Raw genomic sequence first — 140,066 nt, forward strand, 5'->3', positions numbered from 1 at the left:
TCACCCTGATTGTTTTCATTTGCTAGGTTGCCGTGTAGATGGTTTGTTTTACTACGACACGTGTCTCCCAATGAGGTGTTCTATATCGTGTCACTATTTTGAGTTGTTCGGATCCTTTTTGGAATGGGTTGTTCGTTACGACACTGGGTCTACATCTATTTTACATTACCTAGATGACTTTCTGTTTGTTTCCCCCGGTCCAGAGGGCGGTTGTCGATTCCTGTTAGACAACTTCTTGGCGAGGATGTCTCAGTTTGGGGTTCCCATTTCGGTTGAGAAAACGGAGGGTCCTGTGACACGTTTGTCCTTCCTGGGGATTGAGATTGACACGATAGAGATGGTCTTTAGACTCCCCGACGAGAAGCTTCAGAAGCTTCTTGGCTTGATTGACGGTTTCCTAGCCGTTAGGAAGGTTACTCTGCTTCAGCTTTAGTCCTTGTTAGGTCTTCTGTGCTTTGCATGCAGAGTGATGCCCATGGGGCGGGTTTTCGCACAGCGTTTGTCATTGGCTTCGTGTGGTGTCAAAGCCCCTAGTCATCATATCAGGCTTACTAGGTCCCTGAAGGAGGATTTAAAGGTTTGGAGATCTTTTTTGCTGGTTTTTAATGGGCATACGTGTTATATGTCTAAAGTGGTTCCTAATTCGGAATTGTGTCTGTTTTCCGATGCCGCAGGATCCTGCGGTTTCGGCGCCATTTTTGGTAACGAGTGGTGTGCTGCCTCATGGCCGGTGTCGTGGTCTTCCTCTGGGTTGTGCCGGAACCTCACATTGCTAGAACTGTTCCCTATTATTGTGGCGGTAGAACTTTGGGGTAGGAGTTTATCCAATAGACATGTTTCATTTTGGACGGATAATTTGTCGGTGGTTTATGGTATTAACAGTCTTTCTTCCTCTTCCCTCCCGGTTTTGTCATTGCTACGGCATTTGTTGCTTAGGTGTCTCGAGTTTAACATCTATTTCAGGGCTCGTCATGTTCCGGGGGTAGAGAATAAGATTGCTGATGCTCTTTCCCGTTTTCATTGGCAGAAGTTTCGGTCCCTTCACCCGGAGGCAGATCTGGAAGGCAAGGAGTGCCCGCAGCACCTATGGCTCCTGGTGGACGACAATTAATGCCGCTGATTCAGTCTCCCTCAGCTGGGTGGGAGGGAGAGATGTGGCGTCCAGTGATGATCTCCGCCTTGAGGTAACGGTTGAATGGTTGTTGCAATTGCGCGCTAGCGGGGTGTCAGCTTCGGGGTTGCCTTCCATTTTAAGTTGCGCGATTGGCCGGATGTTACTAAGAGATTCATTATACGCCAGGCTCTTCGGGGTTGGAGGAAGGAACTTGTATACCGTGAATGTAGGCGTCCGGTGTCATTTAACCTGTTAGGCAGACTAATTGCTAAGCTTTCTGAGGTCTGTCGGTCCCCGTTCGAGGTGGCGTTGTTTTCTGCTAGTTTCAGTGTAGCATTCCTTGCAGCGTTACAGATAGGCGAGCTGGTTGCTCCGTCTGGTAGCAGACCAGGTGGCCTTTCTTGTGCTGACGTGGTCCTGGGTAATGGCGCGTTGAGGATCAGGGTGAGTCGCTCCAAGACGGACCAGTTTGGTAGCGGGTCGTGGATCCCCCTTCACCCGGTTCCCGGTGTGTCATGCCCGGTGCGGCTGACGTCTAGTTATATCTCCATGCGAGGTCCGGGACATAACTTTTTGGCGCATGCTGATGGCTCCCCTCTGACTAAGTTCCAGTTCACTTCGGTTTTTAAGTCGTGTCTGGAGTTGTCTGGTATGAATCCCAGGGAATTTGGCACTCATTCTTTTCAAATTGGGGCGGCGACGGAGGCCGCTAGGGCGGGTTTGCCAGAGTCTGAGGTTATGAGGATAGGTAGGTGGAAGTCTGCTTGTTTTGCGAGATATATTAGACCGGACCTGTTATAAAACAGTAAGAATGGAAGGAGACCGGGTATATGTGTTTAAAAAAGAAAAATATATATATATAATAGTAAAACAATGCATGTTTCGCGGTTTTAATGGTTGTTTCTTCACAGGCGCAGTAGGTCCGACGGTGTGGATGGTGGGTCATTCCTACATTTTCTGGGCAGCGCAGAGAGCCGAATGTCGACCCGGCGGGAGATCCCTGGGCTTCAGTGATGTGAGAGTGTCGTGGAGGGGTATCCGGGGCCTCAGATGGTCCCAGCTGTTGTCACAGGTGGTGGAAATTGGCACGCAGGCTAATGGTCCTGTTGTGTTGGTGGTCCACGTGGGGGGCAACGACATCGGGTCAGTGCCGTTGCTTGAGCTCTTGACGCTCATGCGGGCTGATTTGGAACGTTTTCCATCTTTTTTCCGGGAGGTCATTTTAGTTTGGTCAGAGATTGTGCCGCGGGCGGTATGGCAAAGTGGTAGGGATGGTGAGGCCATCGAGAAGTGCAGGCGGATGGTGAATGCTCGCATGTCCCGTTTTGTTAGATTTCGCGGGGGAGTAGTTGTTCGTCATCGGCAGTTGGAGGGGGACAATCGATCATTGATGAGGCCGGATGGTGTCCATTTGTCCGATATCGGCCTGGACATTTTTCTCTCTGGTATCCAGGACGGGATTGAGCAGGCCATGTTCTTGTTGGGTGGTGGTCGGAGCCCCGTGTGAGGTTGGGTCTCCTCCGTGGCGGCTGGTAAAGAGAAGTTGGTTACTGAGCAGGTGAACTGGCGTAATCCGCCCGCTGGGAGTCCAGCGGCTGGCGGATCGCATGGGCTTAGCTATGGTTATGCCGTTTAAAGAATTAGCTGTGGCCGACTACCACCCAACAAAATTGTTAAATAAAAGTTATAAACGTGACAAGGTTGTTTGTGTCATTTGTGGAGGGAGGGCATGTTGGGGCCAAGGGTTAGATGGTTCCCTCACCCCTTCTCCTTTCCTGAAAGTGACTACCAACAGTCTGGTGGACACCTGACCATATTGGAAGGGTGTACAGGGACTGTGGGTCCCCTTTCCCCTTTTTCCTAGGTCCCCTATCCTTGTTATAGGGCCCCATTCGTTTGGGTTGAGGTTCTGGTGCGTTGGGGGTTAATGGTTGCATCCTGCCGGCAGGAAGGGGCGTGCTGCTGAGTGCCCCTTTATAAGGCTCTGCGTCCCCTCCCTCTTCCTCTTTGCAGAAGCGCTGTGTCCCTCCCTCCCTCCCTATTGTTTGGATACGAGGTTTATGTTGGTGGGTTTTTGGTCATGTAGGTCTTGTTAATTGGGGCATCCTATTAAGTCACAGCTGGCGGCTGGTAAAGAGAAGTTGGTTACTGAGCAGGTGAACTGGCGTAATCCGCCCGCTGGGAGTCCAGCGGCTGGCGGATCGCATGGGCTCAGCTATGGTAATGCCGTTTAAAGAATTAGCTGTGGCCGACTACCACCCAACAAAATTGTTAAATAAAAGTTATAAACGTGACAAGGTTGTCTGTGTCATTTGTGGAGGGAGGGCATGTTGGGGCCAAGGGTTAGATGGTTCCCTCCCCCCTTCTCCTTTCCTGAAAGTGACTACCAACAGTCTGGGTGACAGGGCCTAAAAATATCTGACAGTGGCCTGTTCCAGTGTTGGGTGATATGAAGCCTGATTCTCTGCTTTGACATGAAGCCTGATTCTCTGCAATGGGACCTCTCTCCTCTGTCTGGGTGCCGGGGCCTAAATATCTGACAATGGCCTGTTCCAGTGGTGGGTGACGTGAAGCCTGATTCTCTGCTATGCCATGAAGCCTGATTCTCTGCAATGGGACCTCTCTCCTCTGTCTGGGTGCCGGGGCCAAAATATCTGACAATGGCCTGTTCCAGTGGTGGGTGACGTGAAGCCTGATTCTCTGCTATGACATGAAGCCTGATTCTCTGCTATGACTTGAAGCCTGATTCTCTGCTATGACATGAAGCCTGATTCTCTGCTATGGGACCTTTCTCCTCTGTCTGGGTGCCGGGGCCTAAATATCTGACAATGGCCTGTTCCAGTGGTGGGTGACGTGAAGCCTGATTCTCTGCTATGCCATGAAGCCTGATTCTCTGCAATGGGACCTCTCTCCTCTGTCTGGGTGCCGGGGCCTAAATATCTGACAGTGGCCTGTTCTAGTGGTGGGTGACATGAAGCCCGATTCTCTGCTATGACATGAAGCCTGATTCTCTGCTATGACATGAAGCCTGATTCTCTGCTATGGGACCTCTCTCCTTTGTCTGGGTGCCGGGGTCTAAATATCTGACAATGGCCTGTTCCAGTGGTGGGTGACGTGAAGCCTGATTCTCTGCTATGCCATGAAGCCTGATTCTCTGCAATGGGACCTCTCTCCTCTGTCTGGGTGCCAGGGCCTAAATATCTGACAATGGCCTTTTCCAGTGGTGGGTGACGTGAAGCCTGATTCTCTGCTATGACATGAAGCCTGATTCTCTGCTATGGGACCTCTCTCCTCTGTCTGGGTGCCGGGGCTTAAATATCTGACAATGGCCTGTTCCAGTGGTGGGTGACGTGAAGCCTGATTCTCTGCTATGACATGAAGCCTGATTCTCTGCTATGACATGAAGCTTGATTCTCTGCTATGACATGAAGCTTGATTCTCTGTTTTGACATGAAGCCTGAATCTCTGCTATGGGACCTCTCTCCTCTGTCTGTGTGCCGGGGCCTAAAAATATCTGACAGTGGCCAGTTCCAGTGGTGGGTGATATGAAGCCTGATTCTCTGCTATGACATGAAGCCTGATTCTCTGCAATGGGACCTCTCTCCTCTGTCTGGGTGCCGGGGCCTAAATATCTGACAGTGGCCTGTTCCAGTGTTGGGAGACGTGAAGCCTGATTCTCTGCTATAACATGAAGCCTGAATCTCTGCTATGGGACCTCTCTCCTCTGTCTGGGTGCCGGGGCCTAAATTTCTGACAGTGGCCTGTTCCAGTGGTGGGTGACATGAAGCCTGATTCTCTGCCATGAGACCTCTCTCCAATTGATATTGGTTAATTAAATTTTTTAATTTTTTTATTTTAATTCATTTCCCTAACCACATTTGTTTGCAGGGGATTTACCTACATTTTGCTGCCTTTTGCAGCCCTCTAGCCCTTTCCTGGGCTATTTTACAGCCTTTTTAGTGCCGAAAAGTTCGGGTCCCCATTGACTTTAATGGGGTTGGGGTTCGGGGCGAAGTTCGGGTCGAGTTCGGATCCCGAACCCGAACATTTCCGGGAAGTTCGGCCGAACTTCTCGAACCCGAACATCCAGGTGTTCGCTCAAACTCTAGTAATAATGAATTATCAAAAAATCATATGCACCCAAAAATGGTACCAATAAAAACGTCAACTCTTCCTTCAAAAAATGAGCCCCTGCACAAGACTATTGGCAGAAAAGTAAAAAAATATGGTGTTAAGAAAATGGAGAATTTTTTTTTTTAATGCTTTATTATGTAAAACTGAAAACAAACAAACAAAGAAAGTAGACATATTTGATATCTCTGCATCCGTAACAACCTGATCTATAAAAATAGTGCATGATCTAACCTGTCAGATGAAAGTTGTAAAAAATAAATAATTAAAACAGCCATTTTTTGGTTACCTTGCCTCTACAAAATGTAATATAGAGCGATTAAAAATCATATGTACCCCAAAATAGTACTAATAAAACTGTCACCGTATCCCCTAGTTTCCAAAATGGGGTCATTTTTGGGGATTTTCTACTGTAAGGATGCATCAGGGGGGCTTCAAATGGGACATGGCAACTAAAAACCAGTTCAGCAATATCTGCCTTCCAAAAATCATATGGCACTCCTCTTCTTCTGTGCCCTGCCGTGTGCCCTTACATCAGTTTACAACCACATGTGGGGTGTTTCTGTAAACCGCAGAATCAGGGTAATAAATATTGAGTTTTGTTTGGCTGTTAACCCTCGATGTGTTAAAGAAAAAAATTGATTAAAATGGAAAATCTGCCATAAAACTTAAATTTAGACATTTTATTTCCATTTTCCTTTAATTCTTGTGGAACACCTAAAGGGTTAAAAAAGTTTGTAAAATCAGTTTTGAGTAACTCGAGGGGTGTAGTTTCTACAACGGGGTTATTTATGGGGGGTTCTATTATGTATGCCCCACAAAGTGACTTCAGACCTGAACTGGTCCTTAAAGGGTGGATTTTGGAAATTTTCTTACAATTTTTTAGAATTGCTTCTAAAATTCTATGCCTTCTAACGTCCCTGAAAAATAACATGACATTTATAAAATTATGCAAACATAAATATGACATATGGGGAATGTTAAGTAATAAATATTTCATGAGGTATCACTTTCTGTTTTAAAAGCAGAGAAATCTAAATTTTGAAAATTGCTAATTTTTCTAAATTTTTGCTAAATTTGGTATTTTTTCATAAATAAAGGTGAACTATATTGACTCAAATTTATGACTATCATGAAGTACAATGTGTCATGAGAAAACAATCTCAGAATGGCTTGGATAAGTAAAAGCGTTCCAAAGTTATTATCACATAAAGTGACACATGTCAGATTTGCAAAAAAATGGCCAGGGCAGGAAGGTGAAAACTGGCTTGCAGTGCAGGCATATATTACATGTGAACATGGGACCAACACAGATGCCTTCAGCTGCCAAGCGCACATGTAACAGGTCAGCCAGTGTCATAGGTACAAATCTGCTGACAGATGATCATCAAGCTTGCCAATTTTACATGTTTATAATATATTATGAAATATAATTGTAGCTCTGCGTGGACTCTAACCCTATTCGGTCTGTTCTTGAGGACCGCATGTCACCTGGATTGCTGCCATGCTCTTGGACATGTATAAATACAGAAGGACATAGTACAGCCAGAGCAGTAATCACAGGGGCGCAGGATGGCTCTGCATATTGCTTCCACACTTCTCCTGGCTACAGGCATCACTCTACTAATTTATCTCATTAAATGGTGGCGTAAGGTCAAACAGAATAACCTTCCCCCAGGACCTACACCTCTACCAGGCTTGGGGAATATGCTTCAGTTGGGCACCTCGGAAGTACCACAGTCTTTAGTGAAGGTATGTACACTTACCTGCAATCTTAGGACACTGGTTCAATAGTAAATCCTGCTATAAATCAGTTAATGAAATAGCCCATAAGGTAGGTTGACCCAGTAATACACAAGAGAAGCCTTAAGGAACTCATATTCCCCTCATTTGTACTACCAGTCCATTATTGTATACAGAATATTTTATGACAGTCTGTGCCTGGTCCTCCATAAACAGCAGAAAATATTTAGCATTTCTCACTGGGATACGGAAGGGAATTTGATGCCCCCAGCTGCTGTCCTGTTATAGAATTACCCCTGCCTAGCAATGCAGCTATACTAATAATAGATGTATGTTAGAGAACTGAGGTATATGAGAATATGTGTACAGCAACTGAGAATGTGTATATATGTATATAATGTTGTAATGTACTGCCTACTACAGTATGCCTGTCATCCAACTGAAATGGATGGGATGAGATCATATCCTGCTACTGGAAGTGTTCTTGGTATTATCTTAATTTTGCTCATACAGTCACAGAACCAGCACCATAAAAGCATAATAAAATCCTCAAAGACGAATTTCCTCGTGCTTTGTGGTAGTGAATAGATTTAACCTAAAATACTGCAAAAAAACAAAACAAAACGTAGATACCTGATGCATTTGCTCACAACGGGCCGGCCTCCGCCATCTTGCTTGAAGATCTCGCACAAAATCCTGTGCTTAGTGACGTACGACCCGGCCGGCCTGATGACGTCATCTTGAGCTGTGCCAGATTTTGCTCCAGCTCTGTAAGCAAGATTGTGGTGGCCGGCCTCTCCCGAGCAAATGGATGAGGTAAGTATATATTTTTTGGTTTTTAAATTTTACACCGTGTTATGTATATCAGGTGCTGCGATCATTCATGAACGCGGCATCTGAGGGGGATCATGTATGAACGCGGCATCTGAGGGGGTACTACTTTCAAGCAAATGTGCTTTGTGAAGAAATAGCTACCGTATCCGGCATGGGTGGACATCTCTGGATCCCCATTCACTATAATGGGATCTGATAGGGATCTGGTGGGTTTTCAGACAGCATTCTGCCATAAAAATACTGTATGTAGTAGTATTTTTATAGCAGAATGCCAGCATTTCTGCCAGATCCCTATCCGATTCCATTGTGGTAAACGGGGATCTGGCAGAGTCTGGCATTGTCCGGCTAATGCCTAACTCCTCTGTTAGAGGTCTGTGCAGGAACGGTATAGTTACATGCAGAAGGATTGAGTTGCATGAAAGTGGCTTGAATGTTACATGTTTTCTCTATCTCTCTAGCTGAGTGAGAAGTATGGACCTGTCTATACCATCTACGCAGTCACCTTTCCAGCGATAGTACTGATTGGGTACGATGCTGTGAAGGAAGCTTTGGTGGACCACAGCGACGCGTTTAGTGATAGAGGAGACCCAGGAACTACAGATCTTTTTTTTAAGGATTTTGGTAAGCCATTTAAGCAAATAATTAAAATGGCAATACATTGACATTGGTATGATGATATGCACCTCCTTATGTACTGTACAATATCTTGATTTAAAAAAAAAGTTTACTGCTTGTATCTATAAAGGTGTTGTGTAAAAAAAGGGTTTGCTTTTTTCTCCCTACACACAACATTACTCCGGTCTATGGATCGTGTTTGGTAGTATTATTCTTATTATTATTTATTATTAAAGAGCCGTTCATTCCATGGCGCTGTACAAATGATAAAGGGTATACATACATAATAAAAACAACAACAAGAAGCACGAACAAGACGAGTTACAAGCTGGTACAGAAGGAGAGAGGGCCCTGCCCGCGAGGGCTTACAAGATTTTTTCAGCTTAGGCTGGGTTCACATCACATTTTTCCCATCCGTTTAACGTATACAAAAAACTTTAAACGGATGCCTCAGACTAATGCCATGCAGTGGCATCCGTTCACCATAGAGTTCCATTGTAAAAAAAAAAAAAAGTATACTTTTTTTACCATTGAAAAAAAATACTTATACTTTTTTTTACCTTACTCTGCAGGATACGGGAATGTGGTCTGCTGCATTCTTGTATCCTTTTTTTTTTTTTAATAGCATATATGTCAAACAGAGGCATCAAACGTGATGTGAACCCACCCTTACCCCCATTTATTTATATTATTTTTATTTTTTTGCCATTGATGTGAATGTTCTTCACAGCTGTGTGGACTATATGGAGCAGGATCACAGGAGGCACATAGTTGAAACCTCGTTGCAGTGGCCAGGATTGGAGATAACTCCAATCCCAGCCATTTAACCTTTCATATAGAGACAGTGAGCTCCGAGTGGTTAGAGAGGAAGGGAATGCACCTTTGGCCTCCGATTAAATTGCCCAACCCTCGTTCCTGCCTGATTCAATTGTGGTGTTCTGAGAAGTTGTCATGGCAGCCATGGACCCCAGTCATATTAGTTCTCCAATCACGTCCTGTCCATTGCAGTGTATTGTAGAAGAGATTAAGAGAGTACAGATTCAATTCCCCAAAGGGGCAAAAAAATGTTTAAATGCGTTGTGAGATCTTAGCCTTTGATGGCATATTGCTAACATATTCACCACTGGGACTCATACCTATCTCCAGAAACGCCCCCCCTGAAGTGAAGAAGAGCACACCAGGCGCCCTCTATTCACAGCAACCAGAGTTATGAAAATGGGAAGGTGGCTGTGCATGCGCAGTGAGCTCTTCAGCTCTTCATACACCACTATGGACTTCCAAGAACAGCCAAGCACGCTTGCTCAGCTAGTTTCAAAACTTCTATAGCAGTAAAAAGAGACCACCCGAGCATGAACTGTAGGCACCGGTTCATTCCGGAGATACAGTAGGTGTCGGTTCCAGAAGGCAGACCTGCACCTCTCTGACTTTGAGGATATATCCTAGTGATGAGCCATCAATGTGTGAGATGAGACAACCCCTTTAAACAAAAAATAATATTTTTTTTTTATTGAAATACTTAAAAAAACACAAGAGGGAGCATAATTTATCAAAACAACAAAAATGTCCAAAAATATAGAATAACACTATTTATACCACACAGTGAACACCTCACCTCCCAAAAATGGAATGCAAAATTATTAAAAAAGAGTTCTTGAGCAAGTGCGTGGATAGCGTTTGCAACATGTCGGCTAATTCCCGTGGGCTGCTGATATAATTGCTATATGGATGTTTGTTTTATCAAGATGAATTGAAATAAAGTGAATATTTGCAATTCTACCAAGTGCCGCATGGTTTTGCTACACAATGAGTCAAAATGTTAGGTTGCAGTTATTGCTACACATTTGCACAAGGGGGCACACTGAATCAGGGCTGCCATCAGGGCAATACTTCGGGCTCCACCATCAGTAGCCTCAATAATGTTCATTTTAGTGCAGTGAATATTAATAAAGCTGCAGGGCCCTTGGGATTGATGTATGTTGTCAGACTCACACTTCATAGATTTTTACTAAAGTAATTTTATTTAAAGTCACAGGCGTAGTATTAAATAAATAGTGCGTTACTATAATGAGGAAAATATTTGTGCCATTTTTATTTCTGCTATCTACCGATCACCATAAATAATGTGTTCACTATATTATATGGGTTATTATGATAACAGGCTTGACTAATACTGTTTTGTGATATTTAATAGCAAGTATATTTCAAACTCACATTTATTGTATTGGTTTTGCTTCCGAGATTTTATTTTTTTGCAAACAATAACTTTGCAAAAATATGTACCATATTTTTCAGACTGTAAGACACAATTTTTCCCTAAAAGTGAAGGAATTGTGTCAGTGCGTTTTATAATCTGAATCCTAATGACCGCCTCCGTCAGCATGCAGGAAGGGCGGCACTGCGCTGGCTCTACTCACCAGTCCTGGTCTTCTTCTGGGCACTGCTCTGCACCATGTCCTGACAGCGTACAGCATCAGGACAAAGCGCATGTTGGCGTGCTCTATGACATGGCGCTGTATGACATCAGGTCACAATGCAGTTTGCGGCAGAAGAAGACTAGGGAGGGTGAGTGGATCTGCAGTGGCATAGTGGCAGTGCCATCGAGAGCTGGAGAGGTAAGTATATATATATATATATATATATATATATTTTTTTTTTTTTTTTAAATTAGTGTTGAGCGTGAATATTCGAATAGAGAATATTTATTGCGAATATCGCTAATTCGCGAATATTTCGAATATAGTGCTATATATTCGCTATATCGAATATTCAGCATTTTGTAACATCTGAAAACATGATTCCTCCCTGCTTCTTTCTTGTGGGTCAATGAGTCATTGGCTCACAAGCAACTTAAACAGGAAGGAATCATGTTTTCATATGGAAAAAAAAAAATTACGGATATTCTAAAAAACTAATATATAGCAATATATCGAATATATTAGTTATTAAGATTTTTTTATTATTTTTTTTATGTGTACTGTTATTCCACTTCAGCATACTCCTCCGCGACAAGCGTCCCCGTCACCATGGGAACGCCTGTGGGTTAGAAAATACCATCGGATCTGAGTTTTCCCTGAGATCATGAAAACTCAGATCCGATGGTATATTCTAACCCACAGGCGTTCCCATGGTGACGGGGACGCTTGTTGGGGAGGAGTGTGCCAAAATGAAATAACAGTACACATAAAAAAAAAAAAAAGAATATTCTAAATAACGAATATATTATTTGTATATATTGCTATAACTTTGTCATATTCCAAAACAAGAATATATAGCAATACAGTGAATATTCGTAAAATACACATATAGACCGCAATTTAGGTAATATAGTGCTATAAACGTTTTTTCATAGTTTTTGTAATTTTTCTTTCTTTTGTGAACTTCAGATTTAAAGAAAAATTACAACTTTGAAAAAAAGGTTAGAGCATTATATTAGCTAAATTGCAGTCTATATGTGTATTTTAAGATTATTCGCTATATGGCTATATATTTGTGTTTTAGAATATTCATCAAATTCTAAAACAAGCAACATAGCGAATATTCACTAAATACAAATATAGAGCAATTTAGCTAATATAGTGCTATACATTTTTTTTATAGTCTTATATTTTTTTTCTCTTCTGAACGTCAGATTTGGAAAAAATGTACACTATTAAAAAAATATTAGTACATATATAAGGCCGAAAAAAGACATTTGTCCATCCAGTTCAGCCTGTCATCCTGCAAGTTGATCCAGAGGAAGGCAAAAAAACCCTGTGAGGTAGAAGCCAATTTTCCTCACTTTAGGAGAATAAAAAATTCCTTCCTGACTCCAATCAGGCAATCAGAATAACTCCCTGGATGAACGACCCCTCTCTAGTAGCTATAGCCTGTAATATTATTATACTCCAGAAATACATCCAGGCCCCTCTTGAACTCCTTTATTGTACTCACCATCACCACCTCCTCAGGCAGAGAGTTCCATAGTCTCACTGCTCTTACCGTAAAGAATCCTCTTCTATGTTTGTGTACAAACCTTCTTTCCTCAAGAAGCAGAGGATGTCCCCTCGTCACAGTTACAGTCCTGGGGATAAATACATGATGGGATAGATCTCTGTACTGACCCCTGATATATTTATACATAGTAATTAGATCTCCCATCAGTCGTCTTTTTTCTAAAGTGAATAACCCCAATTTTGATAATCTTTCAGGGTACTGTAGTTGCCCCATTCCAGCTATTACTTTAGTTGCCTTCCTCTGGACCCTCTCCAGTTCTGCTATGTCTGCCCTTGTTCACTGGAGCCCAGAACTGTACACAGTACTCCATGTGTGGTCTGACCAGTGATGTGTAAAGTGTTAGGACTATGTTCTCATCACGGGCATCTATGCCCCTTTTGATGCAACCCATTATCTTATTGGCCTTGGCAGCAGCTGCCTGACACTGTTTTCTGCAGCTTAGTTTGCTGTTTATTAAAATTCCTAGATCCTTTTCCATGTCATGTTACCGAGTGTTTTACCATTTAATAAGTACGGGTGACTTGCATTATTCCTTCCCATGTGCATAACCTTACATTTGTCAGTGTTAAACCTCATCTGCCGCTTATCTGCCCAAGCCTCCAATCTATCCAGATCCCTCTGTAGCAGTATACTGTCCTCATCAGTGTTAATTACTTTACACAGTTTAGTGTCATCTGCGAAAATTGATATTTTACTGTGCAAGATCATTAATAAATATATTGAAGAGAATAGGGCCCAATACTGACCCCTCAGGTACTCCATTAGTGACAGTGACCCAATCTGAGTGTGTACCGTTAATAACCACCCTCTGTTTTCTATCATTGAGCCGGTTACTTACCCACTTAGAGACGTTTTCACCCAGTCCGAGCATTCACATTTTATATACTAACCTTTTATGTGGTACAGTGTCAAATGCTTTGGAGAAGTCCAGATACACGACATCCATTGATTCGCCGCTGTCAAGGCTAGAACTTACCTCCTCATGGAAACTGATTAAATTAGTTTGACATGACCGATCCCTCACGAAGCCATGCTGATATGGCGTTATTTGCTTATTTCCATTAAGATGCTCTAACATAGCATCTCTCAGAAAACCTTCAAACAGTTTACCCACAACAGATGTTAAACTTACCGGCCTATAGTTTCCAGGCTCTGTTTTTGGACCCTTTTTGAATATTGGCACCACATTTGCCATGCGCTAATCCTGTGGGACATTCCCTGTCAGTATAGAATCTGCAAATATCAGAAATAAGGGTCTGGCTATGACATTACTTAATTCCCTCAGGATACGGGGGTGTATGTCATCCGGTCCTGGCGATTTGTCTATTTTAATCTTTTTAAGTCGCTGTTGTACTTCTTCCTGGGTCAGACAGGACACTTTTAATGGGGAATTTATTACAACATTCGGCATGTCATCTGACAGTTTATTTTCCTCAGTGAATACATTGGAGAAAAAAATATTTAACAGCTTTGCTTTCTCCTCGTCGCTCTCTGCGACTCCCCCTCTATTACTCTTTAAAGGGCCGACACCTTCAGATTTATACTTTTTAACATTTATATAATTGAAGAATATTTTAGGGTTAGTTTTACTCTCTTTGGCAATTAATCTCTCGGTCTCTAGTTTGGCCGCTTTTATTTGTTTTTTATATGTTCTGTTTTTTTTCCTTATAGTCTTTCAGTGCTTCCGTGCTACCCTCCTGTTTTAGTGAATTATATGCTTTCTTTTTGTCATTTATTGCTTTCTTTACAGTTCTGTTTATCCACATTGGTTTCATTTTGTTCCTTAACCTTTTATTCCCATACGGTATGTACCTCTCACAATGAGATTTTAGGATGCTTTTAAAAATATCCCATTTTGTGGCTGTATTTTTATTTGTGAGGACTTTATCCCATTTAGTTAGGCCTATGGCCTCTCTTAGTTGGCTAAATTTAGCTTTTTTGAAGTTTGGTATTTTTGTTCCTCCCTGTAGAAACACTCGTTTGAATGATAATTGGAAAGTTATTACTTTATGGTCACTATTTCCCAGGTGTCCCCCAACCTGCACGTCTGTTGTTCTGTCAGGCCTATTGGTTAATACTAAGTCCAGTATGGCCGTCCCTCTAGTCGGGTCCTGAACCAGTTGGGAGAGGAAATTGTCTTTGGTTATTGCCAAGAACCTGTTTCCTTTATGAGATATACAAGTTTCAGTTTCCCTGTCTATATCTGGGTAGTTGAAGTCCCCCATAATAACCACCTCATTATGATTTGCCGCCTTGTCAATCTCCATAAGTAGTAGATTTTCTGTGGACTCTGGTATATTAGGTGGTTTATAGTAAACTCCTATTAGTAATTTATTATTGCTTTTAGCTCCATGTATCTCTACCCACAGTGACTCCACATGTTCATGTCCCTCACTTATATCTTCGCAGAGTGTGGGCTTTAGACCGGACTTTACATAAAGGCAGACCCCTCCCCCTCTCCGGTTTTGACGATTCTTTTCTAAACAGACTGTAACCCTGTACATTAACCACCCAGTCATAGCTATCATCCAGCCATGTCTCAGTTATTCCCACTATGTCATAGTCCTCCTCACACATCACTAATTCCAGTTCATCAGTTGTATTAGTCAGGCTTCTGGCATTAGTATACATATATTTGAGAGGTTTATGTATATTTTTTACCCTACACCTTTCCTTCTGAACTGTTCTTGTCCCTCCTTCCATTCCTCCCCCAGTCCCACTACCCTGCCCCCGGTCTCTGCACTATCTTCCCATCCTATAACATAATTGCCGTCCCCCCCAGTCCCTAGTTTAAACACTACTCCAACCTTCTAGCCATCTTCTTCCCCAACACAGCTGCCCCTTCCCCATTGAGGTGCAGCCCGTCCCTACGATAGAGCCTGTAGCCGATAGAGAAGTCGGCTCAGTTCTCCAGGAACCCAAACCCCTCCTTCCTACACCAGTTCTTGAGCCACTTGTTAATCTCCCTAATCTCCCGCTGCCTTTCTTGTGTGGCCCGTGGTACAGGTAGTATTTCGGAAAATACTACCTTTGAGGTCCTTGCCCTAAGCTTTTGACCTAAATCCCTGAAATCATTTTTAAGGACTCTCCACCTACCCCTTACTTTGTCATTGGTTCCGATATGGACCATGACCGCTGGATCTTCTCCAGCCCCTCCCAGTAATCTGTCAACCCGATCCGCGATGTGTGAAACTCTAGCACCAGGAAAACAGCACACTGTTCGGCGATCACGGTCTTTGTGACAGATTTCCCTATCTGTTCCCCTAATAATTGAGTCTCCCACTACCAGTACCTGTCTGGCCTGCCCTGCACTCCTGTTCCCCTGCTTACTAGAGCTGACATTCGCCTGACTGGCAGAGGAAGTGTCCGGCTGCGGCAGTGCCATCCCTGGACTGACATCCCCCTCATCTGCCAAACGTGTAAACTTGTTGGGGTGTGTCAGATCAGGGCTAGCCTCCCTGGCACTCTTCCCTCTACCCCGCTTTCTAACTGTTACCCAGCTAGCTACCTCACTTTCCTCAGCCTCCTCTCTGTCACCCTCCCCCTCATCTACCCCAAAGAGTGCTTGCTCGGTGGGAAGCAAACTCTTTTGCAAATTGCCAATGCCTCTCAGTGTTGCATATTATATTAGCTTAGCTAAATTGCTCTGTTTTTATTTTCTCGAATATTCGCTATATTGCTATATATTCTTGTTTTAGAATATGACGAATATTCTTAAAACAAATATATATATATATATTTACTGCTATATATTATTTTTTTTAAAAATTCACATTATGCGATTTTTACTATTTATATTAATCGCAATCGCGAAAATAATATGAATATTCGCAAATATGAAATGAGTATTCTAGCGAATATTTGCAAAATATTGCGGATTCGAATATGGGACCTGCTGCTCATCACAAATTTTTATGTCTGATCTGAGGTCTGATTAGGGTCTGAACTGAGGGTGATGAGGGTCTGAGCTAAGGCTGATGGAGGTTGGGGAATCTGATGGGGGTCTTATCTAAGGCTGATGGAAGTTGGGGGATCTGATCTAAGGCTGATGGAGCTTGGCGGTCTGATTTTGGGGTCTGATCTGAGGTATGATGAAAAAACATTTTTTTATTATTTTATTTCTCTAAATCCTGGGTGCCTCTTATAGACCATTGTGTCTTATAGTCCGAAAAATACAGCAACTCTTACCATAAAATAATTATTAAAGAAATAGTAATGCTGTTTAGTAATTGAAAATCTGGCCTTTACTTTAAAGCCCTTCTATGGCATAATGAGTAGGGCTGCTGCCTCCACTATAGAGGTCACTGGTTCAGTGTTATTTATGTATCAGATGTTATGGCAGGAAAATTGAACTTTTATTTTCTTCTAAAACTGACATATTTCTGCACATCTATGTTGCTAAAAAATATTGGAGCAAAAACTATTATAATAAATGTGTAATTGTGACATATTTATTATCAAATATCACAGATTTTGTATTCCTGTAATCATAATACTCTGTATGGTGATTGGTAAACAGCGGAAATAAAAATGGCGCAATTTTTCCCCTTCATTTCAGTAGTATACTATTATTTTAATATTACACCTGTGAAGAAACCAGTATTATGTATTAGCTTACTAAGCAACTAAGACCATTGCCCTTAAAATTGCATGTCTCGAGGTATAGCCCGTAGACTTACTTTCGTAGACTATACTTTCAGTGATCATTTCTATAGTCTTTGAAGGGAGAAATGTGCTTGAAAGTCTCTACCCAGAAAGATTATCAAAGTTATGGTTGTTCAACTAAAGGAATATCTAATAACTATGACTATATCAGGGGTCAGTACAGAGATCTCTCCCATCACCTATTTATCCCCAGGACGGTGACTGTGACGAGGGGACATCCTCTGCGTCTGGAGGAAAGAAGGTTTGTACACAAACATAGAAGAGGATTCTCTACAGTAAGAGCAGTGAGAATATGGAGCTCTCTGCCTGAGGAGGTGGTGATGGTGAGTACAATAAAGGAATTCAAGAGGGGCCTGGACGTATTTCTGGAGTGTAATAATATTACAGGCTATAGCTACTAGGGAGGAGTTGTTGATCCAGGGAGTTAGTCTGATTGCCTGATTGGAGTAGGAAAGGATTTTTCCCCCCTAAAGTGAGGAAAATTGGCTTCTACCGCACAGTTTTTTTTTGCCTTTCTCTGGATCAACTTTCAGGATAACAGGCCGAACTGGATGGATGGGTATCTTTTTTCAGCCTTATAAACTACATGCCGTATTTATCTCCGGGGGGGGGGGGGGGGGGGGGGGGTTGAATCGCAGGCGCTTTGAATGTTGCCGATACATTGCAGTCTATACTGCATAAGGACATCCATCAATCTGTGATGTACCGGACATTGATCCTGGCATGTACAATACATACTGAGGAACAGGGAAGGGAAGAGTCTGGCGCTTCTTCTATGGCGGGACATCAACAACCACGATCCTCCTAGGACCTGTCCCAGCCTCCCGGAGCCATGTACATGCACACCAGACTGCACCGATTTCTATGGGAAAGCCCGATTGCTAGAATGTAGTGTTGGATATGAGGTTTTGCTAGAATGTAGTGTCAGATCTCAGGTTTTGCGATAGCACAAACACAATCCCCTTTCTGTGATGCAGAGTTCTTATATTCTATATTGTGTGCACTCAGCAGCATAGCAGGTATCCCCCTAGTACAAAAATGATTAGCCTGCCTGAAAATAAATGCAGGCAAAAACATATGGTATGTACCAGGCAGCCAGCAAGATTAGGGTTAATGTGACTCATTAACTCCAATCTTGCCACTGCCATGTTTTAAACATGAATAGGGGTCACTTATTTTTAATGTCAAGCTGGGCACATGCTTTTGGAGTAAGCCCCATGTGCCTTATATTAATAGTAACGTGGAGTTAATGTGAGTTACAGAATACAGGCCACTTATTATTAATGTGAGGCACATGGAATGATGGAAGTCAAAATTCATAAGACTGTGCACATAACATTAATAGCAAGTGACTGTTCATGTACGTCATGCTTTAACCCCATGTTGCCCTATTTTCACCCTCTAAAACCTAGGTGCATCTTATGGGCCGGTGCGTCTTATAGGGCAAAAAATACGGTATGTTACTATGACACACAGGCCGATTGAGCAAGCAATTGTTGGGAGGGAGGCATTCTCTCCCGGCAATCGTCTGCCAGCTAGCGGAGGAGACAGCTGCTGTTACATAGTAAATAGAAATTTACAGAGGCTCTACTGTCAACAATTCACGAATAGGTGCTCTCTCCAGATGGCAGCACCTACTGCCAAAGTAATAGATAGACAAGTGGATTTGTAAGGTGGAGGGCACTCAAATGTCTAGGTACATATATGAATGGATAAGTTGTATATAATAAATTATTTATTAGAAATAAAAATATAAATATGTATACCACAAAGGGTATATGCGAGTGGTTCCAGATGGGTGGCGTCAAGGCATTCTGATAAAGTATACCACAATACGCAATGTTCTCATATAGAATAATATAAAATGCAATATTCTGGTATATAATAATAGATACTAGTACAGGTGATCAGTCTGTCTAGTATATCTCTAAAATATACGGTCTCTGTTGGTAGAAATCTTTGGCTACTGAACCATTTGATAAGAGGATCAAAATACTGTCTGAATTAGGACCAAGCGCGCTTCGGTGCACACTTGCACCTTCATCAGTGGCACTGCCAACTGGGACACACCACAAATGGGGTAAAACTGTTCCAGCCTCCATATACAGCTGACTTAATGTATTTGGACATAGCAAGGGACTCTAATACCATCTGACACAATCCTATGAAAGCTCGTTAGTGATCATCTATCGAAAAATTGGCAGGTGTGATACAGCCTTAAGATTTTTGCCTACCATACAGAAGGTCTAGGGTTCAAATACATTCCCAACAGAGACTTGGATAATTGTTTCTTCAGTTCATTTTTGTCTACCTTATTTAACTCATAAGAAAAGTTGATATAAAATACTGAAATAAAGGGTTCATGTACTTTTTAGACTCGCATACATGTGTTACTGGATTTTCTACCTGAATAAATAAATGATCAAGTCTAATATTTAGTTTTGATTTGGCATTGTTTATCTACTTTTAGGACTTTTTTTTTACTTTTTAAATCAACTTAGGTCAAATTTAAGTAGAGATATATGAAATTCAAAAGGGTTCACAAACTTTCAAACATCACTGTAAGTGAATAGGCAGCAATGCTACACTCAACCTGTTAATAGATGTGGCAGTAGTTTTGAACTTGGACTTTGAACTTACAGGGGTCATTCAAAGCAATGGAGAAAGGTGGAAAATTCTTCGTCGATTTTCTCTGACAACTTTAAGAAATTTTGGAATGGGGAAGAGGAGCATTGAAGAAAGAATCCAAGAAGAAGCCAGATGTCTCACTGAGAAAATAATGAAGGAAAAAGGTGTGTGGCATTCCAAAATTATTTGATAATCTCAGGCCCTATGTATTAAACCATGAGTATACATGCCTGGCCATGGGGTAACAAAGGGCATGTTTCAAACCAACATGACCAATCTTTCTTTCCCCCAATGTCTGCCACTAGAAGACTGGATGATTTCTGGCACTAGAAGATTTCTGTCCCCATATACAATAGATCAATAACTGATCTCTAAAATCGATGGGCATAGTCAATGTTAAAGGGGTTTACTAGAGCTAAAATATTGATGACCTATCCTCAGGATAGATCATCAATATCAGATTGATAGGCAAAGATCAGATGTTTGAAGCCGTAGTGGCTATTGACAGCAAGACAATTTAGACTAGCACATCACAGATGAACATTAGAGATGAGTGAATCGAAGAAGACAAAGTGGAATTCAATTTGAATTTCAGGAAAAATTTGATTTTCACCGAATCCGAATTTCCTCAAGCTTCTTGGTAACTAGAGATGAGCAAATCAAATCCCATTAAGTGGAATTCGATAACAAAATTTGAATAAATAAAATTCGCCTAGAAGCTGAATTGCCTCGTGCTTCATGTCAGCAAATTGATTTAACCTGAAATAGTATAAAAAACAAAAAAAAATCAAACTTAACTCCTCCATTTGCTTGCGACGGGCCACCAGCCTCAATCTTGCTTGAGGATCTCGGCCGAAATCCCATTGCGGTGCGAGATTACACTCAGATGCCGCGATCATGTACTGTATAAATGGGGATCTGAGGGGTACATTGACAGTGGCGGCGCTATCGGAGCTCCCTGTCATTGCACACGCTACTTGCACCCGAAATGCACTTCGTGATGAAGTAATTCGTCACAAAGCAATTTTTTTTGTAAAATTCGGCAAATCAGCCAAATCGAACTTTTTAAATGTTCACTCATATCTAGTGGTAACAAATCAATTTTGTTTCCTAAAATGGCTGCTGCACGTGTTAGGACATGGAGCAAGGAATTCTGGGAATGAGGGATCATCCACAATGCCATGTATGCAGCCAATCAGCAGCCAGCCCTGTGATGTCACAGCCCTATAAATAACCTCAGCAATCTTGGATTCAGCCATTTACCAGTGTACTTAGTGCAGGAAGAGACATCAGCAGGCACTAGGGACAGTGGTAGGAAAGACTTTAAAACTTGTTTGCTATATAGAAGTTCAGGGAAAAGATAGGGAGGAATCATTCCACAAAACTGAAGCAGAACAGGGTTCAGTAGGGGAGTTTACAGCCTGGGTAATAGGAACAATCCCATTACACCTTGCTGCACTGACTGGGGATCCAAATCACCACTATACAGCTCTGTAATTCCAGCAAACCGTTCTTGTTAATGGGGAGCAAGTGTTGTTTAAGGCTACCTTCACGCTAGTGTTTTTACTGGATCCGGCAGGGTTCAGCAAAAGCGATTCCATTACTGATAATACAACCATTTGCATCCGTTATGAATGGATCTGGTTGTATTAGCTTTAACATTGCCAAGACGGATCCGTCATGAACTCCATTGAAAGTCATTTCAGTACAACAATAAAAATATATACGCACTGCACTGTTGCAGTTATTTCTGGTGAAATCGTATTGGGGCGTATTTCAGTACTATAAGAAAAATATATGCGCACTGCACTGCTGTAGTTATTTCTGGTCAAAGCGTATGTTGGCCTATTTCAGTCCAGCAAGAAATATATATTCTCAGGTCACTTCTGCAGTTATTTCTGGTGAAAGCGTATAGGGGCGTATTTCAGTAAAAAAAGAAAAATATATATGCACTGCACTATTGCAGTTATTTCTGTTGAAAGCGTATAGGGGCGTATTTCAGTAAAAAAAGAAAAATATATATGCACTGCACTATTGCAGTTATTTCTGTTGAAAGCGTATAGGGGCGTATTACAGTAAAAAAAGAAAAATATATATGCATTGCAATGTTGAAGTTATTTCTGTTAAAAGCGTATAGGGGCGTATTTCAGTAAAAAAAGAAAAATATATACGCACTGCACAGTTGCAGTTATTTCTGGTGAAAGTGTATAGAGGAGTAGTTCAGTACAAGAAATATATATTCTCAGTTCACTGCTGCAGTTATTTTTGGTGAAAGCATATAGTATAAATATATATACACACTTCACTCTTTAAAGGGATTCTGTCATGACATTTTAGGCCTATAACCTAAACATATGGCCAGGTCCGTCCAAATAGTATGAATCCGAAACTGTACTTATTAAATGTGCCTGTAGCTCTATTAGCACATAAAACAGGTTTTTATAACCTGTCATTCACCTATCTAAGGTGCCCAAGGGGACGTCACTTCATACAGGGTGCCCGGCTGCAGCCATCTCCGTCTGGTGCCCAGCGCCGCCTTCCCAGTTGAAATCGCTGCCTTCCTCACCTCATCCCCGCCTGCGCAATCGTCCGGTCCCTCTGCCAGATCCCGCGCATGCGCACTAGGCATAACCTGAGGGACCGGACGATTGCTGAGGCGGGGCTGAGGTGAGGAAGGCGGCACTATAGACAGGGAGGGCGGCGATTTCTAGTGGGAAGGCGGCACTGGGCACCAGACAGAGATGGCTGCAGCCGGGCACCTTACGTAGGTAAATGACAGGTTATAAAAACCTGTTTTATGTGCTAATAGAGCCACAGGCACATTTAATAAGTACAGTTTCGGATTCATGCTATTTGGACGGACCTGGCGATATGTTTAGGTTATAGGCCTAAAATGTCATGACAGAATCACTTTAATTTCTTTCTGGTCAAAGCGTATAGTGGCCTATTTTAGTCCCAAAAAATATATATATATATTGTCAGTTAACTGCTGCAGTTATTTCTGGTGAAAGCATATAGGGGCGTACTTCAGTACTTCAAGAAATATATATATATATACACACTTCATTGTTGCAGTTATTTCTGTTGAAAGCGTATAGGAGCTTATTTTAGTACTACAAGAAAAATATATACGCACTGCAATGTTGATGTAATATATGTTCAAAGCGTATAGGGGCGTAATTCAGTACTTCAAGATATATATATATATATATATACACACTTCACTTACATTTTTTTCTGGTCAAAGCATATAGTGGCCTATATCAGTCCAACAAGAAATATATATTCTCAGTTCACTGCAGCAGTTATTTCTGGTGAAAGCGTATAGGAGCCTAATTCAGTACTTCAAGAAATATACAGTCAGGTCCATAAATATTGGGACATTGATGCAATTCTAACATTTTTGGCTCTATACACCACTACAATGGATCTGAAATGAAACAAACTAGATGTGCTTTAACTGCAGACTGTCAGCTTTAATTTGAGGGTATGTACATCCAAATCAGGTGAACGATGTAGGAATTACAACAGTTTGCATATGTGCCTGCCACTTGTTAAGGGACCAAAAGTAATGGGACAATTGGCTTCTCAGCTGTTCCATGGCCAGGTGTGTGTTATTCCCTCATTATCCCAATTACAATAAGCAAATAAAAGGTCCAGAGTTAATTTCAAGTGTGCTATTTGCATTTGGAATCTGTTGCTGTCAACTCTCAAGATGAGATCCAAGGAGCAGTCACATCAGTGAAGCAAGCCATTATTAGGCTGAAAAAACAAAACAAACCCATCAGAGAGATAGCAAAACCATTAGGTGTTGCCAAAACAACTGTTTGGAACATTCCTAAAAAGAAGGAACGCACCGGTGAGCTCAGCAACACCAAAAGACCCGGAAGACCACAGAAAACAACTGTGGTGGATGACACTGGTGAAGAAAACACCCTTCACAACAGTTGGCCAGATCAAGAACAATCTTCAGGAGGTAGGTGTATGTGTGTCAAAGTCAACAATCAAGAGAAGACTTCACCAGAGTGAATACAGAGGGTACACCACAAGATGTAAACCATTGGTAAGCCTCAATAACAGGAAGGCCAGATTAGAGTTTGCCAAACGACATCTAAAAAAGCCTTCACCGTTCTGGAACAACATCCTATGGACAGATGAGACTAACATCAACTTGTACCAGAGTAATGGGAAGAGAAAAGTATGGAGAAGGAAAGGAACTGCTCATGATCCTAAGCATACCACCTCATCAGTGAAGCATGGTGGTGGTAGTGTCATGTCGTGGGCATGTATGGCTGCCAATGGAACTGGTTCTCTTGTATTTATTGATGATGTGACTGCTGACAAAAGCAGCAGGATGAATTCTGAAGTGTTTCGGGCAATATTATCTGCTCATATTCAGCCAAATGCTTCAGAACTCATTGGACGGCGCTTCACAGTGCAGATGGACAATGACCCAAAGCATACTGCAAAAGCAATCAAAGAGCTTTTTAAGGGGAAGAAGTGGAATGTTATGCAATGGCCAAGTCAATCACCTGACCTGAATCTGATTGAGCATGCATTTCACCTGCTGAAGACAAAACTGAAGGGAAAATGCCCCAAAAACAAGCAGGAACCAAAGACAGTTGCAGTAGCGGCCTGGCAGAGCATCACCATGGATGAAACCCAGCGTCTGGTGATGTCTATGCGTTCCAGACTTCAGGCTGTAATTGACTGCAAAGGATTTGCAACCAAGTATTAAAAAGTGAAAGTTTGATTTATGATTATTACTCTGTCCCATTACTTTTAGTCCCTTAACAAGGGGAGGCACATATGCAAACTGTTGTAATTCCTACATCGTTCACCTGATTTGGATGCAAATGCCCTCAAATGAAGGCTTCATTCGCACAGTCAGTGTTTGGTCAGTGATTTCCATTAGTGATCGTGAGACAAAACCAGGAGTAGATCTTACACAGACATAAGGTAGAAGGGAAAGATCTGCACCTGTTCTGTGTTTTGGACCCGCACTTGGTTTTGGCTCAAAATCACTGATGGAAATCACTGACCAAACGCTGACTGTGCGAATAAGGCCTAAAGCTTACAGTCTTCAGTTAAGCACATCTTGTTCATTTCATTTCAAATCCATTGTGGTGGTGTATAGAGCCAAAAATTTTAGAATTGTGTCGATGTCCCAATATTTATGGATCTGACTGTATATACGCACTTCACTCTTTAATTTTTTTCTGTTCAAAGCGTATAGTGGCCTATTTTAGTCCAACAAGAAATATATATTATCAGTTCACTGCTGCAGTTATTTCTGCACCTTGCCACTCTGTAATCTCCGGATGCTGCCGCCACCTCCAAACTATGTCACCTTGCCACTTGGTGGCCTCATCATACTGCTGCCTTTTACAGACTCTGTCATTGTACCACTCGGTGGCCTTCTTGTGATGCTGCTTCTGCATCCGCCATCTCAAGACTTTCAAAGTGTTTTTTTTCCAGTAATATTGATGGGTGACTGAAAAACTCCTTTTGCTGTATAGACCAAATTACGTTGTGTGACGTCTGAAAGTGTGAGAAAAATACTGTATATATTATGAAACAACAAATATACAAAAAGGACATGAAAACAATGACGAACTCTTGATGCTGCCACCACCTCCAGACTTGGTCATTGTGCCACTCATACTGCTGCCAACTCCAGACTCTGTATTGGGGCGTATTTCAGTTCTTCAGAAAATATATACCCGCACTTCACTCTTTAATTTTTTTCTGGTCAAAGCGTATAGTGGCCTATTTCAGTCCAACAAGAAATATATATTCTCAGTTCACTGCTGCAGTTATTTCCGGTGAAAGCATATAGGGGCGTATTTCAGTACTTCAAGAAATATATATATATATACCCACTTCACTCCTTAATTTTTGGGTCAAAGCATATAGTGGCTTATTTCAGTCCAACAAGAAATATATATTACCAGTTCACTGCTGCAGTTATTTCTGGTGAAAGCATATAGGGGTATATTTCAGTACTTCAATAAATATATATACACACTTAAAAAATAATTTCTGGTCAAAGCGTATAATGGCCTATTTCAGTCCAACAAGAAATATATATTCTCAGTTCACTGCTGCAGTTATTTCTGGTGAAAGCGTATAGGGGAGTATTTCAGTACTACTAGAAAAATATATATAAAACTCTCCACTCTTTGATTTTTTTTCTGGACAAAGCGTATAAGCGTCGTATTTCAGTACAACAATAAAAATATATTCTCAGTTCAGTTCTGCAGTTATTTGTGGTAAAAGCGTTTAGTGGTCTATTTCAGTACTACAAGAAAGGTATTTTAGTTGCTTTTATAGGGGTGTTTTAATTTCCGTTTAATTTGTTTAGTTCAACTACAATTATTTGATTCAAGGGAAATGTCGCACTAAGATGAGAAGGGGATCTAAGAAGAGGTGCACCCACTAACAGACAGCACCCAGTCTGATAAAGATAAATAGATAAAAGAGTAGAAGTGGGGCACTCACTAAAAGTATAGGGATCTTGAATTTATTAAGGCAATAACATGGTAAAAGTACAATAAACGTAATAAAATATCATATATCAATATTGCATTGAAGTATCAAAGTTACAATAAAAGGGGAGCAAATAAAATATGGTACTATCGACAATAGGCAATAAAATATAACAATAATGAAATGCAATGAGAAAGGGTTAAATACAATACTATTTAGATATATAAATTAATATGGATCCCAATAAATATGGTTAAAAGTAGTGAGTTCATATGTCAGCCATGGGGACATTCACTGATTAAATCCTGAGGAATAATTCCATGTATGGTGATCCGCTCCAACAACCAGTCTTTAAATGGTTCTCTCAAGCAAGTAAAGTCAGAGTCCCGAGCGTATGCAGCTAAAGAAGTTTTACTGGATATCAGTTTAGCTGCTGATACGCACAGCGGCGTCCCGCTGTAATAATAATGCGATCGCTTATGAGTGGGGTATACAAGTGCTTACCCGAGGCTTCTGGATAACGATTCCTCGACACGGTGCGTTGGTGTACGGCTCCGGTCTCAAGGATAGATGTCCTGTTTCAAAATTGGCGCCAGTTGAAATGTTTGTTGCACGCGGTATGAATTACCTGCGTAGTACAATACCGATGATTCCGGTAATGACTCTGGCGCACAGGTGATGACTTCCAGGCTTCTCGGACTTGTAGACCCACTTGTCCTGGTGGGGGGGGGATACCAGACGCTTTTCGGGGATTTACAAAGCAGACCCCTTCTTCAGTGGTCTGAAGAAGGGGTCTGCTTTGTAAATCCCCGAAACGCGTCTGGTATCCCCCCCCCCCACCAGGACAAGTGGGTCTACAAGTCCGAGAAGCCTGGAAGTCATCACCTGTGCGCCAGATTCATTACCGGAATCATCGGTATTGTACTACGCAGGTAATTCATACCGCGTGCAACAAACATTTCAACTGGCGCCAATTTTGAAACAGGACATCTATCCTTGAGACCGGAGCCGTACACCAACGCACCGTGTCGAGGAATCGTTATCCAGAAGCCTCGGGTAAGCACTTGTATACCCCACTCATAAGCGATCGCATTATTACAGCGGGACGCCGCTGTGCGTATCAGCAGCTAAACTGATATCCAGTAAAACTTCTTTAGCTGCATACGCTCGGGACTCTGACTTTACTTGCTTGAGAGAACCATTTAAAGACTGGTTGTTGGAGCGGATCACCATACATGGAATTATTCCTCAGGATTTAATCAGTGAATGTCCCCATGGCTGACATATGAACTCACTACTTTTAACCATATTTATCGGGATCCATATTAATTTATATATCTAAATAGTATTGTATTTAACCCTTTCTCATTGCATTTCATTATTGTTATATTTTATTGCCTATTGTCGATAGTACCATATTTTATTTGCTCCCCTTTTATTGTAACTTTGATACTTCAATGCAATATTGATATATGATATTTTATTACGTTTATTGTACTTTTACCATGTTATTGCCTTAATAAATTCAAGATCCCTATACTTTTAGTGAGTGCCCCACTTCTACTCTTTTATCAACTACAATTATGTCAGGCAGAGAAGTGCTAGGCCATGCACAGAGGAGTGGCATAGGCCTGAATGTTTCTGGCGCAAGCAGAGTTCGCAGCAGAGAAAGAGGGTGTGGCAGCAGGAGTCGCAGCGAGAGGCCTGAGATCCGGTGTCATCTAGCGGTTGTATCTTGACCAGCAACCTGGCGTTTCTTGATTGGCTTACTTGGTCATCCACGTCATGCCAAGTTACATCAGACACCCCCAGCCAACAGTTGGTGGGTTCGTCAAACACAATCCTTAGTTGGCATGGCCTGAACCAGGCACTGGGCCCTCACCTGTCCTCAACCTGCCTCTGTCCTGTTCTGTTCCCTCACCGCGAGAAGAACTATATGCAGCGGGCTCAGCTTCACTTTTCAGCGAGGATAAGCTACTAGAGGACAGTCATCAGCTACTGCCCAGCCAAGATCTGGAGGAGACATCTGCCGCTTCCTCCGCTACCCGGGCAAGTAGTGATGAGGAGAGTGGCGTGGGAGCTTGTGTTGTGAGCGGTCAGGCTCCTGACCCAGAGACCGTTGAGGAGGAAATCAGTGATGTGCAGACACTACTCGATGATGATTAAGCCAATTGCACTTGGGAGCCGGGTGAAGAAGGGGCTTTGTCATAATCAGGAGAAGAGGGTGGCAGCTTGCCCGTCAGGCAGCGACTGAGACAGCAAGTCGCTAGCGTGGCCGGGCAGCAGCAGTGGGAGGTCAGGAACCAAAGGGGCAAGGGGTAGACCACCTGCTTTGCAGCAGCCTACCTGCCCGGAAAGGAGTGGTACACGTGTTCACGGAAGCAGAGGAGGTAGTAGTCAGCCAGTGAGTAGTGTTGGGGGGGCAATCAGGTACTCGGCAGTGTGGCAGTTTTTTGTGAAGCCGCTGGAGGAGGTCAACATGGCCATATGTAGAATATTTGGGCAGAAGGTGAAGCATGGGCAAGGTGACAATATTGGCACTGCGGCCCTGCGTCAACATATGCAGTGTCACCATAAAGTGGCCTGGGAAAACCGTGGCTCCGATGTGGTTGTCCAGCCTGCCGCAGCTACCGCTGCATCACCCAGTGGCACGCACCTAGTTTCAGCCAATCAAGGCTCCATCACCTCAGCCGAAGGGAGCTGTCTGTCAATCACATCTTGTGCTGGTCCAGATGCTCCTGCTCCTACTCCTCGTCAGTCATTCTGTCAGCAATCGATCACTGAAGCGATTGCCAAGAGACAACAGTATGCGTGCACACATCCAACGGCGTAGAAGCTGAATGTGCTCCTGTCCAAGTTGCTGATGCTTTAGCTCCTCCCTTTCCAAGTGGTGGACTCTGCACCTTTTAGAGAACTGATGGCTTGTGCCGAGCCGAGGTGGAGAGTCCCATGCCATCATTTCTTTGCGAAAAATGCAATACCAGCCCTACATATGTAGAACAGAAGGTAGGCCAGTCCTAGAGCCTGTCGGTGTCTGCCAAAGTGCACAGCAGCGCTGATGTGTGGAGCTGCAACTACGGTCAGGTACAATACATGTCCTTTACGGCCCACTGGGTGAATGTGGTTCCTGCTCAGCCACAACAACAACTTGGCCAGGTCACGCCTCTTCCACCTCCACGTTTTTTTTACCCGTTGATCCTGCAACAATGTCCGCGTCTGCCTCCTCATCCTCCACCACGTCCTCAGCTTCCACTGCAGGGACAAGTCACAGTGCCCCTCCAGCATACCACATGTGCAGGGCTCGGCAGTGTCACATTGTTATGCACCTGGTTTTCTTTGGCGAACGGAGTCACACAGGGGCGGAACTGCTCCGTGTGATGAATCAAGAAATCAAATCTTGGCTTTCTCCGCGACAACTGAAAATCAGAATCATGCTGACCAACAACGGGAAGAACAAGGTGTCAGCGCTGCATGGCACACGTGTTCAATCTGGTTGTCAAGTGGTTCCTGAAGTCTTCTACCCATCTGCAAGACATCCTAAAAAAGGGCAGGAAAATTTGTATGCACTTCAGCCACTCATACACCGCAAAGCACACCCTCCTTGAGCTGCAGTGGCATAACAGCATCCCCCAACATAGGCTGATATGTGACTTTTCCACCAGTTGGAATTCCACCCTCCATATGTTGGACCGACAATGCGAACAGAGAAAGACCATCAACGATTTCTTGATGATGCAAGACGATAGGAGTACTCCACTGTGTAACTTCGATGTCAGCCAGTGGCAGCTCATGCATGACACCTGCCATTTGCTCAGGCCCTTCGAGGAGGCCACGTTATTTGTCAGTCACCAGGACTATGGGATGAACAACGTCATTCCACTGCTTCATGTCCTGGAACAGATGCTGGTAAATCTGGCTGGTCGGGCTACTGGAGACGTGGTGCCTAGATCTCACAGCCACATGAGCCCTGTGGGGGCTGAACTGGAAGAGGAGGAGGAGGGGGAGGAGGACATTGGAGCACAGGCAATGTGTAGCCTAATGGGTGTTTTTTCTACTCAGCTGACAGGACAGGACAGCCAGAGGAACTACAGGGCGATGAGGAAGACTAGACAGAGGACCCGAACACACCGTGGCAGTATGCAGTGGAGATGGAGGCAGGGTGTTCCTCCTAGTCACTTGCACAAATGGCACAATGCATGCTCACTTGCTTGTGTAGTGACAGACGAATTGTCACCATTCGGCAGATGGATGACTTCTGGCTCTCCACCTTGTTGGACCCTCACTACCAGTCCAAAATGGGGGCCTTTTTTACACCCACTTAGAGGGAGGACAAACTGAACTACTATAGAGATATCCTATGTAATCAGTTAGCCACTGTCTATCTGCGCCATCGTCCATCCTCTTGCAGGTCTGACCGGAGGGGGCCCTCTCCACTCACGTTCCTCTGCCATGGCTGCTGTAGCTCCATCAGCAGCAACTTGAGTCTATGGGGGAAACTACTCACCAGCAATATTCAAATTTGCGATATTTTGCAATATATGTGCAAATATGAATCATATATTTGCAAATGCAAGATCTCCAGTCATCATTTTCTTGATTGTGAAAATTGGCAATTGGAAAATTCACGATAAAAATTTGTGATACGAAAATTCACCATCAACACTACTCCTAAAGTCAAAGATATTGCAGCCTTCTCATTAGCCCACAAGCAAGAAACTGTGAGAGATCATGGGTACTGATGAAAAAAAATCTAGAATATTCACGATTGCTAAGATATAGCATTATATTCTAGATATTTGCAAATTCTCAAAGTGCCAATATTTGCGATAAAAATTTGCAATTAGAATATTCGCAATCAACACTACTCACCAGCAGCAGGTAGAACTGGAGCAGGATCTAAACCAGCAGGTGGTGGCATACTTAGAAAGCACCCTGCCACCCCACATTGAAGATCTGCTGGACTACTGGGTAGCAAACTGGATTTGTGGCCTCAGTTACTATTCTGATATTACCACCTGCCTGATGCCACACATCTGATGCAAAGGGCTCCTTCTTTCACCCACCATATTCAACTGGTACTGGTATTGCCACCCACCTCCCCACTCTGTCAACAGGACACTCCGTGGTCTCCTGATGCTGCTGCCACCTCACCACTCAGGTCTCCTGATGCTGCCATTTCCACACTGTCATTGTGCCACCCTGTGGCTACCCTCCTGATGCTGCTGCTGCCTCCACCTCCATACTCTGTCATTGTGCCACTCTGTGGCCTCCTCATGTTGCTTTCACCTCACCACTATGTCATAGGGCAACTCTGTGTGCTTCTCATCAGGAGTGTAGCTATAGGGGGTGCCAAGGTAGCAGTCGCTATCGGGCCCAGGAGCCTGAGGGGGCCCAAAAACCCTTGTGCTACATAAGACACTAGCATTATAAAAAGTGCATGCTGGTCTATTTACACTTCTGGCTAGAGGGAAGGGGTTAGGTCAAGAATTTGGCATGAGGGTGCCCTTTTAATGTTTGCCTCTGGCAGCAGGAAGGCTATGTGCTTCCCTGCCCCTTGCCAACAAGCACTGAGGGAAGGGGGGCCCAAGCTGAACTCTTGCACCAGGGCCCATGAGCCTTTAACTACGCCACTTCTCATGCTGTTCCTAACCTCCCCACTTCATGACTTGGCCACTATTTTGCCTTGCGGCCTAGCTGACATAATCATTTATTTGACCCTTCTTCTGATCTTTCAGAAGGAAGGAAAAATGAGACACACAACAGATACTGTCTATGTATCAGCTGTAAAGCCTGCATGACATGGTCCCTATTTTGCATCAGAATTGGCTTATGATTTGGTAGCCAAAAGCAGGAGTGAGTACAAAACACAGAAGACATGCAAACATTCCTATCCTGTTTTTTTTTTTTTTTGGGCTTTAGCAATACTGATGAATTACTGACCAAATGCTGACCGAGTGAAGGAGGATGCTCCACAGACAGGATCCGTTTTTTGTGGGTTATTGTTCTGACAGAACAGAGGAAGGGCAAAATAATCAGTGACGTCAACACAAACTTACTGCTGACACCCTCTCCTCTCTGTCGGGGGGGGGGGCTCTACTTGTATAAGCCTTTAATAGAACAGGTTCTGTATAAATCTATGTGGAATCAGTGAATTGGTGTAAAAGGAGTGCGCTCTTTCACGCTATAGTAGGATCTTGGGCCTCTGCACGGTTCTTACACTGGCGCTAACATTGACTAGTAAAGCTGAGTTCACACTTGAGTTATTTGGTCAGTTTTGGCCCCATAACTGCTTAAATAAGTGAAGTGTGCTGCATGGTGTGCAGTGATTCTAAGAGCGACGCCTGTCATCTACATGTCATACTGACTCACAGTATTGTTTCACTACCACAGCAGACTCCCTATGCGTGTTACTGCAAGGCACAGTGTTCTACACCACTATAAAGGCTCTCTGCAGCCAGGAAATAGCAGTTTTTTAACTGCGAATTCGCCACAAAGAAAAACTGATCTAACCAAATTTTTGGGGAAAATTCGACAAACAAGCCAAATCAAATTTTTGAGAAATTCGCTCATCTCTAGAGAACATCCATAACTGCTAACATACAAAAAAAAATTTTTTGAGAATATCCTGGATTACAATGTTGCTATACCTATTATATAAGTTTTCTCGTGACTTTGAATGTGCTAGTCTAAATTTTCTTGCAGTGTGTTTGGGGGGTAGCTGCCTCTTTTAGATTGAGCACTACCCCTCCATCTGCACAGGGCTTCTAAGCAGCAAATACATATAGCTGGTTCACAAATTGCCCTCAACATTGTAGGCTTAAACTCAGCCCAGGAGTAGTGTTGATCGCGAATATTCGAATTGCGAATATTTATCTTGAATATCCGCACCTTGAGAATTCACAAATATTTAGAATATAGTGATATATATTCGTAATTTCGAATATTCAAGATTTTTGTTTAATCAGTACACATGATCCCTCCCTGCTTCTAGCTTGGCTGCAATATCTTTGACTTTAGGAGTAGTGTTGATTGCGAATTTTCATAATGCTAATTTTTGTAATAAACATTTTCGGAATGCGAATTTTCGTAATGAGAATCAATGAAATTGTGAAAACTCAGATCCGATGGTATATTCTAACCCCCAGGCTTTCCCATAGTGACGGGGAGGAGTATGCCAAAGTGGAACAACTATACAGATTAAAAAAAAATAAATAAAAAAAAATATATATATATATATATATATATACAAATATTCTAAAAAACAAATATATTCGTGTTTTCAAATATTCGTTATATTCGAAAACAAGAATATATAGCAATATAGAGAATATTCGAAAAAAAACTATAGAGCAATTTTGCTAATGTGGTGCTATAATCTTCTTTGTCTAATAGTTGTAATTTTTGTCTCATCTGAAGTTCAGATTGGTAAAAAATTAGAACTATAAAAAAAAGATTATAGCACTATATTAGCTAAATGGTTCTACATTTGTTTTTTCGCTATATTGCTATATATTCTTGTTTTAGAATGTTACAAATATTCGAAAAATGAATATATAGCACTATATCGAATATATTTGTTTTTTAGAATATTTGTCTATTTTTCCATCTGAAGTCATGATTCCTCCCTGCTTAAGTAACTTAAGCAATATTAGACAAAGAAGATTATAGCACTATATTAGCAAAATTGTTCTATATTAGGTTTTTTTCTGAATATTTGCTATATTGCTATATATTCTTGTTTTTGAATATTACGAATATTCTAAAAAACAAATATATTTGTTTTCTCCTAAAGTCAAGTATATTGCAGCCTTCTTATTGGCCTACAAGCTAGAAGCAGGGAGGGATCATGTGTACTAATTTTTTTTTAAAAAAGGGGGAAAAAAAGGGGGGGAAAAATTTGAATATTCGAAATTACAAATATATATAACTATATTCGAAATATTCGCTAATTTTCGAAGTACCTATATTCGCGATAAAAATTCGAAATTCTAATATTCATGATCAACACTAATCATGAATTGCTATACATAAGGTATACCCAGGTAACTCTGCCTTTGGGTGCTGCCACACAGAGTGGCCATGCTGCGGGCAGGTTGCGGCCATGCTGCCACACTTTTAATGAACCTTGAAACAGAATATATAATCAGGAACATCCAGCGCCTCCTCTTTCTGCATCTTGCTGACTTTTCTAGGACATGGAGACTTTTAAGGATGATTTTAAAGCCAGAAAAAGATGAGGATGGTCATCATTAAGACCTGGCCACCCCTAAGGTCTGCAGACTGGATGGTATTGGTTGGCACGCTGGCAGTGGAATAATAAAGGCTTCCATCTTATTGGTATTGAATTACATATCTTAGTTTACAGCTGATGTAGGAAAAAGTAAATGTAGGAATGAATAAATAAAACTGATGTAGAATAAGTTTTCCTGCAATCTCCGTACGTTCTCCCTTGAGTCTCCCTGCACTCCCCCTGCAGTCTCCCTTTCTAATATTCTTCCATTAATCGTTTTCAGCAACACTGTCCCTAGTGCATAAACTTGTCATGTCTTTCCCTATGCTCCGCCCACAGGACAATAGAGGAGACTGCGTGGGATGAGGGTTTCATAGGGCTTTCACATCACAAGGTAGGGCTATCTGCAGATTGCTGGCTACATGGCATTATTGGTCATCTTGCTTTTTCCAGGATTGTCTCCTCTGCACTTAGTTTCACTATCTAACGGATGCAGCTACCATTTTAGGAAAACTGATTCATTACCACAAAGCATGAGGAAATTTGGATTCATTAGAATTTAAGTTTTCCTAAACTTTAGACCGAATTCTGCTTCGCTCAACACTTCAGTGAACTTGACTTATAAATTAAGCAATGACTGGTCACCTCTTCATGTTTACTAACAGATTCTCCAATTGACCCAACATATATTCTACGACACGCTGTTTCCAATGTCATTTGCTCCGTTGTGTTTGGTGAAAGATTTGACTATGAAGACAAAAAATTCTTGACTCTCTTGAAATATGTTGATGATATTTTCCAGTTCTTCAACACTTTTTCAGGACAGGTAGGTACTGTACTAAAAAAAAAATCTAAAATGTGCATAGGTACAGGGCTGTACTTAGAGTTTATGCTGCAATAGGCACATTCAGCTGCCTATTGACTTGAGGGTATACAGTAGCTGCATAAAATGGTTTCCAGCACTTTTAAAAACACACTTAATTTCACTGTGATTGCTCTGGTTTGTAATGTACTGTAGTTACTGGCCAAGCAGTTTATACAAATAGTATATATATAGGAATTGCCTGCATTTCCAAACATGTGCACTCAATGGTGGTCCACAATACACATTTGTTCAATTGGAACAGGGCAGCAGAGGCACACTCCCTTTGTCATGTGTCATCATTATGTCAGTTCCATACTGAAATGCCTGATCCTATAAACGCTAGCAAAAATGTACTCATACTAAATACACATATATAGGGGCACATTCATTAAGACCAGTGTTTTAGACGCTGGTCTTAATAAAGGCCCTGCACTGACGGTGGATCCGCTGAAGTTATGAAAAGGTGCAGGCCTCTCCATAACTTCGGCGCATCCAACATCAATTCTAAATGTAATACAGCTTCCTGGCTGTCTTACATTAAAACCATTTTCTATGCCTAAAGCAGGCGTAGAAAATGATGAATGAGACTGGCCCTCCCTTTCCCCACCCACACAACACCCACAATCTTAGACCTGGAGTGAGCGGGGAGAAGTCGCAGATAGAGCGTGAAATACACCTAATTTAGGCGTTTTTTAGATTAGTAAATAACCCCCATAATCTGCATCAAAAAGGATTAAATGAGATCTGCAGTTTCAATGTATTCTTGTAAACTGGAATTAACCACTTCAACCTGCTAGCTGAAACACCCTTAATGACCAGGCCACTTTTTACACTTCTGCACTACACTACTTTCACCGTTTATTGCTCGGTCATACAACTTACCACCCAAATGAATTTTACCTCATTTTCTTCTCACTAATAGAGCTTTCATTTGGTGGTATTTCATTGCTGCTGACATTTTTACTTTTTTGTTATTAATCGAAATTTAAAGATTTTTTTGCAAAAAAATTACATTTTTCACTTTCAGTTGTAAAATTTAGCAAAAAAAACGAGATCCATATATAAATCTTTCGCTAAATTTATTGTTCTACATGTCTTTGATAAAAAAAAATGTTTGGGCAAAAAAAATGGTTTGGGTAAAAGTTATAGCATTTACAAACTATGGTACAAAAATGTGAATTTCCGCTTTTTGAAGCAGCTCTGACTTTCTGAGCACCTGTCATGTTTCCTGAGGTTCTACAATGCCCAGACAGTACAAACACCACACAAATGACCCCATTTCGGAATGTAGACAGCCTAAGGTGTTCGCTGATGGGCATAGTGAGTTCATAGAACTTTTTATTTTTTGTCACAAGTTAGCGGAAAATAATGATTTATTTATTTATTTATTAGTTTTTTTCTTACAAAGTCTCATATTCCACTAACTTGTGACAAAAATTAAAAACTTCCATGAACTCATTATGCCCATCACAAAATACCTTGGGGTGTCTTCTTTCCAAAATGGGGTCACTTGTGGGGTAGTTATACTGCCCTGGCATTCTAGGGTCCCTAATGTGTGGTAAGTAGTTTGAAATCAAAATGTGTAAAAAATGACCTGTGAAATCCTAAAGGTGCTCTTTGGAATATGTGCCCCTTTGCCCACCTAGGCAGCAAAAAAGTGTCACACATGTGGTATCGCCGTACTCAGGAGAAGTTGGGTAATGTGTTTTGGGGTGTCATTTTACATATACCCAAGCTGGGTGAGAGAAATATCTTGGCAAAAGACAACTTTTTCAATTTTTTATACAAAGTTGGCACTTGACCAAGATATTTCTCTCACCCAGCATGGGTATATGTAAAATGACACCCCAAAACATATTCCCCAACTTCTCCTGAGTACGGCGAATCCACATGTGTGACACTTTTTTGCAGCCTAGATGCGCAAAGCGGCCCAAATTCCTTTTAGGAGGGCATTTTTAGACATTTGGATCCCAGACTTCTTCTCACGCTTTAGGGCCTCTAAAAAGCCAGGGCAGTATAAATACCCCACATGTGACCCCATTTTGGAAAGAAGACACCCCAAGGTATTCAATGAGGGGCATGGCGAGTTCATAGAAATTTTTTATTTTTTTGCACAAGTTAGCGGAAATTGATATATTTTTTATTTTTTCTCACAAAGTCTCCCTTTCCGCTAACTTGGTACAAAAATTTAAATCTTTCATGGACTCAATATGCCCCTCTCGGAATATCTTGGGGTGTCTTCTTTCCGAAATGGGGTCACATGTGGGGTATTTATACTGCCCTGGACTTTTAGGGGCCCTAAAGCGTGAGAAGAAGTCTGGAATATAAATGTCTAAAAACTTTTACGCATTTGGATTCCGTGAGGGGTATAGTGAGTTCATGTGAGATTTAATTTTTTGACACAAGTTAGTGGAATATGAGACTTTGTAAGAAAAGAATAAATAAAAAATTTCCGCTAACTTGGGACAAAAAAATGTCTGAATGGAGCCTTACAGGGGGGTGATCAATGACAGGGGGGTGAACAGGGAGTCTATATGGGGTGATCACCCCCCTGTCATTGATCACCCCCCTGCAAGGCTCCATTCAGACGTCTGTATGTGTTTTGCGGATTCGATCCATGTATCCGTGGATCCGTAAAAATCATACGGGGGTGATCAATGACAGGCAGATGATCAATGACAGGGGGGTGATCAGGGAGTCTATATGGGGTGATCATGGGTGATCAGTGGTTCATAAGGGGTTAATAAGTGACAGGGGGGGGGGTGTAGTGTAGTGGTGTTTGGTAGTACTTTACACAGCTACCTGTGTCCTCTGGTGGTCGATCCAAACAAAAGGGACCACCAGAGGACCAGGTAGCAGGTATATTAGACGCTGTTATCAAAACAGCGTCTAATATACCTGTTAGGGGTTAAAAAAATCGCATCTCCAGCCTGCCAGCGAACGATCGCCGCTTGCAGACTGGAGATCCACTCGCTTACCTTCCGTTCCTGTGAACGCGCGCGCCTGTGTGCGCGCGTTCACAGGAAATCTCGCCTCTCGCGAGATGACGCACGGATGCGTCCAGGAGGAATAAATCAACCGCCTCCCGGACGCATCGTGCGTTACATGGTCGGGAGGCGGTTAAAGAGGACCTGTCCCCTCTCCTAACATGTCCTAACTGCTTGCATTCCCCTTGTAATAACAATTCTGGAGCATCTGTTCTTATACAGTATGTTATGTGCAATTCCTTTGTTATTTCTCCTAGAAGGTATGAATGTATAGCCAGAAGCTTCACAGAAGTTTCACGAAGAAATTAGATTTGTTTCAAATTACTTTGCAACGAATCGCATTCCATTGTATGTAGCGGGCGCAATAATAGGGAATAGCAATCACGCCGCCCGCCTTCATTGAACCCCTCAAGATGGCCACAACTGCACCTCTGCAAACAAGTAGATGAGGTAAGTATTAGTGTTGATCGAATTTAAGACGAATTGACTTCAATCTGAATTTCAGGAAAAATTTGATTCACCGTGAAGCCAAGTTTCCTTGCACTTCATGGTAACGAATCAATTTTCCTGAAATGGCAGCAAAAAAAAAACCACTCACCTCATCTATTTGTTAGTGGAGAGGCCGTCGCAGGCATCTTGAATAAAGATACTGCGCAAAATCTCGTGCAGGCCGTCACCAAGTGAGATTTCAAGTGGTGTCTTCAATCAAGATGGCCGTAATGGATGGATAAGCAATGGATAAGCTGAGCATGTTTATTTTTTTAACCAGATTAACCCCTGATGCCACGATCAGTGATGAACACGGCACCTTGAGGGGTTCCATGACGGGAAGGAGCATTCCCCGTCATTGAGCTTGCTACATACAGTACAAGTCAATGCGCTTTAATTCGGCACTAATCAAAATTTCTTTGTGAAATTCGGCAAAGCAGCCAAACTGAATTTTTCATAAGTTCATTCATCACTTGTGTGTATGTATTTTTCTTTTATTTACCGTCATTTCAGTAGGAAATTTGGCTTGGTGGCAAATCAAATTTTTCCTGAAATTCAAATCAAAATCTATTTGTTTAGCTTCAATTCGGTCATGTGACCAGGCATTTAAAAATGGAATGACACGATATTGACATACGCTTGACAAAGGTGTCATAGCCTTGAAACGCTATGTGGTGGATGCCATATGGCACCCCGATCCTGGAGAATGAATGTGCATTGTGGATGCCGGCCGAGTGCACATGTTTGGAAACGCATGATAATGCAAACGATTCCTGAATGAAGAAAATGGTGACAGATCATTTTTAACATTTCTATATTAAGCCATGGATTATGCATTTATTGAAGTTTGACTTGTTTAATAAAGAGGGAAATGAATATTTAATCAAGTTGGTCCTGTGTGTGCACGTGTGCGGAGTAATGGAACTCCATTGTGCATAATGACTTTTCACCATGTCTTGTTTGTCTGGGAAATATCGACATCACAAAACCACGGCAAAACTGAGTGTGATTTTAGACACGTTTTTAAATGCAAATTTGAATGTGTGGTAAAAACATCTCATCTAAATACACCCTTATACAGCTGCCAGTAAAATACAAACCTAATGCTCAAGGCTTCTCCATCAATGGATGGTGCATGCTATGAGTGAAAAAATCATAACATGCACCACCCAGGTCTGATTTCCCCTCAAGATTCATTCACTTGTGTAAGAAGGTCTATAAGAAAAACAGACAGCATGTGGACATCATCCGAGAGTAGTCACGGACCGGAACACAAACTAGTTTAGCACCCTTACTTCCCGATGCCCTAAGCACAGGCCCTCATGTGCCTTGTAGTAAATACAGCCCTGTATAGGTGCAATGTTATAAATGTGCAGTTAAGTGAAATATAGGGTATATGGCAACTTCTGGCTACATGTTATCCATTAGATATGCCCAGATACAGCTATCCACCTGGCTATACAGACAGAAAAAGTAAAATAAAGTACATCCTCTTTGAATTTGTTAATCATGTCCCCCCTTAGACGTCTCTTCTCAATACTAAATAAATTTAATTATTTTAATCTTTCTTCTTAGTTATGAAGAAAGATTAAAATCATTAAATTTATTTAGTCTTGAGAAGAGACGTCTAAGGGGGGACATGATTAATCTATACAAATATATGAAAGGGACATACAAAAAATACGGTAAAAAACGGATCCATGTAAAATGCCCTCAAAAGACAAGAAGGCACTGCCTCCGACTGGACAAGAAAATTTCAGTCTCCGGAGGGGTCAAAGCTTCTTTACTGTAAGAACTGTGAAGCTGCGGAATAGACTACCTCAGGACGTTGGTCACAGCAGGAACAGTGGACAGTTTTAGAAGGGTTTAGATGAATTCTTGAAAGTAAATTACATTAATGCTTATGAAAATGTGTAGAAATCTGGGTCCTACTTCCTTCTGGGATTCGCATTCCCATCTATCCCTTGGTTAAACTTGATGGACATGTCTTTTTTCAACCATAATTACTAAGTAACTATGAATTTTATGGTTTTATATATCAGGACATAATAATAATAAAAAAAAACACATCAGGTTCTTAGAAGGTCTTAAAATAAGGTAAACACAACCTCAGATTGACAAGAATTAACACAAATGTCATTATTTAACACAAATGAAGCCAAAATAGGTACAGGTAGCTGCAAGATAAATATCTGCAAGAAGGCCATGTTGCTACTAAAAGCACATCACTAACAGCTAATTGGTGGGGTCCCAGATGTGTTTTTTAATTTGGGCCATTGCAATTACGCAATTCTTTACTTTTGTAGATTGTTGGTGTGTTTAAAATACTTGTTCTGTTGCATCCAGATTATGTCAAGCCCTAATGTTTCCACCTTCACCAGTGTAAAACGTAACCTTTAATGGTATTCATTTAAAATATCCCTATAAGTGCAAAAAAAATATTTTATCAATTAGGCTGTGTATATTTGGAAGTTGCTAAGGAAAGGAAGAGATATCTGACCCTCAAGCTCGTCCTACAAACTATTATCCCTGCATACAAAACGGAATGGTCTCCCTGATAGGGGTGATCCTGTGTCAGGAACCTCTTAATCACAATATATGGCCCTGACAATAGATAAATACCACTGTCAAGTGTCAGATGTCAGTGGTCTAGATACATATCAAAACAACAAAGGAAAAAATATCAAAGTATATTGTATAACAATATGATATTCAACCAATAGAAGAACTATAATGCTTTAACTTTCTATTTTTTTTAAATTAGCTTCTCAGCACATTCCCAACCATAATGCGCTACATTCCCGGTCCTCACCTGAACATCTTCAAAATTACTAGCAACCTTAAACAAATTTTTAATGAGATGGCGGATACCCATCGAGCCACCCTAGATAAGAACTGCCCTCGCGACTTAATAGATTGCTTCCTCATGAAGATGGAAGAGGTGAGTTTATAGATAATCCTTGAAACATTGTATATGTAGGGAGAGGTCATAGCTGCCACAATTCAACCATCTTTGAAAATCAGATGATGGAAGCAACAGTTCTTTCACTTGCACTTGTTTAGACTCATGTTACAATTTTGAATAATTAAACTAATGATCATTTCTAGTGTTCAGCAAATCAAAGTATCCAAAGAGGACTTTGATCCGAATTACATAGAAAATTTGATTTGCTGCGAAGCCGAATTTCCTCGTTCTTTTGTGGTAATGAATAGTGTTGAGCAAGCACGCTCGGCCGAACTGCTGTTTCGGCTTGAGCATCGCTATACTCCGCACATCCGAGTGCTCAGCCGAATACTGCTGGTGCTTGAGTACAAGTTAATACAATGAAAGTCATGAGAGATCCGAACATCAAACCAGGCACCCCCTGCTCGGAAGAATAGAGGGTGTCTGGGTCACAAAAAAAGGTTAGAAATTGATGGAAACCCCATCAAAATTGTTTGGAAGCAGCATTAAGAGGATAGCTGGATGCGTCTTGGACTCTTATTATCTATGACATACAATAGACAACCACACAAAGGCTATATGCCAAAAGCCAGGTATATGCAAGCCTTCAATATATCCATGAGACAGATGACAGGCTTAGGCTACTTTCACACTTGCGTTCAGAGCGGATCCGTCTGGTGTCTGCACAGACGGATCCGCTCCTATAATGCAGACGATGGGATCCATTCAGAAAGGATCCGTCTGCATAATAGTTTAGAAAAAATTCTGTGAAAGTTGTTCAGACGGATCCATCCAGACTTTACATTGAAAATCAATAGGGGACGGATCCGTTTGAAATTGAGCCATATTGTGTCAACTTCAAACGGATCCGTCCCCATTGACTTACATTGTAAGTCTGGACGGATCCGTTTGCCTCAGTCTGGACAAACGGTGCCAGACTGAGGCATTCTGAGCAGATCCACACCCACTCAGAATGCATTAGGGCAGTACGGATGCGTTTGGGGCCTCTTGGGAGAGCCTTCAAACGGAACTCACAAGCGGAGCCCCGAACGCTAGTGTGAAAGTAGCCTTAGTTAGCATACCTTACAATGGCAGCCTTGTGCACTATGAGACATTACAAACCAGGTCTCATCTGACTGAGAGCCAGTAAGCCTCAAAGTTACTTCAGATCTGTTGGATGGCTTGGGTGGACCTGCACACCTAGATCAATATCATTAGGGTGATAAAAAGTTTTCTGATTGTCCTAATATAATATTCAATAACTTTTCTATACAGTTTTGTCATGTAAAAACTCATTTGCAAAAACACGGACATATGGGAAATACATGCAAATGAGTAGAATCTGCCTAGTTTTTCAGCTAAAAAAAATTTGCATGGAAAATTTGAGATCTACACTACTTATGAACAGCGCCATCTATTGGTTTCATAGTCTTATGACAAGACTATTACTCTTGTCATAAGACTATGAAACCAATAGATGGTGCTGTTCATCTTCCTGTGGCGCTAGTAAGTGGGGCACACTGCTCAACAGAGTTCACACACCGTGTAGCACTCAGCCTATAATAGCCTGCGCTAACACTGAGGTGTATATCAGATTGCTACTATTATTCACACATCTTCTAGCACTTTATCTGCGGTAATATAAGCTTGCTAGGGTGTGTCTGAGGACTATTGCCCTGCTTGTAACGACTCATGAACAGCGCCATCTATTGGTTTCATAGTATATGACAAGACTATGCATCCAATAGATGGCGCTGTTCATGAGTAGTGTAGATCGCAAATAATCGAATCGCAAATTTTCATCACAAATTTTCCATGCAAAAGGCTACACTAATAATCTTGTCATAAGACTATAAAACCAATAGATGGCGCTGTTCATGACTCATGAACAGCGCCATCTATTGGTTTCATAGTCTTATGACAATACTATCACTCTTGTTATAAGACTATGAAACCAATAGCTGTTCATGAGTAGTGTAGATCGCAAATTTTTCATGCAAATGGTTTTTCAGCTAAAAAACAAGGCAGATTCTACTCATTTGCATGTCTTTCCCATATGCCCATGTTTATGCAAATTAGTTTTTACTTGACAAAACTGTATAGAAAAGTTATTGAATATTATGTTAGGACAATCAGAAAACCTTTTATCACCCTAATGATATTGATGTAGGTGTGCAGGTCCATCCAAGACATCCAACAGATCTGAATTAACTTTGAGGCTTACTGGCTCTCAGTCAGATGAGAGCTGGTTTGGAATGTCTCATAGTGCACAAGGCTGCCATTGTAAGGTATGCTGACTAAGCCTGTCATCTGTCTCATGGATAGATTGATGGCTTGCATATACCTGGCTTTTGGCATATAGCCTTTGTGTGGTTGTCTATTGTATGTCATAGATAATAGGAATCAAGGATGCATCCAGCTATCCTCTTAATGTTGTTTCCAAACCATTTTGATGGGATTTCCATCAATTTCTAACCTTTTTTTGTGAACCAGACTCTCTCTTCTCTTCCGAGCAGGGGGTGCCTGGGGTTCTCCCATTGACTTCCATTGTGTTCGGGTGTTCGGGTGCTCGGTAGAACACACGAGCATACCGATGTGTTCGGCCAGAGCACATAAGCACTTTGGAGATCGATCAACACTAGTAACAAATGAATTTTGCCTGAAATGGCGGTATAAAAATAATCATACTCACCTCCTACATTTGAGCCCAAAGAGGGTGCCTCAGCTATTTTGATAAAAGATCCTGTACAAAATCTGCCAGTGTGATGACATCATCATGTGTCACACGAGATTTCACGCGGGATCTTCAATCAAGATAGCTGAGTTGGCCTCTTCACACGCGAATGGATAGGGGAGTATTTTATATATTTTTTTCACCAATTAACCCCCGAAATCCCATTTAAAAAAAATCTCAGATGCTGTGATCAGCAATGAACGCGGCATCTGAGGGGTTTAATGACAGGGCAGCGCAATCGCCGTTCCATGTCATTGCGCCCGCTACTCACAAAGAAATTTGTTTAGTGAAATTCGGCGTAGCAGCCAAATCAAAGTTTTCTAAACTTTGCTCATTACTAACCACTTCAAATTTTCCAGGAAAAAAAGAATCCAGACACAGAATTTCACAAGGAGAACCTAGAAGGGATAATATTCGACTTATTCTTAGCTGGAACAGAGACTACAAGTTTGACGCTGAGATACGGTTTCCTTATACTCTTGAAATATCCTGAAATACAAGGTGATTGGTTTGATGATTTTATTAAAAAAAAAATTTTTTTCCCTCATACGATGTAGCTATAGGAGGTGTAAAAGTAGCAGTAACACTAAGGTTCCTTTCACATGGATGAGAATTCTGTGGGGGTGCAATGCGTGAGGCAAACGCATTGCACCCGCACTGAATCCGGAACCATTCACTTTAATGGGGCTGTTCAGATGAGCAGTGATTTTCATGCATCACTTGTGCGTTGCGTGAGAATCGCAGCATGTTCTATATTCTACGTTTTTCACGCAATGCAGGTCCCATAGAAATGAATGGGTATGCGTGAAAATCGCATAGCATCCGCAAGCAAGTGCGGATGCAATGCAATTTTCACACATGGTTGCTAGGAGATTATGTTAGTAAATTAATAAAAGTCAATTTACTGTATTATTTTTTTCTTATAACATGGTTATAAAGGAAAATAATAGCATTCTTAATACAGAATGCTTACTAAAATGTTGCTTGATGGGTTAAACAATAAATAAAAATTAACTCACCCCATCCACTTGTTTGCGCAGCCGGCATCGTCTTATTCCTTCATCTTTCAGGACCTGCGAAGGGCCCTTTGATGAAGTAATCACGCTCACCATGTGGTGAGGGCGGTGACGTCAGCGCATGTCCTGCTGAATGAAGGTTGAAGATCCTTCTATCATCATTCAGTAGGACCTGCGCTGACGTCACTGCGCTCTCCTGAAAGAAGAAGAAAGAAGGCAATGCCAGCAGCGCGAACAAGTGGATGAGATGAGTTAATTTTTTTAAAATTTTTAACCCCTCAAGCAACATTTTAGTAAGCATTCTGTATTAAGAATGCTATTATTTTCCTTAATAACCATGTTATAAGCAGGGCCGGTGCAAGGATTTTTGCCGCCCTAGGCAAGATAAAAATTGCCCTCCCGCTTATCAGATGATCTGCCTATATCTTTACATCACATATGTTCCACCCCTTTCTCAGCATTTAAATTAAAAGAACTGCTGTTTCCCTTAGAGTTAATCAAGCTTCTTGTAGCGGTCTCCCTGACAGCCGCTAGAGGTGCTTCTGTGTTTCTCACAGTGAAAATTACAGTGGGAAGACGCGGAACATAGTTTTGAACGCGTGCGCATGCGCATTCGCAGCTGAGAGGAGGATCGGGGAAAAGAGTTCCCAGTGCCGGCGCTGGAGAAAGGTAAGTGGCTGAAGGGGTTTTAACCCCTTCAGCCCAGTGGGAGGGGGGACACGAGGGGGTGCCCCACTCCTAACAACTATATAGTGCCAGGAAAATTAGTTTGCTTTCCTGGCACTATAATGCTCCTTTACCACCAGTACTGCACAGTGTCTTTTCTCTGCAGGAACAGGCTATAGACGCCAGTACCACTACATTAAACTGTACTGGTTCTGGGACTATAGTGTCCTTTTAATGTGAGGTAAATTAGTTTCCAATGTGGTATTAATAACTAAACAATTAAATAATAAACATATTGCATTGTCTACTTACCACCAGGACAATAAGATGATCTGGTCTCTGGCTGCAGTCTGGCTCTTGGTCTGGCTCTGGGGACTCCCTTGTCACTCTCTTCCCCCCTCCCTCCCTTGTCACTCTCTTCTCCCCCTCCCTCCCTTGTCACTCTCTTCTCCCCCTCCCTTGTCACTCTCTTCTCCCCACCTTCCCTGTCACTCTCTTCTCCCCCCTCCCTGTCACTCTCTTCTCCCCCCTCCCTTGTCACTCTCTTCTCCCCTCTCCCTTGTCACTCTCTTCTCCCCCCCTCCCTCCCTTGTCACTCTCTTCTCCCCCCCTCCCTCCCTTGTCACTCTCTTCTCCCCCCTCCCTAGTCACACTCTTCTCCCCCTCCCTCCCTCGTCACTCTCTTCTCCCGCCTCCCTTGTCACTCTCTTCTCCCCCTCCCTTGTCACTCTCTTCTCTCCCCTCCCTCCCTTGTCACTCTCTTCCCCCCCTAGTCACACTCTTCTCCCCCTCCCTCCCTCGTCACTCTCTTCTCCCACCTCCCTTGTCACTCTCTTCTCCCCCCTCCCTTGTCACTCTCTTCTCCCCCTTTCCTTGTCACTCTCTTCTCCTCCCTCCCTCGCTTGTCAGGCTTTTCTTCCCCCCTCCCTCGTCACTCTCTACTTTCCCCTCTCCTCATCACTCTCTTTTCCCCCCTTCCTCCTATGTCACTCTCTCACCCTCCCTTGTCACTCTCATTCCCCCCTCCCTTGTCACTCTCATTCCCCCTCTCCTCGTCACTCTCATCCCCCCTCCCTCGCCACGCTCTTATCCCCCCTCCCTTGTCACTCTCTTCTCCCCCCCCACTCCCTTGTCACTCTCTTCTCCCCCTCCCTCCCTTGTCACTCTCTACCCCTCCCTTGTCACTCTTATTCCCCCCCTCCCTTGTCACTCTCATTTCCCCCCTTCCTTGTCACTCTCATTCCCCCCCTCCATTGTCACTCTCATTCCCCCCTACTCCCTTGTCACTCTCATTTCCTCTCCCCTCCCTTGTCACTTTCATTCCCCCCTCCCTTGTCACTCTCACCCCCTCAACTCCCTTGTCACTCTCATTTCCCCCCTACTCCCTTGTCACTCTCAATTTCCCCCCCACCTCTAGTGTAGCGTGGCCAAGCTCTGTTCGGTCAGCGGTACAGGAGCATTTGTTTCCTGTACCCGGCCAGACTGAAAGGAAGTGCACACTAAGTGAGCACTTCCTGTCAGTCCAGCCGGGTACAGGAAACAAAAGCTCATGTGCCGCGGATGGAACAGAGCTCAGCCACGCTACATTAGAAGCGCTTCCCTCCTGTCAGTCCCTCTCTTCAGGCTGCGTTTGGGCGGTGCACAATCATAGATGCGCCAGTCCGGGCAGTGCGGCAGCCGCCCAGTGCGGGGGAGGGCCCGCCGCCGTACTTAAAAAAAAAACTTGCGGCAGGACCGGCCCGGCTGCCACTTAACCAACGCTTTTTTTTAAAACCGCACGGGGCCGACACCCCCTGCTAAATTGCGCCCTAGACGGCTGCCTAGGACGCCTTACAGGTGGCGCCGACCCTGCTTATAAGGGAAAATTATAAAATTAATTGAACACCTAACCCAAACCCGAACTTCAGTGAAGAAGTCCAGGTTCAGGTTTGGGTACCACATTGAGTTATTTTCTCACGTGCATGCAAAACGCATTGCACTCACGCAGAAAAAACTGAACATCGGAACTGACTGCAATTGCATGCCTACTAGGGCGCTATGCACACGTGACGCATCCAGAGTAAAATCCGGGACGCCCATGTGAAAGAGGCCTAAGGAGGCCCAAATGACACCAGTATTATAATTAGCACTTGGCAGGCGAAGGTTTTACATTGGGGTCCAGGACTCATAGGAATAAAGCTATAGGAGGTGTAGAAGTAGCATTCGTACAAAGAAGGCCCAAATGACACCAGTATTATAATTGGCACGTCAGGAGGGGGTTTTGCAAGTTAGTCCTGGGCCAAGTTAGTCCTGGGCCAAGTTAGTCCTGTTTCCATAACCTGTCAAGTCCACCAATGTCATCAGTTCCTCTTTTGCTAAGGGTCTTTTCACATTGTGTCTGCTGCAGGAAAGCTCCATATACTGATGGACATCAAAATATTTTTTCTTTTGGCCTTCAGTGACATAATTAAACAAATGCGCCAGAGGTTTCTTTTCGATCAATTTCAACAGGAAGCATGTTAGGTTTGAGCTTTTCTTGAGTTATTTTATGTTAACCTAAAAAATCTCATTCCTAGAACCCATTCGAGGGGTGTACGTTTGTTAAGAGTCAGCTGGTGGGAAATTGAAAGATTGAGATAGGACAGCAGGATGAATTTTGGCTGCATGTATGTTTCTATTTCATGTACATTATGCCACATGGTGTCTCTGTTTTGTATGCTTCTTGTGGAAAATATGGGTATGCAGTGTGCCTAGGGCCCACCAGTAAAATTCATTTGGGGGGCCCACCGTACAGATACATACAAATATTACATGCTCACACAGCAGCAAGATGCTACCAGAAAAGTGAATATTGGGGTCCCTGCAGAAACTTTGAGAAGGTAGGTTCTGGAGAGAAGAGGACACTGGTAGCTTTCCTCCAGAAAAAAAAAATGATTTTTTAGTGTCTCATTCTGAAAGCCGTAGTTTTATTTATTTTTTGGGTTGGGCAACTGTCTTGTGTAGGGGCTCATTTTTTGGGGGATGAGATGAATGTTTGATTAGTGCTATCATAGGGAGCATATGACTTTTTGATCGCTTGCTATTACACTTTTTGTGATGTAAGGTGACAAAAATTGCTTTTTTTACACCGTTTTTATTTTTATTTTTTTACGGTGTTCACCTGAGGGGTTAGGTCATGTGATATTTTTATAGAGCAGGTTCTTATGGACGCGACGATACCTAATATGTCCACTTTTTTATTTACTTAAGTCTTACACAATAACAGCATTTTTAAAACAAAAAAAAAACAATGTTTTAGTGTCTCCATATTCTGAGCTATATTTTTTTTATTTTGTGGCTGATTGTCTTAGGTAGGGGCTCAGTTTTTGCGGGATAAGGTGATGGTTAGATTGGTACTATTTTGACGGGCATATGCCTTTTTGATTGCTTGGTGTACTTTAATGATGTAAGTTGACAAAAAAATGCTTTATTTAGCACAGTTTTTTTTTACGTTGTTCATCTGAGGGGTTAGGTCATGTGATATGTTTATAGAGCCGGTCAATATGGACTCAATGATACCTAATATGTATAATTTTCTTTTTACTTTATTTGGGAAAAATTTGTTTTGTTTTTTTGTTTTTTTTACTTGAAACTAACTTTTTTTTGGGGGGGGAAACTTTTTTTTCACTTTATTTTTTGTCCCACTTTTGGGGGTCTGATCCCCTTTACAATGCATTCCAATACTTCTGTATTGGAATGCATTCGCTGTATGAGTAATACAGTGTGTACTACTCATACAGCTTCCTGCCTGTGAGATCCAGTCACAGCAGCACGGGGACCCGATGGCAGCGCTCATCCCCGCCCGACATCGCTCGTGCCGCGGTCAGCACTGACCGCAGCACATGAAGGGTTAATGCGCCGGCATCAGTGATTTCACCAGTGCCGGCGCATGCAGCAGGGGTTAGGCTATCAGTGACTGTCAGACCCCTGCCGCTGATTGGGCGGGCGCAGCTCCTGCACCCGCCCGATCACCATAAAGTACATGTATGTCATGGGTCTTTAAGTCCCGCAAAGAAATTACGTACATGTACAGCATAGGTCCTTAAGGGGTTAATAATCTATCAAGTTTTTTATGTGAACATAGGCTGGTTGAGGTGCTGTACATTGAATATATGTATGTAGTGCAGTAATTTACTGTGTTATGTGACACTTGTCCCACCTTGCTCCAGGGCCCATCGGGGGATTCAACTGTATCCCTGTGGGCCAGTCCAAGCCTTTGGGCATGTGGTAAAACATAGTGACATTTTAAAAAAATAAATTCCATATGAATGCATGCCTCTGTGTGGAATTTGAAGCATAGGAAGGAATATTATGGGTGCACAGATTTCTAAGGCTGCCACCTAACCGATCCTTGTTGTTTGGGTGTATGGTGTGTGCATAAGGCCTGAGCTTTTCAACACTTCCAAACATAGAAACATAGAATGTGTCGGCAGATAAGAACCATTTGGCCCATCTAGTCTGCCCAATATATCGGAATCCTATGAATAGTCCCTGGCCCTATCTTATATGAAGGATAGCCTTATGCCTATCCCATGCATGCTTAAACTCCTTCACTGTATTTGCCGCTACCACTTCTGCAGGAAGGCTATTCCATGCATCCACTACTCTCTCAGTAAAGTAATACTTCCTTATATTACTTTTAAACCTTTGCCCCTCTAATTTAAAACTGTGTCCTCTTGTGGTAGTTTTTCTTCTTTTAAATATGCTCTCCTCCTTTACCGAGTTGATTCCCTTTATGTATTTAAAAGTTTCTATCATATCCCCTCTGTCTCTTCTTTCTTCCAAGCTATACATATTAAGGTCTTTTAACCTTTCCTGGTAAGTTTTATCCTGCAATCCATGTACCAGTTTAGTAGCTCTTCTCTGAACTCTCTCTAGAGTATCTATATCCTTCTGGAGATATGGCCTCCAGTACTGCGCACAATACTCCAAGTGAGGTCTCACCAGTGTTCTGTACAGCGGCATAAGCACTTCACTCTTTCTACTGCTTATACCTCTCCCTATACATCCAAGCATTCTGCTGGCATTTCGTGCTGCTTTATTACATTGTCTTCCCACCTTTAAGTCTTCTGAAATAATTACTCCTAAATCCCTTTCCTCAGATACTGAAGTCAGGACTGTGTCAAATATTCTATATTCTGCCCTTGGGTTTTTACGCCCCAGGTGCATTATCTTGCACTTATCCACATTAAATTTCAGTTGCCAGAGTTCTGACCATTCTTCTAGTTTTCCTAAATCCTTTTCCATTTGGCGTTTCCCTCCAGGAACATCAACCCTGTTACATATCTTTGTGTCATCAGCAAAAAGACAAACCTTACCATCGAGGCCTTTTGCAATATCACTTATGAAGATATTAAACAAAATTGGTCCCAGTACAGATCCCTGTGGAATCCCACTGGTAACATGACCTTGTTTTGAATGTTCTCCATTGACTACAACCCTCTGTTGTCTGTCACTCAGCCACTGCCTAATCCACTCAACAATATGGGAGTCCATGCTCAATGACTGCAGTTTATTGATAAGTCTTCTATGTGGGACAGTGTCAAAAGCCTTACTAAAATCTAGATATGCGATGTCTACTGCACCTCCACCGTCTATTATTTTAGTCACCCAGTCAAAAAAATCTATAAGATTTGTTTGACATGATCTCCCTGAAGTAAACCCATGCTGTTTTTCATCTTGCAATCTATGGGATTTTAGATGTTCCACAATCCTATTCTTTAATAGGGTTTCCATTAATTTGCCTACTATTGATGTCAGACTCACTGGTCTATAGTTGCTCGATTCCTCCCTACTACCTTTCTTGTGAATGGGCACGACATTTGCCAATTTCCAATCTTCCGGGACGACTCCTGTTACTAATGATTGGTTAAATAAATCTGTTAACGGTTTTGCCAGCTCACCACTAAGCTCTTTTAATAATTTTGGGTGTATCTCATCAGGCCCCTGTGACTTATTTGTCTTCACTTTAGACAGCAAACTTAGAACATCTTCCTCTGTAAAGACACATGCATCAAACGATTTAATAGTCATCCTTTCTAGTAGAGGTCCTTCTCCTTCTTTTTCTTTTGTAAAAACTGAACAGAAGTATTCATTAAGGCAGTCGGCTAGCCCTTTATTCTCTTCTACATACCTTCCGTCCTTTATTTTTAATTTAGTTATTCCTTGTCTTAATTTCCTTTTTTCATTTATATATCTGAAGAATGTCTTATCCCCTTTTTTCATAGACTGAGCTAGTTTTTCTTCTGCCTGAGCTTTAGAAGTTCTTATAACTTGCTTGGCCTCTTTCTGCCTAATCTTGTAGATTTCCTTATCTTCATTGCTCTGGGTTTTTTTATAATTACAAAATGCTAGCTTTTTATTTTTAATGATTTGGGCCACTTCTGCTGAGTACCACAGTGGTCTCTTCCTTTTTTTGCTTTTACTGACAAGTCTAATGCAATTTTCTGTTGCCTTCAATAATGCACCTTTTAAGTAGTCCCATTTCTCCTGGACTCCATGTAATCCGTTCCAGTCTGATAAGGACTCATTTATGACTAATTTCATTTTTGAAAAGTCTTGTTTTTCTAAAATCTAAAACTTTTGTTTTTGTGTGGTGGGACTCTTTCACAGTTCTTATATTAAACCACACTGACTGGTGATCCGGGTTGGCTCCTCAACCATTTGTTGTAGGGATAACCCCAGTAGGGAATTTAGAATATCTGTACTCCTGGTAGAACTTGCTATTTTGGTTTTCCAGTTTATATCTGGAAGATTGAAATCTCCCATAATGATAACTTCTCCTTTCATTGTCATTTTAGCTATTTCTTCAACTAGTAGATCAAACATCCTTCAATCATTTGTTTGGTTGTAACTGCTCTACGGATACAAATATCATATACTGTAATATAAGATGTATTCCTGTTTTTGTAAATATCAGAGAAAATCCACAAGGAGATTGATAATGTAATCGGCAAAAATCGCTGTCCATCAATAGAAGACAGGAGTAAAATGCCGTATACAGAAGCTGTAATCCACGAGATCCAGAGATTTGCAGATATTATTCCTACAGGCCTACCCCATGCTGCCAGCAAAGACACAACCTTTAGAGGATACCACATTCCAAAGGTATAGTATACTGGCCTCCTTCTTAACCTCTTGACTCTTAAATCTTCACATGTTCCTATCTTTAACCTGTTCTCGGACTGTCCAGGGTAAATTTATGTCAGGTATTTAAATATGGCGCCCGTTCACAAGTGCAACAGGTACCATAGCCACCGGGTGCCTTCTGTTTTAGACAGCAGCCACCTGGGGCTAATATATGCAATCAACGATAATGTCAATAGAACACATTTAGCTCCTCAAATGCCATGTTCATATGTGACCATGACATCTGAAAGCTCAAGAACCCAGGCATGCAATGGCTCTCCCTGGCAGAGATCAGGGGAGCCAATTGATGTGTGCGGGATCCTCAGTCCAATTGAATGATCCGAGGCTGCCGCAGCTATGTTTTTATGGAGGCCCAATGTGTGGCAGGGCTCCATTGGAACATAGTGAATGCATTGGAGTCTACGAGAGAAGCAATCTGATGATTGCTTGTTCAGGTTCCCTAGGTGAACTATTAAAAACTGTAAAAAAAAAAAGGTTTTAAAAATATTAAAACAAAAAAGAGTGGAAAAATTCTAATCACCCCCTTTCCCAAAAATAAAAATAAACAATAAAAAAATAAACATCATAGGCATCACTGTGTGTGAAAATACCTATACCTGTACTATTAAAATATAGAAATACTTATCCCATACAGCTAATATGTAGCGTAATGGAAAAAAAACAAGAAACACGATGATTCATCATTTTTTGTCACTTCACCTCCCCCCAAAAATTGAATAAAAAGTGATCAAAATGTCATACGTACTCCAAAATCATATCAATGAAAACTACAGACCGTCCCCCAAAAAATGAGCTCTCACACTCTGTACACATAAAAATGAAAAAGTTATGGGGTTTTCTATATGGCAATGCAACTAAATATATCGTTTTTTCCCAAGTTTTTTTTTTCAGTATTAAAGAACAAGAAAAACCATATAAATGTGGTATATTTGTAATTATATAATAGGAAACACTGCAAAAACAAAACCCAAAACCCATGTGGCTGAATTGTATTTTCTTTTAATGTATTTGTTTTACATTTGAGCTTCCCACTACATTGTATGAAACAGTAAAAGTACAACTTGGCTAGCAAAAAAACAGGCCCTCACATGGCTATGTAAATGGAAAATAAAAAAGTTATAGCTCTGAGAAGGATTGGAGTAAAAAACGAAAAAAAAAAAAAAAAAGGTAAATGTCCTGGACCTGATGTGGTTAAGCTTATAAATCATGGTTGACATTTCACATTTTATATTTCTAAATTTAAGTAGAAGAAGTGGGTCATTACTCACTTTTTGATGCTAATAAATCTTCATTTTATTGCCAAAAACAGAATAGATGCAGATGTGACCCATTTTGGTCAAACAGCCAACGAGTGTTTGCTTGGAAAAGGCTGTTGCCTGCATTATGTTTATGCTAATAAGTGAAGAATAATGTCACAGACTTACCTGTCCGGGCCCCAGTGGCGAGATCTCCAGCTTCTCCAGCGTCAGGAAAGACGCGCTGCGAAGCCAGCCACCCACCCGCTGATAAGACAGCATCCATAGCAACTGGATGCAATGCTCTGTTTAATTCTGATACTGGGACTTGGTGCTCTATTTAAACCCCATCCTGGCCAGATACCAGTGCCAGTGATAGGTTTTCACTCCCTAGCTGTGCTCCCAGTTGTGTTCTGTGTGCGTTTGGATTGCTTATTGGATTGACCTCAACTTATCTTTGAGCACTTTCTGTCTCATGATTTGGTAATGTGTTTCCTGTCTGGTTGTGACTTCGGCTTGGCTGTTCTGACTACCCTCTGTCATCTGATTTGGTACTGCATTGTCTGCCCGGTTCCGACCCATTCCTGTATGACTTAGTCTTTGTGTAGTTTTTTGTCGACCAGTTGCAGACTTGCCACTTAGGGCTTGCACTGTCAGTAGTCAGGGAAAGAGGGCTGGGTTCCAGTTAGGGCTTACTGTGTGTTCCTGCCTACTGTGATGACATTATTACTGGCCAAGTGGCCATATTTTTTTTCCAGGTGACCTAGTGTTAGAGACAACATGGCAGCACTAGCCATCCTGATGAAGGGTATTGCCCAATTAGTCCAGGACTTGGCAGAGAGGGTGCAACAACAGGAGTCCTGTTCCCCTGTAGTTTCAGCTCCTTCACCAGTAGAACCTAAGATAAAGCTCTGTGATCATTTCTCTGGTAACCATAAAGGATTTGTTCATTTTCATGAGATTTGAAAATTGTATTTTATGTCTTAGGCCTCACTCGTCTGGGACAGAAGCTCAGAGGGTGGGCATCATTATGTCCCTACTTCAAGGAGATCTGCAGGAGTTGACATTTTCCTTGTCGCCCAACTCCCCTTAGCTATTTTCTCCTCCTTAGGTCTCTTACTGTATATGATGAGTCAGACAGGGAAGCTTATACTGAGAGCCAGCTTCTGTCTTTGGGTCAGGGTAAACGACCAGTGGAGGAGTACAGTTCTGAATTCCGCACGTGGTGTACTGCCTCTGTGTGGAATGACCCAGCTCTTAGATCACAATTTAGGCCTGGACTCTTTAACATGCTAAAAGACCTCCTAGTTAGCCATCCTACCTAGGTTCTCTGGACAAGGTAATGTCTTTAGCTATTAGACTTGACAGACGTCTTAGGGAACGCAAGCAAGAGAGATCTGTCTATGTCCATCCATCTTCTCTGTTCTCTGTCCCTAAACCATCTGTATCTAAAGTTCCTGGGGAGCTTATGCAAATCAGGGCCATGTCCTCTCGGGAGCGGAAGTTACATCGCCGGAAGAATGGATTGTGATTTTACTGCGGCAGCTCTGCCCATCAACTGCAGTCCTGTTCTGTGAGACCAAAGGCAGAAGACTTCAGTGTCCGAGTGAATGGGAGAGTACTGGAGGAAACTAGCAGTGGGTTGATTGCTCAGCTGTTCTATTCCAATGTGCTATGTTCTGACTAATAGAGCGCCGAGTCATAACCTATCAGGTTCTGATCCTGGGACTTGGTGCTCTATTTAAACCGATTCCTGGCTATATAACATTGCTAGTGATATGTTTTCACACCCTAGCTGTGCTCCAGCTCTGTTCTGTGTGCATTTGGATTGCTTGTTAAATTGACCTCAGCTTGCCTTTGACCACGCTCTCTCTCTTGTGATTTGATACTGTGTTTCCCGTCTGGTTGTGACTTTGGCTTGGCTATTCTGACTACCCTCTGTCATCTGCTTTGGTACTTCATTGTTTACCCGGTTCTGACCCAATACTGTAAGACTTTGTTTTTGTATAGTTTCTCTGTGTGTGTCAGTCCTGCACCTAGAAGAGTAGGGACGTCGACCAGTTGCAGACTTGCCACCTAGGGATTGCACTGCAAGTAGACAGAAAAAGCAGGCTGGGTTCCAGTTAGGGTTCACTGTCTGTATGTTCCTGCCTACTGTGCTGACAATTTATTAGCATCAAAAAATGTCTGCTGATCCACTTCTTCTATTTGGATGTATAGGCCTGCAACCCAGGATACAAGCACCACCTTCTTACAGAGTGGCGACAAATTATTTCTGCTATTTATTTCTAAATTCATACTACTAGCATTTGTAACTAGTATGTATGCTTCATGACTAAGTATGGTACCTCTGCGTTACATCTGGGGAAATCGCTTGCTGAAGAAGACATGCTGATCTTCTAATCACCTTGGTTCAGTTATTCTTGTCAACTACCAACCAGACCTGACTTTAAGCACTTTTGTTAGATCTAGATCTACTTGTTTAATGCATCCTCTTACAGGGAACCATGGTCTTTCCAATCCTGACCTCTGTCCTGAAAGATCCCAAACGATTCAAGAATCCAAATGAGTTTGATCCTGGACATTTTCTTGATGAGAATGGTCACTTTAAGAAAAGTGATGCATTTATGGCATTCTCTGTAGGTAAGAAATATTACTTAAATATTATTTCATAGCTAACTAGCAAAAAAGTCCGGTAGGCTACAGTATGGCTGAAGTTAAGCTTCACATTAATCAGATGTTTTACATACTATATTAGTGACATATTTGATAAGGTTTAAAAAAGGCATAGTTCCAACCTATTATCTTAGAGCGTTGATTCAGAAGAATATCTTTGAAGCAGATGACAATTGTCCTTATTAATGGTAACAAAATTCTGCTCTCTGACTCCTGATATGACAACCAGAATGAATACCTGGATCAACAACCAATCTCCTTATAGTAACATAGGGGCACATTTATTAATAAAGTCCTAAACTGGAGGCGGATCCACCAATGTTTTGAAGAGGCGTAGGCCCGTCTCCTTCCCCACCAATGTCATGCCCACAATTTTTGACCTGGCGTGAGCGGAGTGAAGTCGTAAATAGCAGTGCAATTAACTGTTGCACCGCTATCTATGCCTGAAATACGTCAAATTTAGGCGTATTTCAGCATTGTAAATGACCACCATAGTTTGTAAGGCCGAAAAAAGATGTCTGTTCCTCCAGTTCAGCCTTTTAAACTTATTCAGGTTTAGATAAGAGGGTAACCTCACAACTCTTATTCCAAACACCGGTTGATGTTTGGAAGTGTGTCTTGAGCTTACCTAGCATTGCAGCAGGTAGTATGTCTGTAAAGCTTTCCCTTGTTCAAATTTATTTTTGCCCTGGCTAACTGACTGGACACTAAAAAAGTTTAGCCTTATTCTTTCTCCTCAGGCAAACGTGTGTGTTTGGGAGAAGGCCTGGCTCGCATGGAGCTCTTCCTCTTTCTAACTACCATACTGCAAAAGTTTACCTTGGAGCCTACAACAGACAGAAAGAATCTCAGCATAAAACCAATTTCCAAAAGCAATGCTTCAACACCTCAGTCATACCAGATGAAGGTCGTCCCTCGTTTCTGACTTGAGAACAAACTTCTTGCATAACGGAAACTATACTCTATAATTTATCAAATGTAAAGGCTTATTTTTAGTCTGTGGATCAGGAAAAAAAACTATAGAAATACTGTTTATTTTCTGCATTAATCATGTTTGGATGAATATACGCAATAAAATCATCAACATTTTTAGTTTATGTTACTCTGCATCTCATTCTACATGCTGCACTTAATTTTTGAGTTTTTTATTAAAAAAATAAAATAATTAAAGCTTGCAAACTTTTTTTGCTGTATAAGTTTCTAAAACTGCCCATACATATAGGTTACTAGCAGAAGGACCCGGCTTCGCATGGGTATATTTAATCTATTTCATTTCATGTTTCTGTGTGTTATCAACAGTATCCCCCATAACAGTGATCTCTACAGTACCCACCCCTTTAACAGTGACCTCCACAGTGCCCGCCCCTTTAACATTAACCTCCACAGTGCCCGCCCCTTTAACAGTGACCTCCACAGTGCCCGCCCCTTTAACATTGACCTCCACAGTGGCTGCCCCTTTAAAATTTACCTCCACAGTGGCTGCCCCTTTAACAATTATTTCCACAGTGCCCACCTATTTTACAGTGACTGCATCTTTAACAGTGACCTGCACAGTGTCCGCCCCTTTAACAGTGACCTCCGAAGTGCCCGCCCCTTTAACATTAACCTCCACAGTGCCCGCCCCTTTAACAGTGACCTCCACAGTGCCCGCCCCTTTAACATTGACCTCCACAGTGGCTGCCCCTTTAAAATTTACCTCCACAGTGCCCGCCCCTTTAACAATTATTTCCACAGTGCCCACCTCTTTAACAGTGACTGCATCTTTAACAGTGACCTGCACAGTGTCCGCCCCTTTAACAGTGACCTCCGAAGTGCCCGCCCCTTTAACATTAACCTCCACAGTGCCCGCCCCTTTAACAGTGACCTCCACAGTGCCCGCCCCTTTAACATTGACCTCCACAGTGGCTGCCCCTTTAAAATTTACCTCCACAGTGCCCGCCCCTTTAACAATTATTTCCACAGTGCCCACCTCTTTAACAGTGACTGCATCTTTAACAGTGACCTGCACAGTGTCCGCCCCTTTAACAGTGACCTCCGAAGTGTCCGCCCCTTTAACATTAACCTCCACAGTGCCCGCCCCTTTAACAGTGACCTCCACAGTGCCCGCCCCTTTAACATTGATCTCCACAGTGGCTGCCCCTTTAAAATTTACCTCCACAGTGCCCGCCCCTTTAACAATTATTTCCACAGTGCCCACCTCTTTAACAGTGACTGTATCTTTAACAGTGACCTGCACAGTGTCCGCCCCTTTAACAGTGACCTCCACAGTGCACGCCCATTTAACAGTGACCGCCCCTTTAACAGTAACCTCCATAGTGTCCTCCCCTTTAGTAGTGACCTCCACAGTGCCCCCCCTTTAACAGTGTCCTCCACAATGTCTGCCACATAAAAAGTGACCGCACCTTTAACAGTGACCCCCACAGTTCCCGCTCAGTTGCCTGCAAGCGTGTGTGTCAGGCCTACAGCATGGACTGTGCCCACTACCGCCAGTGCCCAGTGCCACCACTCATATCTAGTGTCACAGCAGCTTGCATTTAAAAACAAACACTTTTTCACTGTAATATAATTGCAGTTACCTGCAAGTGTGTGTGTCAGGCCTACAGTGTGTACTATAACCACTACTGCCAGTGCCCAGTGCCACCACTCATATCTGGTGTCACAGTAGTTTACATTAAAAATAAATAAATAAATCACTGTAATATAATTGCAGTTGCCTGCAAGTGTGAGCGTCAGGCCTACAGCGTGTACTGTGCCTGTGTGAGAAATATCTCTGTAAATGACAACTTTTTCCATTTTTTTATACAAAGTTGTCAATTTACAGAGATATTTCTCTCACCCAGCATGGGTATATGTAAAAATACACCCCAAAACATATTGCCCTAATTCTTCTGAGTACGGCGATACCACATGAGTGACACTTTTTTGCAGCCTAGGTGCTCAAAAGGGATCTTTATAGTGCCACAGCGATTTTACGGTGTTTTTGCAGTGATCCGGAAAAAAAAATTCTGTCGCTGCGGTGGGGCGGAAGGAACGCAAGTGTGCGCACAAGATCAGGCCTGATCGGGCGAACACTGCGTTTTTGTGTAGAGCCTAAGGTGACCCTAATGTACTGATATAGATCTGATTGCGATCAGTCTTGATCACTCACAGATACTATATAGTACTAGTGCTGATTAGCGACAGCGATGACGCTAATCAGTAACTAATCAGTGACTGCGGTGCGGTGGGCTGGGCGCTAACTACCTAACAAGTAGCTAACTAACTGGCGGTGATTAAGGACCCTTTCGTTCACGTGAAATCTCGGGTCTCACGAGATGACGTCGCTGAGCCTGAGACTGCCGCCGCCCAGACGCCTATCGGCGTTACGTGTGCGGCAAGTGGTTAATGTAGGAGAACCTTCTTAAAAATATCTGAATTGTACTCAACCCTTTCAAAGAATACTTGAAGGTTCATTGACTTCATACTGTTCATACATTGTAATACTCATGTTCTTGGATTGATTCTACTTGTAAACTATCTCTATCCACGTTATTGCACAATGCTGTACATGTTAGCCCTTAGCTTTGGCCTCATTTCATATAATTATAGTACAATATGCATTAAAACTGAAAGCTGCACTCGAAACTGACCCAACCCCATCTCAGTGATCACGTGCTGCTTGGAATGTTGTCCTGTGTCTCAGTGTTTCCTCATTAGAAATACGTATAGAGGAACATAGTGCAGAGGCGCTGTATACTTTCATGTAACACTCCCCTTGATGAAGCATGGCACTGAATATTGCAGTAACCCTTCTCATAGCTAATGGAGTCACTATCTTAATTTATCTCATTAAATGGTGGAACAAAATAAAACAAAATAATCTACCTCCAGGACCTACACCTCTACCCGTGGTGGGGAACATTTTGCAGATTGGTACTTCTGAACTACCACAATCTTTAGTTAAGGTATGTAAGCCATCGTATAGCTATACATTCATGAACAGTCTATGTAAATAGAAGCAAACATGCCACCATACGCCGCTGCCACAAGCCCGGCTGGATCAGTTTCAGAGAAAGTAGAGGGCTGCGCCATGAGGACAAAGTTCTCAATTAGATTGACCAGATGCAACCTCTGCCGTTGTTGCTAAGCTAAGTTTCACTTGTTTTTTGCACTTTATCTATTGTTTATTTTTTTGTTATTTCATTGCTGTATTTTATTAACTAACAGAAAAAATGGCATGGTGTTAAACAGGCAGGAAGTGCTCAAACCCATAAGCAGTTGTGCATATATATACAGGGGAACAAATCCTGCACTTGTAGCTCGTTGCTAATGGCGATCCCCAGCAAAAATGCATACAGTGGAGAATGCCTGCAGCGGCTCCCCACGCCACTCCTGGTCCCTTCACCGCCGCTGCTGCTTCTCCCCGTGCACAGATGAAAACATCCGGTGTTGGGGGGGAGCAGTCAATGGCAGTCGGGAACAGAGATGAGCCTCCCTAGCATCACGGGTGACACTAGAGAGGCTCGTCCCCATCCCCACCTGCCATTGGCTGCTCCCCCCCAACCCTGGATGTTTTCATCCGCGCACGGGGAGAAGCAGCAGCAGCAGCGGTGAAGGGACCAGGAGCGGCGTGGGGAGCCAGGTAAGTATATTCTCTGTGAGGGCCCGGCATATGGTGGGACAGTTTATAGTATTGGATAACCCCTTAAAAAAAAAATGGAAACTTTTTTTTTCTTCCATCAACATATTCTGACACCCATAATTTCTTTATAATTCCATCGATAGAGCTGTGTGAGGTCTCTTTTTATTTTGGGCCGATTTTGGGGTACATATGACTTTTCGATAATTTTTTATTAAATTTTTTTGGGGGCAACATGATGATCAAAAAGCAGCAAATCAGCTGTTTTTATTCTATAATGGCATTCCCCACCCATGATATATGTTTTTACTTTTTAATAGTTTGGACGTTTTCAAATGCGACGATACCAATGATGTTTATTTTTTATTGTTTAGATATTTTTATGTGTAATATTGGGAAAAGCTGGGTGACCTCAATATTTTATATGTTGTGCTTTTTTATATATTTAAAAACATTTTTTCACTGCAAATTTTAATCCGCTAAGGGGACTTAAATATGCAATCCTCTGATCGCTTATACCAGTATACTATTGCAGTCTAAAGGATTTTTACTGGCTGCTTGTCAATCTGTCCCTTGGGCAGCGGCAATTTTTTTTTACGCTAAGTCAGGCCTCTAACTCAGCCCGATGCCTATCTATACATATCCATATCCAATCCCACCCTGTCATTTTTGTTCTTCCACATAAAGTATAATGGAAAGATTTACACCTGTTCCGTGTTTTTAACCCGCACCTGGTTTTCGCTAACAATCACTGACCAATCACTGACTGTGTAAAAATGGTCTAATTTAAAGGCAGAACTCAATTGTTATATTTTTTGGGGAAAAAAAAATCCATTAAATATGTTCCTTTGTCAACGACTCTCTAGTTGACCATCTATTTCATCTACCATGGTTTTACTCATTGTCTCCCACAGGATATTTTACACTATTCGATTCTATAAACCTTCAGATACAACCTAAATACTCATCAAATAATATTCTATACCACATGCCATTTTTATATTTCAATGCAGTTGGGTGAGAAGTATGGACCTGTGTATACCATCTACCTTGCCAGTCAACGTGCACTCATACTAATTGGCTATGATGCGGTAAAGGAGGCGCTGGTCGACCACAGTGATGTGTTCAGTAATAGAGGGGAAGTCAAATTAATAGATCTGTTTTTTAAGGATTACGGTAAGACATACAGTCACACACACGTGCATACAAACATACACGCACATGCATACACTTATGTGCATGCACATGCATACACTTATGTGCATACATACATACACTCATATGTACGTGCAAAAATAAACATTACACACACATACTATATACTGTATATACATACTGTACATACAAAGACATGGTAGGTTTATTTTAGGACTAATATTATTTAAAACTAAAACAGAGCTGTAGCTAGACTTCCATATCCTTGTGTCTAAATAAAAAGGAAAAAAGTCTGGTATCGTGTTAGCCAATATTGACTAACATGGTACCAGACTTTTTCCTTTTTCTTTTGACCAAATGGATGATACCATAATGTACCGTACACAGATGAAAAAAAATAGCAATTATAAGGTATCAAACCTGCAATACTCTTATATTTATGACACACTCGAAGATCTAAAGAGTCTTCTACAGACATAGTCGGGGCACCAAGTCTCTGAGATAACATCAATTTAGAGACCATAAAACTTTCACACCGCTTATCTATAAGATAAGGACTCATTCTCATATTGTGTTGTTCTGTTGTTTTTCAAATACCCATTCATTCCCCCATGTCTCTGTTCTTATTGTATATATAGTGCTGTGTCTTCATATATTCTTGTAGTACGGCCGATGAAGGGACTGGTGATGTCTCGAAAGCTCGCTATGTAACATCATTACTTCTATTTTTTGTTAGCCATTAAAAGGTATCAAACCTGCAATACTCTTATTTTGTTTCTCTTAATGAGAGCACTAAACTTGTATCTAAATAGCACGGACAAGATTTTCCAACATGTAGGGCATCTCTCTCATCAATCATCCCCTAGCTAGGCCCCTGATCCTCTTCAGGAATCTGTTCCTTCAACCTCCTGCTGCAATTTATTTAGATGTTAGGTTAAAAGGATGGAAAGGAATGTAGTTCTGAAATTCCAGAACAATGTGTACATGTCCCATCAGCCTCACTCCCTAGTGACTTCTCTCTGCAACAAATAATAAATGGAGGCGTACATTAAAAAATGTTGTAGACATGTGAAACAGAGCATAAGGATGGAGTCTTGAGAGATTAACCCCCCTCAGTGAAGTCCATATCTATTTAGAAACATGATATATTGATGTCTTGAGCAGGGGCGGACTGAAAACTTGAAGTGGCCCTAGAAAAAATACTAAAAGTTGCCCCGTTTTGTACAAACCGGATTCCCAAAAAGTTGGGAAACTAAACAAATTGTTAATAAAAACTGAATGCAATGATGTGGAGATGGCAAATGTCAATATATTTATTTGTAATAGAACGTAGATGACAGATCAAACGTTTAATCCGAGTAAATGTATCATTTTAAAGGAAAAATACGTTGATTCAAATTTTCACGGTGTCAACAAATACCCAAAAAGTTGGGACAAGTAGCAATAAGAGGCTGGAAAAAGTAAATTTGAGCATAACAAAGAGCTGGAAGACCAATTAACACTAATTAGGTCAATTGGCAACATGATTGGGTATAAAAAGAGCTTCTCAGAGTGGCAGTGTCTCTCAGAAGCCAAGATGGGTAGAGGATCACCAATTCCCACAATGTTGCGCAGAAAGATAGTGGAGCAATATCAGAAAGGTGTTACCCAGCGAAAAATTGCAAAGACTTTGCATCTATCATCATCAACTGTGCATAACATCATCCGAAGATTCAGAGAATCTGGAACAATCTCTGTGCGTAAGGATCAAGGCCGTAAAACCATACTGGATGCCCGTGATCTACGGGCCCTTAAACGACACTGCACCACAAACAGGAATGCTACTGTAAAGGAAATCACAGAATGGGCTCAGGAATACTTCCAGAAACCATTGTCAGTGAACACAATCCACCGTGCCATCCGCTGTTGCCAGCTGAAACTCTACAGTGCAAAGAAGAAGCCATTTCTAAGCAAGATCCACAAGCTCAGGCGTTTTCACTGGGCCAGGGATCATTTAAAATGGAGTGTGGCAAAATGGAAGACTGTTCTGTGGTCAGACGAGTCACGATTCGAAGTCCTTTTTTGGGAAATCTGGGACGCCATGTCATCCGGACCAAAGAGGACAAGGACAACCCAAGTTGTTATCAACGCTCAGTTCAGAAGCCTGCATTTCTGATGGTATGGGGTTGCATGAGTGCGTGTGGCATGGGCAGCTTGCATGTCTGGAAAGGCACCATCAATGCAGAAAAATATATTCAGGTTCTAGAACAACATATGCTCCCATCCAGACGTCATCTCTTTCAGGGAAGACCCTGCATTTTTCAACAAGATAATGCCAGACCACATTCTGCATCAATCACAACATCATGGCTGTTGATCCGGGTACTGAAATGGCCAGTCTGCAGTCCAGATCTTTCACCCATAGAGAACATTTGGCGCATCATAAAGAGGAAGGTGCAACAAAGAAGGACCAAGATGATTGAACAGTTAGAGGCCTGTATTAGACAAGAATGGGAGAGCATTCCTATTTCTAAACTTGAGAAACTGGTCTCCTCGGTCCCCAGACGTCTGTTGAGTGTTGTAAGAAGAAGGGGAGATGCCACACAGTGGTGAAAATGGCCTTGTCCCAACTTTTTGGGGATTTGTTGACACCATGAAATTCTGATTCAACATATTTTTCCCTTAAAATTGTACATTTTCTCAGTTTAAACTTTTGTTCCGTGATTTATGTTCTATTCTGAATAAAATATTAGAAGTTGGCACCTCCACATCATCGCATTCAGTTTTTATTCACGATTTGTATAGTGTCCCAACTTTTTTGGAATCCGGTTTGTAGTCGGGTCCAAATTGATGGAAGGCAGGGCCAGCAATACCATAGAACCAAATACCATAGTCCAGCACAAAATACTGCCAGCAGCACAAAATACATCCCCCAAAACTTCCACTGGCCAGCCATGAGGAGGACCCAGGTGGCTCCCCGAAAGTTCCAAGGCCAATCCACCCCTGATCTTGAGGAACTACGAAATAACACTTTAGAAAAGTGGGCAGAAGCTGGAGGAACATGGAGAGAACACACAAAAGTCAAAGCAGATATTCCTCTTGGGTTGATTCAGATTTCAAACCCAGGATTCCAACCATGCAAGGCAATAGGGCTAACTAGTGGAACACAGTGCTGTCCAGTGGACACAAGGACAGATCATTAAGTGATCTTTTAATGTCACTTAATCATCATGCAAATGTAATTTTCATTTGTACTGATTTGTACTGGGTCAGTTTCTCTAGTTAAAGGTTAAGCAACCTCCAGCTGTTATGAAACTACAACCCACGGAATGCACACCTGCTCAGCTGTTTTTAAAACGCTCATAAAAATGGTAGGAGCATGCTGGGAGCTGTAGTGTAACAACAACTGGCATGCGAGAGGTTGCTGACTGTTGCTCAAGTCAAAATGGAAGAGTTGTAGAACTTGAGGTTGAACAAACGATTAGTGACAAGGGAATTCCAGAAATGTCTAACAGTTTTGCAAAAAAGTGGGTGGGTTGTGGGCGTGCGGGACCAGGCAGTGGGCAATACTTTTGTGGTCTGACACATGTGACAATATGTAAACTAGAAAACTGCCACACATTACACAAATATATGCCAGCCCCTTCTGGGGTAGATTTCATTTTTGGGCATAAAAGTCTTGCGAGGATGCATCATGTTTTTAAGAGGTGTGTGCAGCAGCAAGAATTCTTATCAGGAATGGTATCAGAAACAACTTAATAAATCTCCCCTTGATCTGGTATAAAATGTACAGCAGACTGTATTGTTTTTCAAATTACCGCTTCTTCACATACGATATACACATTTCACATCTCAGAGTTAAAAAAAAATAAAGCTGATACCATGGGTAATAGGTGTGTTTCTTCAAGTATAGGTTCTCTTTATTTGTTTGATTAGATATATTTTGCCACTTTTTTTTTTTACAGTTTTTATGATCTATTGAAAGGCCATAATGAAAAAGAAACACAAATCCAAACAATACTCTGCAAACACAAATAACAAATACTCACTATAGAAAATGTAAATGGCTATTGCTATGTTATAAATTATTTGTGCCTGTGCGCCAGCATCAAGGCGATCTCCTTAGGAAAATAACTTACACTAATAACTACCTTCTCTGGTGCCATACTGGCTTCCATTAAATTCAGGGAATGTAGGTTCCACATGCATGCTGAGCCCACAGTGGATTATACCTCTCCTGGTGCCAAATGGCCTCCAATAAATGCAGGGATATAGATTAATAATTACAGTAATTAAAATCAGCCTATGGGACAGACAGGTTAGTTAGGAGTGTATGATCAAAAGGAATCAGCCGCACCTCCAATGCAGACTGCAAATGAAAAAATGCGGATTAGTCAGCACATCCCAGTGCGCAGGTGCATGCCGTCATGGCTGAAAGCACAAAAGTGGGGTCATGTCATGTGTGGACAGGCTGGAGAAGCCATCTGCACAGGGGAGAAAAGGCCTATTCTTGTACAACATTCTCCAAATCAAGACATCATATAGGCATGGTGCAATGCACAATCCCACGTGGTGAGCACAGTGACATCATCGCACACATGGCAGGTTATTTTGCAGGTCCTGCTTAATGAAGATAGAAGAGACTTCTGCAGCGTGATCAAGTGAATGAGGTACATTTTTTTAACCCCTAAATGGCCATATTATTTTGCATTCTGTCTTAAAAATGTTATAACGGAAAATAATAAAATCACCCAAACATTGAACTCAAACCCGGACTTCAGTGAAAAAGTCTGAGTTCGGGTCCGGGTACCCAAACTCGCAAAGTTCGGTGCAAACCCAAACTTTGCAGTTCGAGTCATTTGTCCCTACCTTTTGCTATTCATATAGCTTGTATAATTGTTACTGTGACCACTAACAACAATGCTGCAAATAAGAATTAAACACAGCGCATGTTGGATAGGGTGTGGAATGATGCAGATGCAGGTAATTGGGTGCTCGCCTTTGGTGGTGGTGCTAACAATAGGTACAACCCTAGTGTAGACACAACATAAACAGAATCCAAGCTGAATCAAAACTTTCTGTCTAAAGATCAACACAAACAAGAAGAGGTAAGTAGGAACTACATGGCCTGATGAAGGCACTGGTTCAGTGACAAAACGTATAGTCCCAATAAAGCCTCCATCTTGGATAAATTTTGTTTGAAGACCTCTCAGCAGGGGCGTAACTACCATATCAGCAGATCATGCAACTGCTATGGGGCCCAGGGCAAGAGGGGGCCCAGTCTTAGTTTGGATTATCTCCTATTCTACTGGAGGTGAAAACTTGGTCAGGACTCTACCCTCTAAAGGAACAACTTTTAGCAAATGAGGTAGGGTCATTGAAAAGGGTTTAGGAAGAACCCCTTCTGTCCTGTGTGGGGGGCCTGGTTTGGTCCTTGCTATGGGGCCCCTACTTCTCTATGTACCCCACTGCCTGTCAGTACCAGCAGCTTGGTCAAGTCCCTTATTACCTCTTCTTGTTTATGTAGATCACTAACAACCATGGTGGCTTTGTTTCATTTTTCATTCTTAAATGGGATGGTTTCTTTTAATTCAAACTAAAATTAAACTTTTAGGGGTTATTATGAGCAACGGAGAAAGATGGAAGACAATTCGTCGATTTTCTCTTATGACTTTGAGAAATTTTGGAATGGGTAAAAGGAGTATTGAAGAGAGAATTCAAGAAGAGGCCCGGTGTCTTACTGAGAGACTTATGAGAACAAAAGGTAGGTGTTGAGCAATATAAATAAGGCTAATAAAAGTATGTTGGGAGTTGTAATTCTGCAAAATCTGGAGCACCACAGGTTGGAGACTAGTGCTATAGAGACAGGTTTAGCAAACAAAGTTGTATGAAAAACCAATGTGTGCTCGTATTGTGGAAATCCAAACCTCTAGAAAACACGCTCTGTGTTGTAAAACCTGTTGGATGACTTGATGGGCAGATCAAAGTTTACATTGTTTGACCTCACAGTACATGCACGCAACCTTAGGAAACTGAAGCTTTATGGACAGGGTGTACAGATAGTCAGCAATGTGTCATATCTGTTGATCGGGATTTGTCAGGTAACACTGGAATTTGCACTTTTGTCATGAGAAATATAATAGCTGTGACTTGCAAAAGGAGCAGGTCATGTGAAAATGTGCCCTCTAAACTGGTCGCTTTGTATAATTGATTGCTATACAATTATCAGCTTAGGCAAGTTTGTTAAATCAACCTTAAAGGGAACCTGTCACCGGGATTTTGTGTATAGAGCTGAGGACATGGGCTGCTAGATCGCCGCTAGCACATCTGCAATACCCAGTCCCCATAGCTCTGTGTGCTTTTATTGTGGGAAAAAAACGATTTGATACATATACAAATTAACCAGAGATGTGTCCTGTAGGTGAGATGAGTCAGGGACAGGACTCATCTCAGGTTAATTTGCATATATATCAAATCGTGTTTTTTTTTCACAATAAAAGCACACAGAGCTATGGGGACTGGGTATTGCGGATGTGCTAGCGGCCATCTAGCAACCCATGCCTCAGCTCTATACACAAAATCCCGGTGACAGATTCCCTTTAAAGTGGTTTTCTGGGAATAATAGTTTTTTTTATCTAATGCCTGTCACCTGCCTCCTGAAACAGAAAATTCATACTTGCCTGCCCGTGCCTCTGGTCCTCCATGCTTCTTCCAATGTGTCTGCGTTCCAGTTGCCAGAGTGTTTACATCCGTTGCTGTATGAGTATGGTCACATGTTCCGTTCCAGCCAATGACCGGCTTCAGCGTGGCCACAAGAGTCACATCACTGCTGAAGCCAGTCATTGTCTGCAGGGGAGCACTTGACCATGCTTATTCAGCACAGAATGTGAACACTCCAGGGATCTGAACATGGACATATCAGAGGCAGCCCCACGGATTGGAGTGAGGGGGAGGAGGTAAGTATGAATTTTCTGTTTCAGGAGGCACGCTGCAGACATAGTCGCCAATTGTCCCGAATTTCAGAGACAGTCCGACAAATTCATGCTGTCCTTGCCCGAAAGTGGGCAGGGCCAACAATAACCCTACCCATAAGTGAGAGTTCACTGGAACAGATGGAACGTTCCCAGGGGGAAGATTTAGATGCCCCAAATGTACCCACTTAAAAGCTTGTATGTGTGGATATTAGATGCAAAGTCGTTTTTCCCAGAAAATCTCTTTAAAAGAGATGTCCAACATTTTAATGTTTATGACCTATCATCAAGACAAGACATCAATATCAGATAAGCGAGGGCCAGTGCCGATTAGCTGTTTTAGCTCCACTGCTGGAAGTCATCACTAGAGCTAAAAAGCTCCAAACATTGTGTAGGGGACACATCTAGTAACTAGACGGAAGTGAATGGCAGCAGAGTCAGAAATGCACAGCTCCATCTACTGCAAAATGAACGGAGCCCTGTAGAGTCAATGCCAACTTTGAAACAGCTGATTGACGGTGTTGGACCCCCTAAGGTCATATATTGATGGTTAATCCAGTCATTGACTGGCTGATTGATGGTTAATCCAGTCATTGACTGGCTGATTGACGGTGTTGGACCCCCTAAGGTCATATATTGATGGTTAATCCAGTCATTCACTGGCTGATTGATGGTTAATCCAGTCATTGACTGGCTGATTGACGGTGTTGGACCCCCTAAGCTCATATATTGATGGTAAATCCAGTCATTGACTGGCTGATTGATGGTTAATCCAGTCATTGACTGGCTGATTGACGGTGTTGGACCCCCTAAGGTCATATATTGATGGTTAATCCAGTCATTGACTGGCTGATTGATGGTTAATCCAGTCATTGACTGGCTGATTGATGGTTAATCCAGTCATTGACTGGCTGATTGACGGTGTTGGACCCCCTAAGGTCATATATTGATGGTTAATCCTGTCATTGACTGTCATTCAATGGTTAATCACGTGGATAGGCCATCAATATTAAAATCCTAAAATAAACCTTTAAAGGGGTTGTACAAGATTAGAGAAACATGGCTGGTGTTCTCCATAACAGTGACTTCACTGTCCACAGGTTGTATGTGGTATTGTTGCTCAGCTCTATTCACTTCAGTGGAGCTGAGTTGCAATACCAGACACAAACGGGTGGACCATTGTGGCACCTGTTTGTACCAAATTTTTCCAACTCAGATCAGCCCACTGTATTGTGAAGCAGATTAGTCGACCATTTTACATCCATATCTATAAGAAATTTAAAAAAATAGATAAAATCCTAAAGTAATTGGTATAGTCACTGGCTATATTATTAATTACAGACACTCCAATGGATTCAGTGGATCTAGTGCGACTCGCTGTGTCTAATGTTATTTGCTCTGTTGTGTTTGGTGAGAGATTTGACTACGAAGATAAAAAGTTGCTGTCTCTGCTGTCACATTTTCGAGATTTTGTCAAGGTGTTCAACACTTTTTGGGGCCAGGTAAATAATTCGACAAGTCTTGATAGGTATAATACAGAATTAAGAATTCAGGTCTGATATTTTATAATCACTTACATTAATAATTTTCTTCAAGTGATGTTTACGCATCATTTCTACACAAAATATTTTTATGTTAGATGGCCTATACATGGTTGAGGTACCTTCTGTATTTATCTATTATCTATGTCGGCACTACTTCTAATACCAGTGTGATACACACTGTAAATGGGTTATTATTAGGGTGTCAGGTTTTTCCATCCAGGACATAAGAGTCTAGTGTTTGTTTCCCCCTCTATTTACATTCTAAGGGACAATTCCCCATCCAATTTTTGCTTAAAAAGCAACCCTTCTATCGAAAAAGAAAATCCCTTCTGCACATGTTCTTTCAAACTAATTGTACAAAGGACAGCCCAACCAGAGATGGGCCACCCCTATCCAAAGGCCCCATAACAGCCACATGGATCTACCAATGTGGTGTCTATGCCCTTGCTATTTACCCCATTGGTCATCAAATTGAGATAAAGTTCTCTTAGTTTAGAATTTTCTTATTTGAGAAGACCAAAAGAAAACATCATTTTGGAGGACAGGGGAGCATATGTCAGGAAACCTATTTATGAATAAGAGTTAAAGTTGGAGTTAAAGAGTCCACTGATATCTGCTTTATCCTTCATACTTGTGGTGAAAGTTTAATAAAGTTTTATACTGGGTCTTAAAAATAAATATTTTACTTACTTTTTTAATTTGCCCAATATGTTGTTGTTTTTTTTCAAAATATTTTAATTTTTACATTCATTTTTTTTTATTCAGCTTCTCAACTTTTTCCCAAACTTAATGGCACGTGTTCCAGGCCCTCACCAGAGTATCTTCCAAAGTTTTGGAAAGTTAAAAGAATTTGTGATGGAGGTGGTAAGAACCCACCAAGACACCTTGGATAAAAATTGTCCTCGTGACTTTATAGATTGCTTCCTCATAAGGATGAAAGAGGTGCGTTTGTAGACAAAACACTGATTTATTGGGTTGTTGTTAACATTTTTTTTACTTCAATGTTATAAATGACGCTAATCAAGTAGTTATCGGGAGTGGAGGGGTAGCACTCATAGCTGGGCCCTGGTGTTTAAGGAAGCCCACCCTCTGTCACATACAGTACGAAGGCAACAGTATTACAAATCTCACAAGGTAGTTGTGGATCTTCGAACAGGTTTTTCACTGGGGCCCAATAGCTTTTATTTACACCTCTGTGTGACTCTACTAATAGGTTAAGGAATATTAAATGTCTATTATTAAAGGGTTTTTCTGAGATTTCTTTAACTGATGACCTATCCTCTGGATAGGTCATCAGAATCTAATTAGTGTAGGTCTAACAGCCAGGACTCCATTGAACAGCTGTTTAATAAGGCGCTGGCGATCGCAGTAGCACTGCAGCCTTCTCTCAGCTTACCAAGCATAGTGCCGTACATTGTATAGCGGATGTGCTAGGTATCGCAGCTAAGCTCCATTCACGTCAATGTGGCTGAGCTGCACCTAGACCATGTAAGCAATGAATGTGATGTCACATGGCCTAGGCAAAGCCACGGGAGCTGGTGCCTTCTCAAACAGCTGATCAGTCCTGAGTGTTGAATCTTCACTGATCAGATACTGATGACTTATATAGAGGATAAAAAAAAAATCTGAAAGCTCCCTTAAAATGTCAACTATCTTTTTAGGATAAAAATAATCCAAACACAGAATTCCATGAGGATAACCTACAGGGGACCATTATGGACTTATTCTTTGCTGGAACAGAAACTACAAGTTTGACAATAAGATATGGATTTCTAATACTGATGAAATATCCAGAAATACAAGGTAATACAAAGTAAGGACAAAGCAATAAGCAACTAGGGTTGCCCTTGAAGGCATGCGAGAAGCGTGAGCTCTGCAGGTACATCATATTTTACTAATATAGGGAGAATCACTGACTTTGGTACATCTCCAATCCCACATTACATGTGGCTGCAGCTACATTCCTTTACCCAACTTTATTGTTTGGACAGTGTTATTTGGACACTCTATGATTGCTTTTTTATGCACTATATGGTTATCCCTAAAGGATGTCATCAACATAAAGTACCTTAGAGGGCGCCAATCAACCTAAGGGCCAACATCATATATGAATGCCATTCTGTGTGAAATGTCCTTGTACATGTATTTCAGACAGGATACACAAGGAGATTGACAAGGTAATAGGCAAGGATTGCTGTCCAGCAATGGAAGACAAACTCAAAATGCCGTATACAGAAGCTGTGATCCATGAGATCCAAAGATTTGCAGATATTGTCCCTGCAGGACTCGCTCATGCTGCAAGCAAGGACACAACCTTCAGGGGCTACCACATTCCAAAGGTACGCTACTCATCTTAACCTCCTGACACTGTTCTTCTGTTTCTCTTCTTAGAAATTTGATAAACTGCACCACTTTTACCTATGCTCAACTTGCATAGAGTCACAAACCAGCGGGTGTGAACCCACTGTGCCACATGTCCTACTTCCTCTAAGGGTGTTGTCTAAGTGAAATCCTCGATCTTCACAGTACCCCAGATGGTGAGGATAGACTTTTCTGAGGGGAACACCAGGTCACTACCTCTTGAGGAAGATTGGCACACAAGGCAACTGGTCTAGGTGGACCAGGAGGTACCTGAGCAAGGTACCAGAGGTACAGACGTAGTCAGCAGGCCAAGTCATAACCAGGAGCAACAGTGCAGGACCGAAGAATGAGGCAGAGGCAAAGTCAAACAGGCAATAGGTCAAGGCAAGCAGGTAGGAATCAAATAGGTGGCGGAGTCCAGAAACACAAGCACTATTCAGGTACACAGGAACACAAGCAGAGATAACAGCAACCTTAGCAGGACACAAGGACCTTGACGCTGAGGCATCTGGGAAAGGGGCTGAGGCACTTATATATGTGCAGGAGGTCTAGGATTGGTCAGCGAGGTCACATGATCTAACCCATAAAGCACAGGAAGTGACGCTGCCGACCCTTAAGGAAGTGCTGCAGGAAACAAGCAACAAGCATACTGTGGCTAGGGCTGAAAGAAAACTGTGGAGCGGATCCCAGAACAACAGTACTTACACAGACAGAGCCCAGGACTGCAGCGGTGAATAAGAATGCACAAGCAGCAGGATCACCGCTGAACACGGCGCCCGGGACCGCGGCGGTAAGCAGGGGAAAAGCAGCACACAGCAGCCGCTGTTACACATAGGTAAAAAAAAGAAGGATTATTATTAAGTACTACAATTCTCCTCCTTACTAAGATTTCAGCCCATTATTTGCTTAATTGGCTCATATTTTAAGATTCAACATTCTTCTAAGGAGATCCTTTATTGTTAATTTGTTCCTCCACTGGTTCTTTAGACGAGTTTTATCAGGTTTTATTACAATTTCATTTAAGTACCGTAACTTGTTTTTCTCTGCCCTCAAATACCACAAAAAGGATAGAATCCAAGTTTACTGACAGAAATTTCTGACTCAGCCAATTTTTTAAATATGTGATATTGTAATTGGGCTTCATTTACATAAAGGGGTTTTCCGGGATTTTAATATTGATCACGTATCCTAAGGATAGGTCATAAATGCCAGATTGGTGGGGGTCTGACACCCAGCCCCCCTTCCATTGTGTACCATCAATATTAAAATCTCGGAAACCCCTTTAAATAAGGCTAAAGTGCAAAACCAGCGTCAGACCATGGGTGCTGTCTTTGGAAAAAAAAATATTTTCTAATCCTGTACAAACCCCTTTATGTTAATTAATTAAAGCTGACTTGTATTATTTTCTCTTTCTTATTAATCGTCTATGTATATATAATACTTTTTTTCAGGGAACTTTGGTATTTCCAGTCTTAACCTCCATTCTAAAAGACCATAAACAATTTACAAACCCCTTTAAGTTTCACCCTGGACATTTTTGGGATGAAAATGGTGCCTTTAAGAAAAATGATGCCTTCATGCCCTTTTCTACAGGTAAAATAGCAGTCAACTATATCTCAAACCATAAACAGTGGTTAAAAGCCTAGTAAAAGACTAGTAACATGTACAATGGTAATATAATGTGTTTGATCATAATGTCTCCCTAGGAAAACGCACGTGTATGGGAGAAGGCCTGGCCCGCATGGAACTCTTCCTCTTCTTAACTACTATATTGCAAAAATTTATCCTAAAGCCCACAATGGATAAAGAACAATTGGACATCACACCTGAACCCAAAACCAATGCCTCAAGACCCCGACCATTTCAGATGTGCTTTGTTTCTCGATGAGGAGGTTTTCTCTGGTTTTGTAGCTTGATCCAAAACCTTTTAAATTGCCCCAAACAGGAAAAAAAAAGCACAAAAATAAAATAATGTTTGTATCACTTTGGCTTCCTATATTTTAAAAATTGAATGGACCTAGTAAAATACAGTATATAATTTAAGCTACAAATTGGCCATACGTACAAAACTTATTGTTTCCTGCTGTTCTTGCTGAGTATAAAGCTTGCCAAACACATGAGATAACTGTGAAGCACTGATTTGACCCACATCTATCCCTTCATAATTGTGTAAACTCGGTTAGGCAAAGCACTGTTGCCAAGTGTCTCTGGTAGTGGCTTATCTTCTAATAGGATCAGGGATCTTAAAATCCAAGGTAGGAGCCAGAAGGCCTACATGCATATTAACTGGTCAGCCTTCGTGATGGACGAACATCTGCTGGGATGGTTTGCGAACGCGATCGCACGAACGCGATCAAATGTTCGCGAACCGCAAGTTCGCGGCGGGTCCCATTCATTTTAATGGCAGGCGAACCTGAAAAACCTTCAGCTCATATTTTCAGCCAAGAAATAATTACTAGAAGTGCACAAATAGTCCCACAACATGGACAGTGACATACCAGATGTATTATTCAAATTTGCAATCTCCATTCATGATTTTTTTCAATGCAAAATATCAGCAATATAATTTTTACGTACGCGCATGCGCAAATGCACTATAAAGAAAGTATATTGGTATATAACACCCCGCTTCAATCTGTTTTTTTGGGTGGCGACTGGTATATCACACCAGTAGAAATTATTTGTTCCAATAACGCTTGTCCCTCTATATATCTGCAGTATCGCAGCAGAACCGCACACAACTGCCGCACAATACAAATGTACTATAATATACTTTCTAACATGGAAAGTATATTATAACATTGTACAAGGAAGGCAATCCATTAGAATATACATAAAGATAAAACGTAACCTTTAATAATTTTACTATGAAGGTCCAATCATACATCCGTAAGTGTTTTGCGGATCTGCTAAACACGGACACCGGCAATGTGCATTCCGCAATTTGTGGACCGCACATCGCCAGCACTATAATAGAAAATGCCTAATCTTGTCTGCAATTGCGGCCAAGAATAGGACATGTTCTATTTTTTGGCGGAAACGGAAGCACAGATGTGGAAGTGCGGATTCGCAAATGCGGATATGGATCTGCAAATGCGGATGCGGACAGCACATTCCAGCCCCATTGAAAATGAATGGGTCTGCACCCGTTCCGCAAAATTGCAGAACAGATGCGGACGTGTGAATGGAAAAGATATCCCTCAAAATGAAAATAAATTAAATTATTAAAATTAGGCATAGATGTGGTCGGCAATAACAAGTGCTCGACGGCACTAAATCAGGTGCTCGGCGGCACCAAATCAGAAACCATATGTCCTACCACAATCCGGGGGGTTCCAGTGCACATCCATGAATCCCGGAGGGAAAGCAAAAAACATCTATCCCCGGGCTAGATGATGATGTGGTATTGAACGACAGGGTGGGCAAAGAACTGTCCCTGATATTGCCCTACAGGGGGGTGCTATTCTGGCCTTGATAGCCTAACCACAGACCACCTGCCCTGATAAGAGCGACCCCGTCCGGAACCTTACCCTATATAAAAATGTCGCTAGTAAGCCCCTAGCCCCTAGGCCCCTAACTTCCAGGTGATCACTATATAGATCTATGTGTTTTTGACTCATTATAAAAGTATATTATAAGTATATCGCACCCCTCTGTGTATCACACACATATACATAGCACACCTATACCAGTCCTTAAAATGACTTTTATGGCCCTATTAGCTAGCGTTTGGTGTCCCTAACAGCGTGTCCCTGCTCCACACAGCAACCTCTCCCTACACTGGCAAAACACTGAATGTAAAATGGCGGCCAGATCAGGTTAATTTATAAGGTAGGGGGTATGTCCATGTGCTGAAATGTCTCAATTGGCTGTCCTGTACCACCTGATCGATGTGTAATGGGTCAAAGTTCTTCATAATGTAAAAGAATATGGCGGGCGCAAATTTCTCCATATGTTTGCATGTTCGTTGAATCGCGAACACGCAAAGTTCGCCGCAAAATGACCGCCAGGCGAACCGCAAGGCCATCTCTAGTCAGCCCATCCTGCCAAAATCACCAAGTTAAGCCAACATACAGTACATCTAATGTGCATGGTCAGCTTCAGGACTCCTGTAAATGAGTGTATTATAGCTTCATAGAGCTTTCAAGGCTAGCTTTATATAGGGCCTTACTCTACCTTAGCATGCTTCCATATGAACTTTTTGCATGTCCCTTTACATTGCTAATAGGGGAGAATATTTCCATAATATAATGTTGTATGGAGACACCACACAGTAGCACATAGAGGGGGGAATTTATTCATCTATTTATATCACATTTAGCGCCAAAATAGGTGACTTTTTGCAACTTTTCATTTTCATCACATTAAAATGGTGGAGTTCAGCGAAGGGTCATGGCTTCCCATAGACTGATTGGTTTACAGTACCATAACTTACACCAGGAATTGCCATAGATTATGGTGCAAATCAAAACAGAGTTCTTGCATTTTATGTCATCTTACATAATATTAAGATCAGCATGAATTAAAGGGATTTTCCCATCTCAGGCAATGGGGGCATATCACTAGGATATGCTCCCATTGTCTGATAGATCCACCGCTGGGACCTACACCTACACTGAGAATGGAGGCTTGAAGCTTTTGCAATTTGTTTTATATGAATTTCTTAAAACAGCACGGAGCACTAGTTTACTTCAGGCAAAGTCACAAGAAAGAAAGAAGAAGGATGCTCACATGACACTAGGAGGAAGTGGGGGCATGTACTCATCATTCGTGTGAAGCCGGTTCCTTTTGTGCCAAGCAGAAAAAAACTCTGTAACTAAACTAGAGACAGAGAGATTAATTAGCAAAGAGTGTAGAACTAAACCTAAAATGTCCTTCAATTATATAAATGGAAAAAAGTATAAATCTGAAGGCGTTGGCCCTTTACAGAGTGATGGGGGGGGGGGGGGAGATTGCAGACAGCCATGAGGAGAAAACAAAGCTGTTAAATATTTTTTTCCACTGTGCTCACTGAAGAAAATAAACTGTCAGATGAACTGCAAAATATAAAAGTAAATTCCCCATTAAAAGTGCCCTGTATGACCCAGGAAGAAGTGGAACTGGTTCTTAAAAAGATTAAAATAGAAAAATTGCTGGGACCAGATGGCCTACACCCCCGTATCCTAAGAGAATTAAGTAATTTCATAGCCAGACCCTTATTTCTGATATTTAAGGACTCTATATTGACAGGGAGTGTTCCATAGGATTGGCGCTTAGCAAATGTAGTGCCAATATTAAAAAAGGGTCAAAAACAGAACTTGGAAACTATAGGCTGGTATGCTTAAAATCTGTCATGGGTAAACTGAAGGGTTCCTAAGAGATGCTATCTTGGAGTACCTCAATGAAAATACACAAATAATGCCATATCAGCATGGCTTCATGAGTAGAGATGGCCTTGCGGTTTGCCAGGGCGGTCGTTTCGCTGCAAACTTTGCTCGTTCGCGATTCGAGGAACATGCAAACATATGACGATGTCCGCCGGCTCCATATTCTTTTGCATTGCTCCGAACTTTGACCCATAACACATCTATCAGGTGGGACAGGACAGCCAAGTGAGATGTTTCAGCACATGGACGCACCCCCACCCTATAAAAGAATCCGATCTGGCAGCCATTTTACATTCTGTGTTTTGCCAGTGTAGGGAGAGGTTGCTTTGTGGAGCAGGGACAGGCTGTTAGGGACACCAAATGCTAGCTAATAAGGACACAAAAGTCCTTTTAAGGACTGGTATAGATGTGCTATCAATAGGTGTTATATACTGAGGGGTGTGATATACTTATAATATACTTTCTAACATAGAAAGTATATTATGGTGCATTTGTATTGTGCAGCAGTTGTGTGCAGTTCTGATGCGATACCGCAGCTATATAGAGGGACAAACGCTATTGGAACAACTATTTGCAACGGGTGTGATATACCTGTTGCCCCTCAAAAAACTGATTGAGGGGTGTGATATACCTTCTCCCACAAAATACTGATTGAGGGCTGCAATATACCTGTTGCCCCAAATAAACAGGGTGGTGTGATATAACTGTTGTGGCAATAAAAATAATTGAGGGGTGTGATATACCTGCTTCCACAAAATACTGATTTAAGGGTTTGATATACTTGTTTCTACCAAATATTGATTGAGGCCTGCGATATACCTGCTTCCACAAAATACTGATTAAGGGGTTTGATATACCTGTTTCCACAAAATACTGATTGAGGGCTGCGATATACCTGCTTCCAGCAAATACTGATTAAAGGGTTTTATATACCTGCTTTCACAAAATACTAATTAAAGGGTTTGATATACCTGTTTCTACCAAATATTGATTGAGGACTGGGATATACCTGCTTCCACAAAATACCGATTAAGGGGTTCGCTATCCCTGTTTCCACCAAATGTTGATTGAGGCTTGCAATATACCTGCTACCACAAAATACCGATTAAGGGGTTCAATATACCTGTTTCAACCAAATATTGATTAAGGACTCTGATATACTGTACCTTCTTCCACAAAATACTGATTAAAGGGTTTGATATCCCTACTTCCAAAAAATACTGATTGAGGTCTGCAATATACCTGCTTCCACAATACACTAATTAAGGGGTTCGATATACCTGTTTCTACCAATTGATTGAGGCCTACAATATACCTGCTTCCACAAAATACAGATTAAGAGGTTTGATATACCTGTTTCCACCAAATACTGATTGAGGGGTGCAATATACCTGCTTCCACAAAATACTGATTAAGGGGTTTGATATGCCTGTTTCTACCAAATATTTATTGAGGCCTGCAATATATTTGCTTCCACAAAATACTGATTAAGGGGTTTAATATACTTGCTTCCACAAAATACTGATTAAGGGGTTCGATATATCTGTTTCTACCAAATATTGATTGAGACCTATGATATACCTGCTTCCCCAACATACCGATAAAGGGGTTCAATATACCTGTTTTCACCAAATATTGATTGAGGGGTGCGATATACCTGCTTCCACAAAATATTGACTAAGGGGTTTGATATACATGCTTCCACAAAATACTGATTAAGGGGTTCGATATACCTGTTTCTACCAAATATTGATTGAGGTCTGCGATATATCTGCTTCCACTAAATACTGATTAAGGGGTTTGATATACCTGCTTCCACAAAATACTAATTAAGGGGTTATATATACCTATTTACACCAAATTTGATTGAGGGGTGCAATATACCTGCTACCACAAAATACTGATTAAGGGGTTTGATATACCTGTTTCCACCAAATATTGATTGAGGCCTGCGGTATACTTGCTTACACAAAATACTGATTAAGGGGTTCAATATACCTGTTTTGACCAAATAGTGATCGAGGCCTGATATATACCTGCTTCCACAAAATACTACAATATACAGATGTATCAGGGTTAACACTCCCGCTGTTAACTCAAATTTCTTAACTCATTTCATTATCTTGAGACAAAAGCCATTGAAAAGCAATTGAAGGTGTTTGCTTAGATTAGATAACCAAACTCAGAAATCTCAGAAAAAAAGGAGTGCTAACCATGTAACATCCGTACCTGCTTCCACAAAATACTGATTAAGGGGTTCGATATACCTGTTTTCACCAAAAATTGGTTGAGGCCTGCGTTATACCTGCTTACACAAATACTGCTCTTTTCTAGGGACTTAGGCACAGGGTCATTTTAATAATGAAAGGCAGAGGAGGAGGCAGGCGGTTCCACAGGGGTGGTAGGGTTCGGGAAGGTGCACCAGGCCGGAGCCTAAGTGGGAAGTTGGAGAAGGCGCGTGCAATTACTTTAAAGGGCGCACCAAAGTTGGTTGAGTGGCTCACTCAGCCTTCCGCTTCTGCACCCACCTCACTCTCTGCTGTGTGCACCCCCAAATACACCACCACCACCATAGCCCCTCCGCTCGAGTCAAAGGAATTATTTTTCCATCCATTCCCAGACATTACCGATGCGCAGCCATTCTTGACATCAGATGAGGAAGAGGAGGTAGCAAGGGATGCCACCGAGCGGTCTGACGACAGTACTCAGATCAGCCCAAGGAGGGAGGTCCCTGCTGTTGCTGCCTACTCCAAGATCTCAAATGCTAGTGGTGGTGAAGGTGTCGATGATGACGTGTCAATGGACATCACGTGGGTCCCCACAAGAGAGAAAAAGGAGGGGAGTTCAGAGGGAGAGACGGAGCAGCAGAGAGGGAGTAGAAGAAGGAGAAGCAGGCAGAGCTCGTAGGGCACAGTAGGCAAAAAGCAGACTGCAACTGTATCTGGAGCGAGCCATCCACCTTGCACGGTGACTTCTGGCGCTCCCAGGACGCTGGCACATGGCTCCGCAGTGTGGGCTTTTTTCAACGTGTCAGCTGCTGACAATAGTGTTGCCATCTGCAGCCTGTACTTCAATGCGTAAGTCGCGGTAAGCCCAACACTCACCTAGGGACAACCACATAAGAAGGCACCTGGCCTCCCATCACCGAGCCCAGTGGGTGCAACACCGTCAGAACCCACAAAGCCACACTCCTGGCGCTCCATGTCCTGACTCTTCTCCTCTCTCCTCCCATTTGTCCTCAACTTCACCTTCCATCGTGCCGTCGCTGCGATCATCTGGCAGAAGACAGGCTTCTGTGGCCCAAATGTTCAAGCGTAAAAAGTTGATGACTCCGGATAACCCTCTTGCTGATCGCTGGCTTGTCAGAACTTCTAGCCCGCCAACTACTGCCATATAAACTGGTGGACTCGGAGGCCTTTAGAAAATTTGTGGCCATTGGCACAGCACAATGGAAGGTCCCCCGAAGAAAATATTTCTTCCAGAAGGGCATCCCAGAGCTTTATGGCCACATTCAGCGGAAAGTGAATATATCTCTGGCACACAGTGTCGGTGCCGAGATACATCTGACCAGACACGTGGTCTAGCAAACACGGGCAGGGAAGGTACGTACATAACTTTTACTGCCCACTGGGTGAACCTTCTGATGGCCTTCAAGCATGTAACCCGTGGCTCCCGTGTGGATTTGGTGTTACCGCCACGGATTGCATGCAGGCCGGCCTCATCTCCTCCTACTCCATCCTCCGTGTGCGACAACGGTGCCAATCTGCTGAGCACACTGAAATAGGGCAAAATGACACACGTGCCGTGCATGGCCCACGTCCTGAACTTAGTTGTACAGCGATTTGTTGCCAAATACCCCGGGGTCCAGGACATCTTGCGGCAGGCCAGGAAATTTCTGGCCATTTTAGAAGATCTTACACGGCCATGGCTCGCCTTGCTGACGTTCATCAGCGACACCATTTGCCAGTCAGATGTCTCATTTGTCACATCTCGACGCGTTGGAACTTGACCTTGCATATGCTTAATAGGCTGCTCCAGCAGCAACGTGCCATTAACGACGACTACCTGTAAGAACTCTGCAGCAGGACAGGTTCTGGGGAGATTGTTTTTTTTTCACCGCACCAGTGGCTGCTCATGAGCGACGCATGCAGACTTCTGTCTGCTGCCATTTGATGAGATCACCAAACTGGTCAATGGCAGCCAGGGCGTCATCAGTGACATTGTACCTTACACCTTCTTTCTGGAGCGTGCATTGTATAGTGTCATTGATCAAGCCGTCGAGGAGCAGGAGCTGGAAGATGAGAAAGTCGCAATGCTGAATGAATTCACAGGGGGGGGCTACTCCATCTGAGACAAGTCAGCAGGAGTTTGAAGAGGAGTCAGAGGAGGATGGTAGCTGGGGGGAGGAGGAGGAGGAGAAGGAGCAAGAAGAGCAGGCTTTGAGGGGAACTTAAAACTTTTCGGGGATCCCTGGTGTTGTCTGTGGCTGGGGGGAGGAGACCGAGGACGACATTCTCCTGGGTGATGAGCAGGAGCCAGAGCGCTCCACTGCTTCCAATTAAGTGCAAATGGGGGCCTTCATGCTCCAGTGTTTGAAGAGGGACCCCCGTAAAAAAAAGCATAAAGGGCAAGGACCAGTACTGGACGACAACATACTTAGACCGCCGGTACAAACAAAATGGCGGACATGTTACCAGCATCACAGAAGGCTGGCATAATGCAGTATTTCCAGGCCTTGCTGCGAGAGATTCTGCATTCTGCTGTTGCGGGCGCTGGCAGAGGAATTTTCACTCACAGAGAAACAGGTGCAGGTACCAATACTACCGCGCCTGCAAGAAGAGGGCGATTTGAAGATGTGTTGGTCACTTCGGATATAAGATCATTCTTGCAGCCAACCTATCGACAGCCGCCCTCCGGATCCAACCTAAGGGAATGCCTAAACCGACAGGTGTCCGACTACATCAGGTAAACGACCGATGTGGACACTCTGAGAAGCAATGAACCCCTGTACTACTAGGTGTGCAGGCTTGACCTGTGGCCGGAGCTGGCACAATTTGCCATGGAACGCTTGGCTTGATCTCGTCAAGTGTCCCGTCTGAAAGGACTTTCAGCGCAGCAGGGGATATCGTGACCGATAAGCGCATTTGCCTAGTTCACGACAGTGTGGACTACCTCACATTTCTAAAAATGAATTAGGCATAGATCTCAGAGGAATTCAACCCCTATGACGACCACGTGTAAATTTATTTCCTCATGCCAGCCCACACATATCCGTCACCACCCAGAACAAAGAATGGTCCTTGTCTTATATATATACAGCGGCATAAAAGGCATTTCTGTCAGGTGAATGCCTAATTTTTTGGACCTGTACTGGCCTACAGTAAAAATATTTATCCAGTGACCGCCTAATGTACCTCCAGCCACATCATCACAATTCTTTTCGGTCAGGTGAATGCCTTTTCTGTCAGGTGAATGCTTGGACAGAGAAGTGGCAGATGAGGTTTAATACTGACAAATGTAAGGTTATGCACATGGGAAGGAAAAGTACAAGTCACCAGTACATACTAAATGGAAAAAAAAAACATGTACAACTTATATGGAAAAGGTTGCATCAAAAGGGGCATAGATACACATGATGAGAACATAGTTTCTGCCACTTTACAAATCACTAGTCAGATCACACATGGAGTACTGTGTACAGTTCTGGGCTCCTGTGAACAAGGCAGACATAGCAGAGCTGAAAAGGGTTCAGAGAAGGGCAATTAAGTCAATAACTGGAATGGAGGGACTACAGTACCCTGAAAGATTATCAAAATTAGGGTTATTCACTTGAGAAAGAAGATTACTAAGGGAGATCTAATTACTATGTATAAATTTTTCAGGGGTCGGTACAGAGATCTTTCCCATCATCTATTTATCCCCAGGACTGTGATGAGTAGTCTAGAGTAGGGATGCCCAACCTGCGGGCCCTCCAGATGTTACAAAACTACAATTCCCAGCATGCCCAGACAGCCTACAGCTAACAGCCTACAGCAGGGCATGGTGGGAGTTGTAGTTTTATCACAGCTGGAGGGTCACAGGTTGAGCATCCCTGGTCTAGAGAAAAAAGGTTTGTACACAAACATAGAAACTGATTCTTTATGGTAAGAGCAGTAAGGCTATGGAACTCTCTGCCTGAGGAGGTGGTGATGGTGAGTTCACAAAAAGAGTTCAAGAGGGCCTGGATGTATTTCTGGAGTGTAATAATATTACTAGTGATGAGCGAATTTCATTTTATGAAATTTGTTTACGCTTCGTTTGGTGATAAAAGCAAAATTGCATTATGGATTCCGTTACCACAGACCATAAAGCAATTCTATGATGGAATGCATAACGGAATGCCTTTAGAGGCATTCCGTTATTCGTTCTGTCATAATAGAAGTTTATGGCCTGCATAATGGATCAATCCCGTTTCCGTTATGCAGGAGAGGACTCCCCTGCAGGTTGAAGGTCCTGTTTTTGAGGTAAGATGATATCCAGGAGAGGGCCATGTCTTTGATGCCAAGGGAAAATACAGTTTGTAACAGGATGGAGTAGTCTACAGTGTCAAATGCACAGGACATTTCAAGAAGGAAGAGCACAGAGTAATGACATTTAGATTTGGCAGCTTGGCACCTTGGTTAGGGCTCCTTCAGTGAAGTGATTGGGTCTGACTCTGAAGCTAGACTGTAGTGGATAAATGTGAGTTGAATAAAAGGTGGGACAACAGTTCAAGATAGAATTGTTGTTCTAGGAGTTTTGATGTGAATGGGAGTAATGAGATAGGGCGATAGCTGGATAAAGAGTATGGGTCCAGGGAAATCTTCTTGAGTATGGACGTAATAGTGGAATGTTTAAAAGAGTAAGACACCAGTGGCTAGAGATAGATTGAAGAGGTGGGTTAGGGCCGGGATAACTATAGTGGTAAGGTTGGGGATGAGGTGAGATTGGTCGAGAGCACAGGTGGTAAGGTGTGATTTGGAGATTAAGGTAGAGAGCTTTTCTTTAGTGACGTGGCAAACTGGGTTTTGTAGTAAGAGCACTGAGCAGTTGTGTAAAAGGGTCTCGGTGGTTGTTGCTTGAAGCTGTCATGGATTTTGTCGATTTTATCTTTTATAAGATAAAGGCAAAGTCTTTGGCTGAAATGAGAGGTGTGGGAGGAGGCACTGGTGAATGGAGAATTAAAGGTATTAAACAAGTGTTTGGGTTGCGGGAAAGAGATTATATAAGAGTAATGAAGTGGTCCTGTTTAGAAGTGGTGGGTGCAGACTTGAAGTTGACAACAGCTTGTAAGAGATGAAGTCTACCTCAGGGTAAGTTTTCTTCCAGCATCGATCTGTGACTATGGAAGCTTGTCTCAGTATTTTGGTCTGGTGAGTCATTCATCATCACTTTTTCACTGCAAAAATATTGCATGTTAGGCCTCATGCACACGGCCGTATGTATTTTGCGGTCTGCAAAAAACTTATCGGCAAAAAATATGGATGACGTCCATTTTGCGTTCCGTATTTTGATGAACAAAACAGCTGGCCCCTAATAGAACAGTGCTATCCTTGTCCGTAATGCGGACAATAATAGGACATGTTCTATTTTTTGTGGAAGGGAAATACGGACATATGGAAACAGAATGCACACGGAGCAACTTCCGTTTTTTTTGCAGACCCATTTAAATGAATGGTTCCGTATACGGTCCGCAAAAAAACCCGGAACGGACACGGAAAGAAAATACGAACGTGTTCATGAGGCCTTATTCTGTGAAAAAAGCTTTCAATAATTCTGCCACAATTAACATCTGAACGCAAAATTACAACTGTGTTAGTGAAGCATACTGCATCACAGCATCGAGTTGAATAGACGTTTATCATCATTGCCCAAAAATTGTATTGTCACATCCGAGTGTTAGTGAAGAGCCAGTATTACTGCATAAGAGTGCGTAGTTCAAACACGTTACACTGCAAAAATTGTAAATTTGAAGAGTGTGTTTGTGGAAAACAAGGAACATTTAATTACAGCTCTATATTTAAGAGTTTACAGTCTGTGCTACTAAGGAGAGGGTTAGAGACCCCGAAACGCTTCTAGCACCCAACCATAATCTCTGGCGATCTGCTGTTTCGTACAGAAAAGAAAAGTCACTGTTTTCTCCTGCATTTGAAGTGGATCCCAGCACTGCTTCCTGCTCTCCATTACAGACATCTCTTAATGTCAAGGAGCTCAGCTGGCAAGCAAGACATTACAGCTAGATGCACTTATCATCATCCCTGGCAACTGTCTGCTAGCCGTGCAGGTGTGCTAGAGCTTGGTCTACTCTCGGCAGCAGGAGATAACAAGTTGTCCCAGGAGAATGAGTACATCCACATAATGCAATGTGAGCTACAGCATTCTAAATAGTTATTGGCCTGTATACTACACTATACAATATTATAAAGACAGACCCACCTCTCCTATGAGACAGGACAGTGCTATAGGCACAGAAGGTGGGTTCTAGGTTCAAATCCAACCATGGACAACATCTGCATGGAGTTAGTATGTTCTCCCCGTGTTTGCATGGGTTTCCTCCGGGTACTCCACTTTCCTCCCACACCCCAAAGACATAATGATAGGGAACTTAGATTGTGAGCTCCATTGGGCACAGCTTGATGCTAATGTATGTAAAGTGCTGCAGAATATAGAAGCGCTATATAAGTGCATAAAATAAAGTTTAAAAAAGTCCACAATCTGAGAATTTAACACTGAGATTGCATTCATGTGCCTTTTATGATTTATTAGATGCTGTTTTATATCAAGTGTTATTTAAATTTACCACTGGTCGACAATATTTTATTTTGATACTTTTTATATATTTTTAATAATTAATATTGCCAGATTTACCGTACTGTACACTGAGTGCTGTTTTTTGTTATTTGTAGAGTTGAGCGAACACCTGGATGTTCGGGTTCGAGAAGTTCGGCCGAACATCCCGGAAATGTTCGGGTTCGGGATCCGAACCCGATCCGAACTTCGTCCCGAACCCGAACCCCATTGAAGTCAATGGGGACCCGAACTTTTCGGCACTAAAAAGGCTGTAAAACAGCCCAGGAAAGAGCTAGAGGGCTGCAAAAGGCAGCAACATGTAGGTAAATCCCCTGCAAACAAATGTGGATAGGGAAATGAATTAAATTAAAAATTAAATAAATAAAAATTAACCAAAATCAATTGGAGAGAGGTTCCATAGCAGAGAATCTGGCTTCCCGTCACCCACCACTGGAACAGTCCATTCTCAGATATTTAGGCCCCGGCACCCAGGCAGAGGAGAGAGGTCCCGTAACAGAGAATCTGTCTTCATGTCAGCAGAGAATTAGTCTGCATGTCATAGCAGAGAATGAGGCTTCACGTCAGCCACCACTGCAACAGTCCATTGGCATATATTTAGGCCCAGCACACACACAGGCAGAGGAGAGAGGTCCCGTAACAGAGAATCTGTCTTCATGTCAGCAGAGAATTAGTCTGCATGTCATAGCAGAGAATGAGGCTTCACGTCAGCCACCACTGCAACAGTCCATTGGCATATATTTAGGCCCAGCACACACACAGGCAGAGGAGAGAGGTCCCGTAACAGAGAATCTGGCTTCATGTCAGCAGAGAATCAGTCTGCATGTCATAGCAGAGAATGAGGCTTCACGTCAGCCACCACTGCAACAGTCCATTGGCATATATTTAGGCCCAGCACACACACAGGCAGAGGAGAGAGGTCCCGTAACAGAGGATCTGGCTTCATGTCAGCAGAGAATCAGTCTGCATGTCATAGCAGAGAATCAGGCTTCACGTCAGCCACCACTGCAACAGTCCATTGTCATAAATTTAGGCCCAGCACCCAGGCAGAGGAGAGAGGTCCCGTAACAGACAATCTGGCTTCATGTCAGCAGAGAATTAGTCTGCATGTCATAGCAGAGAATGAGGCTTCACGTCAGCCACCACTGCAACAGTCCATTGGCATATATTTAGGCCTAGCACACAGGCAGAGGAGAGAGGTCCCGTAACAGAGAATCTGTCTTCATGTCAGCAGAGAATTAGTCTGCATGTCATAGCAGAGAATGAGGCTTCACGTCAGCCACCACTGCAACAGTCCATTGGCATATATTTAGGCCCAGCACACACACAGGCAGAGGAGAGAGGTCCCGTAACAGAGAATCTGGCTTCATGTCAGCAGAGAATCAGTCTGCATGTCATAGCAGAGAATGAGGCTTCACGTCAGCCACCACTGCAACAGTCCATTGGCATATATTTAGGCCCAGCACACACACAGGCAGAGGAGAGAGGTCCCGTAACAGAGGATCTGGCTTCATGTCAGCAGAGAATTAGTCTGCATGTCATAGCAGAGAATGAGGCTTCACGTCACCCACCACTGCAACAGTCCATTGGCATATATTTAGGCCCAGCACCCAGGCAGAGGAGGGAGGTCCCGTAACAGAGAATCTGTCTTCATGTCAGCAGAGAATTAGTCTGCATGTCATAGCAGAGAATGAGGCTTCACGTCAGCCACCACTGCAACAGTCCATTGGCATATATTTAGGCCCAGCACACACACAGGCAGAGGAGAGAGGTCCCGTAACAGAGGATCTGGCTTCATGTCAGCAGAGAATCAGTCTGCATGTCATAGCAGAGAATCAGGCTTCACGTCAGCCACCACTGCAACAGTCCATTGGCATATATTTAGGCCTAGCACACAGGCAGAGGAGAGAGGTCCCGTAACAGACAATCTGGCTTCATGTCAGCAGAGAATCAGTCTGCATGTCATAGCAGAGAATGAGGCTTCACGTCAGCCACCACTGCAACAGTCCATTGTCATAAATTTAGGCCCAGCACCCAGGCAGAGGAGAGAGGTCCCGTAACAGACAATCTGGCTTCATGTCAGCAGAGAATTAGTCTGCATGTCATAGCAGAGAATCAGGCTTCATGTCAGCCACCACTGCAACAGTCCATTGGCATATATTTAGGCCTAGCACACAGGCAGAGGAGAGGTTCATTCAACTTTGGGTAGCATCGCAATATAATGGTAAAATGAAAATAAAAATAGGATTGAATGAGGAAGTGCCCTGGAGTCCAATAATATATGGTTATGGGGAGGTAGTTAATGTCTAATCTGGACAAGGGACGGACAGGTCCTGTGGGATCCATGCCTGGTTCATTTTTATGAACGTCAGCTTGTCCACATTGGCTGTAGACAGGCGGCTGCGTTTGTCTGTAATGACGCCCCCTGCCGTGCTGAATACACGTTCAGACAAAACGCTGGCTGCCGGGCAGGCCAGCACCTCCAAGGCATAAAAGGCTAGCTCTGGCCACGTGGACAATTTAGAGACCCAGAAGTTGAATGGGGCCGAACCATCAGTCAGTACGTGGAGGGGTGTGCACACGTACTGTTCCACCATGTTAGTGAAATGTTGCCTCCTGCTAACACGTTGCGTATCAGGTGGTGGTGCAGTTAGCTGTGGCGTGTTGACAAAAGTTTTCCACATCTCTGCCATGCTAACCCTGCCCTCAGAGGAGCTGGCCGTGACACAGCTGCCTTGGCGACCTCTTGCTCCTCCTCTGCCTTGGCCTTGGGCTTCCACTTGTTCCCCTGTGACATTTGGGAATGCTCTCAGTAGCGCGTCTACCAACGTGCGCTTGTACTCGCGCATCTTCCTATCACGCTCCAGTGCAGGAAGTAAGGTGGGCACATTGTCTTTGTAGCGTGGATCAAGCAGGGTGGCAACCCAGTAGTCCGCACAGGTTAAAATGTGGGCAACTCTGCTGTCGTTGCGCAGGCACTGCAGCATGTAGTCGCTCATGTGTGCCAGGCTGCCCAGGGATAAGGACAAGCTGTCCTCTGTGGGAGGCGTATCGTCATCGTCCTGCCTTTCCCCCCAGCCACGCACCAGTGATGGACCCGAGCTGCGTTGGGTGCCACCCCGCTGTGACCATGCTTCATCCTCATCCTCCTCCACCTCCTCCTCATCCTCGTCCTCCTCGTCCTCCAGTAGTGGGCCCTGGCTGGCCACATTTGTACCTGGCCTCTGCTGTTGCCAAAAACCTCCCTCTGAGTCACTTCGAAGAGACTGGCCTGAAAGTGCTAAAAATGACCCCTCTTCCTCCTCCTCCTCCTCCTCCTCCTGGGCCACCTCCTCTTCCATCATCGCCCTAAGTGTTTTCTCAAGGAGACATAGAAGTGGTATTGTAACGCTGATAACGGTGTCATCGCCACTGGCCATGTTGGTGGAGTACTCGAAACAGCGCAACAGGGCACACAGGTCTCGCATGGAGGCCCAGTCATTGGTGGTGAAGTGGTGCTGTTCTGTAGTGCGACTGACCCGTGCGTGCTGCAGCTGAAACTCCACTATGGCCTGCTGCTGCTCGCACAGTCTGTCCAGCATGTGCAAGGTGGAGTTCCACCTGGTGGGCACGTCGCATATGAGGCGGTGAGCGGGAAGGCCGAAGTTACGCTGTAGCGCAGACAGGCGAGCAGCAGCAGGATGTGAACGCCGGAAGCGCGAACAGACGGCCCGCACTTTATGCAGCAGCTCTGACATGTCGGGGTAGTTGTGAATGAACTTCTGCACCACCAAATTCAGCACATGCGCCAAGCAAGGGATGTGCGTCAAATTGGCTAGTCCCAGAGCTGCAACGAGATTTCGCCCATTATCACACACCACCAGGCCGGGCTTGAGGCTCACCGGCAGCAACCACTCGTCGGTCTGTTGTTCTATACCCCGCCACAACTCCTGTGCGGTGTGGGGCCTGTCCCCCAAACATATGAGTTTCAGAATGGCCTGCTGACGTTTACCCCGGGCTGTGCTGAAGTTGGTGGTGAAGGTGTGTGGCTGACTGGATGAGCAGGTGGAAGAAGAGGAGGAGGAAGCCGAGAAGGAGGAGGTGGCAACAGGAGGCAAAGAATGTTGCCCTGCGATCCTTGGCGGCGGAAGGACGTGCGCCAAACAGCTCTCCGCCTGGGGCCCAGCTGCCACTACATTTACCCAGTGTGCAGTTAGGGAGATATAGCGTCCCTGGCCGTGCTTACTGGTCCACGTATCTGTGGTTAGGTGGACCTTGCCACAGATGGCGTTGCGCAGTGCACACTTGATTTTATCGGATACTTGGTTGTGCAGGGAAGGCACGGCTCTCTTGGAGAAGTAGTGCCGGCTGGGAACAACATACTGTGGGACAGCAAGCGACATGAGCTGTTTGAAGCTGTCTGTGTCCACCAGCCTAAATGACAGCATTTCATAGGCCAGTAGTTTAGAAATGCTGGCATTCAGGGCCAGGGATCGAGGGTGGCTAGGTGGGAATTTACGCTTTCTATCAAATGTTTGTGAGATGGAGAGCTGAACGCTGGCGTGTGACATGGTTGAGACGCTTGGTGACGGAGGTGGTGGTGGTGGTGTTGGTGGTACATCCCCTGTTTGCTGGGCGGCAGGTGCCAACGTTCCTCCAGAGGCGGAGGAAGAGGCCGAGGCGGCAGCAGCAGAATAGGCCGAGGCGGCAGCAGCAGAAGAGGTAGCAGGGGGAGCCTGAGTGACTTCCTTGGTTTTAAGGTGTTTACTCCACTGCAGTTCATGCTTTGCATGCAGGTGCCTGGTCATGCAGGTTGTGCTCAGGTTCAGAACGTTAATGCCTCGCTTCAGGCTCTGATGGCACAGCGTGCAAACCACTCGGGTCTTGTCGTCAGCACATTGTTTGAAGAAGTGCCATGCCAGGGAACTCCTTGAAGCTGCCTTTGGGGTGCTCGGTCCCAGATGGCGGCGGTCAGTAGCAGGCGGAGTCTCTTGGCGGCGGGTGTTCTGCTTTTGCCCACTGCTCCCTCTTTTGCTACGCTGTTGGCTCGGTCTCACCACTGCCTCTTCCTCCGAACTGTGAAAGTCAGTGGCACGACCTTCATTCCATGTGGGGTCTAGGACCTCATCGTCCCCTGCATCGTCTTCCACCCAGTCTTGATCCCTGACCTCCTGTTCAGTCTGCACACTGCAGAAAGACGCAGCAGTTGGCACCTGTGTTTCGTCATCATCAGAGACATGCTGAGGTGGTATTCCCATGTCCTCATCATCAGGAAACATAAGTGGTTGTGCGTCAGTGCATTCTATGTCTTTCACCGCTGGGGAAGGGCTAGGTGGATGCCCTTGGGAAACCCTGCCAGCGGAGTCTTCAAACAGCATAAGAGACTGCTGCATAACTTGAGGCTGAGACAGTTTCCCTGGTATGCATGGGGGTGATGTGACAGACTGATGGGGTTGGTTTTCAGGCGCCATCTGTGCGCTTTCTGCAGAAGACTGGGTGGGAGATAATGTGAACGTGCTGGATCCACTGTCGGCCACCCAATTGACTAATGCCTGTACCTGCTCAGGCCTTACCATCCTTAGAACGGCATTGGGCCCCACCATATATCGCTGTAAATTCTGGCGGCTACTGGGACCTGAGGTAGTTGGTACACTAGGACGTGTGGATGTGGCAGAACGGCCACGTCCTCTCCCAGCACCAGAGGGTCCACTAACACCACCACGACCATGTCCACGTCCGCGTCCCTTACTAGATGTTTTTCTCATTGTTATGGTTCACCACAACAACAAATATATTATTTGGCCCAATGTATTGTATTCAAATTCAGCGGGATATAAATTTGAGGCCTAGTATTTAGGCGCTGGGTGACCGGTATGGATTTAGTGACAGAATTAGACTTGGAAATGCACAGAAGCGTGTGTGTGAAGTTATTCTGAATGACCCTATGTGCACCTTCAATATGATCTACCCTTTTAGGGATAGATTTCAAATAGCTCTGATATAGCAGAAACGACTAAATTATGAAATTGCTAAATTGGGAATTGTATTTCAACCCAGAACAAGAAATGTGCTTGAACGGACACTAAATAACTCGCCCAGCTACAGCACTAAGGACAGATTTAGCGGGATATAAATTTGAGGCCTAGTATTTAGGCGCTGGGTGACAGGTATGGGTTTAGTGCCAGAATTAGACTTGGAAATACACAGTAGCGGGTGTGTGTGAAGTTATTCTGAATGACCCAATGTGCACCTTGAATATTATATACCCTTTTAGGGATAGATTTCAAATAGCTCTGATATAGCAGAAACCACTAAATTATGAAATTGCTAAATTGGGAATTGTATTTCAACCCAGAACAAGAAATGTGCTTGAACGGACACTAAATAACTCGCCCAGCTACAGCACTAAGGACAGATTTAGCGGGATATAAATTTGAGGCCTAGTATTTAGGCGCTGGGTGACAGGTATGGGTTTAGTGCCAGAATTAGACTTGGAAATACACAGTAGCGGGTGTGTGTGAAGTTATTCTGAATGACCCAATGTGCACCTTGAATATTATATACCCTTTTAGGGATAGATTTCAAATAGCTCTGATATAGCAGAAACCACTAAATTATGAAATTGCTAAATTGGGAATTGTATTTCAACCCAGAACAAGAAATGTGCTTGAACGGACACTAAATAACTCGCCCAGCTACAGCACTAAGGACAGATTTAGCGGGATATAAATTTGAGGCCTAGTATTTAGGCGCTGGGTGACAGGTATGGGTTTAGTGCCAGAATTAGACTTGGAAATACACAGTAGCGGGTGTGTGTGAAGTTATTCTGAATGACCCAATGTGCACCTTGAATATTATATACCCTTTTAGGGATAGATTTCAAATAGCTCTGATATAGCAGAAACCACTAAATTATGAAATTGCTAAATTGGGAATTGTATTTCAACCCAGAACAAGAAATGTGCTTGAACGGACACTAAATAACTCGCCCAGCTACAGCACTAAGGACAGATTTAGCGGGATATAAATTTGAGGCCTAGTATTTAGGCGCTGGGTGACAGGTATGGGTTTAGTGCCAGAATTAGACTTGGAAATACACAGTAGCGGGTGTGTGTGAAGTTATTCTGAATGACCCAATGTGCACCTTGAATATTATATACCCTTTTAGGGATAGATTTCAAATAGCTCTGATATAGCAGAAACCACTAAATTATGAAATTGCTAAATTGGGAATTGTATTTCAACCCAGAACAAGAAATGTGCTTGAACGGACACTAAATAACTCGCCCAGCTACAGCACTAGGGACAGATTTAGCTGGATATAAATTTGAGGCCTAGTATTTAGGCGCTGGGTGACCGGTATGGATTTAGTGACAGAATTAGACTGGGATATGGCCAAAAAATAAACAGACTATTGCTGGTTAAATGCACTTGGTGTGACAGCTTCACCCTGATGTAGGCTTTAGCCAAAAAACAACCACACCATTGAGGGTTAAATGCACTTGGTGACAGGCGCAGCTTGCCCCTGATTTAGTATATGGCCAAAAAATGAACAGACTATTGCTGGTTAAATGCACTTGGTGTGACAGCTTCACCCTGATGTAGGCTTTAGCCAAAAAACAACCACACCATTGAGGGTTAAATGCACTTGGTGACAGGCGCAGCTTGCCCCTGATTTTGTATATGGCCAAAAAATGAACAGACTATTGCTGGTTAAATGCACTTGGTGTGACAGCTTCACCCTGATGTAGGCTTTAGCCAAAAAACAACCACACCATTGAGGGTTAAATGCACTTGGTCGCAGCTTGTGCTGGCGCACCACAAGACACAAAATGGCCGCCGATCACCCCAGAAAAATGTGACTGACAAACGGTCTGTGCAGCCTAAAAACAGTGAGCAATTGAGGATCAGCAGCTCAATGATCCACAGCTGCAGATCGATCAGTTAATCAAGTCCTTTGGAGGAGTTAATCTGCCTAATCTCGCCCTACTGTCGCAGCCGCAACCTCTCCCTACGCTAATCAGAGCAGAGTGACGGGCGGCGCTATGTGACTCCAGCTTAAATAGAGGCTGGGTCACATGGTGCTCTGGCCAATCACAGCCATGCCAATAGTAGGCATGGCTGTGATGGCCTCTTGGGGCAAGTAGTATGACGCTTGTTGATTGGCTGCTTTGCAGCCTTTCAAAAAGCGCCAAGAAAGCGTCACAAAAGCGCGAAGAAAGCGACGAACACCGAACCCGAACCCGGACTTTTACGAAAATGTCCGGGTTCGGGTCCGTGTCACGGACACCCCAAAATTCGGTACGAACCCGAACTATACAGTTCGAGTTCGCTCATCCCTAGTTATTTGTCATTTACTTCTTTCATGGGCTCTTGGGCACAGGAGCCTAGTTGCAGCAGTTGGTATATTTAGGAGTCCATATTTGGTGTGAGTGAGCTCCGATTTGCATATTTTGGTGTATAAATACAGGTGGGGCATTCTGCCCCCGTTATTGCATAAATTTGGATGCTTGGGCATATCATCAAGGTGTTAATGGGGTTTTCTGGGAGCTTCATATTGATAGCCCATCTTAGGATAGATCATCAGTATCTGACCGGTTTGGATCCAACACCTGATATCCCCACCAACCAACTGTGGTCCAAGCACAACGCCACATAGATTGTATAGCGGCTATGCTTAGTATTGCAGTCCAGGGCCATGTACTTGAGTGGGACTGAGCTGCAAAAAGGCCAACTGACCAATGAACGTGACTTCGTTGGCCAAAGAAGTTGAGGCACTCAACACAGCAAAATGGCCTCTTCAAACAGCTAATCAATGTTTTCGTTTATTACATTTGTTGCTCTCGGCAAGTGAAGTGTCATTATCTTCAGCATTATCTACATTTCTGTTTGTCATAGCCTTGAGCAGAAAATGCCGAGTCAGATTTCTGTGCAGGCAGTTCATATATCCTTATCTCAAGTCTTCAGCTTAGTACGGACACATCCAAATATAGTAAAACGGAAATGATTTAAGTATAAAGATAAGATAACACTCAGAACTTGCTAACATCTTGGAGGCCCATAAGCCCTACTGTCATGTGATATCTTTGGCAGCATACAGCAGAGTAATTGCAGGGGATTTATACAAGGGCCACTGGGGCCAATGGCAAATTATCAGCCTACTTTTACAATCATGTAATTCATGTATTGTACTCCAGGGAGCAGCAGCACTCAAGTCATGTTTTTTTTCTAGGGCACGTCCTCAATACCGTCTCATCAACAGGGTAATATACAGTAATACTCCAATACATCAAATATGCTTACACGTACAGTTATTAACCCTTAGAGGACCTGCCAATTTTCAATTTTTGCATTTTTGGTTTTCTCCCTGCCTTACCAAAGCCAAAACTTTTTTATTTCTTCATTCACATAGCCATATGAGTGCTTGTGTTTTTTAAAACAATTTCAGTTGTACTTTCTAATAGCTTCGAGTAATATTGCATACGATGTAGTGGGGAACTGAAAAATTCCAAATGGGATGAAAATGTAAAAAAAATATATATATATTCCGCTACACCTTTATGGGTTTTGTTTTTACAGCGCTCCCTATGCGGAAAAACTGACATGTTACCTTCATTCTCCATGTCAGTATGATTACAACAATACCACATTTGTATAGTTTTTCATGTGTTTTAATACTGAAAAAATAAAAATAAAAACTTTGTAAAAAAATTTATTTATTCTTTTTGTATAACTTTTTTATATTTACGTCTATGGATCTGTTTGAGGGCTTGTTTTTTGCAAGACAATCTGTACTTTTTCATTGGGTGTGTGTAAGACTTTTTGATCACTTTTTATTCAATTTTTTGAAAGAGGTGAAGTGACAAAAAATTGTCATTTAGATTTTTTTTTCATTATGCCATATCCCGTATGGGATCAATATTTTGATAGTATAGAGGTTTTTGGACGCTGTGATGCCTATGGTGTTTTATTTAATTGTTTATTTATTTTTATTTTAAGTGGATGCAACATGGCATCTTAATTTATAATACCAGCCGATGCAGCCAATATGCACATCAGATAATAGATACACCCATCAATAAGAATGTGCAATAAAGAGCAATGCAGCCCTTATACTAAATTCTACAGGGATCAGCAAACTTCGGCACTCCAGCTGCTGTGAAACTGCAAGTCCCAGCATGCAAACATGCTTGGTTGTTTTTCTAACTCCCATAGAAGCAAATTAAGCACTCTTGGAGTTGTAGTTTCTGAACAGCTGGAGTGCCGGAGGTTGCTGATCCCTGTACCAAAAAAAGCAATCAGATTGCACTATATTGATAATGCCACATAGCACCAGCATGTACAGGTATTATAAATTAAGATGCTATTTTGCATCCACGGATATATTTTTTATATTATTGTTGCAACAGCAACGTTAGACTTTACAGCGAATTGTAGGAGTTTTTTGCACATATGCTATACTTTCTGTAACCCTTTACCCTGGGTTCAGACCTGAGCGTACTGAACGAGCGCTCTGTATGCGCGATTGTACCGGCGTTTGCAATCGTGCATACAGAGACAAGCGAACGCCCATTGTCGCGCGTTCCCGAAAGTCTATGTACGGGAACGCGCGACAAGACGCCCCAAAGAAGCTCATGTACTTCTTGGGGCGTCGGGCGTTTTACAGCGCGATCGTACGCGCTGTAAAACGCCCAGGTGAGAAACATTCCCATAGGGAAGCATTGGTTTCTCCTTGTTGAGCGTTTTACAGCGCGTAGGAACGCGCTGTAAAAAGCTCAGGTGTGAACCCAGCCTTATAAAGAGAGGGCATGTGTTATAACTATTTTCGTGCCTCCTTACACATCTTATAAGAGATACTGTGGGGTATATGTGACGCCAGGGTGTACTCTGTATGGGGGACTTCTTTTCCTGCTTTTTTCAGCAATACAGATTTTACGTATTTGTATTTTCATAGGAATCATGTACTAATTATTATTATTATTATTTATTATTAAAGTGCCATTCATTCCATAGCGCTGTACATATGATAAGGGGTATACATACATAATACAGACAATTACACTCAGCATAAACAAGACAAGTTACAAATTGGTACAGAAGGAGAGAGGGCCCAGCCCGGGAGGACTTACAATCTACATGGTATGGGAGAAGGACACAGTAGGTGTGGGTGAAGTTGGTCATCGCAGTATAGAGGCAGCAGGGTCACTGGTTGTAGGCTTGTCTGAAGAGATGGGTTTTTAGGCTTCTTTTAAATGATTCCACTGTAGGTGAGAGTCTGATATGTTGGGGTAGCGAGTTCCAGAGTGTGGGGGATGCACGGGAGAAATCTTGGAGGCGATTGTGGGAAGAGGTGATAAGAGGAGAGACGAGAAGGAGGTCTTGTGATTATTAGTGATGAGCGGCAGGGGCAATATTCAAATTTGCGATATTTCACGAATATTTGGGCGAATATTCGCCTTATATTCGAGAATTTGTGAATTCGTAATCTCCAGGCATTATTTTCTTGATTGCGAAAATTCACATAAAATTCGCATACAAATTTTCACATAAAAATTTGCATGAACTAGTATCTTCTAAAAAATGAATATTCGCAATTACGAATATATTTAGCGATATTCTAAATATTCGCGAATTCTCGAAGTGCCGATATTCGCAATTAAAATTCGCAATTCGAATATTCGTGATCAACACTAGTGAGGATCGGAGATTGCGTGTGGGGATGTATTGGGAAAGTAGCTCAGAGATGTAGGGAGGGGACAGGTTGTGGACGGCTTTGTATGTATTTGTTAGTATTTTGAACTGAATTTGCTGGGCAATGGGGAGCCAGTGAAGGGATTGGCAGAGGAGTAACAGGGTGAGAGGTGGATTAGTCGGGCAGCAGAGTTGAGGATAGATTGGAGGGCTGCGAGAGTGCTAGATGGAAGGCCAGAGAGGAGAATGTTGCAGTAGTCTAGGCAGGAGATGATGAGGGTATGTACAAGCATTTTCGTAGATTCAAAATTAAATAAAGCGCGGATGCGGGAGATGTTTTTGAGTTGGAGGCGGCAAGTGGTGGAAAGGGCTTTGATGTGCGGTCGGAAGGAGAGGGCAGAATCCAAGGTCACTCCAAGATAGCGGACTTGGTTGACCGGGCAGTGTGCGCAGGCATTGATTGTGATAGATGGGTCTGTTGGGGGGGTTGAGCAAGATGGGGGAAAGATGATGAATTATGTTTTATCCATGTTTAGTTTTAGAAAGCGAGAGAAAAAGAAGGATGATATAGAAGATATACATGGTGGGATTCTGGATAATAAGGTGGTGATGTCTGGACCAGCGAGGTAGATTTGTGTGTCCTCAGCATAAGAGTGATGCTGAAAGCTGTGGGACTCTATGAGATGTCCCAGGCAAAAGTGTGAATAGAAAAGAGCAGGGGTCCTAGGACAGAGCCTTGCGGGACATCAACAGAGAGGGAATGAGATGAGAAGGTTGTGTGAGAGTGGGAGACACTAAAAGTCCAGTCTGTGAGGTATGATGTGATCCAGGAGAGGGCCAGGTCAGTGATTCCAAGAGATGAGAGAGTTTGCAACAGAAGGGAGTGGTAGACAGTGTCAAAGGCAGAGGACAGGTCACGGAAAAGGAGGACAGAGTAATGTTTTTTGGTTTTGGCTGTTAATAGGTCATTGGTGATTTTGGTAAGGGCAGTCTCAGTTGAGTGGTGGGGTCGGAAGCCAGATTGTACCCAGTCAAAGAGGAGGCAGGAGGAGAGGTTGGAGGACAGTTCTAAATAGACATGTTGTTCAAGTAGCTTTGAGGCATACAGAAGAAGTGATATGGGGCGATAACTGGACAAAGAAGATGGGTCAAGTGAAGGCTTTTTGAGGATGGGTGTAATGGTAGCATGTTTGAAAGCAGAGGGGAAGACACCAGAGGTTAGTGATATGTTGAAGAGATGAGTTAGGGCTGGGACAAAGACTGTGGTGAGGTTAGAGATAATGTGGGATGGGATTGGGTCAAGTGCACAGGTGGTGAGATGTGATCTGGAGAGTAGAGTGGAGAGTTTTTCTTCTATAATGGTGGAGAAGTGGGTTTTGGGAGAAGAGGACCGAGCAGTTGTGTAGAGGGTCTGTGGCGATTGTGTACTAAAGCTTTCTCTTATGGTGACTATCTTTTGTTTGAAATATGTGGCAAAGTCCTCAGCTGAGATGAGAGGAGAGGGTGGGGGGCGGAGAAGGGAGTTAAAAGTGTTAAAAAGTTGTTTAGGGTTGTGGGCCAGGGAAGATATGAGAGATGAGAAGAAGGCCTGTTTTGCATCAGTGAGTGAGGATTGGAATATGAGGAGGGATTGCTTGTATGTAGTGAATTGATCTTTAAAATGGGATTTCTTCCATCGCCGTTCTGCAGCCCTGGAAGCTTGTCTGAGTTTTTTAGTCAGGTTGGTGTGCCAGGGTTGGTTGTTATATTTTATTTTTAGGTTTTGTTGTGTGTGAGGGGGGCAACAGTGTCCAGAGCTATACTTGTTGTGGTGTTTTACAGGATGGTGGCAGTATCTGGGTCTTGGAGGGAACAGATGGTAAAGAGTGGAAGAAGAGAGTCAGAAAGCAAGCGAAAGTTGAGATGTTTAAGGTTCCTGAGGGGATATGCTAGTGTGTGGACTAACAAAATGTGTTATATATTTTTTGTATGTCTTAAGATAGAGAAGAAAGTTGAGGAGCAAAAACATGCCCATTGAGCCTTCCACCCTTCCTATACTGGAATCTGTTTTGCATCTGAGCATTACTGACTGCCCCAGTCTTTGGTGAAGGTGAGTAATGATGAGCTTCACTGATTATAAAGTATATGTGCCGCAAGCCCCGGAGGAGTGGGAGCAGAGGATGAAGTGCTAATGTTTCTGGCTGCAATACTTATTCACAGTGGCAATCCTCACACCAATGCTTCCTAGGGCCAGGGCAGTGATAGGAGGGTGCACCCTTTCTTCTCTCAGGGCACACCTATGCGATGGTAATTGGAGTGCCCTTGGTGTTAAGGTCTTATATGGGCGTAAGGCAAGAGGAGTAAGGTGCTGAGTCTGGAAAATGGTTCTAAAGTCAGTAACCAGGGCAGTTGAGGAAAATAAACTTCTCTTGCTTTACTATAGTGCAGAATGGCAATTATAATATATCCAATGGTATCAAATCTTCCTAGATAGCAATTTATGGAATTAATCAAGGATGATATTTGTAGTACTCTTTCCCTCTGTCTCTTTAAAGTCACTCTCTGCAAAATCTATGGCTGGTAATATTATTCTTGCAATAGTGGCTGTAATTCCTAGATGAGGACTACAGGATTAAGAATATGTGTCCAAGTGTGAGGGGTGTAACGTCTCTCTCATGGCAGTGAAGTCTCTTTCAGCATTAAAACGCAAATACCTTACTGACTGACTTCAGTGCTCAGCCTTCCAGATTCTTGACCTTCTAGTTCTTTATCTTTCTTTCTTCTTCACTTGAGTACTGTGAAGTAGAGATGAATTTCTCAGAGATAGTGATTCTCTGGATAATGGCCTTATTCTCTGAGGAGTGAACAAATGTGGCTTCTTTTCACCCCCTATTCACTTCCTTACATACAACTGCCTAGATTAAGCTAGGGACAGATCTCAAGTCCTGTTGGGGAACAAAACCCTACCTCTATGATTGTCGGGGCCCAATTGATTTGGATATATGAGCGCTCGGAGAGCTGACACAGACACACTGCTGAGTCAGGTTCTCTCTCCTTTATTACACACAAGCAAACATCTTTATAACACTACAGATAAACATAGACAAATCGGGCACCCCGCCAAGGGGAGGAAATCGAAACTAGTGTTTCGATTAGTTATTCATATAAGGAAAATTTCCGCACTATACTAACAGAATTTTTAATGGTTAAAAACTTCTACAGCATCCTATCTTCTTTAGCAGCGCATCACACAGAGAGAACATAACTCTCTTGGCCTTGTAGATAGAACTCCCTACATCCTTCCAGCTGGCTCATTAATTTTTCACATATGCACAAGATGGAGGAAATACAACACATTAAAATATGAAATAATATTAGATAACATTACATGACTAGAACTGTTTGCAAGCTCTCTATTCTGCAGTACTGCATATGCCCCACTATGATCACTATCTTCCATGGCGAATATTATCCTTGGTGTGATTTTTTTTTAGAAAGCTGCATTCAGTTTTCATTCAGACCTACAGGTGGTTTCTCCAAGTCAATACAGTTGACTAAAGTATAGGATGTTCTAAAACTTTGCTAGTACTGAGGAATGTGTCTACAGGCAGTAGGATCCTTGTGCACACCTATGTTGTGTTCTTAAACATAAGCTGCATTCACTAGACTTGCAATGAGATGTCATAACATAAGTCCATGTGACTAAGGACCCTATTAGACTGCACGGTTTTCAAGCCAATTATCAGAAATGAACGCTAGCGAGGAATTAGCCTGTATAGTCGAGCAGTCGATCAGCCGATGAATGAGCAAGCACTAATTTGCTGACTGATGGGCATCTTTCACCATGATTACCAGCGACACATCTCCCTGTGTATTCAGAGATGTGCTGGCGATAATAAAAAGATTATTCAGTTGTATTGTATCTCAGGATGGTGCAAATAAGCGCCTATGGATGTGCAATCATCCTTCAGTGCTCACACTACCCAAAAATCGGGGAGTGTAGTAAAGTGGCCAGGTACATTACACTTAAGGGGTTGTGCTAAGATAGAAATGTATCCCCTATTCACAAGATAGGAGATAAATATTTGATTGGAGGGGGTCCAACCACAAGGAACTCCACCAATCATGAGGGCAAGGGACCTGTGCCTCCATGTAAATGGAATGATAGGTCACACAAGTTCGCTGCAGCTCTAGTGAAAGCTAAGCATGTGTGTGAATGGCTGCCGAAACAATTAGGTGTCTTCCAATCGAACATTTGACTGACAGCAATCTTCAGAGTAGATCTTTTAAGCTGGCCGTACACTTAAGAGTCATATTGACCAGAATACGGATGATCAATCGAATGTAGATGATCAGTTGGTCCCATAAATGATTCAAACATCAGCATGCCCGATGAAGCACACAGATCATGAACATGGCTTAAAAAGTAAAGTGTAAACCAACACAACTTTTGCACAAAGTTGCAAAATTAGCCCAAATCATTGTTTTTAGGCAGCAAATCATTCTGTCTAAACAGCGATCTACTACCCAAAAACTAAGGCGATGAGCATTCCCCACACAGAGGAGACAATTCCTGCATGTAAATGTAGCTCTCATCTCTAATGATGGTCATTCCATTATGGCATATAAGAGAATTACTTCACACAGTTACTGTACACCAGGGGTGGGGAACCTCCGGCCCGCATGACTATTTCATGTGGCACCCAACTCCCTGCCAGAACATATTGTGAAAATGCTAATGACCGCTTCCATTATGGAAGCGGTCATTAGCATGTGGGAGGCACAGGAATGTGAGAACAGCGCATTGCTATCTATACTCACCTTCCTTGGTCTTATTCTGGCCCCAAACTGTGTCTTGACACATACAGTGTCAGGACGTAGTGCATGTAGACGCGCACTATGACCTGACACTGTGCGCTGTCAGGTCACAGTACAGCGCGGCAGGAAGAAGTCCAGGAAGGGTAAGTCAAGTGGCATCACCGTCCGGAGCTGGAGAAGTAAGTTTATTTATTTATTTATTTTAAATGTCTGATCTGAGGTCTGATTGGGGCTGATCTGAAGCTGGAGGGTCTGATGGGGTCTGATCTGAGGCTGGGGGTCTGATCTGAGGCTGGGGTATAATAGGGGTATGATCTGAGGCTGGGGGGGTTTGAACTGAGGCTCGTGGGGTGTGATCTGATACTGGGGATCAGATAGGGGTCATCTGATCTGAGACTGGGGGCCCTGATCTGAGGCTGGGCGATCTGATGAGGGTCTGATCTGAGGCTGAGGGGTCTGATGGGGGCTGATCTGAGGCTAGGGAGGGTCTGATGGGGGTCTGATCTGAGGTTGGGAGAACTGATGGGGGTGTGATCCGAGGCTGATGTAGGCTGTGCAGTCTGATAGGAGACTGATATGAGGCTGATGGAGGTGGGGGCATATCTAAGGCTCAGAAAGGGACAAAGGCAGGGACAGTTGCAAAAAAAGAGGCAGGGAAGCGGCAAGGAGAGTGCAAGCTGGGTGAATCCCTCTTTGGACCCCGCCCTAGGATAAGCTTGGCTGCCATTAATGCCAAATAAAGAACTAAATACATAACATTCTCAATGTAAAAATTAGACTGCTATGTGTGGTCAAAATGGCGCCTGTACTATTTGTAATATATAGTGCAGGTGCCATTTTGTGCTGCAAAAATACATCACTCGAGATTTTTTTTAATTGAAGAGCAATTTCTGTAACTTACCCCTAAGTCACTTATATGTTTGACCAAATATAGCCGTCACATTTATAAGTTGAACAATGTTACAAATATCCAAATGGCCCTCGGCAGCAAAAAGGTTCCCCACCCCTGCTGTACACGAAGAGACACTAAAGTTATCAATTTTATTTTCTTAAACTACTATTTGGTGGCCAATGCCCATATGGCATGTTCAAATATACAGGAGAATCCGACCAACCAAACACTAAATTAAACTTTGAGAATTGCTTTGAACGGTGGATTTCTCCTCTGCTGAAACTGAAACCATATGTACAACTTGGAAAAAACGCCCTCCTCATGCTCCTAGGAGTTGCATGTAACAATTTTTTCCAGCCAAATCCCAGCATATTTGCCGTATAGCAGCCAGATATCCTCTAGATCCCATTATAGTCAATAAAGCAGGCAGGCATTGCGGTAACATCCGGCTATGCTGGATCCAGAGAGCTTTACTTGCTTATATACTGTATATTTTAAAAAACAAAAAAACAGCAACAAAAAAAAACCTGAAAGATTCAGCTACTAATAGCAAAAATCCAAATGCACTATCCGCTTTCTGGTACTTGTTTTTAGGCTTTTTTTTAATCTTGGTAGGAGTCCCCTGAGATTTTTTTTTTTTATGGGTTCCATAGTGCTAAAAACATTGTGAAACCCTGGAGTAGATCATGTGATGGTTTTATATAAGCTCCATAGAGCAACAGACCTGTATGTACTGTATATGATACTGCTTCCTGCTCACGTGGGGGAGGGAGGTAGACACACTGACGAGAGAAGTCATTAAGTGTACGACAACGGGTGCCTGCCTACACCTCAGCAGCAGATACTTCCTCCTCCTGTTGCACACCTGTGGGAGGTCAGAGATCCGGATCCCGGTGAGAACATTTTCCTCCTCTTCAGAGACTATTTTAGAAACCATTTTTCCATTCTCCAAGACTCTTAAAGGGACACTACACTTGAAATCGTATCTCTATTTTCTCTGCATTTGAATGCAATCTATTGTTTTCTGTTATCAACTGAAAAAGCCTTTTCTTAGGATTACCTAGAGAAAATATAGGTTAATTATTAAAATATATAAAACATTCTTTTAAAACATACATTTATACACTGCTGGCCCTTTAACAGGATGTCCTTTTTTTATGCTTAGGATGGAGTTGGGATGTGAGCGTGTTATGTATGCATACAAAGTAAGATGGGCTTTTTTTCATGACTAGGGTTGAGCGAACCCGAACTGCAAACCCGGACTTTTTCACTGAAGTTCGGGTTCGGTGTTCAGGTGAATTTATTATTTCCATTATAATCTAGTTATAATGGAAAATAATAGCATTCTTAAAACAGAATGCTAAATAAAATGGCCATTGAGTGGTTAAAAATAATTTAAAAAAACTCACCTCATCCACTTGATCGCGCAGCTAGCTAGTATCCTCTTCTTTCTGCAGGACCTGCAAAAGGACCTGCGATGACATCACCACGCTCATCACGTGATGAGCTCTGTGACTTCATCGCAGGTCCTGCTGAATGAAGATAGAAGGATCTATGGTGACATCACCGCGCTCACCACATGGTGAGCGCAGAGACGTCATCGCAGGTCCTTTTGCAGGTCTTGCAGAAAGAAGAGGACACAAGCTGCGTGATCAAGTGGACCGAACTTTACTTTATTATTTTCCATTATAACATGGTTATAACGGAAAATAATAGCATTCTTAAGACAGAATGCGAAATAAAATGGCCATTGAGGGGTTAAAAATAATTTTAAAAAACTCACCTCATCTCCTCATATTTTAATCGGATCTCAGACCAAACCCCCTAAATATTACAAGCACATTAAGTCCAAATAACTGACACCAGACCAGAGTAAAATAAAAAAATATATTGTGGCATAATTTACTATATTTTTGCCCTACAAGACGCACCTTTTCAACTCAAAGTGGGGGGAAATGTCAGCATGTCTTATGAGGCGAATACTAATGAGCACTTCTTTTATGAAAGTGCTTATTAGTACAGGAGGACCAGGATGCGGTGAATGCGCTCCCGACGCTTCCTTTGTACTCACCACTTCCTGGTCTTCTGCAGGGCTCCGCATGCTGTGCAACGTCCGGTCACAGCACACTGCGGCACGAAGAACAGAAAGAGAGCTGGATCTCAGGAGCAGCATTTGGAACAGGAGAGGTAAGTTGATTATTTTTTTGTCTGATCTGAGGTCTTATTAACATGAGGGTCTGATTTGAGGACTGATAGGGGGTCTTGTAAACATTGGGGGTCTGATCTGAGGTTTGATTCGGGGTCTGAGCTGAGGTCTGATTGGAGATCTTATTAACATTGGGGAGTTTGAGCTGAGGTCTGATTGAGGGTCTTATTAACATTGGGGGTCTGAGCTGAGGTATGTTTGGGGTTTTATAAACATTGGGGGTCTGATCTGAGGTCTAAGGAAAAGTCATATTTTATTATTTTCCTCCTCTAAAACCTTATGGGCAGGGGCGTCTTATAGGGTGAAAAATACAGTACTTACGGCTCCTGGGTCTTTTATCCTCCAGTCTAAGTCCTGGCACTGGACTGTGTTCGCAGGTGCCAAACCAATGGTTGGTATCAGGACCCAGTGTACAGGTGATGAAAAGACTCTGGAGGGGTACTAAGAATGGATGCCGGTGATGGTGTTATGTGGTGGATTTCAGTTGCTAGGGCCAATTTTCATAAGATGTTAACCTATCAGTATATTTGTATTGCTTGTGCAGCAAGCCCAGGAAAGGGAGGCTGGGATAGTTGTGGCTCTTAGGGTGGTGGTAATCGTCACAGATCACTGTGGCGATCTCGGCACTGGGGCCATGCAGTGACTGGATGGCACACCCTTTTTACCCTTGGGGCACTCCCTGTAGTTAGGACTTCTGCCTGGGGGTAGTTAGGGTACCCTTGGTGTTAGGTGTTTGGGTGCAAGGCTGGATAGCAGGTGAAGTGGATGGTGGAGTCAGAATCCAAGCTATTTGGTTGTAATAAATAAAGTATCTCTTTATTAAGGTACAAAATGGAAGTAGTAGTTCATCCTGCAAAAACAAGGCACAGTTCCAAAGCATATTCTTTCCCAATAGTAACATATGGACAGCAGCAATGATGAAGGTAGTAATTCTCTGTCTTTCTGTTTCTCTCTTTCTCTAAAGTCTCTCAGCAGAACCATAGACATGCAAAGAGATTTTTGATAAATGCTTCTGCAATTTCTGGGCAGAGGGGTGCAGATCTAAGATATGGTTGGCCAAACTGTCTCAAACTGACTAATTAGGGGACAGACTCAAGTCCATCCCCCTGATAACCTGACACAATGAGCCAAGTGAGGGCCAACTGAACTGCTTCTCCTGTTCCCAACATGAAAACATTTCATATTAAAGAAGCTGCAACTAGGGGGAAAGAGATTTTTACAGCTTTGAATGATGACTATATAAATTCCTATGCACTGATCTCCTCCTAGTGGTGACTGCAGGCATTTTGTAATATTTTATCTAAAGCAGGGGTGCTGAACCTTTTTGCCGCCGAGGGCCATTTGCATATTTTTAACATCGTTCAGGGGCCATACAAAATTCTCAACGTAAAAATTTGACAGCTATATTTGCACTTCAATTTAAAAAAATCTAGAGGGATGTATCTTTGCAGCACAAAATGGCACCTGCACTATATACTACAAGTAGTACAGGTGCCATTTTGACCACATGTAGCAGTCTAATTTTTAAGTTGAGAATGTTATGTATTTATGTCTGTGAAGGTTCTCATTTATCCAGGTCATGGTATATCTGTAAAGAAGAAATCAAGGCAACTGGACGTACTGTAGATTTCTTGAAAACGTTTCACTTGTTCTTCCAACGAGCTTTCTCAATTCTGAGTGACTGTACAAGAATTCTCTGGGAATAAATATGTAACTGAATCAACATCTGGTAATTATACCCAGCATGGGGTCAGAGGTCATTATACCCAGCATGGGGTCAAAGGTGTTGATTCCATTATCCTAATTGGAGTCAGTAGGCCATCTACGTAAAAATGGAGAAGCCAAGCTTGAATAGAGGCGGAGGGGTTAGACATCAATTGTCTGCCACATACAATGCTGTCTTGACACCTTTTTCTGGGAGGTCATTATCACCTACTGACTCTGATTAGGATAATGGAATCAACACCTTTGACCCCATGCTGGGTATAATGACCTCTGACCCCATGCTGTCTATAATTACCAGATGTTGATTTAGTTACATATTTATTCTCAGAGAATTCTTGTACAGTCACTCAGAATTGAGAGAGCTCGTTGTAAGAACGAGTAAAACGTTTTCAAGAAATCTACAGTTAGTCCAGTTGCCTTGATTTATTCTTTACAGATATGTTATGTATTTAGTTCTTTATTTGGCATTAATGGCAGCGAATCTTATCTCGGGGAGGTCCCTGTTGTTGTTTCTTTCTCAGCCTTAGATCTTCTCCCACCTCCAACAGCCTACATCAGCCTCAGATCAGACCCTCATCAAACCCCCAGTGTTGAGATCAGACCCCCCACCCTCAGATCAGACCCCCAATAGGCCCACAAGCCTCATATCAGACCCCTATCAGACACCCAGCTTCAGATCAGACCCACAGCATCAGATCATCCCTCACCAGAACCCTCCAGCCGCAGATTAGACCCTATCAGACCCTCCCCACCCTCAGATCAGCCCCGATCAGACATCAGATCAGTAATAAATAAATACAAAAATAAACTTACCTCTCCAGCTCCGAACGGCGCTGCCACTTGGCAGATTCACTTACCCTCCCTGGTCTTCTTCCTGCCGCACTGTACTGTGACCTGACAGCGCACAGCGTCAGGTCATAGTGCGAGTCTACGTGCCTCTGGCCTGCAGGCCGGAGGTTCCCCATTCCTGATCTAAAAAGTAGCAATTACTTTTAGAGAAGTATGGGGCGAGATTCATCAATGTACTAAAGACATTTGTCTGGTGTAAATGCATTGAGAAATAAGGTGTTCAGAATGAGCACCACATTTATGAAGCACCTGTTCCATTTTTTCTGATGTACATGTTAGACTAAGTAGGTGAGATGGAGGGTGACCGTCTTTTATTATAATTTTTTTATAATCAAAATTTTATTAATTCTGAGATGTTCCACTTTGTGGCCTGTCACTGTTTGACACACATGTACTGGGAAGATGGATGGGGTTAGGGCCCATACTAAGGAGGTAATTTACTGTCAGATAGACGCAGAGGTTATTTGCCCTGCAATCTGCGACTTTTCCCCGCTCACGCTGGGTCTACAGCAAGGAAACTGGCTTACATTTAGACCAGCAGCAGATGCGCCAAAGTTATGTAAAGGTCAGCTCCTCTACATAACTTGCGCCAGCGCAAGAGGTTATTAAGACCAGTGTCTAACTTTTGCTATGGTGCCATATGAGATCTCTGTATGCTCCTGTCCCTTTCCCATATTGTTCCACATGAGAGGTTATTATAGACTGTAATGTTTAACACATGATATTAGTATCTCCACTTATCACATGGACATGTAAGTCCTTGCATGTCTTTTCCGATGCAGTGTTTTACCGAATACGTTATCACTGTGCATATCACTACCTTATAGGGAGAAGTGTAAGTGTAGTGATGTCATTGCGTCTTTGCATATGGAGCACGTTGGACAGACAGGTGTAAAGGTCACAGGGTGTAGGGAACGCTCCTATATGCAGTGACTAATATATATTTTGCTAACATTGCAGGTTTATATTCACAATGGAGCTGGGAGTATCAGGGACGCTTCTCCTCGCCGTCGTCGTCAGCCTTATCCTGTATTTTTTCACATGGAGGAGGAAACTTAAAAAGAAAAATCTGCCCCCCGGACCACCGCCACTGCCTATACTGGGCACCATGCTGCAAGTGAGCACTAAAGAAATGCCCCAGTCTTTGATGAAGGTGAGTTATCAGGACTGTGTTACGATGGCCACATGTCCAAATCAACAGCATGGTCGTCCATTTATTGGTTTGAGATTGCACTATATCAGTAAGCTCATTGATCTGACTCTGAAATACCTGCTCATCCTAGAGGCAGCCTATGCAGAGAAATGTAGCTGCATCTCTCGGTATACTTTTTACAGATGACGGTTTCTTTGGCCACTAAACCAGATTTGTATTTATTTTTCGCTATGATTAGATATATTACAAACTTTTATGTATTCAGATGTACTACTGAGTGGGGGGATGTCATTACCCGGGGATTAACCCTGGTTTGGTTGAGGGTAGAAGGGACAACAACACATAACGTTGGATTAGGATCCTTTTACATAGGCAGATAAACCGCCTGTAATTACTCATATAGCAAATCTTATATCAGTAAAAATGCTTCCGTTATGATAATACAACCAGCTACATCCGTTTTGAACAGATCCGGCTGTATTATCTCTAAAATTACCAAGACGGATCCGGCACTGAAACCATTTTAAGTCAATGGGCACCGGATCTATTTTGTTTAATGCCTCAGAAAACGGATCCAGCACTACTGTCATACATTGTGCTTCATGTCAGAGCCGTCTTCATCAGTATCCCATGATGCACACAAAAACCCTGCTTTCAAAATTACTGTCATAAAGCACATTCCTTTGTATGAATGGAGATTGCGCTGTGTCCCATCATTGAACTCCTCAGTTGCCACGTTCATTGATGATCGAGGCATTTGAGATTAAAATTAAGGTCTTTTAGTAATTTATCCAATAAAAAAAAATAAAAAAAACATACTCACCTTATCCATTTGATCGTGGAGAGGCCGTTGCTGCAGCCATCTTGATTGAAGACACAGTTTCTGTAATTAAAATTACCACAACAGCTTCTTCACAAGTAAATAGATTAAATAGATTAGGTTTTTTTACCGCCATTTCAGGAAAAATAGATTAGTTACCACGAACCCCCAGGAAATTCAGCTTCACAGCAAATCTAATTTTTTACTGAAATTCGTATCAAAGTCGATTCATAGTAACATAGTAACATAGTACATAAGGCCGAAAAAAGACAATTGTTCGGCCTGTCATCCTGAAAGTTGATGCAGAGGAAGGCAAAAAAATATATATGTGAGATAGAAGCCAATTTTCCCCACTTTAGGGGAATATAAAAATTCCTTCCCGCCTCCAATCAGGTAATCAGAATAACTTCCTGGATCAGCGACCCCTCTCTAGTAGCTATAACCTGTAATATTATTACACTACAGAAATACATCCAGGCCCCTCTTGAATTCCTTTATTGTACTCACCATCACCACCTCCTCAGGCAGAGAGCTCCATAGTCTCACTGCTCTTACCGTAAAGAATCCTCTTCTATGTTTGTGTACAAACCTTCTTTCCTCCAGATGCAGAGGATGTCCCCTCGTCACAGTCACAGTCCTGGGGATAAATAGATGATGGGAGTGATCTCTGTACTGACCCCTGATATATTTATACATAGTAATTAGATCTCCCCTCAGTCATCTTTTTTTCTAAAGTGAATAACCCTAATTTTGATAATCTTTCAGGGTACTGTAGTTGCCCCATTCCAGTTATTACTTTAGTTGCCCTCCTCTGGACCCTCTCCAGCTCTGCTATGTCTGCCTTGTTTACAGGAGCCCAGAACTGTACACAGTACTCCATGTGTGGTCTGACTAGCGATTTGTAAAGTGGTAGGACTATGTTCTCATCACAGGCATCTATGCCCCTTTTCATGCAACCCATTATCTTATTGGCCTTGGCAGCAGCTGCCTGACACTGGTTTTTGCAGTTTAGTCGGCTGTTTATTAAAATTCCTAGCTCCTTTTCCGAGTGTTTTACCATTTAGTATGTACGGGTGACTTGCATTATTCCTTCCCATGTGCATAACCTTACATTTGTCAGTGTTAAACCTCATCTGCCACTTACATGCCAAAGCCTCCAGTCTATCCAGATCCCTCTGTAGTAGTATACTGTCCTCTTCAGTGTAATATACTTTACACAGCTTAGTGTCATCTGCAAAAATTGATACTTTACTATGCAAGCCTTCTACAAGATCATTAATAAATATATTGAAGAGAATAGGGCCCAATACTGACCCCTGAGGTACCCCACTAGTGACAGTGACCCAATCTGAGTATGTACCATTAATAACCACCCTCTGTTTTCTATCATTGAGCCAGTTACTTACCCACTTACAGACGTTTTCTCCCAGTCCGAGCATTCTCATTTTATATACTAACCTTTTATGTGGTACAGTGTCAAATGCTTTGGAGAAGTCCAGATATACGACATCCATTGATTCGCCGCTGTCAAGTCTAGAACTTACCTCCTCATAGAAACTGATTAAATTAGTTTGGCATGACCGATCCCTCATGAGGCCATGCTGATATGGCGTTATTTGCTTATTTCCGTTGAGATGCTCTAAGATAGCATCTCTTATTAAACCTTCAAACAGTTTACCCACAGCAGATGTTAAACTTACCGGCCTATAGTTTCCAGGCTCTGTTTTTGGGCCCTTTTTGAATATTGGCACCACATTTGCCATGCGCCAATCCTGTGGGACATTCCCTGTCAGTATAGAGTCCGAAAATATCAGAAATAAGGTTCTGGCTATGACATTACTTAATTCCCTTAGGATACGGGGATGTGTGCCATCCGGTCCTGGCGATTTGTCTATTTTAATCTTTTTAAGTCGCTGTTGTACTTCTTCCTGGGTCAGACAGGACACTTTTAATGGGGAATTTATTTTTACATTCTGCATGTAATCTGACAGTTTATTTTCTTCAGCGAATAGATTGGAGAAAAAAATATTTAACAGCTTTGCTTTCTCCTCGTCGCTCTCTGCAACTTCCCCCTCATTACTCTTTAAAGGGCCGACACCTTCAGATTTATACTTTTTAACATTTATATAATTGAAGAATATTTTAGGGTTAGTTTTACTCTCTTTGGCAATTAATTGGTCTCTAGTTTGGCCGCTTTTATTTGTTTTTTACATGTTCTATTTTTTTTCTTATAGTTTTTCAGTGCTTCCATGCTATCCTCCTGTTTTAGTGATTTATATGCTTTCTTTTTGTTGTTTATTGCTTTCTTTACAGTTCTATTTATCCACATTGGTTTCTTTTTGTTCCTTAACCTTTTATTCCCATACGGTATGTACCTCTCACAATGAGATTTTAGGATGCTTTTAAAGATATCTCATTTTGTGGCTGTATTTTTATTTTTGAGTACTTTGTCCAAGTTAGTTAGGCCTATGGACTCTCTTAGTTGGCTAAATTTAGCTTTTTTGAAGTTTGGTATTTTTGTTTCTCCCTGTAGAAACGCTCTTTTGAATGATAATTGGAAAGTTATTACTTTATGGTCACTATTTCCCAGGTGTTCCCCAACCTGCACATCTGTTGTTCTGTCAGGCCTATTGGTTAATACTAAGTCCAGTATGGCCGTCCCTCTAGTCGGGTCCTGAACCAATTGGGAAAGGTAATTGTCTTTGGTTATTGCCAAGAACCTGTTTTCTTTATGAGATATACAAGTTTTAGTTTCCCAGTCTATATCTGGGTAGTTGAAGTCCACCATAATAACCACCTCATTATGATTTGCCGCCTTCTCTATCTCGGTATATTAGGTGGTTTATAGTAAACTCCTATTAGTAATTTATTATTGTTTTTAGCTCCATGTATCTCTACCCATTCATTTGTCTTCTATTCGCTGAACACTATTTAGGACTCTCATCTCTTGACCAAGAATATAGAATGGTTAGAAAGAGTAAATCATCCTCTGTAGGGCCAGGCCTGTCCTGCATTATACACAAGTCATTAATTTGAATGGACTGTGTGTTATGTTTAATTTCTCCTGTGGTGGTGCTGCAGTAAAACTTAACACTCACTGCCAGGTGTCCCCATAGATTACAACTGATTGCTGGGAGTCTCAGCAGAGGAAAACTGAGATCAGCTTATAATCAAGTGACCCTTCAAAAGGTTGTCTAAAGAGAGAACTTGTGAAACTGAAGTCTGAAATACCAGTCCCATGAGCCAATATCAACACACTGTTGGTATAAGGTAGGTAGGAAAGTGAATTTAATATACCTTATTTCCTATTTTTCTCTTCCAGCTTAGTGAGACCTATGGGCCGGTGTTCACCATCTACCTGTCCAGTGCACCAGCGGTGGTCTTGGTTGGCTATGATTGTGTGAAAGAGGCTTTGATAGACAATGGGGATATGTTTAGTGTCAGAGGGCCTTCAGAATTGGGTAATTTGCTCTTTAAAGGTTGTGGTAAGTAAAAGGTCTTTACATTACTTTATTTTTGTATACAGAGCCAACATGTACTGCAGGGTTGTACATTTATGATTACGTAGTATGATTTTGGAATGTGAGTAAACCCGGAGAACATGGAGGAAACCCAAGAAAACACGGGTAGGACATACAAACTCCATGCAAATGTTACAGAACATGGTACTGTATTAGAGTTTGCCATTACAGAGCTCATGTCCTTTGCTTGTTAAAGTGGCAATGAGATGACTAGGGTGTAGAAGAAGCACATACATGAGTACTGAAGAGTAGAAGAAACAGGTAGAGGAGATAAAATCATTAAAATAAGAGGGTGCGTGAGCTTTTGGGAGGTGAGTCACAAGTAAGTGAATAGGGTATGTTAAAGGGGTTGCATAGTGCTAAAATATTGATAATCTATCCTCAGAGTAGATCATCAAAATCAGATGGGGAAGGGGGTCTGACTCCCTCCTTTGGTAAATTTCTAAATATGTCTTCTCCTTCTTCTAACAGTCAGAGTTACATTATACTGATGCGGAGCTCTACATTCTCCATATTTGCAGTACAGTGTGTTTTAAAGAGGACCTTTCACTACTCTACAAACTAAAAACTAACTAGATCAGTGGGCAGAGCGGCGCCCAGGGGTCCCCCTGCACTTACTAGTATGCCTGGGCGCCGCTCCGTTTGCCCGGTATAGGCTCCGGTGTCTGCGCTCTCTCTGACTGATTTTTTGTAGGAGGCGTGTCCCTTGCTGCAGCACTGGCCAATCGCAGCGCACAGCTTATAGCCTGGCTATGAGCTGTGCACTGCGATTGGCCAGCAGTGCAGCAAGGGACACGCCTCTTACAATAAATCAGTCAGAGGGAGCGCAGACACCGGAGCCTATACCGGGCAAACGGAGCGGCGCCCAGACTTACTAGTAAGTGCAGGGGGACTCCTGGGCGCCGCTCTGCCCACTTATCTAGTTAGTTTTTAGTTTATTCTGTAGTGAAAGGTCCTCTTTAAATATCCTAGCTACCTACTGCCACCACTAGAGGGAGCTCAGTAGTTTTCTGCATGTGTTATAGGTTGAACTCAATAACAAAAACAGTTTCCAATAAGTGAATAAGCTCCCCCTGGTGGTAGCTACAGGAAGTTAGAACGTTATGTTTTAAATCTATAGCTATGTAGGTGATTTGGAGCTCTGTATCAGAAAGTAAAGCACCAATCACTTTAAACAAATGTTTAAAAAATCACCAGCGCAGAATCTCGGCAAAAAAGTATGTTTAACTATGTGCATTGCTGTTTATTCTCAGGAGTGATATTAACCAATGGTGAAAGATGGAAACAGCTGCGCAGGTTTTCTCTCACTACTCTGAGAAATTTTGGTATGGGGAAGAGGAGCATTGAAGAACGTATACAAGAGGAGGCGTGTTACTTGGTGGAAGAGATTAAGAAGAATGGAGGTCAGCACATATACAGAATAATAGATTGTTATGTGTCCAGGAAAAAAAAAAAAAGTTGAATTGTAACTTGAGACATAACTTTGAAAAGTTTGGGTCTCCTAATGGAGGCTTGAATTGAATGCTGGTGATTTAGTTTAGCTGTGTTGGAATCAAGTCTTTTTAAAGTGGTTCTACAAGAGTAGAAAAGAAAAAAAAACGATCCTGGTATTGCAGCTCAGCTCTATTGTAATGCATGGAGCTGAGCTGAAATACTAAACTCAACTTGCAGACAGGTGTTGCACCACTTTCATGTTTTTTTCCCCTAATCTCCATGCTTATTAGTTTATAGCTATTTATAAAACATTGTAGCATATTGTTTTATAGTATAAATGTTTATTTATTTATTACAAAATTGTATACAATATAATAAACCATATGCTGGTACAAAATGAGACCAAGCATATACCCAGCTCCCACCAAAAGCCACAAATGTGGGCAAAATGTATGTAGTCCAAAATAACAACATGAAATCATTTATAGCAGACAAATACTAACCATTGCACAATAAATGCATGATCAATAATAATAAGACATCAAAAATCTTATACCTGACCAAGGTAAGCATACGAGGACTACCTAGGTGGGCCTGGGTGCAGGGAAAAAGCGCCCCATGCATATCGCCGGTAGAATCCGGCTTCCACAGGGGTGAGTTTCCTCAGGGGTGGTACCCTAAGCATTAGGCACACTGGATTTCAACCACTCATTTTGTTTTCAGGAGTCGCTGGAAGAGGTGTCTGGCAATGCCTCTCCCCATTTACTACATTTACATGATCTACATGCGTGGGAGAAATAACAGCCGAGTGTTCAGCCAACAGGTTTCTCAAGTCATTAATTAAACAAATATTGATATTTCCTTGCAGGAACGCCCTTTGACCCAACATATCTATTGACCTTGGCGGTGTCCAATGTTATCTGCTCAATAGTGTTTGGAGAACGTTTTGACTATGAAGATGATAAGTTCAAGACACTTCTTACCTTACTAAAAGAAATGTTCCTACTTATGTCTTCCGCTTGGGGAATAGTAAGTTAACATGTTCCATAACTCTTGGTGGGATCAGGAGATTGTAAGAATAATAAATACCAATGACATATAATAATATATTCAGGACTGTACTAATAGAGCCTTTTCCTCCTCTCATTTTTCAGCTTCTCAACATCTTTCCTAAGACTCTCCACTTTCTTCCTGGACCCCACCAAAAGATATTTACAAATCTGAAAAAACTGAAGGACTTTGTGGCAGAATCCTTGGAAAGCCACAAAGCAACACTTGATCCTAATTGTCCTCGAGACTTCATTGACTGCTTCTTAATAAAGATGGAAGAGGTGATGCCTAACACTTCTATATGTAAAGTGTTTAGTACAAAAGAAAGCAAGCTACTGTAGTTCTCATAGCATCTATATATAGCCCAATATAGGATTGACCAATCAAAATGCCTATGATAGACATATGTAATAATACCAAATACTTTGTGACATTACAGGACAAGAACAATCCAAAAACGGAATTCCACTTTGATAATTTATTTGGCACGGTCATAGACCTCTTCTTTGCTGGTACAGAAACAACAAGCACAACCCTGAAATATGGTTTACTCTATCTGCTCAAATACCCCGATGTGCAAAGTAAGGCTTTATTAATAACCTTCAGAATCATCAGAATGGGTCATCTTTATCATATACAGTGGGTATAAAAAGTCTACACACCCCTGTTAAAATGTCAGGTTTCTGTGCTGTAAAAAAAAATAGACAAAGATAAATTATTTCCGAACTTTTTCCACCTTTAATGTGACCTATAAACTGTACAACTCAATTGAAAAACTAAAATCTTTTAGGTGGAGGGAAGAAAACTAAAAAACTAAAATAATGTGGTTGCATAAGTGTGCACACCCTCTTATAACTGGGGATGTAGCTGTGTTAGGAATTAAGCAATCACATTCAAAATCATGTTAAATAGGAGTCAGCAATACACCTGCCATCTTTCAAAGTGCCTCCGATTAACCCCAAATAAAGTTCAGCTGCTCTAGTTCGTCTTTCCTGAAATTTTCTTAGTCGCATAGGCCTTAGTGACAGGCCTCATAGCTGCTAGGGGAGATTTATGGCATGTTTCCATGTCTTCTCCGTCAGTCATCAGGTCTGAGGCAGCACCAGATGCTACAATCAGTCTGGGAAAAGAGCCCAGCCCAGACTGTCAGTCAGGGGAGAGAGAGTCTTTGGGAAACAAAGTTCTGCTGCAGGCTCTGTACGAGTGGTCTCACCCGGGCTGGCTGAGGGGCCATGGGGCTAGGTGCTAGTCAGGACGTTGGGGGATGCCGTGACGCCTGGGAACAAGGGTCACGAGGCCAGAGTCGGGAGGACTACTGGGCCACAATCCCCCAAAAAGGTGTTGAAGGATCACCTGGACTGTATGGCTGGAGAAAGGTGCATTTATGTTCCACATGTGAACAGCGCTTGATCTAGGTGAGTCAAGGCTTGTGTTTTTGTATTAGCAAGTGCCTAGATGGGCAGGTGTTTGTTTTGTTTAATTTATGTTTTGTTGCTGTGAAAATAAACCTCACGTGTGGACCTGCTGTTGTGAAGATAATTGGGAGAATGACAGCCGAAAAAGAGCTAATCCCTCACAATTTATATACCCTATTTGGCAATTGTGAGTTAAAAGAGACACTTCCTCTGTTCAGGGTCCTAATCTTTTGACCAAAGTGTAGACCATGGATCAGCAACCTTTGGCACTCCAGCTGCTGTGAAACTATAACTCCCAGCATGCAAACATGCTCGGCTCTTCTTCTAACTCCCACAGAAGTGAATGAAGCATTCTGGGAGTTGTAGTTTTTGAACAGCTGGAGTGCCGGAGGCTGCTGATCCCTGGTCCTGTATTGTTGCTGATCCTGTCCTGTATTGTACAAACAACTCATTGCTTGTATAGTGCCACATTTCACCTGAGGTGGAGCCGTAGGGAATCTGAACACTTTGGTCAAGTTTTAGCATCTAATTTTTGGTCCTATGAGATAATATGACTATCTCTAAGGGAATTCTAGATTCCAAATAGATATCATCCATAGAAGCTCTAGTGGTCATCAGACCTCTCTCGAACATGAACTGTTTACTACGTATTCACTTCATGGATTAATCCAGGACAAAAGTAGATATATGGTGATGTTAGCACTTGAAACTGACCATCTCCCTTGCACCATGTAGCCATTTCTATACAGTATAATGCTACAAGGCTCTACAGTAACACATACTGTACTCCATTACAAACTAGGCAAAAGAGAAATGACGTGTCTATTACCTTTTAATATTTGCCAAAAGGAAAAATTCATGAAGAGATGGATCAGGTGATTGGCCAGAATCAATGTCCTTCAGTAGAAGATCGAGTCCAGATGTCATACACGGATGCTGTTATCCATGAAATTCAGAGGTTTGCTGACATCACACCTTTGGCACTTCCACACTCAACCAGTCAAGACACGACATTCAGAGGATACCACATTCCCAAGGTCAGCTTTCTATATTTGTTGACTTTATGTAAGCCTCAAGAAGCCACTCACAAACAGAAGGAAAGTAATATGATAGTGAACCCTACAAAACCCTGTGATATCTTGGTGCTTTTGAAATGTGTGTGCATATATATATATATATATATATATATATACATATTTACATATATGTTCACACTCACTTATTCATGTTTGCAGGACATTATTATCTTCCCCTTGCTGACCTCCGTCTTGAAGGACCCCAAATGTTTTAAGAACCCGAAAAATTTTGATCCTACAAACTTTCAGAATGACAATGGCAGCTTCCAGAAGAATGAGGCCTTTGTACCTTTCTCCCTAGGTAATGTTTATGAGAATTGTTGCACTAGTATATATTAGTATGCTATATATTCCATAGCTTGTCATACTTCGCCAGATTTTTTTTGTCAAGTTGGGGGAGATAGTGATTGTTTCCGATCAGCAAAGATTTCAGTGCAACAAGGTGGTCAACTGCCAATACAGTGGGGGCTTCCAATGTGGCCATGTCTTTTGACATCTCATTTAGCCAGGGTTATGACATGCTCTAGGTATAACACTTATGTAGGGCACATTTACCCAACCATATTTGCACCATAAAAAAGTTAACCAGAAAATAGGCAACTACAAGTGCCTTAATGGATGGGCTACAGTCCCCACATAACTTCTAGCTTCAGTGACCATATTCTTTTCTAGCTTAAATTTATGCCATAACATTAGACAGAAAAAGCAGAGCTGCATGCAAAATGATGGTCACCTCTGCGGGACTCAAAAGACCACATTATAAGTTATTGAGGTGGTCACCATTGTTATAATAGAAATATGTCAAACTAATTATCATTATATGTCACCCCTTACCATAGGCAAAAGAAGTTGCATTGGAGAGGGTCTGGCACGGATGGAAATATTCCTCTTCCTTACCACCATATTACAAAAATTTTACCTGAAATCAGAAGTGGCTCCTGAGGATCTTGAAATAACCCCAGAACCAAACAAAAATGGAGGAGTACCAAGGACCTACCAGATGTATGTGACCCCTAGATGACCAAAGTACTCCAAGGAAGCTTTCATGTATTTCTTAGTAATTAGAGGGGCTGTCTCACTTCAGCAAAAGGCATGTATTATGTAGACAAAGTTGTCTACTTTGATGGCTTGATTCATTTCTTTCATCACATTATATACTGCTCATTTCCAGAGGTTATGGCTACTGCTGAGGAGCACATGAGAGTCGGCAAGGACCGGAGCTGCTGCGCAAATGTGCCTATTAGCACTCCTATGGTCCCGGCCACCGGAGAGGCCAGCACTTATCCACCGCTGCTGGATTGCTGGGTGGTCATAACCCCTGGAAACGATCAGTGTATAATGTGATGAAAAAATGAATCCAGCCAGCAAAGGAGGCAATATGGACGATCACAATACATTAGTAAGTGTATGTTTTCACTTTGTCTACATGACAAATGGGATTTGCTGAAGTGAAACAACCCCTTTAAATCTTTTCAATGAATAACATGAGTTTGTCATATATGTAGACTGTTCTAAGGATGAAACACCTGTAATATGTGAAAACATATACTATGATATACAATACTCTTTGTATATTTTACAAACTAAAAACCCATCTATACTTAATATAGCCAATTCCTAGACACCTGCTAGGTGAATACCTAGATAAAAAAAATAAAAAAAATCTGTTTATGAAATAAAAAGGAAAAAAAATGTGTGTACGTCTGTACATTTATAAATGAAAAAACACACAGTGCCAACTTATCAGAAGATAAAGCACCAGAGGGTAGAGGGAGGCTGTGTGGCACCGCATTGACCTGTTGTTGTAGTCGTCCTTGACTGCAGCACAGGACAATGCGGGCGATGAAGGACAAACCCCGATATTAAAATGCAGGAACAAAAATAAAATGGCCGGTGCTGCCAAGGAAGGTATATAAAGAAATGTTTTTCTTTATTATATATAGAATATCAGATAAAGGCAATGGTTTTCGATGAGACATCACATCTTCATCAGGCCATGTATTAAGACAGAAAAGGCAACAAACAGGTGCCAGAGTAAAATGCCTGGAAATCTTGTGCTCTGCTATTGTGACACATTCTGCGCCCCTGGTGTCCCATGCTATGCACCACACTGCTCACATTAATAAAGCCTTAACCCTCTTGAGAACTAGAAGAAAGAATATTTGGTTTCCAAGACCTACCTGAATCTCCATCCGCTGACCCACTGAAAACTTCACTGATTTAGTCGATGAGGAAGCGGCTTCCCAGATCATCAAAGAATAGATACATAGGTCCTTAAAGGGAACCTGTCACCAGGATTTTGTGTATAGAGCTGAGGACATGAGTTGCTAGATGGCGGCTAGCACATCCGCAATACCCAGTCCCCATAGCTCTGTGTGCTTTTATTGTGTATTATTATTTGATACATATGCAAATTAACATAAAAGAGTAATATCTTACTTGTGTGACCAGAGAAGGGTCATATTTTCAAGCTCTGACTCATCTCAGGGTAATTTGCATATGTATCAAATCGGTTTTTTTACACAATAAAAGCACACAGAGCTATGGGGACTGGGTATTGCGGATGTGCTAGTGGCCATCTAGCAACCCATGTCCTCAGCTCTATACCCAAAATCCAGGTGACAGGTTTCCTTTAAGGCCCAAACCTATGACTGAGCCAACACACAATGTGATTTGCGTCCTACTCTCCAATGTAGTAAATCCTTCCAAACCTAGCTTTATATCAGGACATAGCACCGTCCATCTTGGCCAAACGTTGTATTCTCCGATCATTACTGGAGCAAAACAAAACACCATAAAGTGCATATTACAGAATCAGCGGTCAACATTAACAATAATAACACTATATAAGCGCAAAATAATACTGCTCCACCATGACCAATTTAGGTCCCAGTCACGACGTCTCCTGATCACAATTTGTTTCTGCAAAATTGGACACACAGAACATACCTATTTAGCATGAATGTCTCCTTTAATGCCCCTATTTAGCAATCATGCCCATGTAGGCCCCAGTCCCACTCAATAGTAATTTCCATTTATGCCCCATTAGATATAATACCTCCAGTAGTATTCTCTTCCCCCCAGTACTGGCCTGTTTACATATAGTACCCCCCAGTAGTGCTCCCTTTTACATGTAATGCCCTCTGTCCAGATAATGCCCCAACTCCTCACCATAGTGCCCCCAGTAGTGTCCGCAAAAACAAACACATAAACAAAAAACTCCTGCTGTAGCCTCTGGCACAGGTGTTCATGAATATCATAGGCACTAGGTAGCTAGGTGTGATGACGTCATCACGCCACCTGTGGCAGGGTTCAAAAGGCTGCGATGATTTCATTGTGACCATCCTGCACCGTACCACTGCCTCATAGACCTCAAGCCTAGCATAATTCAGCCTATGAGGTTGAACGGCGGGGCACAGGAGCCAATGGTTCCCATAATCCGCCATTCAACTCTGGCGCCCCCTGTGGCCCAGTACTAAATTATCCATGCCCCGCTACTGGTCTCATGCCTGGTGTTTAGGGATCTCTGTCTTAAAGGCAATCCAGTGTTGAGAGGAGGTGCCTGTAAATGCTCTGTCGAGACAGGCTGTCTGAAAAGACTTTACAGGCTCTACAGCAACTTGTTTAGGAGACTCAAGTCTTATGGTTCCATCGCGGCACAGTCCAGGGGAGCCTCAGAATGGATAACAACTACAAGTACCATTATTGCTACTATGATTGGGGGAGCCAGAGTGTCTGCTGCATATTAGGCCTCTTGCACATGGCCGTTGTGTGCCCGTGGCCGTATTGCGGCTCGCATACGGCGGGTCTGCAATACACGGGCACAGGCCCGTGCGCACTTCGCATCACGTACCATTTGCTTTAATGAGTCCGCAATCATGGAGATGCAGAACGGAAGCACAAAACGGAACACTAGAGAAGCTTCCGTGGTGTTTCTGTCCGTGCCTCCGCACCACAAAAAAATAGAATGAGTTAAATGGGTCTCAATCCGTCCCGGCCGCCGCAAACGGACGTTGCCTGTGCATTGGGGACCGCAAATTGCAATTACTTTCGTGTGCAAGAGGCCTTAGTTTCTATGGATCTCCTGCCTGCAGCAGTGCTCCATAGGTGTATAGAAAATTTCTTATTGACTGGAGTCTATGAGACAAGAAATGTAAAAAAAAAGTGTAAAAAAAAAGTTTTTAAAAATAAATATATAAAAATTCAAATCACCCCCTTTCCAAAATGTAATTACACTTATGTAAACAATAAAAAAACGAACATCATGGGCATTGATGTGTGTGAAAACATCCAAAATATTTAAATATTTTAAATATTTTCCCTATACGGCAAACCCCCCCCCCCAAAAAAAAATCTAAATGCCCGATTTGCCATTTTTTGGTTGCTTCACCTACCACAAACAATTAAGTAGAAAGTGATCAAAAAGTCATACACACCCCAAAATGGTATCATTCAAGCACAGATTGCCCAGCAAAAAAAAAAAAACCCTCACAGCTCCAAACCCATAATTGCAAAAAAGTGAGAGGGGTCAGAATATGGCTATGAAAAGAATTACCGGTAAATTTTTTTCAAAGCTTTTATTGTTTTTCAGTATTAAAACGCAAGAAAAACGATACATATGTGGTAGGGATCGACCGATTATCGGATTTACCGATATTATCGGCCGATGTTCAGGATTTTGAACACTATCGGTATCGGCATCTATTTTGCCGATATTCCGATAGTGTATGGGGAACACAGATCGCGCTGCTGACAGCGCTCTCCGTGTTCCCCTTAGCAGCACAGGGGAGAAGGAAGCAGTGTCTCCTCCCCCTGTGCTGCTGCTGCCGCCAATGTAAGGACAGGGGACAAGAGGAGGGGAGGAGCTATGGCCACTGCGCCACCAATGAAGATTAATCTATCATTCATTCATATATAAGAGGCGGGAGCTGCAGGATCACATAGCCGGCTCCCGGCCTCTATGAGCGGTAGCTGCGATCTGCGGTAGTTAACTCCTCAGGTGCCGCGGATCGCAGCTACTGCTCATAGAGGTCGGGAGCCGGCTATGTGATCCTGCAGCCAGCTCCCGCCTCCTGTATATGAATAAATGTGAGATTAAGCTTCATTTGTGGCGCAGTGCGCCCCCCCAAGCCCCCCAGTATCAGACATTGGTGGCGCAGTGCGCCCCCCCAAGCCCCCCAGTATCAGACATTGGTGGCGCAGTGCGCCCCCCCCCAGTGGTGGCGCATAGGGCCCCCCCACCCCAGTCGCAGTGCGCCCCTCCACAGGATTCCCTCTCCCTTGCTCCTCCGATCGGAGCCCCAGCAGTGTAATGCTGGGGCTCCGATCGGTTACCATGGCAGCCAGGACGCTATTGAAGCCCTGGCTGCCATGATAAGCTCCATGCTGCTGTGTGCACAAAGCACACAGCAGCAGGGACAGTGTGAGCTCCTATTCACCCTGATAGATCTCTATCAGGGTGAATAGGACAAGGGTTCTAGTCCCTAAGGGGACTAAAAGTTACAAAAAAAAAGTTACAAATAAAATAAACACCAAAATATTAAATATAAATGAAAAAGAAAGATTTACAAAAAAAATAAAAAATACACACTTCAGCCCCGCTAGGTGAAACCCCCTTCATGACCAGAGCACTTTTTACACTTCGGCACTACACTACTTTCACCGTTTATCGCTCGGTCATGCAACTTACCACCCAAATGAATTTTACCTCCTTTTCTTCTCACTAATAGAGCTTTCATTTGGTGGTATTTCATTGCTGCTGGCATTTTTACTTTTTTTGTTATTAATCAAAATGTAACGATTTTTTTGCAAAAAAATGACATTTTTCACTTTCAGCTGTAAAATTTTGCAAAAAAAACGACATCCATATATAAATTTTTCGCCAAATTTATTGATCTACATGTCTTTGATAAAAAAAAAATGTTTGGGCAAAAAAAAAAAATGGTTTGGGTAAAAGTTATAGCATTTACAAACTATGGTACAAAAATGTGAATTTCCGCTTTTTGAAACAGCTCTGATTTTCTGAGCACCTGTCATGATTCCTGAGGTTCTACAATGCCCAAACAGTAGAAAACCCCCACAAATGACCCCATTTCGGAAAGTAGACACCCTAAGGTATTCGCTGATGGGCATAGTGAGTTCATAGAACTTTTCATTTTTTGTCACAAGTTAGCGGAAAATGATGATGATTTTATTTTTTTTATTTTTTCTTACAAAGTCTCATATTCCACTAACTTGCGACAAAAAATAAAAAATTCTAGGAACTCACCATGCCCCTCACATAACACCTTGGGGTGTCTTCTTTCCAAAATGGGGTCACTTGTGGCGTAGTTATACTGCCCTGGCAATTTAGGGGCCCAAATGTGTGAGAAGAACTTTGCAATCAAAATGTGTAAAAAATGACCGGTGAAATCCGAAAGGTGCACTTTGGAATATGTGCCCCTTTGCCCACCTAGGCTGCAATAAAGTGTCAAACATCTGGTATCGCCGTACTCAGGAGAAGTTGGGGAATGTGTTTTGGGGTGTCATTTTACATATACCCATGCTGGGTGAGAAAAATATCTTGGTCAAATGCCAACTTTGTATAAAAAAATGGGAAAAGTTGTCTTTTGCCAAGATATTTCTCTCATCCAGCATGGGTATATGTAAAATGACACCCCAAAACACATTCCCCAACTTCTCCTGAGTACGGCGATACCAGATGTGTCACACTTTTTTGCTGCCAAGGTGGGCAAAGGGGCACATATTCCAAAGTGCACCTTTCAGATTTTGCAGGCCATTTTTTACACATTTTGATTGCAAGGTACTTCTCACACATTTGGGCCCCTAAATTGCCAGGGCAGTATAACTACGCCACAAGTGACCCCATTTTGGAAAGAAGACACCCCAAGGTATTCCGTGAGGGGCATGGCGAGTTCCTAGAATTTTTTATTTTTTGTCACAAGTTAGCGGAATATGATGATTTTTTTTTTTTTCTCTTTTTTCCTTACTAAGTCTCATATTCCACTAACTTGCGACAAAAAAATAAAAAATTCTAGGAACTCGCCATGCCCCTCACGGAATACCTTGGGGTGTCTTCTTTCCAAAATGGGGTCACTTGTGGCGTAGTTATACTGCCCTGGCAATTTAGGGGCCCATATGTGTGAGAAGTACTTTGCAATCAAAATCTGTAAAAAATGACCGGTGAAATCCGAAAGGTGCACTTTGGAATATGTGCCCCTTTGCCCACCTTGGCATCAAAAAAGTGTCACACATCTGGTATCGCCGTACTCAGGAGAAGTTGGGGAATGTGTTTTGGGGTGTCATTTTACATATACCCATGCTGGGTGAGAGAAATATCTTGGCAAAAGACAACTTTTCCCATTTTTTTATACAAAGTTGGCATTTGACCAAGATATTTTTCTCACCCAGCATGGGTATATGTAAAATGACACCCCGAAACACATTCCCCAACTTCTCCTGAGTACGGCGATACCAGATGTATCGCACTTTTTTGCTGCCAAGGTGGGCAAAGGGGCACATATTCCAAAGTGCACCTTTCGGATTTTGCAGGCCATTTTTTACACATTTTGATTGCAAAGTTCTTCTCACACATTTGGGCCCCTAAATTGCCAGGGCAGTATAACTACGCCACAAGTGACCCCATTTTGGAAAGAAGACACCCCAAGGTATTCCGTGAGGGGCATGGCGAGTTCCTAGAATATTTTTTTTTTGTCACAAGTTAGCGGAAAATGATGATTTTTTTTTTCTCTTTTTTCCTTACAAAGTCTCATATTCCACTAACTTGCGACAAAAAATAAAAAATTCTAGGAACTCGCCATGCCCCTCACGGAATACCTTGGGGTGTCTTCTTTCCAAAATGGGGTCACTTGTGGGGTAGTTATACTGCCCTGGCAATTTAGGGGCCCAAATGTGTGAGAAGAACTTTGCAATCAAAATGTGTAAAAAATGGCCTGCGAAATCCGAAAGGTGCACTTTGGAATATGTGCCCCTTTGCCCACCTTGTCTGCAAAAAAGTGTCACACATCTGGTATCGCCGTACTCAGGAGAAGTTGGGGAATGTGTTTTGGGGTGTCATTTTACATATACCCATGCTGGGTGAGAGAAATATCCTGGCAAAAGACAACTTTTCCAATTTTTTTATACAAAGTTGGCATTTGATCAAGATGTTTATCTCACCCAGCATGGGTATATGTAAAATGACACCCCAAAACACATTGCCCAACTTCTCCTGAGTACGGCGATACCAGATGTGTGTAACTTTTTTGCAGCCTAGATGCGCAAAGGGGCCCAAATTCCTTTTAGGAGGGCATTTTTAGACATTTGGATCCCAGACTTCTTCTCACGCTTTAGGGCCCCTAAAAAGCCAGGGCAGTATAAATACCCCACATGTGACCCCACTTTGGAAAGAAGACACCCCAAGGTATCCAATGAGGGGCCTGGCAAGTTCATAGAAATTTTTTTTTTTTGCATAAGTTAGCGGAAATTGATTTTTTTTTTTTTTTTTCTCACAAAGTCTCACTTTCCGCTAACTTAGGACAAAAATTTAAATCTTTCATGGACTCAATATGCCCCTCAGCAAATACCTTGGGGTGTCTTCTTTCCAAAATGGGGTGAGTTGTGGGGTGTTTGTACTGCCCTGGCATTTGAGGGTCTCCGCAATCATTACATGTATGGCCAGCATTAGGAGTTTCTGCTATTCTCCTTATATTGAGCATACAGGTAATGAGATTTTTTTTTCCGTTCAGCCTCTGGGCTGAAAGAAAAAAATGAACGGCACAGATTTCTTCATTCGCATCGATCAATGTGGATGAAAAAATCTCTGCCCAAAAAAAAAAATGGAGGGGAAAGGCGTCTGCCAGGACATAGGAGCTCCGCCCTACATCCATACCCACTTAGCTCGTATGGCCTGGCAAACCAGATTTCTCCATTCACATCAATCGATCTGGATGAATAAATCATTGCCGGGATTTTTTATTTTATTTTTTATATATATATACAAAGTGTTTGCCAAAGCATAGGAACGCCGCCTCCTCCTCAGCTCGTATGCCTCGGCAAACGTATCTGTCACTGCAGAGGAGAAAATCCCGTCTTGCAGCGCCGCATACACCGACTTGCGTGTAATCTGACAGCAGCGCAATGCTTCTGTCAGAATGCACATCGGTGCTGCAGCTAGTCGATCGGTTGGTCCACCTGGAAGGTAAAAAAAGAAAAAAAAAAAAAAAGAAAAAACCAGGCCGCAACGCAATAATTTTATTAACTTTGCAACAGAACATATAAACTTTAACTTTTTTAACTGAACATTAACGTGTTTGCTTACTGGTGTGTTTTTTTTTTTTTTTTTACCTTTATAGAACAAACCTCTCCTTCCCCATGGGTCAATGTGCAAAGCGCAAATCGCCCAAAGATGTGGCGAAGTGCGTTATGCACTTTGTCCCATGTGAAAGGAGACGTTTGCAGCAGCAGTGAGTGAATGGGCCCTAATAGCCCTGTGTGCCTGTCCTGGTAAGATGATCCCTATGCTAATAGTGTACCTGTGAGTGGTACTTCCGGAAACACTCTCCAAAGCATAGGGCAGGGTGGTCCGGACAGTCAGGACAGAAATAGCGGGTGTCACGCCTTATTCCACTCCTGCTACAGACACGACATCTTTTTCGGGGTGACTGTTGGGTTGAGGTACCAGGAACGACATTGGGGAAATGTCGCTCGTGTAGACGGCTAACTACACTGGTGGTTGGGGCCACGGAACCTCCTGGATACAGGAGGTTCTCGATGATCTCTTCCTGAAATTTGAGGAAGGATCCAGTTCTCCCAGCCTTACTGTAGAGAACAAAACTATTGTACAGAGCCAATTGAATTAAATATACAGACACCTTCTTATACCAGCGTCTGGTGCGTCGGGAAACTAAATACGGAGACAACATCTGGTCATTGAAGTCCACCCCTCCCATGTGGAGGTTATAGTCGTGGACTGAGAGGGGCTTTTCAATGACACGGGTTGCTCGCTCAATTTGTATTGTCGTGTCTGCGTGAATGCAGGAGAGCATGTAAACGTCACGCTTGTCTCTCCATTTCACAGCGAGCAGTTCTTCGTTACACAGTGCGGCCCTCTGCCCCCTTGCAAGACGGGTGGTAACGAGCCGTTGGGCGAAGCCCGCGCGACTAGTTCGCGCGGTACCACAGACGCCAATCCGTTCTAGAAACAAATGCCTAAAGAGGGCCACACTTGTGTAAAAATTGTCCACATAAAGATGGTACTCCTTGCCGAATAAGGGTGACACCAAGTCCCAAACTGTCTTCCCACTGCTCCCCAGGTAGTCAGGGCAACCGACCGGCTCCAGGGTCTGATCTTTTCCCTCATAGACACGAAATTTGTGGGTATAGCCTGTGGCCCTTTCACAGAGCTTATACAATTTGACCCCATACCGGGCGCGCTTGCTTGGGATGTATTGTTTGAAGCCAAGGCGCCCGGTAAAATGTATCAGGGACTCGTCTATGCAGATGTTTTGCTCTGGGGTATAAATATCTGCAAATTTCTGGTTGAAATGGTCTATGAGGGGCCGAATTTTGTGGAGCCGGTCAAAAGCAGGGTGGCCTCTGGGACGGGAGGCGGTGTTGTCACTAAAGTGCAGGAACCGCAGGATGGCCTCAAAACGTGCCCTGGACATGGCAGCAGAGAACATGGGCATGTGATGAATCGGGTTCGTGGACCAATATGACCGCAATTCATGCTTTTTTGTCAGGCCCATGTTGAGGAGGAGGCCCAGAAAAGTTTTAAGTTCGGAAACTTGGACTGGTTTCCACCGGAAAGGCTGGGCATAAAAGCTTCCCGGGTTAGCGGTGATAAATTGTGTGGCATACCTGTTTGTTTCGGCCACAACTATGTCTAAAAGCTCCGCAGTCAAGAACAGCTAAAAAAATCCCAGGGCCGAACCGATCTGAGCTGTCTCAACCCGAACTCCAGACTGGGCAGTGAAAGGGAAAACTACAGGTGCGGCTGAAGTTGGGGACTGCCAATCAGGGTTTGCCAGCACCTCTGGGATTCTAGGGGCTCTACGGGCACGTCTTTGCGGTGGCTGCGACGGGGTCACTACTGCACGTGCCACCGTACCAGCTTCAACTGCCCTTCTGGTGCTCGCTACTTCACCAGGTTGTACGGCAGTGCTGGTACTAGGTCCAGGGAGGGCTGGGCTGCTGGTGTATGCCTCACCACGTAATCCGACAGCACCAGCCCCACTCTGCTGCTCTTGAAGCGGATCCTGCAGCAACCTGCGGTCTAGCGACACGGGGCCGGGTACGCCTGGTGGTATCAGGGACCTCAGCCTCCTCGTCCGAACTTTGGGTCAGAGAGCCACTGCTTTCTACAGGTTCGTATTCTGACCCGCTGGATTCATCAGATGAGGGTTCCCACTCCTCATCCGACTGGGTCAGAAGCCTGTAGGCCTCTTCAGAAGAATACCCCCTGTTAGACATGTGGGCAACTAAATTTAGGGGTATTCCCTGAGACTACCCAAGAAAAAAAAAGCAAGCCTGTCTTACAAAGGGGAGGCTAGCTGAAGTACCGGAGGCCGCTGCGGTTGATAAAAAATATCAAAACTGATTTTTTTATCGCCGCAGTGCGTGTAAAGTGAATGTGCAGTGATCAAAAAAAATTTTTTTTTTGTCACTGCGGTGGGGCGGGTGTGGGCGAACGCACGTGTGGGCGAGCCGATCAGGCCTGATCGGGCAAACACTGCGTTTTGGGTGGAGGGCGAACTAAAGTGACACTAGTACAATTATAGATCTGACCGTGATCAGTTTTGATCACTTCCAGATACTATAAAAGTACAAATGCTGATTAGCGATACGCTAATCAGCGAATAACGGACTGCGGTGCGGTGGGCTGGGCGCTAACTGATCGCTAACTACCTAACCAAGGGGCCTAAACTATACTGAAACCTAACGGTCAATAACAGTGAAAAAAAAAAGTGACAGTTTGCACTGATCACTTTTTTCTTTTCACTTGTGATTGACAGGGGTGATCAAAGGGGTGATCAAAGGGTTAATTGGGGTTCAGGGGGGTGATCAGGGGCTATAGTGTAGTGTTGGTGTACTCACTGTGAAGCCTGCTCCTCTGCTGGATCCAACCGACGAAAAGAACCAGCAGAGGAGCAGGCCAGCCATATAACAGATCATATTTACTAATATGATCTGCTATCTGGCACTTTGATTGGATTTTTAAAAAATCAGCAACCTGCCAGCCGCGATCATTGACTGGCAGGTTGCTGACGAAATACCTCTCGATGAAATGCCGGCGCGAACTGCGCACGCGTGGGCGCATACTCGCGTCATCTCGCGTCTCGCGAGATGACGCGTATATGCGTGACTGTGCGCAGCGCTGCCACCTCCGGAACGCACATCTGCGTTAGGCGGTCCGGAGGTGGTTAACAATAAACATTCATTTTCAGCAGATTTGTGGGAATTTAAATTTTTTTTTCAAAAATGAAAATTCCCAGAATATCGGTATAAATTATCGGCTATCGGCCTGAAAGTTCACAAATTATCGGTATCGGCCCTAAAAAATCAATATCGGTCGATCCCTAATATGTGGTATCGTTGTAATTGTACTGACCTGAAGAATAAAAGTAACAGGTCAGTTTTACTGCATGAGAAATGGTGTAAAAGAAACCTCATAAGCTGTGGCGGAATGTTTTTTTTTTCTTCTAATTCCATCACATTTGGAATTTCTTTCCCGCTTCCACCACATTTTATGGAACTGTATATGGTGCCATTAGAAAGTGCATCTTGTCCCGCAAAAAGCAAGCCCTTATACGGCAATGTGTAAATGAAAAAATAAAAAAAGTTATGGCTTTGGGAGGGCTGGGAGTAAAAAAAAAAAGAATTTTTTTTTTTACATTTCCCGGTCATTAAAGGGGTAATGGTATGATGTTTTTGGATGTGATTATGCCTATTGTTTATTTTATTTTGGTGGATAAAACACCGGTTGAGAATTTTGCCAAGTTGTGCAAAAAGTTAAGAAATTTCATCCACAAGCCAAATATCCCTAAAATATCCCTAAAAAGTTTTGGATTAAAATATTGATAACCTATCCTCAGGATAGTTCATTAATATCCAATGGGGGAAGGGGGCGTCACTCCCTGCAATGAGCTGTTTGAAGGGGTTGCAGCTTCCTCTTTAAATTTACCTGTGCGCTATCTCGCTTGTATAGACAGCGCAGTGTAATTATATATATATATATATACACTGAACAAAAATATTAAAGCAACACTTTCAGTTTTGCTCCCATTTTGCATGAGCTGAACTCAAAGATCTGAAACATTTTCTACATTCACAAAAGACCCATTACTCTCAAATATTGTTCTCAAATCTGTCTAAATCTGTGTTAGGCCTCATGCACACGACAGTTTTTTTTCACGGCCCGCAAAACGGGGTTCCGTTGGTCCGTGATCCGTGACCGTTTATCCATCCGTGGGTCTTCCTTGATTTTTGGAGGATCCACGGACATGAAAAAAAAGTCATTTTGGTGTCCGCCTGGCCGTGCGGAGCCAAACGGATCCGTCCTGAATTACAATGCAAGTCAATGGGGACGGATCCGTTTGATGTTGACACAATATGGTGCCATTTCAAACGGATCCGTCCCCATTGACTTTCAATGTAAAGTCTGGAGTTCTGTTATACCATCGGATTGGAGTTTTCTCCAATCCGATGGTATATTTTAACTTGTAGCGTCCCCATCACCATGGGAACGCCTCTATGTTAGAATATACTGTCGGATATGAGCTACATCGTGAAACTCATTTCCGACAGTATATTCTAACACAGAGGCGTTCCCATGGTGATGGAGACGCTTCAGGTTAGAATATACAAAAAAACTGTGTACATGACTGTCCCCTGCTGCCTGGCAGGTGCTGCCAGGCAGCAGGGGGCAGACCCCCCCCCCCCCTGTTTTTAACTCATTGGTGGCCAGTGGGCCCCCCCTCCCCTGTTGTTAACTCGTTGGTGGCCAGTGTGCGCACCCCCCCCCCCTCCCTCCCGCTATTGTAATAATAGCATTGGGGCCAGTGTGCGCGCCCCCCAACCCCCCCCCTCTCCCTCCCTCTATTGTAATAATAGCATTGGGGCCAGTGTGCGCGCCCCCCCAACCCCCCCCCCCCCTCCCTCCCTCTATTGTAATAATAGCATTGGGGCCAGTGTTGTGCCCCCCCCCATCATCGGTGGCAGCGGAGTAGAAGATTCATACTTACCTGGCTGCTGGCTGCTGCGATCTCTGTGTCCGGCCGGGAGCTCCTCCTACTGGTAAGTGACAGGTCTGTGCGGCGCATTGCTGTCACTTACCAGTAGGAGGAGCTCCCGGCCGGACGCAGACATCGCAGCAGCCAGCAGCCAGGTAAGTATGAAAATCTTCTACTCCGCTGCCACCGATGATCTTGGGGGGGGGTTGGGGGGGTGCGCACACTGGCCCCAATGCTATTATTACAATAGAGGGAGGGAGGGGGGGGGGTTGGGGGGGTGCGCACACTGGCCCCAATGTATTAAAACAATAGAGGGAGGGAGGGGGGGTTGGGGGGGCGCGCGCACACTGGCCCCAATGTATTAAAACAATAGAGGGAGGGAGGGAGGGGGGTGCGCACACTGGCCACCAACGAGTTAACAACAGGGGAGGGGGGGGGCCGCACAATGATATTCAAACTGGGGAGGGGGGGGGTCTGCCCCCTGCTGCCTGGCAGCCCTGATCTCTTACAGGGGGATATGATAGTACAATTAACCCCTTCAGGTGCCGCACCTGATGGGGTTAATTGTACTATCATATCCCCCTGTAAGAGATCGGGTGCTGCCAGGCAGCAGGGGGCAGTCTTGTACACAGTTTGTAGTGTATTCTAACTAGAAGCGTCCCATCACCATGGGAACGCCTCTGTGTTAGAATATACTGTCGGATCTGAGTTTTCACGAAGTGAAAACTCAGCTCTGAAAAAGCTTTTATGCAGACGGATCTTCGGATCCGTCTGTATGAAAGCTAAACCTACGGCCACGGATCACGGACACGGATGCCAATCTTGTGTGCATCCGTGTTCTTTCACGGACCCATTGACTTGAATGGGCCCGTGAACCGTTGGCCGTGAAAAAAATAGGACAGGTCATATTTTTTTCACGGCCAGGAAACACGGCTCACGGATGCGGCTGCCAAACGGTGCATTTTCCGATTTTTCCACGGACCTATTGAAAGTCAATGGGTCCGTGAAAAAAAAACGGAAAACGGCACAACGGCCACGGATGCACACAACGGTCGTGTGCATGAGGCCTTAGTGAGCACTTCTTCTTTGCCGATATAATCCATCCTACCTCACAGGTGTGGCATATCAAGGTGCTGATTAGACAGCATGAATATTGCACAGGTGTGCCTTAGGCTAGTTTCACACTTGCGGCAGGACGGATCCGACATGCTGTTCACCATGTCGGATCCGTCCTGCGGCTATTTCGCCGTGCCCGCGGACCGCCGCTCCGTCCCCATTGACTACAATGGGGACGGGGGCGGAGCTCCGGCGCAGCACGGCGGTGCACGGAGAAAGCCGCCGGACTAAAAAGCCTGACATGCAGTAATTTTAGTCCGGCGGCCTTTCTCCGTGCAGCGCCGTGCTGCGCCGGAGCTCCGCCCCCGTCCCCATTGTAGTCAATGGGGACGGAGCGGGGGTACGGCGAAATAGCCGCAGGACGGATCCGACATGGTGAACAGCCTGTCGGATCCGTCCTGCCGCAAGTGTGAAAGTACCCTTAGACTGCCCACAATAAAAGACCACTCTGAAATGTGCACAGTTTTGCCTTACCAGTCTGTATCTGGTGTGGCCACCACTTGCCTCACGCAGTGCAACACATCTCCGTCACATAGAGTTGATCAGGTCGCTGATTGTGGCCTGTGGAATGGTGGTCCACTCCTCTTCAGTAGCTGTGCGAAGTTGCAGAATATTGTCAGCAACTGGAACACGCTGTTGTATACGCCGATCCAGAGCATCCCAAACATGCTCGATGGGTGACATGTCCGGTGAGGATGCTGGCCATGCAAGAACTGGGATGTTTTCAGCTTCCAGGAATTGTGTTCAGATCCTTGCAATATGGGGCCGTGCATTATCATGCTGCAACATGAGGTGATGGTCGTGGATGAACGGCACAACAATGGGCCTCAGGATCTCGTCACGGTATCTCTGCGCATTCAAAATATCATCAATAAAATGCACCTGTTCGTTGTCCATAACATACGCCTGCCCATACCATAACCCCACCGCCACCATGGGCCACTCGATCCACAACATTGACATTAGCAAACCGCTCACCCACACGAGGACACACACGCTGTCTGCCATCTGCCCTGAACAGTGAAAACCAGGAGTAATCCGTGAACAGAACGCCTCTCCAACTTGCCAGACGCCATCGAATGTGAGCATTTGCCCATTCAAGTCGGTTACGTCGACGAACTGCAGTCCGGTCCAGACACCGATGAGGACGACGAGCATGCAGAGGAGCTTCCCTGAGATGGTTTCTGACAGTTTGTGCAGAAATTCTTTGGTTATGAAAACCGATTGTTGCTGCAGCTGTCCGGGTGGCTGGTCTCAGACGATCATGGAGGTGAACATGCTGGATGTGGAGGTCCTGGGCTGGTGTGGTTACACGTGGTCTGCGGTTGTGAGGCCGGTTGAATGTACTGCCAAATTCTCTGAAACGCCTTTGGAGACGGCTTATGGTAGAGAAATTAACATTTATTGCACGGGCAACAGCTCTAATAGACATTCCTGGGCGGGGCTTAGGCGGTGGGCGGGGCTGACTGATTCACACACATAACAAAACACAAGGTGCATATTAAAATATATAACACTATATAACGACTATATAAACTGACTATGGTCTCTGCTGCACTGGTCTCTGCTGCACTGGTCTCTGCTGCACTGGTCTCTGCTGCACTGTACCGTATTTTTCACCCTATAAGATGCACCTAGGTTTTAGAGGAGAACAATAAGAAAAAAATATTTTTCATTACACCTCAGGTCAGACCAGCAATCAGACCCCCAATGTTAATCAGACCTCAGATCAGACCCACAATGGCTCAGATCAACCCCCAAACCTTTAGCCATCTATCAGCCCCTAATGTCAGCCATAAACCCTCCTAATGTCAGCCATATGTCTGCCCCTCATGTCAGCCATATGCCAGCCCCTCAGGCCTGCCCTTCATGCCAGCCATATGCCTGCCCCTCATGCCAGCCATTTGCCTTCCCCTCATGTCAGCCATATGCCAGCCCCTCATGCCAGCCATATGCCTGCCCCTCATGTCAGCTATACGCCTGCCCCTCATGCCAGCCATATGCCTGCCCCTCATGCCAGCCATATGCCTTCCCCTCATGTCAGCCATATGCCTGCCCCTCATGTCAGCCATATGCCTTCCCCTCATGTCAGCCATATGCCAGCCCCTCATGCCAGCCATATGCCTGCCCCTCATGTCAGCTATACGCCTGCCCCTCATGCCAGCCATATGCCTGCCCCTCATGCCAGCCATATGCCTGCCCCTCATGTCTGCCCCTCATGTCAGCCCCTCATGTCTGCCCCTGCCAGCCCCTCATGTCTGCCCCTCAGGCCTGCCCTTCATGTCAGCCCCTCATGCCAGCCCTTCATGTTTGCCCCTCATGCCAGCCCCTCGTGTCAGCCCCTCATGCCAGCCCCTCATGTCTGCCCCTCATGCCTGCCATATATACCCCAGGTCAGCCATCAGCCCCTAGTGCAAATAAAATAAAAAAAACACTTACCTCTCCTGCTCCTGGTCACCATCGCGATCCTCTTCATTCTGCTGTCAGCTGTGTATCGCGGCGCACAGTGTGAGGTCACAGAGAGACCTCACGCTGTGCGCAGCCCTGCACAGTCGATAGCCGAGCCGTGGACCAGGAAGTGGTGAGTACAGATCCTTCACCGCTTCCTGGTCCTTCTGTACTAATGAAGCGCTTCCATAATGGAAGCGCTTCATTAGTACAGCGTTAAAGACTCCCCTGATCGCCGCGGCCCGGCAAACCATATTCCAGGGCCCGGTCCTGGGCCGCGGCCCGGCGGTTGGGGACCGCTGCTCTAGAGGGCTAGAATATGCAATCTTCAGATCACTTTTAGGCTAGGTCTACACGACGACATGTGTTGCGCGACAAATAGGGCACAACTACACTGCAACATTTGTCATGGACATGTTGTCTCACCAATGTCACGCAACAATTTTTATAATGATAGTCTATGGTGTCGCGATGCGACATGCTGCGACTGCGACAGTCGCAGAAAAATCCATCTCGAATGGATTTTTTGCGACTGTCGCGTCGTAGAATGTCGCATGTCGCAGTGCGACACTATAGACTATCATTACAAAAATTGTCGTGCGAAAAATCACGTCGTGTAGACCTAGCCTTAGCTTACGTTGCCACCTGCAGGCCTCCACAGGAGCTACAGCTCTGATACCTGGGCTTCTTCAGAGAGGCTCAGCATATCAGAATGAACAGCATTCCCCAATTGCCCTGTGGGGAGCCCTTCAAGGCCCAAAAGCGCGTGCGCCCAGATTTTCAGGTGCCGAGGTCACATTTATGCTGTCTAAAACAGCAGAAACCCGGCAGCTATGGTGCCCGCTGCTCTTGTGAATGGGCACCGTATATAAACTGACGACTTTCGCCATGCATGTATAATGCAGGCTACTTTCACACTAGCGTTCGGGGCTCCGCTTGTTAGTTCCGTTTGAAGGGGCTCACAAGCGGCCCCGAACAGATCCGTACAGCCCTAATGCATTCTGAGTGGATGTGGATCCGCTCAGAATGCATCAGTCTGGCACCGTTTTTCCTCCGATCCGCTCAGCAGGCGGACACCTGAACGCTGCTTGCAGCTTCCGGGTGTCCGCCTGGCCGTGCGGAGGCAAGCGGATCCGTCCAGACTTACAATGTAAGTCAATGGGGACAGATCCATTTGAAGGTGACACAATATGGCTCAATTCCAAACGGATCCTTCCCCCATTGATTTTCAATGTAAAGTCTGGACGGATCCGTCTGAGCAATTTTCACACTTCAAATTTTTTCTAAACTATAATGCAGACGGATCCATTCTGAACGGATCCCATCGTCTGCATTATAGGAGCGGATCCGTCTGTGCAGACACCAGAAGCATCCGCTCTGAACGCAAGTGTGAAAGTAGCCTAAAGAAGTTTTCCCCCCCAAAAAATCTACATTTCAGACATGCCACCCAAATGCTGTAAAGTAAAAAAATGATGTTATATTTACCTCTGTATGTGTGCCGCCGGTGCGGACCTCCTGTCGCTGCTTGTTTACAGCGTTAGGCTACATGCACACAAACGTATTTTGTTTTCTGTGTCCATTCCGTTTTTTTTTTGCGGATAGGATGCAGACCCATTCATTTC

General features: G+C 43.2%; 3 protein-coding genes across 3 annotated transcripts; all 3 read left to right on the plus strand.

The window, feature by feature from the left end:
* The first annotated feature begins 6,817 nt into the window (after positions 1-6,817).
* Positions 6,818-58,146, plus strand: LOC122923773 (cytochrome P450 2C8-like). Its single transcript, XM_044274609.1, has 9 exons — positions 6,818-6,997; positions 8,281-8,443; positions 19,738-19,887; positions 35,108-35,268; positions 41,548-41,724; positions 44,821-44,962; positions 53,081-53,268; positions 57,047-57,188; positions 57,962-58,146. Exons 1-9 carry the CDS (start codon positions 6,818-6,820, stop codon positions 58,144-58,146), a joined length of 1,488 nt encoding a protein of 495 aa, XP_044130544.1.
* A 2,813-nt stretch (positions 58,147-60,959) lies between these two features.
* Positions 60,960-75,782, plus strand: LOC122923771 (cytochrome P450 2A5-like). The gene is made up of 9 exons (XM_044274607.1): positions 60,960-61,165; positions 62,853-63,015; positions 68,588-68,737; positions 71,286-71,446; positions 72,254-72,430; positions 73,150-73,291; positions 73,640-73,827; positions 75,301-75,442; positions 75,556-75,782. Exons 1-9 carry the CDS (start codon positions 60,986-60,988, stop codon positions 75,735-75,737), a joined length of 1,485 nt encoding a protein of 494 aa, XP_044130542.1. The 5' UTR covers positions 60,960-60,985; the 3' UTR covers positions 75,738-75,782.
* A 30,488-nt stretch (positions 75,783-106,270) lies between these two features.
* On the plus strand, positions 106,271-122,264 carry LOC122923770 (cytochrome P450 2G1-like). Its single transcript, XM_044274606.1, has 10 exons — positions 106,271-106,293; positions 111,141-111,333; positions 115,476-115,638; positions 116,928-117,077; positions 117,977-118,137; positions 118,263-118,439; positions 118,598-118,739; positions 120,423-120,610; positions 120,809-120,950; positions 121,489-122,264. Exons 2-10 carry the CDS (start codon positions 111,154-111,156, stop codon positions 121,668-121,670), a joined length of 1,485 nt encoding a protein of 494 aa, XP_044130541.1. The 5' UTR covers positions 106,271-106,293; positions 111,141-111,153; the 3' UTR covers positions 121,671-122,264.
* The last annotated feature ends 17,802 nt before the right edge of the window (positions 122,265-140,066 follow it).

Source organism: Bufo gargarizans, unplaced genomic scaffold (genome assembly GCF_014858855.1).
Source record: "Bufo gargarizans isolate SCDJY-AF-19 unplaced genomic scaffold, ASM1485885v1 original_scaffold_1883_pilon, whole genome shotgun sequence".
NCBI classification, from domain to species: domain Eukaryota; kingdom Metazoa; phylum Chordata; class Amphibia; order Anura; family Bufonidae; genus Bufo; species Bufo gargarizans.

What these genes read in the sequence shown, in the direction of transcription:
- LOC122923773 (XM_044274609.1), top strand. Translation starts at nt 6,818, where the DNA reads ATGGCTCTGCATATTGCTTCCACACTTCTCCTGGCTACAGGCATCACT. An exon ending in TCCTCATGAAGATGGAAGAG is followed by an intron (nt 41,725 to 44,820) that starts GTGAGTTTATAG and finishes CAAATTTTCCAG; the next exon opens with GAAAAAAAGAATCCAGACAC. An exon ending in GAGGATACCACATTCCAAAG is followed by an intron (nt 53,269 to 57,046) that starts GTATAGTATACT and finishes ATCCTCTTACAG; the next exon opens with GGAACCATGGTCTTTCCAAT.
- LOC122923771 (XM_044274607.1), top strand. Translation starts at nt 60,986, where the DNA reads ATGGCACTGAATATTGCAGTAACCCTTCTCATAGCTAATGGAGTCACT. An exon ending in TACCACAATCTTTAGTTAAG is followed by an intron (nt 61,166 to 62,852) that starts GTATGTAAGCCA and finishes ATTTCAATGCAG; the next exon opens with TTGGGTGAGAAGTATGGACC. An exon ending in GGGGCTACCACATTCCAAAG is followed by an intron (nt 73,828 to 75,300) that starts GTACGCTACTCA and finishes ACTTTTTTTCAG; the next exon opens with GGAACTTTGGTATTTCCAGT.
- LOC122923770 (XM_044274606.1), top strand. Translation starts at nt 111,154, where the DNA reads ATGGAGCTGGGAGTATCAGGGACGCTTCTCCTCGCCGTCGTCGTCAGC. An exon ending in CAAATACCCCGATGTGCAAA is followed by an intron (nt 118,740 to 120,422) that starts GTAAGGCTTTAT and finishes ATTTGCCAAAAG; the next exon opens with GAAAAATTCATGAAGAGATG. An exon ending in CTTTGTACCTTTCTCCCTAG is followed by an intron (nt 120,951 to 121,488) that starts GTAATGTTTATG and finishes CCCTTACCATAG; the next exon opens with GCAAAAGAAGTTGCATTGGA.